The sequence below is a fragment of the Vipera ursinii genome, assembly GCF_947247035.1.
Source record: "Vipera ursinii genome assembly, chromosome: 6".
Taxonomy (NCBI): Eukaryota; Metazoa; Chordata; class Lepidosauria; order Squamata; family Viperidae; genus Vipera; species Vipera ursinii.
The window spans coordinates 34,168,604-34,312,782 of NC_139515.1; the positions used below are offsets into that span (position 1 = coordinate 34,168,604).

A 144,179-nucleotide genomic window follows, 5' to 3' on the forward strand; every position below is an offset into this window, starting at 1 on the left:
TGCAGATAGAGCTCAAATTCGGAAAGCAAACACATATTCATGTTCCCCGGGTGCAGCGAAGAACAAAAAACCATGAGTTTTGCAGATCTGATGTCTCCTTGCGGAGATAGCCCAGGTCATATGTTGCATTTGTAAGGAGAAATTCCTTATAGCATGAAAAGTGCCCATTGCAGATCAAGCTGAAATTCAAAAAACAAACACATATTCATCTTCCCTCGGCTCAGCGAAGAAGAGAAAGACATGAGTTTTGCAGATCTGATGTCTCCTTGCGCAGATAGGCAAGGTTATATGTTGCATTTGTTAGGAAAAATTGCTTACAGCATGAAAAGTGCCCATTGCAGATCATGCTCAAATTCGAAAAGCAAACCCATATTCATCTTCCCCCAGCTCAGCGAAGAACAAAATCCATGGGTTTTACCTACCTGATGTCTCCTTGCGGAGATAGCCCAGGTTTATATGTTGCATTTGTAAGAACTTCCTTATAAGCATGAAAAGTGCCCATTGCAGATAGAGCTCAATTTCAAAAAACAAACACATATTCATCTTCCCCTGGCTCAGCGAAGAACAGAAAACCATGAGTTTTGCAGATCTGATGTCTACTTGCGGAGATAGGCCATGTTCTATGTTGCATTTTTTAGGAAAAATTGCTTATAGCATGAAAAGTGCCCATTGCAGATCAAGCTCAAATTCGAAAAGCAAATATATATTCATGTTCCCCGCACTCAGCGAAAAAGAAAAAACTATGAGTTTTGCAGATCTGATGTCTCCTTGCGGAGATAGGAAAGGTTATATGTTGCATTTGTTAGGAAAAATGGCTTACAGCATGAAAAGTGCCCATTGCAGATAGAGCTCATATTCGAAAAACAAACACATATTCATGTTCCCCGGGTGCAGCAAACAACAAAAAACCATGAGTTTTGCAGATCTGATTTCTCCTTGCGGAGATAGCCCAAATCAGATGTTGGATTTGTAAGGAGAAATTCCTTATAGCATGAAAAGTGCCCATTGCAGATCAAGCTCAAATTCGAAAAGCAAACACATATTCATCTTCCCCCGGCTCAGCGAAGAACAGAAAGACATGAGTTTTGCAGATCTGATGTCTCCTTGCGGAGATCGGCCAGTTTCTATGTTGCATTTGTTAGGAAAAATTGCTTATAGCATGAAAAGTGCCCATTGCAGATCAAGCTCATTCGAAAAGCAAACATATATTCATCTTCGCCCGCCTCAGCGAAGAACAGAAAGACATGAGTTTTGCAGATCTGATGTCTCCTTGCGGAGATAGGCCAAGTTATATGTTGGATTTGTTAGGAGAAATTCCTTACAGCATGAAAAGTGCCCATTGCAGATCAAGCTCAAATTCGAAAAACAAACACATATTCATGTTCCCCCGGCTCAGCAAAGAATAGAAAACCATGAGCTTTGCAGATCTGACATCTGCTTGCGGAGATAGGCCAGATCAGATTTTGGATTTGTAAGGAGAAATTCCTTATAGCATTAAAAGTGCCCATTGCAGATAGAGCTCAAATTCGAAAAAGCAAACACATATTCATCTTCCCCCGCCTCAGCGAACAGAAAACCATGAGTTTTGCAGATCTGATGTCTCCTTGTGGAGATAGGCAAGGTTCTATGTTGCATTTGTTAGGAAAAACTGCTTATTGCATGAAAAGTGCCCATTGCAGATAGAGCTCAAATTCGGAAAACAAACACATATTCATGTTCCCCCGGCTCAGCAAAGTCCAAAAAACCATGGGTTTTGCAGATCTGATGTCTCTTTGCGGAGATAGCCCATGTTATATCTTGCATTTCTTAGGAAAAACTACTTATAGCATGAAAAGTGAACATTGCAGATAGAGCTCAAATTCGGAAAACAAACACATATTCATGTTCCCCCGGCTCAGCAAAGTCCAAAAAACCATGGGTTTTGCAGATCTGATGTCTCCTTGCGGAGATAGTCCATGTTATATCTTGCATTTGTTAGGAAAAACTGCTTATAGCATGAAAAGTGCCCATTGCAGATAGAGCTCAAATTTGAAAAATAAACACTTATTCATGTTCCCCCGGCTCAACGAAGACCAAAAAAAAACATAAGTTTTGCAGATCTGTTGTCTCCTTGCGGAGATAGTCCATGTTATATGCTGCATATGTTAGGAAACATTGCTTATAGCATGAAAAGTGCCCATTGCAGATAGAGCTCAAATTCGAAAAACCAACACATATTCATGTTCACCTGCCTCTCCGAAGACCAAAACACCATGAGTTTTGCAGATCTGATGTTTCCTTGCGGAGATAGCCCATGTTATATCTTGCATTTGTTAGGAAAAACTGCTTATAGCATGAAAAGTGCCCATTGCAGATAGAGCTCAAATTCGAAAAATCAACACATATTCATGTTCACCCGCCTCTCCGAAGACTAAGAAAAACATAAGTTTTGCAGATCTGTTGTCTCCTTGCGGAGATAGTCCATGTTATATGTTGCATATGTTAGGAAACATTGCTTATAGCATGAAAAGTGCCCATTGCAGATAGAGCTCAAATTCGAAAAACCAACACATATTCATGTTCACCCGCCTCTCTGAAGACCAAAAAACCATGAGTTTTGCAGATCTGACGTCTTTTTCCGGAAATAGCCCATGTTATATCTTGTATTTGTTAGGAAAAACTGCTTATAGCATGAAAAGTGCCCATTGCAGATAGAGCTCAAATTCGAAAAACAAACACATATTCATGTTCCCCCGGCTCACCGAAGACCAAAACACCATGAGTTTTGCAGATCTGATGTTTCCTTGTGGAGATAGCCCATGTTATATCTTGCATTTGTTAGGAAAAACTGCTTATAGCATGAAAAGTGCCCTTTGCAGATAGAGCTTAAATTTGAAAAACAAACACATATTCATGTTCCCCCGCCTCTCCGAAGACCAAAAAACCATGAGTTTTGCAGATCTGATGTCTCCCTGCGGTGATAGCCCATGTTATATCTTTCATTTCTTAGGAAAAACTGTTTATAGCATGAAAAGTGCCCATTGCAGATAGAGTTCAAATTCGGAAAACAAGCACATATTCATGTTCCCCCGGCTGAGCAAAGAACAAAAAACCATGAGTTTTGCAGATCTGATGTCTCCTTGCGGAGACAGCCCATGTTATATGTTGCATTTGTTAGGAAAAACTGCTTATAGTATGAAAAGTGCCCATTGCAGATAGAACTCAAATTCGAAAACAAACACATATTCATGTTCCCCCGGCTCACCGAAGGCCAAAAAACCATGAGTTTTGCCGATCTGATGTCTCCTTGCGGAGATAGCCCATGTTATATCTGTCAAAACTCGTCCTGCAGCAAGCAGGGCAGGGTGCCGAACACAGGAACGAGAGACTTCCGCTGCGGTCTAGAAGCACTTTATTCTTCAGGGCAACAGCTGCAACAAGAAACAAAGCCAGCGTTGGCCGCTACTTGCAGCCAACGCTACTATATACACACCCAAAAACCCCACCCATACTCCACCCAAACACGCCCACGCCCTCCCATTCCCTATAACTTCCCCACCCCTCCCCTACAAGGCCCTTTGCCTGACGGCCAGTCAGGTAAGCCCCCTCTCGTGCTTTGCTGCCACCGTGCTCCTCCCCCTCACCCCCTCCCTGCTGCGCCGAACTCCGAACCCCCCTGTCATCGTCCACGCTCGAGGCCCCCAGCCACCCGGGCACCGCGGCGGGGAGGGACCCGTCCCCTAACGGCTTCGCCAGCTCCCGAACTACACAGTCCTGCGCAGGCATGGCATCGGCCGGAGGAGACAGCCGCAGCGGCGGGGTCTCCGAAGCTTTCCGCTGCGCGGCCAAAGCTCCCGAAGCCTCCCAGGCCGCTGAGACGCTGGGTTGATCCGGGCCTCTACCAGTAACGCCGTAGGCCAGGGAACCTTGCGCAGACGCGTCGCCGGGCGAGGACTGGAGGCGTCTGGAGGCGGCTGAAGCGGCGGCGCGGCCCCCGGAGCTTTTCGAGCCGAGGAGCCCTGCGTGGACGCGCCGCCGGGCAAAGACGCCAGCCACGGCGCGTCTGGAGACAGCAGAAGCAGCGGCGTGGCCCCCGGAGCCTTTTGAGCCGGGGAGCCTTGCGCAGACGCACCGCCGGGCAAGGACGGCAGCCGCGGCGCGTCTGGAGGCGGTAGAAGCGGCGGCGCGGCCCCCGGAGCTCTTCGGGCCGCCATGGAGCCAGGTGAGTTCGGCGGCTGGAGGGCAGGGGGTGCCGGGGGGGTGGAGGGGCCCCCCCTCGAGTGTCGGGCTCCCGAGGCCCAACATGCTGCCCCCTCTACCAGGGGCCCACCTGGAATGCAAGGAGAGAGAGGTGAGTATTCGGTAACGTGACCAGCAGTCCCCCCCTGGTTCCCCCCCGGCTTCCCTGGATGTTTCCGGTGGAATGCGCGGAGAAGGCGTGGTGCGCACACATCCCCGTCCCGCACCCAGGTGGCCTCCTCCATGGGGTATCCCTTCCAGAGCACCAAGTATTGCACCCGCCCCCTCCGTTTCCGGGAGTCCAGGATCTCCTGTAGCTCATAGTGGTCGCCATGTACAGGCCCTGGGCCGCCCTCCCCCACTGCCACAGAAGCGGTTGTAGCAGGCTTCAGCAGGCTACTGTGGAAGACGGGGTGTATCTTCCCAAGGAGGGGGGGTAGCCGAAGCCTGACGGTGACAGGGTTTACTACCTGTATAACCCGGAACGGCCCGAGATATTTGGGCCCTAGCTTCTTACATGGCACCTGTAGCCGCAGATACTTCGTGGAGAGGTATACAAGATCACCTACTTTAGGAAGTGCAAACGGCCGTCTCTTCCTGTCTGCCTGCTCTTTGTATGACCCTGCAGCCCGCTCTAACGCCTTCTTTGCTATCCCCCACACTTCCTCCAACTGGTGCATCCACTCCCCAGGTGTGCAGGATGCCGGGACCCCCTGGTCACCACCTGCGATGGGAACGAACTCGTAACCAGAGACTACTTTAAAGGGGGAGAACCCGGTGCTGCTATGCACTGCGTTGTTGTAGGCTACTTCCGCGAAGGATAGCAGGTCCACCCATTCAGACTGCTCGTATGAAACATAACAACGCAGGTATCGCTCCACCGCCGCGTTTGCACGTTCTGCAGCTCCGTTTGTGCTTGGGTGGTACGCCGAGCTCAGGCCCTGTGTTGCTCCGATATAACGTACGAAATCCTTCCAGAACCGGGCCGTGAATTGTACTCCACGGTCGGAGATGATACGTCATGGCACCCCGTGGAGACGGTAAATGTGTTGGACAAACAGCCAGGCCAGCCGACAGGCCGTAGGCAACCCCTTGCAGGGGATAAAGTGGGCCTGTTTCGAGAATAAGTCCACTACTGTCCACAAAACGTTGTATCCCCTGCTTTCTGGTAGCTCGACCGCAAAGTCCATGGCAATGTCCTGCCAAGGTCGTACGGGGTCTGCCACCTGTTGCAGAAGGCCTGCCAGTTTGTTGGTGGAGGGCTTGGTGGTTGCGCAAATGCGGCATTTCTGCACATAGCTCTCAATGTCTCGCCTCATGGTTGGCCACCAGAACTGGCGGCGGGCCAAATGCAGGGTTTTTACGAACCCGTAATGGCCTGCCTGCCTGGCATCATGGCATTGATAGAGCGCTTGTTCCCGTGCCGCCGCAGGCACATACAGCCTGACCCCGTGCCAAGCTAAGCCGTCCCGCAATGAGAGGGTATCGGGGTGCGCCTGCATCCATTCATCAGTCACCAACGCTCCCTTACAGGTCCGCAGGAAGTCGTCCGTCAAGGCATTGGACCTGTGCTCCGCCCCCTCCACCGGGCGGGGTGGCGGTACCAGTGCCTGTACTACCTCCTCTTTCCGACAATCGTATTGTGGTAGCCGAGACAAGGCGTCCGCCAGGAAGTTTCTACCCCCGGGCACATACTTGAGACGGAACCGGAAGCGCTGAAAGTACTGGGCCCATCGCACGTGTTTCGGGGACAGACGGTGGGGTGTTTGCAGGGTTTCCAGGTTTTTATGGTCCGTCCATACCTCGAACTCTTGGCTAGCCCCCTCCAGAAGGTGTCTCCAAGTCCCCAAGGCCCAGCGGACCGCGAAAGCCTCTTTCTCCCAGATAGCCCAAGCCCTCTCCGCGGTGGTCAGTTTCTTGGAGGCGTAAGCGCAGGGCCGCAGCTCCCCCATCGCATGCCGTTGCAGAAGGACAGCTCCAACAGCCACGTCACTCGCATCAGCCTGCACTACGTAGGGCAGGTCAGGGTTCGGGTGTCGCAGGACGGGCTCCTTAGCAAATTTATTTATTTATTTGTTGTTATAAACCGCCCTTCTCCCGAGGGACTCGGGGCGGTGTACAGAGTAAGGTAGGCAAACATAATGAACAGTACTGAAAAACAATAAACAAAACAAAACAAACTGGGACCCCAATTAGAGCTATCAGGCCAGGCCGGACTGCTGGAATAGGTAAGTCTTCAAGTCGCGCCGGAAGGTGCGGAGGTCGGGGGCCATCCGGATTTCAGTTGGTAAGCAGTTCCAGAGGGCTGGCGCACCCACTGACAATGCCCTCCCCCTGGGGGCCACCAGCCGACATTCCTTGAGCGGTGGCACCCTGAGGAGGCCCTCTCTGTGGGAGCGCACAGGGCGGTGGGGTGTTGACATTGGCAGAAGGTGCTCCCGTAGGTAGTCCGGACCCATGCCATGTAGGGCTTTGTATGTCATTGTTAGCACCTTGAACTTCACTCGGAAGGCAACTGGAAGCCAGTGCAGCGCACAGAGGAGAGGTGTGATATGGGAGTATCGGGAGGCTCCCAAAAGTGTCCGTGCCGCTGCACTTTGCACCAGTTGAAGCTGAGTGACTGTGCGTAGGGCATCTCGGTCCAGGTAGGGTCGCAACTGGTGCACCAGGTGAACCTGGGCAAAAGCCCCCCCTGGTCACAGCTCCTATATGATCTTCAAAATTGAGCCGTGAGTCCAGGAGGACGCCCAAGTTGCAAGCCCTATCAACGAGGGGGGGTAACACCTCACCCCCCATCGTTAAAGGCGGAATAGTTTGGTTAGCCTGAGATGCCGATACGCACAGCCACTCAGTCTTGGCAGGATTGAGACAAAGCCTGTTTTTCCCCATCCAGACCTGGACCGCCTCCAGGCAACGGGACATCACGGCGAGGGCATCGCTGGGTTGGTTCGGGGTGGAGAAAAAAAGTTGGGTATCATCAGCGTACTGATACCCCACCCCGAAACCACGAATGACCTCGCCCAGCGGCTTCATATAGATGTTGAACAGGAGGGGCGAGAGAACCGACCCCTGAGGAACTCCACAAACGAGAGGCCTCGGGGTGGATCTCTGCCCTCCCATCAACACCGACTGTGAGCGGCCGAGGAGATAGGAGAACCACCGTAAAACGGTGCCTCCCACTCCCAGCCCCCTGAGACGCCGCAGTAGGATACCATGGTCGATGGTATCGAAAGGCGCTGAGAGATCTAATAGGACTAGGGCAGAGGAGCAACCCCTGTCCCGAGCCCGCCAGAGATCATTCACCAGCGCAACCAATGCCATCTCCGTGCTGTGCCCGGGCCTGAAACCCGATTGGTACGGGTCCAGATAATCAGTTTCCTCCAGGAACAGAGGAAGCTCATGCGCCACCACGCTCTCAACAACCTTCGCCAGAAAACGAAGGTTGGAGACTGGACGATAGTTATTTAAAACAGCCCGGTCCAGGGCAGGCTTTTTGAAGAGGGGTCTCACCACCACCTCCTTCAAGCCAGCGGGGAAGACACCCTCCTTCAAGGAAGCAGTTATTACTGCCTGGAACTAGCCTCGTGTCCCCTCCTGAGCCGTATAAACCAGCCAGGAGGGGCACGGATCCAACAAAACAAGTGGTGGAGCTCTGTTCTGAACCAGCCCTCTTCTAACAAACCCCTATTCAAAAGAAGAGACTGGAGAGCGTCCAAGGCTAAAAGGCTTCTGCCAAGATTTAATTACGCAGTTAACAAAAACACTAGAGCTTGTCTTCTCAAGCGGAAAAGTTGCTTTCAGCAACCAGCCCCTCCCCAAACACTCCTTTTATAGAGAGCTCAGGGCGTGGTCTCCCTGTGCCTCCTCCCGAGGAGTCCCATAGCCTTTCTTTGTTCCTGCTCGACTGCCTCCTGCGTCGGGCGTCCTTGAACAGGGCCAGCTGTGGGTCATCATCCTCCGCACTCTCGGGCTCACGCAGCTGAGAAGAGGTCCCCGGCTGAGGACTCTGCAAAGCCCCCAAACCATCATCAGCCGGTTCGTCTCCCTCCTCCCCCTCATCTGAGTCCTCCGATACATCGGACCCGGCTGTCGGACCCACAGGCTGGCCCTGAGTCACAACAAGCTCAGCCTCCCCATGATCCTGTCCACATCATCAGGGGAAACAGGATCAAACTCAGTCCAGATAACATGCTTCGCCCAGGTTCGCCTGGTGGGCCAGTTGCGGCCCTATCTAGACCGGGATGCCTTGCGTACCGTCACTCATGCCCTCGTGACCTCTCGTTTAGACTACTGCAACGCTCTCCACATGGGGCTGCCCTTGAGGACCACTTGGAGGCTCCAGCTGGTGCAGAATGAAGCCGCGAGAGTTGTGTTGGGAGTCTCCCGATACTCCCATGCTCCGTGAGCTGCATTGGCTCCCAGCTGTCTTCCGGGTGCGATTCAAGGTCCTGGTAATGGTCTTTAAAGCTCTACATGGCTTGGGTCCGGAGTACCTTAGGGATCACCTGCTGCCAGCGTCAACCTCCCTCCACCCTGTGCGCTCCCACAGAGAGGGCCTCCTCAGGGTGCCACTGGTCAGAGAATGTCATCTGGTGGCCCCCAGGGGGAGGTCCTTCTCTGTGGGCGTGCCGGATTTGTGGAACCGTTTACCAGTTGAGTTCTGGATGGCGCCTGAACTGCGCTCCTTCCGACGCGATCTAAAGACCTACTTGTTCGAACAAGCCGGCCTGGCCTGATGGGTGATGGGTTTGGGTTTTATTATTGTTTTAATGTATTTTAACTTACTGCTGTAAGCTTTTGGGCACCTTGTTTAATCTCTTTTTAATTTTTGTATTTTTGTATTTTATTATGTATTGCCCTGTTCACCGCCCTGAGTCCTTCGGGAGAAGGGCAATATACAAATAAAATTATTATTATTATTATTATTATTATTATTATTATTATTATTATTATTATTATTATTATTATTATTATTATTATTATTATTATTATTAAGCAATGTATGGGTGCATATTCCAAAGGCAATCAGGAGAAAAGGCAACAAAACACTAGAAAGCTCAAATTTGTGGGCTATGAGCCTGGCTCAAAGTGCTATTGCTTTAGTGATGGGAGCAGAAGGATAGTAATTTCCAGATCTGCTAGCTTTGCAGAGCAGAATTGGGGCAGAACTGATGCCAATTCTGGGGATGATCCACTTTGTGATGGTTACTCAATTAGTGATTGTGTCATTGTTCAGGGAGAAGCTGAAAAAGGACAAGAAAAGGAATCAGAAGAAGACGGTGGCTCTGATGTGAAGCAGGAAAGGGTTGACAGTTAAGAGCAGTCAAAGCCACACAGGTCAGAGTGATGGAACAAAGTGATTCCACCTAATAGGTATTCAGCTGGGAAAGGTGTAATGTGTGTGGTATGAGCCAAGAATAGTTTCAGGAAGTATTGGCACTACCCAAAGTGGAGCAAATGAAGTGGAAAGAGACCATGGACAAAGAAATGAAATCCATGGATGAACATAAAGTGTTCACCTCTATGACTCTGCCTCAAGGTTACAAAGCTGTAGGATTTAAATGGGTACACAAAAAGAAAGTGTTACCCAACAATGAAGTCCAATATAAAGCAAGATTAGTGGCACAGGGTTTTTTTGCAGAAGAAAAATGTGAACTATTTAGTATTTGCACCAATGGTAAAAAGTGAAACTATAAGGTTGGTACTAGCATTGGCAACAGCATGTGGTCATAAAATTTGGCACTTTGATATAACCACAGTATTCCTCAATGCAGAGTTGGTGGAAGAAATTTACATGGTTCAAGCACCAGGGTATGAAAGTAAAAAGGCTGGCACTGTGTATAAATTGAACAAGGCCATTTATGGGCTGAAGCAATCAGCCAGAAACTGGAACATCTGTTTTGATATGGCATTGAAGGGTCTTGGGTTCAAGAGTTGTAAGGCTGATGGTTGCATATATACTGCAAGGTTCCATGGTGGGGATTGCCAATTATTAGCATTTGTGGATGATCTTTGCTTCATTGCAAAGGATCTGGCATAGCTGAAGGAATTTGCTAATCAATTGGAGAAAAAGTTTGAGTTGAAAAGACTGGGTGAAATACAAAACTATCTTGGTGTAGATACAAAAAACTGAGAAAGGTGGCTACATTCTCAGTCAAAGAAGGAAAATTAAACAGCTGTTCGAGACCCTATACCATTTCAGACAAGTGGCTATCCAATCTCTTCTTAAAACCCTCCACTGATGAAGCACCCACAACATCTCAAGGCAAGCTGTTCCAATGGTTAATTGTCCTCACTGTTAGGACGTTTCTCCTTAATTCCAGGTTGCTTCTGTCCTTGAATAGTTTCCATAGTTTCTTGTCCTGCCCTCTGGTGCTTTGGAAAATAAATTGACCCCCTCCTCTTTGTGGCAGCCTCTCAAATACTGGAATACTGCTATTGTGTCCCCCAAAGTCCTTCTTTTCTCTAGACTAGTCAAACCCAAATCCTGCAACCCTTCTTCATGATTCAGTCTTCAGGTCTTTAATCATCTCGTTTGCACTTCCTCCAAAACCTCAACATCTTTTTTGTAATGTGGTGACCAGTGGCGTAGCGTGGGGGGTGCAGGGGGGGCCGGCTGCACCGGGCGCAACATCTGGGGGGGGCGCGCTCAGCGACGAATTCCTAATTTGCATTTAGAGGTGCAGATTGGCACACGCAACTTTCCTTTTCAATCTGGATCCTAGTTTTTGGTCTTGGGGCTTTGCATGAAGGGTGACGGTCCTTTGCTGTTCCCGCTTGGAGCACTTTAGCATTGCTCGGCGGCGCCCCAGTCGCCCCCTCCCCGCAGCGCTTCAGCGGAGGAGTTAAGCGCAGAGTTTTTGCACCTAGAGAGGAGAAAGGGGGGCTGGGAATCCAGCTTCCTGCCCCTCCATCTCCCCTTCCTGGTCTCTCAACACCTCTTACGCCAGGGCTGCGGAGGTTCCCCTGGGGGGGAGGGGCGCCAGGTGGGCAAGGAGGCTCCAAGAGGGGGAGGGCAATCAGGAGGGGGGAATCCCCGGGGGGGAAGGGGAGGAGGGATTCCTGTGGTGGGGGAGGGGCGCCAGGTGGGCAAGGACGCCGCAAGAGGGGGAGGGAATAGGAGGGGCGGGAAGGGGAGGAGGGATTCCTGGGAGAGCCAGGTGGGTTTCCCCCAGTTGCGCCCCCTCCCCTTCCGAGTCTCCACCTTTCCTCGCGAGTTTTTCTGCTCCGTGGGAAGCGCTGCGCCTTCGCTTCTCCTCCTCCTGGGTTGCGGCTTCCATGAACGGCTCTCTGATCCCCTTCAGATCCTTCCCCCAAGACCCCCTCCTGCCCCGCAGCCCCACCTCTTGGCGCAGCCCGGCTCCCCGCCTGGGAGATCCTGGTGTTTCCCGGAAGGTTGGGCATCCCCGTTCCCATGTTCGGAGGAAATAAAATAATTTTAGGTCAAGTGACAGGTCTGGGAGCTCTAATTGCCTCCACTTCTCTGAGATCGTTCTCAAAACAACTCAAATGCAACTGATTGATGTTGAAAGGACAGTGGGAGATCCAGGGAAGAAAGGAGGAATTTGTTTTATGACTTTTACAAGCAAAATGTTAGAACTGGATTTCCCACTTCTGTACCCACATGGCTTTTCAGTACCGTATTCTCTTGGAGGAAAAAATAAACCCAGGAGTTTCTCTTGTTGACTATCAGAGTGGGGCAGTTGAGAGATACAGAAATGAGCAGGCACTGTGTAACTTACTGTAAATAAGAACCTGTTTGAGGCTTTATAGAAGTAAAATAGAATATAGATTATTAACAAAGTGCTTTGACATTTTAACTTTGCTGTTGGTTCACTTGTTAACTACTTTGCCTCTCTATCTACCAAGTAGATTAAGGTCAAATTGGTTGTAAATAGAAGTAGAACTTCATAAATTTTGGGCCTACTTCGTAAGGGAAGGAAAGTAATATTGCTCCAATATATTTATGAATATTCAAGTGGAGGGGAATAATATATGTAAATCTGGTTTTGTCTTATTGATGCACATATTTTCCTTCTATTTGAATATTCTGTATATCCTCCGCTGCGCCGCCCGCCTCCTGGCACGGCCTCGGGTCCCGGCGCTTCTGCCGCACGTGAGGGAGGGGATGCCAGACCTTCCCCCTTTTCCCGGGGGAGGCGTGGGTGGGGGGGTGCGGCGGACGCCCAGGATGCGGGGCTCCCTGCGGCAGACTCGAGTGCTAAAATCCACAGGTTAGGGGGCGCAAATTACTTGCCTTGCCCCGGGTACTGACAACCCACGCTACGCCACTGGTGGTGGCCAAAGCTGGATGCAGTATTCCAAGTGTGGTCTTACTAAGGCTTTATAAAGCGGTACTAATATTTCATGTGATTTTGATTCTATGCCTCTGTTTATACAACCAAGGATTGTATTAACTTTTTTGGCTGCTGCCACACACTGCTGACTCACGTTTAATTAATTGTCCACTAGGACTCCAAAGTCCCTTTAACAGTTACTGTTTTTGAGCCAGGTTTCGCCTAATCTGTACTTGTACCTTTGGTTTTTCCTGCTCCTTCTCCTGTAAATTGTTTTGCGTAGAAAACGAACGTACAGCCACTCCAGCATCTTACGAAAACCTGTAATTGCAACCTGTGCTCTATCACGGGAGAACTCCCACACTTACACATAATACCCTTCTCTCCTCCTCCTCCGAGATTTTCAGCCTCCCCCCTCCCGCTCAGTCCAGCTACCATAGAGATTACTCAGCGGAAGTCTGAGCTGGACGCTCTGGCTGCGACTCGGAAAAGCTCTACGGTGTTTGGGCTTTGCAGGAAGAATCCTGAAGGCAATTGGGAGCGCCGACTCTAATCGGTATGGAAAGGAGAAGCGGGAGTAATGAGGTACTGGAGGGACTGTTGCTATGTCGAGGGGAAGTCTTAATCTCCCTTCTTTTTCCATCTGAGTTTTTCAAAGCCAGAAAGCAGCTCCAGAAAAGAGTACGTTGGGAAACCGCGTTCCCTACCCTGTACTTGATTCAAAGCTCGGTATCTCCGCTTCTAAAGGGAGAATTAACCTCCTGGAATAAGAGAGTGGAAAGCTTCCTCTTCCCCCTTTAAGATCACTTTATCATCTCTGCCGTTAGCAGCGAAACAAAATGTAAAGAATTCCACGCCCACCTTCCCTGATTCGTTCAGGAGTCCTGAGAGCAAACTAAGTCTTCTCTTTCTTAGACTAGACTAGAGGATCCTTTCTTGAATGCAACTGTATGGTGTATATCTGCCTGATGTACATCCTGGGGGTGCAAAATGTAACGCAACCACTATAGTCATAGAGGATGTGTATTTCTAAGTAACTCTAAAGCTTCCAAAGGATATTTTTTTGAGGTTGTAAAAGAAACTTCATGAAGTGGTGCAAACTCTTGTTGCTAGTTTTGTTTTACACATCTTGGTTTGCCAGATGCAGTTTTTCTTTCCTGAAAATATTTGGGTGACCCACAGCATGACATGCTGCAAATGGTATAGGGATGTAGTTTGAGTTACAGTTTTTTAACAGGCTTTATTATGCTAAGCAACTGTTTCACTAGACATTTCCCAGAAGTACCCTTCTAGAGAGTTTAACTGCTGTGTTGAAGGTGGATTAGTAAAGAAGAATGATTTGTGCCAGAATAGAACGGAAAATGGCAGTATTGGAAGAAGAATTAATTGCCTGAAGAATGATTGGGTAGTTTTAGGGTGTTGTCAATATTTCTGACATGACTCAGCTAACTACAAAGTAATTTATGTTTATTTACTGTGAATTACTCTCATGTTCTTGCAGGCATGTGCCATACATTTTGGACTGATTGTATTGTTTGTGTGCTAAATTTCTAAATTTATTGATATAAGCCGCTGAATCTGATCATCTTAGCAGTTTCCTAGATAACTGATCCTGTGTTTTTGATAATCTTTTTTTCTTTAACACTATATTTTTCAGAAGAGCTTTATATTATGACACAATTATTAATTTGATGAGCTTCCTTACCAGCCTTTTTTAATAGCAATAGCACTTAGACTTATATACTGTTTCACAGTGCTTTACAGCCCTCTCTAAGTGGTTTACAGAGTCAACATGTTGCCCCCAACAATCTGGGTCTTCATTTCTCAACCTTGGAAGGATGGAAAACTGAGTCAACCCTGAGCTGTTGAGACTTGAACTGCCGAATTGCCAGCAGTCAGCAGAATTACCCTGCAATACTGCATTCTAACCATTGCACCACCATGGCTCTTTAGGCTGGTATTTTCCATGCATTAGTACTACAACTTGGCATTTGGTCAGCATGATTTGGAATTTTGAGAGTTGTGTCCCTAACATATGCTATATGGTTGGAGAAGTATATTTCACTTTAAAAAATTGTTTACATGTGGAACCTAATGTACATAATAAAGTGATGCTCTTTCCTTCTTCTGTTCCAGGTAATACTATGAACTGTAATGTTTATTTCTAAAATAAGATTTTTCGAGGGAAAGAATTTATGGACAATTTCAGTTTTTATAAGTAATGTCAATTCAGTTTCTTTTAGATAAATATGTGTACCTAGCATTTAGTTCAAAAAGTCTTTGGAGTAGACAGAGAACTGGGAAACTACACTATTTTTACAGACCTGAACTTTTTTGGAGGATAAGCTATGCTTCTCCTTTTAGAGTATTACATACAAGCAGCCAATACTATAAATGGACAAGAGGCAAAACAGAGTGGCAGAAATACTTCTACTGCCATTACTGTTTGGGTTACAGAATTTCTAAATTTAGCACTTCTAAGGAATTGACCAAAACCAATCGCATGTCGCGATTGAAGAATACTTTAGAATCTGTCTCTAAGGCTGTGTGTGGCACTCACAGTGAACTAGTTTCACGGTTAGCTCGTCTAAAACCTCATTCTGCTATACTGAAGAAATCGGTTGAAGCTGATGGGACGGAGAACAGCTTTTTTATCAGCTCAGAAAAATACAGAGAAGTCTCAAGTGAAATCTATCAGAAGGATTATGATGATAACTTACATGAAAAAAAGACTGTGTCTGCAGATGAAGTCTTAGCATCAGTCAATACCAATCAAGGTTCTCTGAAAGATCCCTCAGATATTAAAAATAGTCTTTTTCACGTTAGCAAATTTGCTACAAACTTTGGGGAAACATACAACTTTGTAGCCCATCATATCAACTGGTATTTTAGAACTGCTGCAATGGATCAAGAGAAGAAAGGGAGTGTTCTCCCCCCTAACCCACCCAAACAGAGTGAAAAATCATTTAATTCCTCAGAAGACGACATTTTAAGTGATGAAAACAGGATGAGTGCAGTATCTGCCTTAGTATCTGCCTCGCAGTCATCAAATTCTGGAAAAGTACCTTCTCCTTCAGCTTCCAGTAAAAAGGGTATTTCAAATTTTCTTTCTTATCCTAGTAACAGTGTACAGGCCTTTGTGGATAGTTATATTGGAGGCCTGGTACCTAAATTACGATCTGATACAAAATCTGCTGTGCAGGAAAACACTAAAGAACAGGAACAAGAAGACATGTTGAAAGATAACAAAGATGACAAACGTGCAGAAGAGAAGGAAAAGAGGCTAAGTCTTCAAAGAGAAAAGGTACATGTCTTGTAGATAAGAGTTTATAACACATTAATCGGCAACAATACAAGAAAAAGTTTTATCAACAGCAGTAAATTGAAATCCCTCTCATCATTATTACTTCAGGGGAAACTCTCAGGCCTCTGCTGTTGTAGATTTCAAGTTCTATCAACCAATAGCATGGTAACATTTAGAGGACATCAGGCTGCTTGTTCTTGGTATATTTAGAGCCATATACTCTCACTCACAGTTATATGACAGTATGCATGGTAAAATATATTTTGGCATGAATGTTTACCGTATCTTAAATGAGGACAAACAAGTTAGTTTTGTATTAAATGGAATAGATGGGCACCATGTTAGTCTACGGAAGGTGCTATTCATGCATATATAAAATGTTGCATATCACTGTCTTGGGAACAGAAAATGATGTATAAAATGGATGTATAAAACCAGTCTTACCTGCTTATTTCAAGGCAACTTTTAGAAATCACAAATATTTAGCTCTTTTGAGACTTAGGGAAGTCTGTGTTACAGAGTTGTAGACTTACTAGAATTATTATGCAGTATGAATACAAATTCACATCCATGAGTGGACATGCACACACAAAAATACATGTGTTGAACACTTCCAGTTTTATTGAACAATGTGCTACTGAAGACCTAATTTGTTAAAAAAACAACACTAAACTTAATTTCCTTTATGATGCCTATATGCTGGTCAATACTCCCAAATAAGTCACAGCAAAACTGTAAAAAATATTAGTGGACAGAAATGTGTTTATTAGATTATCTTTACTAAATTGATTTTTGTGGATCTGAGAAGAAAAAAAATCTTTGATAAAATTGGGTCTGACAAAACTGATGATTGTTTTACTAATCATTTGCCAGTTAGCAGGAAAAAAAAATCAAGAGTAGAAAATCCATGGCTATCTCCCTGTTGTGAACTACATCTCATATCACTTAGTATGATTAGTGATAGGAATGCCAAATGATGTATTCAGTGTTATCTGAATAATTGGCATAAACACTGTTGTAAATGATTGACTGTTTAAAGATATATTTATTTCAATTCATATAGCTGCCAATCTCATGAAAATGACTCTGGTAGCTAACAGTTAAAACTAGCAAGAAAATAAATATGTAACTAACAGCTGAGATAAACCAACAGACAAGAATAAACACATTCATTTCACAGACAAACATCTTTTCTTGAAAGATAAAGTTACAAAAATAATTCAGTTTAAAATATGTTTTGATGTATTTCAGTAACAACCTTAATATATTTATTTTTAAGTAGTGAAACCAGGATAAAAGGTGAAAGCAGTAAGGCTTTGTTCACATATTTAATAGGGAGCAAACCATATTAAGCTCAATAGAACCTACATTTCTGAATCCATAATCCATTTATTATGAAATATTTACGAATTAGGATTTCTATCAAAATGCACAAAATTACTGTTTCACTGATAAAATATTTAAATATATGCTACATATTTTTCATATTTGGAGAAGAATAAATTATGTGCACATACTTTTTTCAAATGGCTCAATGTACTTAATTATTTTGCAAATATTTCCCTGATATTTATAGGGTTTTGTTTTTTTCAGATTATTGCAAAGGTTAGTGTAGATAATAGAACTCGGGCTTTAACTCAAGCATTGAGAAGATCATCTACTAGAAGAGTCTGTATCAACAGAGTTGAAGAACTGACATACCATCTGTTGGAATTTCCAGATAGTAGAGGAGTCGCCATTAAGGTAATATTTGACTTTAAGGAGGCATGATGTCCCAGCAGTTAAAGATGCTGGGCTTGTCAGCTGGAAAGTCAACACCCTGCGTTCACGACCCGAGCACCATGCAGTGGCGAGAGTTCCTGTTACTTGCCCCAGCTCTAACTAGCAGTTCAAAAGCATGGAAGTGCAAGTAGATAAATAGGTGCCACTGGTGGGAGGGTGACAGCGTTCAATGTGCGTTGGCATGATCATAGAATTGTCTTTAGATAACACTGGCTTCCACAGCTAAGAAACGGAGATATGTACTACCCTCTAGAGTCAGACACAACAGGACAGGGGAACCCTTTACTTTTTTCTTACTTTAAATAGGGAGTGGCTCCTAGTTTTGTGACAGAGGGAAACGCGTATTTGTTCTGGAAGTAAAAGTGAATGGGACATTTTATCCTGTAGTTTTTACATATAATTCTAAATTTGCATACCTCTTTATATCTGAACCAATAAGAATCAAGGGTTTTAATACTTTGTATAATGGTGGGCAACCTGTGAACCTTCAGTTGATTCATTTGGCCTGCTAGTAGTGAATCTCTTCATTACTTGGCAATTTAAAAGGTGAGGAGAAAGAGAAAAGAATCAGAAATAACAATGTGGATCCAACCACTTTTCACTTTAATAGCCCACCCTTTGGCAATTGTCACCACTCCAGATAAATTGACTCTAAGAAATAAAGTCCTGGACAGATTTCTGACCTCATATCAAAATTGTACAATAACTATTTCTGGCGTTTATAATTTTTTAAGAATATAGGACTATAGTATAAACTGTTCTGAAGATAATTGAATTAATTTCTTTGTGATAGTAGAAACTGACTTAAGTATATATGTAGTTATAGCTGCTGTATTCTTTGTAATTTAGTTGTTTTCTTATACTGACCTGTAATTTAAAATGTTAGCCATAATTACAGTTTTGGCAGCTAAAAGATTCCAGCAATTTGTTAATAGTTTGTTCAGAAATAATCTTGGTTGATTTCACTATTTTCTCACAAATTGCTCAAGAGTTGAGGGCAAGTTTTAAATGTAAAGGTTATCCTTACTTTCATTTTAATATTAGGGAACTTGTACATAAAATAGTTTCAGGTGTGTGGTATAACAGGATTATCAGCAAAAAACTTTATTTTTATTATAGGAAAATGTCATTCCATACTTGCTGAAACTTAGGCAGACAAAAAATGAAGCACTACAGGCTGCTGTGAGAGAAGCCTTGGCTGTGATTGGCTATACAGACCCAGTAAAAGGGTGGGGCATTCGAATTCTTTCCATTGATGGTGGAGGAACAAGGTATTTAATTTAGATGCTGTCATATAAGCATTTTTCTCTTAACTCACCAGCAAAACAAATGCTCATAGAAATCTTATGGCTTGAAAAGGCTTATGAGTGAAATTGAGGTTTTGGTGATTTATTTTTACATTTTTATATTGTTATCTTGTCCCTGAAACAATATTTTTTATCATGCCTGATAGATGTGGGATAACATTTGGTCAATTTGATTAAAAAAAGGCCTTGGTTTGCATATTCAGTCTGGAGGTTACACGGAAACAGGGCAGAAGAAAATTCAGATGTCATTCATGTGCTAAATGATAGATTGCTGGTGTTAGTATCTGAGAATAGCATTCAGACTTGATTTGCGCAAATCTTGGTGGTACATTAAATTGAAAAGTTAGTAATTAATGTGAGGTCTCTTCAAAGATTTGAATTTATATCTCCCAGTCCTAATGTAATAAGTAAACAACACTGGTAGTTATCTGAATTAAATTAAACTAGATTTTTTTATTTGTATTTATGCAATTTATTTTCTGTTGAGTTCAAATTTGCTAAAACGATTAAATGAAAGTTTACAAATATTAAAATTGATATTAAATGAAACCAAATGTTTTTATTTATGCATTCATTTCTTAATAAAGTGACTCTGGGACCTTAAAATCATAAATATAGAAACATTAAAATAACAGGACTCAGATAAAAAATATTAAGTTTGATAAAATAGTTTAAAAACTAATAAGTTTGCATTAATAAGAACTCTTTCACAATTATGATAGCCAGCTAATTGTTTTCATAAAACCCCAAATCATTGAGATTTGGGCAATAGACAAATATATTCATATTATTAATTTTATTAATAATTACAATGATGAAATTTTGGAATATTAAATAGAGAGAATATTACGCTCTTGATCAACATTTCCCCTTCTGAGTGACTTACATTTTCAAGTGAAATTCCAAATTGAAAATATAAGCTCTACTGTATTCTGTGCAACACTTGATGTCCACATTGTAAATTTAAAGAGCTGTTCCAAATTTTCTGTCAGAACAATAAGTCAAGATTATACATTACAAGAGTCACTTGGTTCCTCAATTCAGTATCTAGTGTTTTAAACAACAAATATGTAAAATACTTGGGTTTGTTTTTGGAGCTCTCCAGCTAGAATTTTGAGAGTTGTAGTACATATAGATAGTGGTTATTTAGTGGTTGACTCATTTAGCAATTGTTCACAGTTATGATGGTAATGGTAAAAGTAACATTATACCCAATCCTTGTATTTATTTGTAGGTCTATAAAGCATAGGAAAACTAAAATACAAGTAGTCCTCAACCTAGGACCATATTTGGGATTGGAATTTCTGTTTTTGTGGTCATAAGTCATGTTGCCACATGACTAGACCTGATCTATCAACCATTTCTGTAACTGTCTTAAAACAAATCACTTTGCTCCTTAAACAAATCATGTGATTGTTAAATGCATCATGATCATTAAGTGAATTCACTCTCCCTAATGTTTTTTTTGTCAGAAACTGGCAAAGAATTCAAAATTGCAATCACATGACTGCAGGATGTGGGAACTGGTCATAAATGTGAGCCAGTTACCAAGAGCACGCATTGCAATCATGTGATTACAGTAGGTGGGACAACATTTTGGGACAGTCAGAATGGTTTTACCGGCCATAAAACATCTTTTCTGAATTTTCTGAATTTTCATAACTTCAGATAGTAGTTAAACTATCTGTAAGTCAAGGAGTATCTGTAGGGTCATAAGCACACTTGCAATTTCATTTAGCAACTTTTTACTTAATTCCTATATTGCTGGTCTCAGTTGTGATTGCTAAATGAGGACTACCTGTATTAATGTGTAAAATACGTAATGTGTGTCCCTAATTAAAATATATTTATGTATTTAGGTTATAATAATTGTTATTCTTAAGCAATGAATTAAACTTTCATTGATGGACTCATATTATTTTAATACTATATAATTTTAAAGTTAAAGTTCAAAATACTATATAATTTTAAAATTAAAGTTCAAAAACTGAGACTGCGTGCAGTTCTTCAAACTGATATTTAACATCTATCAGACAGAACTACTTTACAGGTAGTCTACACTTATCAGCTGCAAAATTCAGTGACTGTTTGAAGTTATAATGGTACTAAAAAGTTTACAATCAATCCTAGTGGCTGTCACATTTTCCCCCTTAGTCATGTAATCACAATTCAGGTGCTTTGCAACCAGTGTGCATTTATGATGGTTGCAGTGTCCTGTAGTCATATGGTCACCATTTGTGATCTTCACAGCTGACTTCTGACAAGCAAAGTCAGTGGAGAAGCTGGCAGGAATTTGTAAGTTGTGGTCACATGATGTTATGCTTAATGGCCTCTGGTGATTTATTAAATCAGGAGTCCTCAAACCCTGGCCTGCGGCCCACTACCAGGCCTTCAGCCTTTCCGAACTGGGTGCAGAAGTGGCAGACACCCACTCGCATTCTTGCAAGCTCAAGCAATGGACGAGCGCATGCACACTCAGACCATTTGTATGAGCAGTAGGTGTGCGTACCTGCCACTTGCAGAAATGGAGCTGCATGCATAGCTCCCCTGAACCATGTGCAGAATCATCCCCTCTTCCTCCTCCTCACTGGGCTGCAAAGCTGAAAAGATTGGGGAACTGTGCTAAATAACTGCAGCAGAAATGACGTAGGTCCTGCATTGTCACCATGATGTTTCACTTAACGGCCAAATATCTTAGAGATAGGGTTGCTAGTCCCAATTGTGGTCAGTAAGTGACTACTTGTATTAATATCTTTATTGCAACTTAAATACAAATTTCTTCATAAACATAAACGTTTCAAAAGTTTAGAAATACTTCATTGACATATTTGAGTTTTAAGTTCTTTACAAAAAATGCAACCTTACAATAAATGTACTAGTAATGATATAGGTTTCCTGATCTGGAGTACTTTGAAGGATTGACACCGTTTTCCTTCTGTTGGCTGAATAGTCTTAATAATAATAATTAAGCATAATAATTATGCAATAATAAGGGTTATATATAGTTATAATACTAATTTTGCAAACAGAAGCTTTACTTGGAATAGCTTACATCTTGCAACAATACCTTTAATACCACACAGCCTAAACAATTGGTTGGCTGTGTGATCAACCATAACTATAGCAACAAAAGGGGCAGCAATAATACATAATATTATTAATTATTAAGCATAATGATTATGCAATAATAATAACTATATGTAATGTGTAATTATATAGTATTAAAATAATATAATACTAAAATATATAATAACATTAGCAGGTGCTGAGAGCATAGGGAACCTGTCTTCTTTTTAGAAAGTCACCATCTCAAACTCATCCCAATTCACTTCCCCAGACCAACCCACAACAGTTCAACCTGCCCTGATCAGTCACAGTTGAGTTGAAGTGAATCTGAGCCACCTTATCCTTCAGATATTTATTTGTTAGATTTTTATCCTTTATTATTTTTTAAGTAAAATCTGATATAATAATATAATTATGTTATTGCATTATATTATGTTATATTCGAATGAAAGGTTTAACCTGAATAATCATCATATCAGCCTAATCAATAATCTTAGTGGTACATTATACTTGGAATTATTGTGGTTCCTAAGTCACCAAAGCATTTACAGCATGGAACTGAGTCAATAAAAGAAATTGGAAAGCAGCTACTGCTGTACAATCTCAGTCTGGTGATTATCCCAACGTTTCTGAGCATACACATATACGTACATGCTTAAAGGATGGTATAGCAGAAACTGTTGTGATTTGCCCGCTATTCCAGTTGAAGTATCTTCTGGGAATGTGCATGAAAATACCCAGAAGAATCTAGAATCTCAGAGAAATTGGATCAAATCTTCACATGGTTATCCCTTCTCTGAACAGATAGAATGGGATGCTTTGCTCATCAATGAAATTTCAAATGATTTGTATAGTCATAAAAGGCAATCACAACATGATGATCTTACACCATTTTGTTAGCAAAATTCTCTTTAATGACTAGAAATGCTTTTTTTATTTTTTATTTTAATGCTCTAAATTTCTTTGGCACTTTTAATGGACTACCCTAACTTGATTTGTGTTTAAAAGCTACAATTGATTTAAAGATAGGATGACAAAAAGCACTGAGCAGATTATTTTTCTTGATAAAGAAAATTTTCCTCTGTAAAATGCAGCTCTTCATATTTTGTTCAGTCACTGATTTTTTGCACTAGTTTCTCTAGTACTATATGTTATACATTTGATATCAAATCAGAAAATAATAAAAGAAAGCATAAACTTTGTCAGTCATAGGAAAAGAATCTTTGGATCTAATGGATTGCTATTGAAACAGAGCCTTCTGTTGTTTAGTCACCATAGCACACTGCCAAGCTTTTTATTGTAAATTATTTAAATGATATTGATTTTAATTTTTGATTTAGACTTTAATTGCATTGGTTTTACTATTACACATTATATTTTTAATTGTAAACAGCCTTGAAAGTGTACATGAAAGCTAGACTATATTGATTTATCAATGAATAAACAAATGTTATTCAAAATACTTTATCACTATTATGTTAATTTATTGACATTGGTTACAGAACACAGCAAAAAGGTAAGCACAATCTTCTAGAGAGAAATTCCCTGAAGATGGGCTCCACACGGGTCCAAAAGCTCAGAAGACTAAACCTGTAGTCTCAATTGGATCCTGCAAAAAGATAAATGTTTGTAGGCAAATTGCACAGAATAAGAGGAAGTACATAAGACCCAAACTAGTATAGGTTTGTCTTCAATATTGCCCAAAATATGTTTAATATTCTTTTATCTATTCCCTGTTTGTGAAATATATATAGCTTGGTGAAGAGTTCTGGAAATTTTTGCTAAATGAAAATTTAATCTTGTGCAATTTTGGCTTTATACTAAAGGTTTTAATTAATAAATTGTAAGTCTGTGAAGCCTACCTTCATTAAGCTAAGCTCTAGTGGGACTTAGTTTTAACTAAAAATGTATAGTTTTGTAATGTTAGTTTCTTAGTTACTGGTCTGGGACGTACATCTCACTATCCTATTTGAATCTGCTTAGTTTGTGTAAAGCCACAGTTGTGGATTATAAGTCATTTTATCACAGCCTTCCCAAGTGTGCACTCTCTGTAAGAGTCAACTTCAATACCCAGAATTACCTAATTTGGAAAGCCGCTACTGAATTCAGCTGGTAGCTGAAATTTCTTACCCTTGGAAAATCCCTGTATTAGAGAAAGGCTGGGTTAACATATTATACAATCCGATTAGTTACGGTTCATGCAATCAGCCCTTTTTAACCACGGCAAAGTGCTCTGTGCTCTGTGCAGATTGACACCATGTTATGCCAGTAGAAAGATGTTCAAGATTGTGGATACATCAGTTGTCCATGGGGTCGCGATGGGTTGGACACGACTTCGCAGCTAACAACAACAAATAGATTGTAAAGCTCCTCCTAATGTTAAATGCTTGTTTTTTGCTTAGCAAATGATAACTTGTATAACAGCACATTTCTCATATTCTTTAGGGGCTTAGTGGCACTTCAGACTCTTCGTAAATTAGAAGAGCTCACTGGAAAGCCCATTCATCAACTTTTTGACTACATTTGTGGAGTGAGTACAGGTAAATTTTCCTGAAATACTATTAATGATGGAAAAAGCCAGTTATTTCTTTTGGAAATGATATTGATGTATTGAAAATTAAAGATGGTTTAATTTTCTTTTTAGATTTACATATCATATCAGATTTATTGAAACCAAACAGAACAACAGAAAAGTGATAGATTAACAAGGGAAGAAACTGAAAGGGTATCAAAGCAATCTCTTAGGAAAATGTATACCAAATGGGTTGAAGACCTGGAAACAGCAGGACATATAACTTATTTTCAATTTCTGTATTTGTACATTTTTGATATTTATGTCACTGTTCACCGCCCTGAGTCCTTGGGGACAAGGGCGGTATACAAATCAAATAAATAAATAAATATTCATCTGGAACTCTACTGTGACTCAGTATTGTAGGTTATCCTTGTATAAAACATGAGCTAACTTCTCACACATAACCAAGTTCTGCTTCAAAGTATATGCAAGAAGACGGGATTAAGTGTTTATTCCTGCCCTGTTCTGTTTTGTTGTTCAAAATAGGGTAACTGGTTGATTTAACACATTTTGTAGTAATAATGTATCGCATATATTGCAGTGTGTTTTGAATAGAGCTGGTAAGTAATGTTTCAGGTGTCACACTATAGTCTTGAACACCAGGTGGAGCTGTACATGAATCTTTAATTATCATTCCTTGGTTTTTCACAGGGATGCCTTCAGTGAGATGTGCAAATCTTCAGAACAGATAATATTTATTCAATTTCTATAGCCGCCCATCTCAATCAATGACTGGGTGGCTTGCAATTTAAAAAATATATTACAATTAAAACACTAGAAACATTTTAAGGATTAAAAAATGCATATCAGCAAAACTAAAATTTTTTAAATGTTATATATGCAAACCACTATGTAATGTCATCAACCATCGTTTCATAAACTGTGATCTTCCAAATGTTTTGGACTACAACTCTCAAGTACAAGAACACTGCTATAAAGAATAATTAGGATAACTTTGGTGGCTGAGAGTTATATGTAATATTTTTGCACAGAATGGCTATTGCAGTGGAAGCAATGATTATGCATACTGTATTGGTTGGAGCCGTGTCAGGCATGTAGGCAGAACCAGGATTTTTCTGAAGTCTTCCGTTTGAAACTACATCATAGAGTAATCTTCACTAATTTCCTGGCTTAGAATCATGGGAATCCATGGTACTGTTTTTTTTAAGCAGGGGTAGATGGAGGAATCTGTAAAAGAAAAGAGATTCAGGTATGCTTTATGTGGTTTGGAACCTTAGGTTGCCAATCCTTGTATAAGATGATCGTCATTTAAATTGTCATTCAAATTTATAAATATTTATTTGCAGGTGCTATATTGGCATTTATGTTGGGATTATTCCATATATCTCTGGATGAATGTGAAGACCTTTACCGGAAATTAGGAACAGATGTCTTTAAGCAAAATGTCATTGTTGGAACAGTTAAAATGGGATGGAGCCATGCATTTTATGACAGTGAAATATGGGAGAAAATGCTTAAGTAAGTTAATATTAAACTATTTGCCAATCATGTTTCCTTCAGTATAATCCAAAGTATAAAACAGAAGTCTTTCTCTGTTATATTAAGTAGATCTACAATATCTAAAAAAGAATAGTGTTTTTTATCAGATGTGGCCCTTTTTGTTTTATTTATTGGTGGCTCCTTAAAGAACCCACACCAGTAAATTATGTGGTCTCTTGGTAAATTTGTATTTCAGTTAAAGAGGCAACAACAGGGCAGCAACCCACCTAACACTATTATTTACCCTTGGTGTGGAAGTCTTTTTCTTATGTTTTTGTTGTTCTGTCATCTCCAAACCCATTTTATGGTTTAGAAGTTTTTAGCATAAGTAGGCAGAATGTGGAAATAATTATGATAGATGCTCAGTTAACATAGGAACAAAGGAACGCATTAATCTTGTTTTTAAACATATTTACTGATTTTACAAAGGTATTGAATTACATCAGTACTCTAGCATAATGCTGTTCCTAAACCTGTGTTTCTCACCAAGGCTAAGGAGAAAGTGGTCACTCCCAGGTTAGACCTCATGAGCCTCAGAGCCTTCTACTTACAATTCCCAGTTATCTTCTATTTCTAGAATGTAATCTGGAAGGTGATGCTTTATATACTCATCCTTTATTAGTTCCATCATTTAGTCATCATATGATGTCTCCTTAATTCAAACACGGATTTTGGTTAATGTAGAGATTTAAATCAAACAGTTGTGTTGATTCAGCTCTAGCAAACTCTATGGTTATTTATTTATTTATTTATTACATTTATTTACTGTCCATGTATTGGTTGGAGCCATGTCAGGCATGTAGGCAGAACCAGGATTTTTCTGAAGTCTTCCGTTTGAAACTACATCATAGAGTAATCTTCACTAATTTCCTGGCTTAGAATCATGGGAATCCATGGTACTGTTTTTTTTAAGCAGGGGTAGATGGAGGAATCTGTAAAAGAAAAGAGCAATTCATGGAAATGAATTTGACAGCACAGTTTTCTGAATATATGTCTAACTGCTATTTTTGAAAAGTTAAGATTTTCACTACTTTAAAATGTACTATTTTAAAATAAACTTATCTGTCAAGAAAAGCTGGTAATATTGAAATACTCTAATGAGTTATTACTTCTTTCTGTAAAAAAAACCAAGGATAGTAATAGATAGTACTAAGAATAATTTTACTGAACTGATTCTAAATCCCAAAGGCATTCAGTGTTTAAGTTCTTTTTTAAAAATCAAAACCATGGTATTAAAATTATGTATCACAAACAATATAAATTATTCATTTGATTGATTGAGAGCTGTAGTTCATAAGAGGAAAGTTAGAAAACTCTAAAACTGTAACTGTAGCAATTTATCTGGTTTGTATAGGGAACGAATGGGATCTGATATTATGTTTGAAACAGCAAGAAATCCTAAATGTCCTAAGGTAAGTTTATTTTCCTAAGGTAGTTTCCTTGAACTTGTTGCTATTTATTTTTAATCATGTCTTACGAAGTATTGATATCCATTCTTCCTCTTCCCTTCCTTTAAAAAAAGGATGAGCAGTTTCAAACAGCCTAGCAGTTTTTTTATTAGTTTATAATATAAAATACAAAAATACAAAAGCAAATAATAGAAAAAATAGGGGAGGGAAAAGGGAAAGGAAAACTGTAGAACTGAAGGGAAAAAGAAAGAAAAAGCACGACTCCTTTTGGTGCAGTAGAATAAGATAATAACATCAAACCTCAACTTTTTACTTTTACAGAATAGTATAGTATTATGTAAATAGCATAAACTAGCCATTCCTATAACAATAAATCTATCTAATTGGTAAAACCCAAAATCAAAGTATCATTTTTTTCCACCTCAAGCACAAATTCCAGAAGCGGTTTCCAAGTAGAAACAAACGTTGTGTTTTTTTGTTTAAACAAAGAAGCACGTGGTTGCAAAACTTTCACTGTTGACATCAAAGCAGTCAATTTAGCCATCTCTGCTAACACCGTCAACTTTTGCAGCCATTCATCCATTGTGGGAATGAAAATGTCCTTCCATTTTTTTTGCATAAAGTAATCTTGTTGCCGTCAACATATACAGTATAATATCAAAGTTCCATTTTTCCCCCAAGTCTTTTTCCATTAAACCCAAAAGAAAAGTTTCTGGTTTGATCTTTATATTCACTTTAAGAATCTTCTGTATTAGCATATGAATCCTACTCCAATATTTCTTTGCTTTATCACATGTCCACCATAAATGATAAAAAGTCCCTTCTTTACATTTGAATTTCCAATATTCATTTAAAATATGTTTAAACATTCTTGACAACTTGTGTTAAATACCACTTTATAATTTAGTGTAACTTTTAACTCTTTCGTCAACATAATATAATGTAATCAAGTATTACATTATATCCAAAGTTCCTTGGCCACTGAATTATGCAGTACTTTACATATGCATTTTCCAAATTTGAATTCAATAACAATTTGTACACCTTAGCAATAATATGTTTATCACTACCACACGGTAGGATTTCCAATTCATTTTTAACAAAGTCAAACCCGTAACTCTTTTTATCTAATTTAAATCTTTCTTTCAATTGTAAACATGCAAACCAATAGCAGATATGTCCTTATTCTAAGTCCTCCTCAGACTTGAGAATAGGATCACCAAAATTAAATGATATTATTTAACCATAAGTCTGCCAGTCCAGCTTTCCCACCATTTCTTTTCTGAAAAAAAGCTTCTTGGGTGGGACAACCCAAAAAGACATCTTCATAAAAAAAAACCTTGTTTTATTCCCCCCCAAATTCTTAGAATGATATGTCTAACAAAGTTATTATTAAAATCAACATTTACTTTAACCTTGTCATATCATAAATAACCGTGACATCCAAATCTCAATTCATGACCTTCTAGTAGCCTCTTATTCTGGAGGTTCACCCACTCTTTTAGCCAGATCAAACAAGCATCAATATTCAATTTCAAATCTGGTAAAACCAAAGCCCATCTTTCCTTAGCGTCTTGCAGTAATTTATATCTAATTCTTGGTCTTTTCCCCCTTACCTTATAAACTTAGAAATATTTGCCATTGTTTAAATGAAGTATTAGTTGCAAGTATTGGTAATTTCTGAAACAAAAAAAGCACTTTTGGGGTCGACTTCTGGGTGGCGCTTCAGTGGCGCAGACGGTCGGATTCAACCGCCGGCCCTTCGATCCCGTTTAAGCGGCGGAATAGCCGATGATCAGCTGTTCCGCTGCTCGAAAACCCTTCTCCTCGGGCAAAGAGGGGAGGGGGAGCTTCCAGGTAGGGGTAGAACTCCCCTAGAGCCCCAGAACATTTGTTGTGGGGCATGAAGGGTGAGAGCCCCCCCGAAGCCTGGAAATACTCCGGAACGAAGGACTCTTCTGCTTTAGCAGAACAAGACGCTTGTTCTGTACCAGCCTGCTACCGGCCTTGCAGAAAGGCAACCCCTGTACAAACGGCAGAGGCTGGAAAGCGTCTGAGGCTGGAAAACGTCTGCCAAGTTTATTGCACAAACAAACAACAGAACATGAAACAAGATACCGGAACTTTGATCCTCAAACGGAGCGGTTGCTTTCTGCAACCAGCCCATCCCCAAACACTCCCTTTATTAGAGTTCAGGGCGTGGCCTCCCTGTGCCTCCTTCCGAGGAGTCCCACAGCCTTTCTCTGCTTGCTCCTGCTTGACTGCCTCCTGCGTCGGGCGTCCTTGAACAGGGCCAGCTGTGGGTCATCATCATCTGCACTGTCGGGCTCGCGCAGCTGAGTCTCCACCAAGTAAGAGGGGCCTGGCTGGGGGCTCTGCGAAGCCTCCAAGCCATCATCAGCAAGTTCGTCTTCAACACCCTCCTCCTCCCCCTCGTCTGAGTCATCCGAGTCATCCGACCCGGCTGCCGGACCCACAGGCTGACCCTGAATCACAACAACGCTGAATCCACTCCTGCCGGATCTGATTGTCATCTTGAGTGACGGTAGCAGCAGAGCTGATGCAGGAGCAGTATAAATAGCAAGTACAAAGCTTTAACTCTGAAACTCAATACTCTCTTCCTGCTCCAACGATCGTTTTGAAAGAAGGGGAAGATGGTGCCTGATTGATTTTTTTTAACAAGAAGCGAAAGTGTTTTTCTTCAAAGTAAAGTGACTGTTTGAACTGAGTTGGAATATGTAAAATGGACTTTCAAACCTTAAAGAGCTAGCTATAATTTGGAGGTGCTAAAAAGTTATTTTTAAGATCTGGTTATTTCACAGTTTAACTACAAAGTAATAAATGGACTAGAAAGTGAATGTGTGTAATGAAAGTCATTAGTTGCAAAAATGGCTCCCAAACCACATAGACCCGTTTTTAAAAGTGCAGAGGCATTGCTTGTTCAGCAATCTGGAACGCAGTCTTTGAAGTTACCCCCCTGAAGCTGCTGCATCTGTATTGACTTTAAAAGATTTACAATATGCTTTAAACGATGCCTTAAAAATTCAGTCTGAAAAAATATTTGAGAAGCTGGCAGAATTTATTGAAAAGGAAAGCAAGAAAATAAGGGAGGATACCTTGATGGCACTTCAAGTGTTTTCAGGCTGTATTGAGAATCTGGATGAATGTGTGGAAGAAGTGAAACAAAATAATCTGATGCTGGAGGCTAAAATGGGTGAAGTGGAGAATAAAATGGAAAAACCTGAAGATGAAATGATGATCATGCAATATAGAGATATGGAATTCGCCTTGAGGATCAGAGGTTTGAAAGAGAACCCGCAGGAGAATCTGGAAGAGAAGTTGGTGGATGCTCTGGCGCCTATTTTGGGGTTTCAACCTGAAGATTTTTTTGGGAAGATAGTATTTCGTGTTAATTCTTGGATTGCTAAACAAAGGAAACTGCCAAGGGATGTGGTTGTGTATTTTACAAAGAGAAAGATTAGAAATGAGATCATTCAAATATCGTATAACAAAAGACTTAAAGTGGCTAATCAGGAGGTTTTGATTCTGAAAGAGATTCCTCCAAGAATTTTGAAAAAAAGGAAAGAATTTTTCTTTCTGGCAGAAACAACAGCTTCGGTTCAGGTGGGAGATACCAATGGGGATTGTGGTGAATTATTCTGGATAAAGATATTGTCTTAATACAGTAGGGAAGGCACATGATTTTTATTCTAATGTATTGAAAGCAGGCTTACTGTCATCCTCAGAAGTTAAAAAAGGAAAGGAAGAAGGAGAGCGACAGTTACAAGAAATAGTTTCAGAAGCTGTGCAATCCTTGGTTTTATTTAAAGATCTTAAGATTCAAAGAATGACACGGGCTGCATCTAGATTCAAGGAATAACAATAATAATAACAGTACAGATTAAAGTCAAGCGTATGTAAGGAGGACATTGATAGAAATAAGATTTAGAAATGGAACTTGTTAAAGATCATAGGATAATGAAGAACTAATAGTGGACATTTGGGGATGGTATTTACAGTAGATCTAAAAAATTAGTATGTATGTATTTAAATTGTTAGTCTAAATGTTGGAGATGTGGTTGTGATGATGCAATGTATTATTATGTATGGTTGAATTGTAAAAGATTACAATTTTAAAAGTTAAAGTAATTTAGTGGAATATGTAAGATTTTTAAGAAAGATAAGGTTTTTTCTTTTTCTTTTTTTTCTTTCTTCTTTTTATAACTATTTTTATAGGGTACTATTATAGATTGTATTGTTATAGAAATTAAATTTAATAACTATAGTAGAATTTTTGGTACTGTTATATTGGAAGAAGGCTGATTTGTTTATTATAGAAGAATGGATTTTGAAAGGTTTGAATTAGGTAGAAATGGTAGAATTTGGAATATGTGAAGAATATTTGTAACGGAGATATATTGTGATGTTTAAGGAGAGTTAAAGCGCGATTGGATTTAAAGTGTAATTATAGTTAGTATATTTTAGATTAAGATTGTGAAAATAATACCCTGTATTCAGCTTTGGGAAGTCGGGGTGTGTATGTGAGGGGGAGGTAGGGGTATTGGGAGGGTTAGGGTATGGGTTAGGGGTAGGGGGGATGGGTTTTATGTTTAAAAATGTACTTTAAAACTTTTCAATAAAAAAAAGATTCAATATCTGTCCAATATACTTGCGATGAAGTAAAAAAAAACGCCATTGGGGGGAAAAAAGCACTTTTGGCAAGACATTCATCTTAATTACAGAAATTCTACCCAATAGTGATAAATGCAGTTTATCCCATCTTAATAAGTCCTTTTTAATATCATTCCAGAGACTTACATAGTTTTGTGTTTGTCAATTTTGTTGTCGTTGTTAGTTGCGAAGTTGTGTCTGACCCATCGCGACCCCTTTGGACAACATTCCTCCAGGCCTTCCTCTCCTCTACCATCTTCTGGAGTCCATTTAAGCTCACGCATATTGCTTCAGTGACTCCATCCAGCCACCTCATTCTCTGTCGTCCCCTTCTTCTATTGCCCTCAATCTTTCCCAGCATTAGGCTCTTCTCCAGTTAGTCCTTCCTTCTCATTAGGTGGCCAAATGAATACTGTGTATTCATCAGGGATATGATTAGTGCTTTTCCCTACTTTCTTCAATTGAAGCCTAAATTTTGCAATGAGAAGCTCATGATATAAGCCACAGTCAGCTCCTGGTCTTGTTTTTACTGACTGTATAGAGCATGGGTGTCAAACTGCTGGCCCTCGGGCTGGATGCGTCATGCGGAAGCCGTGCCCACCCCATTGCCGGCAATGGCAAAACTGTCCTGATACGTTGCACGTATCATTTGACGTCGCGAGTTTGACATGTCTGGTATAGAGCTTCTCCATCTTTGACTGCAGAGCACATAGTCAATCTGATTTCTGTGTTGGCCATCTGGTGATGTCCATGTATAGAGCCATCTCTTGGATTGTTGGAAAAGAGTGTTTGCTATGATCATCGTATTCTCTGGACAAAATACTATCAGCCTGTGCCCTGCTTCATTTTGTACTTCAAGGCCAAACTTGCCTGTTATTCCGGTTATCTTTTGGCTTCCTACTTTAGCATTCCAATCCGCCATGATGATAAGGACATCATTTTTTGGTGTTGATTCTATAAGGTGCTGTAGAGCTTCATAGAATCGGTCAGTTTCATCCTCTTCAGCACCAATGGTTGGGGCATAGACTTGGACTACTGTGATATTGAATGGTTTGCCTTGGATTCGCACTGAGATCATTCCGTCATTTTGAGGGTTGTATCCCAGTTTTGCTTTTCCCACTGTTTTATTGAGGATGAAGGCTATTCCATTTCTTCTGAGGGATTCTTGCCCACAGTAGTATACCTGATGGTCATCCGAATTAAATTCACCCATTCCTGTCCATTTTAGTTCGCTGATTCCTAAGATGTCGATGTTCAATGTTGTCATCTCTTTATTTACCAGCTTGCTTTGATTCATGGATCTTACATTCCAGGTTCCTGTGGAAAATAAATCTTTACAGCATCAGACTTTCCTTTCACCACAGGTGCATCCACAGCTGAGCATCCTTTCGGCTTTGGCTCAATCGCTTCATTCTTTCTGGCGCTACTAGTACTAGCCTTCTACTCTTCCCCAGTAGCATATTGGACACCTTCCGACTTGAGGGGCTCATCTTCTAGCATCATATCTTTTTGCCTTTTGGTACTGTCCATAGGATTTTCATGGCAAAGATACTGGAGTGGGTTGCCATTTCCTTCTTCAGACAGAACTCTGCTATGACCTGTCCGTCTTGAGTTACGCAAGCCCCTTCGCCACAACAAGGCAGTAATCCATAAACGGGGTGTTTGTCAATATGACCCCCAAATATTTCACATTTTTCTCAACTCTAAAACCAGACTATCTATCTATCTATCTATCTATCTATCATCTATCTATCTATCTATCTATCTATCCATCCATCCATCCATCCATTCAATTTGTATACCGCCCTATTCCCGAAGGACTCAGGGCGGTTTACAGGGCAAAACCTAAAAACAATACACTATAAAATTAAGTTAAATTTAAGTTAGTTACAGTTAAAATTAAGTTATTCAATATATTATAGCCCTGTGAGGTCATATTATTAATAAGCATTGTTGTTTTATTTTAAAGCCTGCTAAAACCCCAAACTCATTTAATTTCCTCATCAAATATTCTATATTGTTTTCAGGATGTTGTAAGAATATAGCCAAATCATCAGCAAATGTCCTTAATTTATAAACTTCCTTCTCGATTCTTATACCGTATTTTCCGGCGTATAAGATGACTTTTTAACCCATGAAAATCTCAAAAGTTGGGGGGTCGTCTTATACACCCAGTCGTCTTATACGCCGGAAAATAGTACATAAATCAATCGAGCGCCCCCGTTCTTGCAAAGCAACTTCAAGCCTCCTTAGTCCATTCCCCCCTCTAACGTGACTCTCCCTTCCCACCCCAAAGAGCCTCTAAGCCCCTTCTTTTCCCCCTTGCAAACGCCAGAGCCTGGGAGCTCTTGCGTTTATTCTAAAGGGTGGGTGGAAGGAAAAGCCCCTTTCGGCTCTGGCGTGGCTGCAAGTCGACGAGCCCGGGAAGGCATGCCCTCCCCTCTCACTGTGGAGGAAGGAGGGCAGGCTGGCGTTAGGCGGGAGCCGGCAGGACAGTCCTATGCACGTGCACGCTCCCCGGCTGCTAAGGAGTCCTCGGGGAGCCGTGGCATGTGCCTCACGCCCTTCCCTCTTGAGGCGGTGCCGTCCGGCGTCGGGCGGGAGCCGGCAGGGCAGTCCTGCGCACGCACGTGCTCCCCAGCTGCTAAGGAGTGCTCGGGGAGCCGTGGCAGGCACCTCACGCCCTTCCTTCTTGAGGCGGCACCGGCGGAGCTGGACGGCGTTGGGTGGGAACCAGCAGGGCTTTGCACCATCTGCATAAGACGGGTCTGAATCGGGCTTGTGTCGGACACTTGGCAACTGGCATGTAAGTATTTTCCGGCCTATAAGACGAAAAATCTTGAAAATCTTCTCAAAAGTCGGGGGTCGTCTTATACACCGAGTCGTCTTATATGCCGGAAAATACGGTACCTGTTATTTTCTCATCTTGCCTAATATCTCTTCAAAACCTACAACACCAAAAATAAACAGCTAGGGAGACAAGGGACATCTTTGTCTCATACCCTTTTAAATTTCACATGAATTGGTTAGATCACTGGTAATAACAATTTTTGCTTGCTGTGACATATAAACTGCTTTAATCTCTTGATTTAAATTCTTCCTATAGTACATATCTTCCAAAACTTTAAATATAAAAGCCCAATTTAGATTGTCAAAGGCCTTCAATGTATCTAAAAATATTAAAGCTGCCTGTTTTTCATTATGATATTGTAAATATTCAGTATTGTTCAAAACAGTCCTCTCATTGTCCCTTAACTGTCTTTTTGGCAGAAAGCCAGATTGATCTTCATGAATTTTTTGTTGTAAAACTTTTAATCTTTCTGCCAGAACTGCAGCCAAAAGTTTATGTCATTGTTTAATAGTGAGATTGGTCTGTAATTCTTTATCTTAGTAACATCTTGCCTTCCTTCAATAGTAACACAATATTAGCTTCTTTCCAGGTTTGAGGTATCTTTCCCTGCTGTAATATTCATTATATCCTTTAGTGGCTGAAGAGGTTTATCTTTGAAGCATTTATAATATTGGCTTGTAAGGCTATCTGGAGCTTTACCTGATTTCATTTTTTAATAGCTTCTGATATTTCAAAGGTAGTTACTGAGTCATTCATGAATTTGTGAGAGCTTAGGTAACATTGTCTTAACAAATATTTGTTCTGTACCAGCCTACTACCGGCCCTGCAGAAAAGGCAGGGACAACCCCTTTACAAAGGCAAGAGGCTGCAACTACGCCTGCCAAATTTATTGACACAAAACAGAGCAAACAGAGCAAAACCAAAACACGAACCATGAAACAGGAGCTATTCAAACGGTTGCCTTCAGCAAACCAGCCCTCCCACACATTCCCCTTTTAAACAGTTCAAGGCGTGGCTTCTCTCTGCCTCCTTCCGAGGTGCCCCATTGCCTTCCTCTGTTTACTCCTGATTGACTGCCTCCTGCGTCGGGCGTCCTTGAACAGGGCCAGCTGTGGGTCATCTTCATCCATGCTGTCAGGCTCACACAGCTGGGTCTGCGTAGTGACCAGATGAGAGGGGCCTGGCTGAGGGCTCTGCGAAGCCTCACGGCTGTCCTCTGCAGGCTCTCCAACACCCCCTCCTCCTCCTCTGAATCGTCCGACCCAACTGCCGAACCCACAGGCTGACCCTGAATCACAACACTGTCCCGCACTGCAGGGCCCTTCCCCCGGGTCTGCCAATCCGGATGCAGTTGGGATGGAAATTGTTCATGAAAAGCGGACACCAAAGCAGGGGCATGAACGGTGGTCGCGTCCTCCCAGGTGAACTCCTCTGGTCCGTAGCCTTTCCATTCAATCAGGTACTGGAAACGACTTTTCAGCCAACGGAAGTCCCTGATGCTGGCGACTTCGTACCCGGGGGTGCTGTCTCCATCACGAGGTCCTGATGGGGGAGGTTCCACTCGCCGGAGTGGACAGGCCGGTTGCTCGGGGACCAACAGAGACCGGTGAAGGACTGGATGCAGGCGCAGGGAACGTGGCAGAGTTAAGCGATAGGCGACCGGTTTGATGACAGCCTCGACTGGGAACGGTCCTAAATATTGGTGATCTAACTTTCTCACCAGCCGTGTTGACAGTAGGTTCCTGGCGGACAACCAGACCCAATCTCCCACCGATAGTGGAGGCGTATCCCACCTTGACCGATCAGCAAACCTTTTGTAATCGGCCTTGCCTTCTCTAACTGACGTCGCACCAATCGATGGATCGCCTGTAACTCTGCCATGTAGTCGTTTGCTGCCGGCTCCGGTGAGTCCACGGGAAAAAGGGGGAAAAACCGGGGGTGATATCCCACATTGGCCAAGAATAGTGTCATCTGTGTGGAGGTGTGCTGTGAATTGTTGAATGCAAACTCAGCTATGGCCAGATAGTCTACCCAATTGTTTTGCTGCAGATTGACGTAGCAGCACAGATATTGTTCCAGAATACCGATGACCTTCTCGGTTCCCCCATCAGTTTGAGGATGATGCGCGGACGAGAGGCAAATCTTAATATCCAACGCATGCATCAACTCCTGCCAGAAATGGGCTGTAAACTGGGGCCCCCTATCAGAGATGACTCCATCAGGGAGGCCGTGCAGCCAAAACACCTGCTGAATGAACATACGACTAGTGGCGCGGGCTGACGGTAAACCACGACGGGATGAAACGCGCCATCTTGGTCAGCATGTCCACCACCACATACACTGTCGTAAAACCAGAGGACGGGGGTAAATCCGTCAGAAAGTCCATAGCAAGGGCTACAGTAATCCAGGTGGGGCCCCTGTCGCTGACTTGGCCTGCCTGCATGGGATGCAGGAAGTGACATAGGACTGGATGTCGTGTCGGACTCGGGGCCACCAGAAGGTACGGGGGACCAGGTTCAGAGTCTTGAACAGGCCAAAATGCCCCATCGCTGGGTTATCGTGACACTGGCTGAGGATGAGTCCCCTGAGTGGCCTCCTGGAATGTAGAGCCGGTCACGATAATACAAGAGTCCATCCGTGACCGTCCAAGGAGAATCTGGCCCCACCTCCTCCTTCCGCTGAGCCACCCACACCTGCTGCTGTGCCTCTCGGATCCGAGCCCGTATATCAACCGCCTCCTGCACCGCAGCAAAAGACTCAACGGGGATCACTGTCCTGGGCAGAAGCTTGTCTTCCACTCGGGAATATTTGGGCTTCCTGGACAGAGCATCCACTCTTTGATTGTGCCCGCTAGGTATGTACTTAACTCGGAAGTCGAACCTCACAAAGAAAAAAGACGACCAGATCTGGCGTTGGTTTAAATTCCAAGCGGTCTGCAGGCTTTTCAAATTCTTATCGTCCGTCCGGACCTCGATTTGATGCTGCACTCCTTCCAGATGATGCCTCCAGGCCTCGAATGCCACTTTGATGGCCAGCAGCTCCTTCTCCCAGATTGTATAATTGTGCTCCGAAGGGTTCAGTTTTCGTGAACGGTACGCGCAAGGGAAGAGGGTCCCACTGGGCGTTGTTGCCTGGAGTAACACTGCCCCAATGGCAATGTCGGAGGTGTCCGCCTCCATGACAAACGGTCGTTGCGGGTCAGGATGCTTCAAGATGGGCTCCTTCATGAAGGCTTCCTTCAAAGTCTGGAAAGCCCGTTCTGGAGCGTTCCACTGAAACCGAGTCGTCTTCTGCAGGAGCCGAGTGAGGGGGGCTGTCAAGGCAGCAAACCCAGGGATGAAAGCTCGGTAATAGTTGGTGAACCCAAGAAGTCGCTAAACATCCTTCACACAACGTGGGGGTTGCCAACTCTGCAAAGACTCAACCTTACTCGGCTCCATGGCAATGCCCTCAGGAGAAATGCGGTGACCCAGGAAATCGATGGTCACTCGGTAGAACTGGCACTTCTCCAACCTGGCAAACAGCCGATGTTCTCGGAGTCGCTGCAGGACCTGATGGAGATGTTGATGGTGCACCTCACACGACGGGGAGTAGATCAGGATGTCGTCAAGTAGATCACGACAAACTGTTCCAACAAATCCCGGAAAATATCGTTCATGAAATGCTGAAACACGGCAGGGGCGTTGGTCAGGCCAAACAGCATCACCGTGTACTCAAAATGTCCATAACAAGTACCAAACGCTGTCTTCCACTCATCACCCGGCCGAACTTTGACGAGGTTGTAAGCTCCACGCAGGTCCAGTTTCGTTGAAGATCTTAGCCTCCTGTGGAGTCGGTCCAAGAGTTCGGGGATGAGGGGCAGCGGGTAACGATTGCGCACCATGATGGCGTTGAGTTTCCTATAATCGCAGCAAAGCCGCAATTCGCCCGACTTCTTTTTGAGGAAGAGCACGGGTGCAGACACTGGCGAGGACGAGGGCCGGATGAAACCGCGAGCCAAATTCTTCTCCAGAAAGTCCTGCAATGCAGGCAACTCGGGGTCTGACATGGAGTACAAACGCCCCACTGGGAGAGGCGCATCAGGGACTAAATCAATGGGGTAGTCATAGGGCCTGTGCGGGGGTAATTGATCCGCCTCTGTCTCGCTGAACACATCAGCAAAGTCGGACAGTTCGGGAGGCAAGGAAACCCCTGGGGAACCCTCCACCTGGCCGGCACAGATATGGTGGGTGTGGTCCACGCACTGCAAGCTTGGGAAGGTGACCAAGTTCTGTGACCAGTAGATCTGTGGGTTATGCGCCCGGAGCCACGCCAGTCCCAAGACCACGGGAAAATGCAGATCTGAGGTGATATAAAACTGGGTAGCCTCCACATGGTTGCGTGGCGGCCGTAATTGGCCCAGACAGGAGCACTTGACCATCGATAGTCTCCACTAACATGGGCGGTTCCACCGGGCACTGGGGAACAGCCCATTTGGCCACAAATGCTGAGTCCATAAAATTTGTGGTGGCCCCAGAGTCAATTAAGGCATGGACTGGAATCCCCTAGGTAGGATCAGACGTGCCTCCAACATCAGATGCCATGGAGGTCCACAGGCAGCATCGGAAAGATGTCGCTCAGTGTTGTTGCGGGACGCCCGATCTATCACACCGTCTAGATCGGGCTCAGGGCATTTCCCGACAGAAGAGTAGGGGACTTTCTCTGGGCAGACTCGGTCACTGATGCCCGCTGTCACTTCTTTGGGCAAAAAGCAGTCAAATGCCCAGGGTCCCCGCAGTAAAAACACAACTCCCCCGATCGTCGTCTGTTCATTTCAGTCACCGATAGACGAGACCTGGCGGCACCCAGCTCCACTGGCTCCTCCCTTTGAACTGGGGTCTCACGCACAACAGGGGCTGCAGGGGTCTGTGGGCTGGCACGGCGAGTCCTTCGCTGCTGCAACCGAGCATCGATCCGCAGGCAGAGATGGATCAGCCCATTGAGATCTGAGGGAATATCCACACGGGCCAGCTCATCCAACATCTCTGACAATCCATCCTGGAAGGCATCCACAAGTGCAGCCTTATTCCAGGCGGAATCCTGCCTAAGCAGCCAAAAATCGCTGATATAGCCCTGTAGGGGGCGTTGACCCTGCCTCAGAGCTTTCAAGCGTCGAGTAGCGGTTTGCGTCTTTATAGGGTCCTCATACATCAGACACATATGATCACAAAACCCCACAAAGTTGTCCAACAATGGACTAGGTTGAGCCAGCAGAGGCGTGCCCCAACGAGCTGCATCACCCGAAAGAAGGCTTACCACAAACCCCACCTTATCCCGGTCTGGGGAAATCAGCTGCTCTCAGGGAAGCAGGAAACGGTTCTGGATTGCCAGTAAATTTATCCGGCATCGCAACTGGGCATTTTCTCCTGGGTGCGGGTGATGGTGGGGGTGCAGAATGGACCTGAGCTTGCAATTGAGCCACCTGAGCTGCCAACAAAGTGAGTTGCTGGGCGAGCTGGGCATTCTCAGCACTTAGCTGCTCCATAATAATAGTAAGGGGTGGGAGGCTGAAGGCAAACTGTTCTGTACCAGCCTACTACCGGCCCTGCAGAAAAGGCAGGGACAACCCCTTTACAAAGGCAAGAGGCTTTAACTAAGCCTGCCAAATTTATTGACACAAAACAGAGCAAACAGAGCAAAACCAAAACACGAACCATGAAACAGGAGCTATTCAAACGGTTGCCTTCAGCAAACCAGCCCTCCCACACATTCCCCTTTTAAACAGTTCAAGGCGTGGCTTCTCTCTGCCTCCTTCCGAGGTGCCCCATTGCCTTCCTCTGTTTACTCCTGATTGACTGCCTCCTGCGTCGGGCGTCCTTGAACAGGGCCAGCTGTGGGTCATCTTCATCCATGCTGTCAGGCTCACACAGCTGGGTCTGCGTAGTGACCAGATGAGAGGGGCCTGGCTGAGGGCTCTGCGAAGCCTCACGGCTGTCCTCTGCAGGCTCTCCAACACCCCACTCCTCCTCCTCTGAATCGTCCGACCCAACTGCCGAACCCACAGGCTGACCCTGAATCACAACAATATTCATCTATTTTAGACATATCTAACTCCTATTTTTTATATAAATTGGAATAAAAATTATGAAAAGACTTTTTAATAAGCTCATTATCTGTTATTACATTGTTGCCTTCACCAATTTTCTCAATCATTCTCTTGTCCTTTTCCTTTCTTAGTTTATATGCCAGCCATCTTCCTGGTTTATTTGCAAACTCACAGTGTCTTTGCTTCACATAATTCAATTTTATTTCTATTTCTTGAGCTGTTAACATAGTTGCCATAACAGTTTGATTTGATGTAAAATTTTAGAATCCATAGGTGTCTAATTTGAAATTAGAGATTAAAAGAAATTCAGTTTCTTTCTGTCTAATTTCATCCAATATCTTTTGCATCTTTTCCTGGGATTTTTTTCTTCTCTAGGCAATTATATTGTATAAAATAAATCATCATAACTGCTTTACTAGCATCTCAAACAGTCATTACACTTGTCTCTTTGCCCATATTATCAAAATATTCATTTAATTTCTTTTTACAGTCCTTTATAATCATCCCCTTTTGCAAAAGATTCATTTAATCCTCATCTATAACTCAAACTCTTTTTTTCTAAGTACCAAAAGAATTGGACTGTGATCAGAAAAAGATTTAGGTAAAATGTCAACTTTTAGGATTTTATTTGCAAGATTTTTAGAAATCCATATCATGCCAATCCTTGAAAACAATTTATATAGTTCTGAGAAGGAAGTATGTTCTCTAGTAGAATTGTTTCTTTGCCTCCACAAATCTGTTAGTGTTAGATTGACAATCATCTCAAAAAAAAAAGTCTTTGGTAATTTACCCTGGGAGCGTTTAATCCCTTTGGCAGATGTATCCAACTGTGGAGAAATCACTCTATTCCAGTCTCTCAAAATAAGCCAGTTCTCATATGAAAAGGGTAATAATTAATCCATAAGCTATTCAAAAAAATTACTTTTATCATAAATTGGCACATAAAGTCCAACTACTATTGATTTTATTTACTGAAGTATTTACTGAACAATTAGGGGAGGAATTTATATCTGCTGGTTTAAAAAAGATTAATGGATTTTTCTATATATAAAATCCCAATTTAAACCTGTTACTTTTTGTATCTCCTGATATTCTTTCCGTATTCTCCATCCTCTTGCTTGTAGCCAGCTTGTCAGAATATAATTAATGTTTAAATTTTAAAATTTAAAATGACTGGCTCTTCCACAGTGAACTTGCTTCTTGGTTGCCCCCGATCGCAGCCAGAGACTTACCCAATTCTTATTCAAGGTCTCTGGAACCATCCAGCCATCTGGGTGAGCAAAAGTGTTGATTTTCAGAGCTTTCCCTTTCCCAGGGAAGTTTCTTCTGACTTACAAAACATTCTAAGTATAAAGTTGTGGAGAATCTGTAGCAGACCAAAAAAGAATGCTACAAATAAGATGCCATCTTTCTGCTGGAAGCGCATTAGTTGGGACTTTCTTGAATTCCTGTCAGCTGCCACCACCACATTTTTAAAATAAAGGATTGTGATCATTGTTGCACAACATAGCCACCTAATGAACTATTCCTATTTTAATAATTTAGGGGGTACAAACACAGATATACAGATAGATATACACACATATGCACAAATAGGTACACATGTTCACATACACATACAGTACATATACCTCTTTATAGTTTATAAATGTGACACTGGCAGAAAAATTTGCATATATGATGCTTCTCTTTTTCCCTCTCATTTTTTCTGCATGTTTTGTGATATACAGTCATGGCCGAAATTGTTGGCACCCCAGAAATTTTTCCAGAAAATCAAGTATTTCTCACAGAAAAGTATTGCAGGAACACATGTTTTGCTATACACAGGTTTATTCCCTTTGTGTGTATTGGAACACAACAAAAAAGGGAGGAAAAAAAGCAAATTGGACATAATGTCAAACAAAACTCCAAAAATGGGCTGGACAAAATTATTGGCACCCTTAACTTAATATTTGGTTGCACACCTTTTGGAAAAAATAACTGAAATCAGTCTCTTCCTATAACCATCAATAAGCCTCTTACACCTCTCACCCGGAATTTTGGACCACTCTTCCTTTGCAAACTGCTCCAGGTCTCTCTTATTGGAAGGGCGCCTTTTCCCAACAGCAATTTTAAGATCTCTCCACAGGTGTTCAATGGGATTCAGATCTGGACTCATTGCTGGCCACTTCAGAACTCTCCAGTGCTTTCTTGCCATCCATTTCTGGGTGCTTTTTGACATATGTTTGGGGTCATTGTCCTGCTGGAAGACCCAAGATCTCGGACGCAAACCCACTTTTCTGACACTGGGCTCTACAGTGCGACCCAAAATCCTTTGGTAATCCTCAGATTTCATGATGCCTTGCACACATTCAAGGCACCCAGTGCCAGAGGCAGCAAAACAACCCCAAAACATCATTGAACCTCCACCATATTTCACTGTAGGTACTGTGTTCTTTTCTTTGTAGGCCTCATTTCGTTTTCGGTAAACAGTAGAATGATGTGCTTTACCAAAAAGCTCTATCTTGGTCTCATCTGTCCACAAGACGTTTTCCCAGAAGGATTTTGGCTTACTCAAGTACATTTTGGCAAACTGTAATCTTGGTTTTTTATGTCTCTGTGTCAGCAGTGGGGTCCTCCTGGGTCTCCTGCCATAGCGTTTCATTTCATTTAAATGTCGACGGATAGTTTGCACTGACACTGATGCTCCCTGAGCCTGCAGGACAGCTTGCATTCCTTTGGAATTGTTTGGGGCTGCTTATCCACCATCCAGACTATCCTGTGTTGCAACCTTTCATCAATTTTTCTCTTCCGTCCATGACCAGGGAGATTAGCTACAGTGCCATGGGTTGCAAACTTCTTGATAATGTTGCACACTGTGGATAAAGGCAAATCTAGATCTCTGGAGATGGACTTGTAACCTTGAGATTGTTGATATTTGTCCACAATTTTGGTTCTCAAGTCTTCAGACAGTTCTCTTCTCCTCTTTCTGTTGTCCATGCTTCGTGTGGCACACACAGACACACAATGCAAAGACTAAGTGAACTTCTCTCCTTTTTATCTGCTTTCAGGTGTGATTTTTATGTTGCCCACACCTGTTACTTGCCCCAGGTGAGTTTAAAGGAGCATCACATGGTTGAAACAATCTTGTTTATCCACAATTTTGAAAGGGTGCCAATAATTTTGTCCAGCCCATTTTTGGAGTTTTGTTTGACATTATGTCCAATTTGCTTTTTTTCCTCCCTTTTTTGTTGTGTTCCAATACACACAAAGGGAATAAACCTGTGTATAGCAAAACATGTGCTCCTGCAATATTTTTCTGTGAGAAATACTTGATTTTCTGGAAAAATTTCTGGGGTGCCAACAATTTCGGCCATGACTGTATGTATGTGTGTGTGTGTATGTATGTATGTATGTATGTATGTATTCAAAACACACTCCCACCCAATCAGAACACAGCTAAGCCCCCACCCAATCAGAGCACACCTCCACCCCATCAGAACACAGCCAAGCCTCCACCCACAGAACACACCCCCTCTGGCAGTTTAAAAAAGAAGAAAGAATAGCCACTATCACACACTTCTCCCAGAAGAACGAAGCTGAAGTCACCAGCCTGAGGATGACGGATGAGATTTCGTCGAAACGTTGCCCTGATACCTCCAATTCTACGTGGGAAAAAACCCGAATGACCAAAGATCTACGTGTGTGTGTGTGTGTGTGTGTGTGTGTGTGTGTGTGTGTATGTAATGTTTGGGTTTATAAATACTCATATATACATATAAATATGAAAGATGTAATCCTAGATCTAATGTGTTAATAGCTAATTTTTGTAAGATAGTGATAGCAATAATTGGGTAAGCAGCTATAATTGGATAACATTTAGTATTTTGTTTTTATTAGGTGGCTGCCATAAGCACTATTGTAAGCAGAGGAACACCACTGAAAGCCTTTGTGTTTAGAAATTACAATCACTTCCCTGGAGTAAAGTCTCATTATCTTGGAGGTTGCCATTATAAATTATGGCAAGCTATCAGAGCATCGTCTGCAGCACCAGGTTATTTCCAGGAATATGCACTGGGTAATGATCTTCATCAGGTTAGTTGTAATATTTTATTTTAAATTCTCAGAGTTTTTTGTATAAGGATGAATAAAACTAACCATTTATGCATACATACTTAATGTACTTAAATCATATATTTACTTAATGTATAGATAAACAACAAATTTATCCTCAGGTGCATTTTGGAGAAAGGAGTAAGGGGTCTTTTGTATTTTCATTGTTATAGGTAGGTCTTGCAGTATTTTATTTGTATATGCCAGTCCATATTTCCTTTCTCCTATCTCCTCCATCTCTAGGTCCATTTCTTCTGCTTCATCCTCTGGTTTCTGGTTTATTTGTTCATACTTTGTAGTTGTTATCTGGGAACTTTGGAGATTTGGTCATTTATATCATCTACATTATTTTTAGTCTCATTATGCTTTCTTTTTACATCCTCTTTGTGTGCAACAATTGTTTGATGAATTTACTGCAACATAGAAAATATTTCCTTCTGAAAGGTATTTGTTTTTTCTTGAGGCATCATTCCTAGAAATCCTCTAATATCATCAGTCTCAGTAAGAGTGGAATAAAATTTCTTCTAGTTTTCTGGTCTTTGTATATAGCCTTTATAATCCAGTCCTAATAGCAATATTTTATAGTAATCCTTTGTGTCAAGTATCTTGAAAATTATCAGTCAGGCCAGGTTGTAATCCACAATGTTCCAAGTATTCAAAATGTTTAACCTTCCTGCAGCCAGACATATTCAAAAGTCAAATTTTTCTTTCTCTCCCACTAGCTCTTGAGATTAAAAGTCCAAGCTCAGTAGGTAATAATAATAATAATAATAATAATAATAATAATAATAATAATAATAATAATAATAATGATGATGATGAAGTTGGAAGGGACCTTGGAGGTCATCTAGTCCAACCCCCTGCTCAGGCAGGAAATCCTATACCATTTTGGACAAATGGCTGTCCACTCTTCTTAAAAACTTCCAGTGTTGGAGCATTCACACCTTCTGGAGGCAGGTTGTTCCACTGGTTAATTGTTCTAACTGTCAGGAAGTTTCCCCTTAGTTCTAGGTTGCTTCTCTCCTTGATTAGTTTCCATCCATTTATTTATTTATTCGGTTTATATACCACCCTATTCCCAAAGGACTCAGGGCGGTTTACAAGGCAAAATTTAAAAACAATCCAATATAAAATTGCTTCTTGTCCTGCCTTTGGGCGCTTTGGAGAATAGCTTGAGTCCCTCCTCTTTGTGGCAGCCCCTGAGGTACTGGAATACTGCTATCATGTCCCACCTCGTCCTTCTCTTCATTAAACTAGACATACCCAATTCGAGCAGCCGTTCCTTATATATGTTTTAGTCTCCAGTCCCCTAATCATCTTTGTTGCTCTTCTCTGTACTCTTCGTAGAGTCTCAACATCTTTTTTACATCGTGGTGACCAAAACTGGATGCAGTATTCCAAGTGTGGTCTTACCAAGGCATTGTAAAGTGGTATTAATACATCACGTGATCTTGATTCTATTCTTCTGTTAATGCAGCCTAGCACTGTGTTGGCTTTTTTGGCAGCTGCAGCACACTGCTGGCTCATATTTGATTGTCTGGTTTCTTTTTTCTCTCCCCCTTTTTATTAGTTTTCCAATATTACAATAATATCTTTAAAAAGCAACGTGGTATCTGGGTTACAATAGTTCCATTTCAGACAAATACATATTATTACAAATCTCCAAATTGTTGTAACCAATACTTCCTCTCTCTTTTTTCCTTTAATACATATTATCTCTTATCTAAATTAACATACTTCTCATTGCTATCCATCAGTCATTTAATAGTTTTCTTATATTTGTCAATACTTTGGTATATTTTATATTTTAACATTCCATCTTTAAAACATCAAACACCTTATATATTTTTCCAGCTTTAATTTTACATTGATATTAAAATTAAACATTTAAAGTTTCTCATTTTCATATTGCTAAATAACCTCCTTTCCCTTTACACAATTTTCTCCGATACCTAGTAATGGAAATACACTTCTTATTTATCTCATTTCCATATCAATGTTAGTAGTACAATATTAGAATGTTAGTCATTAGGATACCAATTGCAAAGAGGAGAAAGAGGAGGAGGACAATATAATATTCTTATTTCTCATTTATATTTTCCACATATTAAAAATTAACCAAAATTTCTTCCGTTTCAACATTTAATACATCCTTTCATGTCACTACATCCAAGTATATTAGTTACCTTCTATCATTCTTAACATATATACATCTTAATCCATGTCATTTAAAGAGCTCAATATTTCAATGTTAGTATTCATACATCTGTGTTTTATTTTTTTAATTAGTATTTTTATCTACTCATCAAAACAATCTCTCGTAATGCAAGTACAATCCTGTCTATTTTGGTATTATCTATTTCAGGCCTCTTAAGGATGGCCATATTTCTTCAATCTTATTCTTGCTTTCTTCCTTTGCCATGTCATTTTTCGCTTCTTTGCCTCAGGGTCATCAAAGCATTCTTGTGTTGTTATATCATATTGAAGTAGCCCTCCAGTCTCCATTTTTGAAGGATTGAGGAGTCTGTTAACAGCGCCAAATCTTCTCATTATTTTCCCCTCTTAATATAATTGTCCTGGACTGAATACATTTTTCCCACCTGTTTCCCATTATGGTCTTCAAGAGTCTGTGTTTGTTGAATAGTTAATTGTTCTGCCAATTTATTTGATTGTTCAATTTCTTCTGTTAAGTTCTGTCCCGATAAAATATTAGTTGTAGTCACAGTTTGAGTTTGTTTCTTCGAGATGCTTTCTAATTCTTTCCCAAAAGCTCTTACTTCATCACCAGCTGTAGAAAGGAACTGATAAGTTTGGTAAGATATTTCCCACATAGCATAGATTTGTTTTTGAAACTCTTCCATGGTGGAGTTTCACATCTGGTGTTCAAGGTTAATCTTATCTTGTTTTTCTTAAATATTTTCTTGATTTTTTTAAAAGAGAAAGTCAGATTGCAATTTCAGATTTAGCCATTGGGTGTCCCCCAAGTGGTTTGAAAGTTCTTTTTTTTAGCCCGTTTCTTTTTTCAATGTTTTTTTTAAAAACACCCCTGAGCTTACTCACTGCTAATTTGAAGGGAGGGTTGAATTCCCCCCTCCCTCTCCACAGGGGGGCAGGTACTTAGCAGCTTATTTAGGTGAAAAGAAGAAGATTAAGGTATAAGAGAGGAATCTTACCCCCGTCTCTTCCACGCTGCTTTAATGTTGCCTGGTACTAAGTTTGACTTCTGCTGTCTGCAGCCTAATAACTGGCCATATTACTATGGCCAGTCTTTTGTCCTCCGGTTTGAAGGGAATGCAGGCACTAATGGGGGGGGGTTGTGGCTCCCCCGCATTTCTGCAAAAGCCCCTTCTTGCTGGTTGCCCCTCCAGGCCGACTTCGGCCCTTTTAGGACCCCCAGTGATGCGAAACTGGACGTGGAAGACGAGAGCCGTCCTCCAGACGTCCATGTTGGCTGTCTTTGAAAACCAGAAGCCCGCCCCGCTGGTTTCTTTTGAGAGCTGTTATTTTTCCTCTTCGTTGGTATTGTGCTAGACTGGGCTTTTATTATCTCACTTTTCAAAATTTTCCAAGCTTCTTGAGTTGTTTTCCCCTTGAGGATTCTCATCCATGGAATCCTTCCCAAGCCCTCTCTAAGTTTATTGAAGTTAGCTCTCTTAAAGTCCAAGACTCTAGTTTGACTGTGTTCTATTGCTTGTGCTTCCAGAATGTTGAATTCCAATATTGCATTATCACTTCCTCCCAAGGTTCCTGTGGCTTCAACACCTTCTATCATTTCATCTCTGTTAGTGAGAATTAGATCCAAAATGGCTAATCCCCTAGTTCCCTTCTCTACTTTTTGGGTGACAAAGTTGTTTGCTAGGTTTGACAGGAATCTGTTTGATCTTCCACTTGGTGCAGAGTTTGACTCCCAGTTGATATCAGGGTAAAGTCCCCCATTACTATTGTGATGTGCTTCCTACATACGTTAGTTAGCTGACTAGCAAAAAGTTCATCTTTTTACTCTGTTTGGTTGGGTGGCCTATAGTATATACCTATGGCAATTTATTATTTATTAGTTGAATTTATATACCGCCCTATTCCCAAAGGACTCAGGGTGGTTCACAGGGCAGTTAAAACAGTACAAAAAGAGAATAAAATGGAATTAAATTAGTACAGGCCCACAATTCATAATAACAATAAAATTAAAATTTTAAAATTAATTTAATATAATTTAATATGATTTAATTAAATACTTTAAAATTTAAAATCCCTCAGTCCAGGCCAGACAATTCAAACAACCAGGTTTTTAAGTCCCAGCGAAACGAGCGAAGGTCGGGGGCAGTCCGAAGCTCCATCGGCAGTTCGTTCCAAAGGGCAGGCACACTCACAGAGAATGCCCTCCCCCTGGGAATCACCTGCCGGCAATTTCTAACCGGCGGAACCCTAAGGAGGCCCTCTCTGTGGGCGCGCACAGGACAATGGGAAACTGATGCTGGTAGCAGGTGCTCCCTAAGGTAATCCGGACCTATGCCATTTAGGGCTTTATAGGTCATCGCCAGCACCTTGAATCTCACCCGGAGGGCAACTGGAAGCCAATGCAGCTTGCGGAGAAGAGGTGTAACATGAGAGTATCGGGACACTCCCATTACTACTCGCGCGGCTGCATTCTGCACCAGCTGAAGCCTCTGAGTGGTCCTCAAGGGCAGCCCCATGTAGAGAGCGTTGCAGTAGTCTAACCGGGAGGTCACGAGCGCGTGAGTGACTGTACGTAGGGCATCCCGGTCCAGATAGGGCCGCAACTGGCGCACCAGGCAAACCTGGGCAAAAGCCCCCCTGGTCACGGCTCCTATATGATCTTCCAAACTGAGCCGTGAATCCAGGAGGACGCCCAAGTTACGAGCCCTATCGACGGGGGTAACACCTCACCCCCATCATTAAAGATGGAAAAGAGTGATTCACTCGAGATGCCGATACGCACAACCACTCAGTCTTGGCAGGATTGAGTTGGAGCCTGTTTTTCCCCATCCAGACCCGAACCGCCTCCAGGCAATGGGACATCACGTTGAGGGCATCACTGAGTTGGTTCGGGGTGGAGAGAAAAAGTTGGATATCATCAGCGTACTGATGATACCCCACCCTGAAACCACAAATGATCTCCCCCCAGCGGCTTCATATAGATGTTGAACAGGAAGGGAGAGAGGACCGACCCCTGAGGAACTCCACAAACGAGAGGCCTCGGGGTGGACTTCTGCCCTCCCGACAACACCGACTGCGAACGGCCCAGGAGGTAGGAGGAGAACCACCGTAAAACAGTGCCCCCCACTCCCAACCCCCTGAGACGTCGCAGCAGGATACCATGGTTGATGGTATCAAAAGCCGCTGAGAGATCTAAAAGGACTAGGACAGAGGAACAACCCCTGTCCCGAGCCCGCCAGAGATCATTCATCAGCGCGACCAATGCCGTCTCTGTGCTGTACCCGGGCCTGAAACCCGATTGGTACGGGTCCAGATAATCAGTTTCCTCCAGGAACAGAGGAAGCTGATGCACTACCACACTCTCAACAACCTTGGTCAAAAAGCGGAGGTTGGAGACCGGACGATAGTTATTCAAAATGGCTGGGTCCAGGGCAGGCTTCTTGAGAAGGGGTCTCACCACCGCCTCCTTCAAGGCGGCAGGAAAGACACCCTCACTCAAAGAGGCAGATATCACTTCCTGGAACCAGCCTCGTGTCTCCTCCCGAGCTGAATAAACCAGCCAGGAGGGGCACGGGTCCAATAAACAGGTGGTAGAGCTCAGCCTCCCCATAATCCTGTCCACCTCCTCGGGAGTCACAGGATCAAACTCAGTCCAGATAATACTACTCTCAAGACCGCTCAATTCCTCCCTGTCAGACTCTGCCCAGTCAGAGTCCAAACCGGTCCGAATCTGAGCAATTTTGTCCGCCAGATGCTGGCTGAACTCCTCGGCCTGCCCCTGTAAGGGCTTCTCCCTCACCTCCTGATTAAGGAGGGAATGAGTTACCCTAAACAGGGCAGCCGAGCAATTATCTGCGGACGCGATGAGGGCCGCAAAGTGATTAGACTTCACCGTCCTCATCGCCGCGAGATAAGACCTAATAAAAGATCTTAGTCGCAATCGGTTAGATTCAGATCGGCTGGATCTCCAACAGCTCTCCAGACTCCATCTCCGACGCTTCATCTCCCGTAGCTCCACAGTTAACTATGGAGCCCATCGAGATCTGTGCCGGGTCAGGGGTCACAAGTGTACAACACGGTCAAGTGCCTTGGTGGCGGCCCTCTCCCAAGCCTCCACCAAGGCATCGGCCGGGCTGTGAGTCAGGGAGATAGGTATAGACCCAAGTGCTGTCTGGAACCGTTGTGGATCCATCAGGCGCCTGGGGTGGAACCACCTGGTCGGCTCTGCAACCCAGCAGCGAGGGGTAGCATATTGGAAGACCAGCCGTAGGAGGTGATGATTGGACCATGACAGGGGGACAATATTTGGCGAGCCCCCTCCCAGATCATCAAACCACTGCCCAGATAGGAAAACCAGGTCGAGAGTGTGGCCCCCTCCATGGGTCGGACCCTGAATTATCTGGGTCAGGTCCATGGCCATCATGGAGGCCATGAACTCCCGAGCTAACTCTGATGAACCGCCCAGGGATGGAAGGTTGAAATCACCCAGAACCATAAGTCTGGGGAATTCAACCACCAACCCTGAAAGGGTGTCGAGAAGCCCGGGCAGGGCCGTTGCAAAACAGCTGGGCGCCAGGTATGTCAGCAACAAGCCCAACTGAGCCCCAGAGCCACACCTCAGGAGGAGCGACTCCCACCAATCTGTACGATTGGTCTCCCACGGGTATAAGGTCTCCCATATAACCACCGCCACACCTCTGCCCCTACTCTGAGCCCACGGCCAGTGTAGCACACAGAAACCTGGAGGGCAAAGCTCAGTCAGAGGGACACCTCCCTCTGGGCCCAACCAGGTTTCTGTAATGCATGCCAGATCCGGGCGTTCCTCCTCGATCAAATCTCGGACGAGGGGAGCTTTGTTCACCACGGATCTGGCATTGAAATAAACCAGTCTAAGCTCAGGGACCCGATCTCCCTCACCCCCGGATAAATGGGTATCAACCGGAGGGTCGGAGCACGCTATCTCTTGGAGACAGCGGGGGCGTGATCCCAGATGTTGATATGGCCCTCCGTGCAGCCGCCTGCTACCATTCTTAATCGTCGTGGGGATAGGAAACCCCATCCCACAGCCAGAAGAACCAGAGGTCCCCAACCCCAAGCCCGTCTTGCCGGGAACCGTCTCTGGCCTGGACTGACAGCCGGTTGATAAAATACCCTTATCCCTCCCACCTCTATCATTCGCCCCCCTCCCTAACACCCTAAAACAACCGGCTAAAAAATGTCATTCCCCCCCTTTTATATTGACCCAAATGCATTCACGTTTACAGTTTTCATTATTGTTGTGCTCTATTTCTGTAGATATGTAGTTATTCCTTATATAGAGGGCAACTCCACCTCCTTTTTTATTTGGTCTGTTTCTTTTAAATAATTTAAATCCCTCTAGCTGTGTGTTCCATCTGTGGGTTTCATCCCACTATGTTTCCGTAATGGCAACAATATCATATCTGCCCTCATTAACCTGAATTTCTAGTTCACCCTGTTTGCTGTTCATACTCTGTGCATTGGTGTATAGACATTTGAGTTCTTTATGTCTGACCCTGTGTTTACTTTCTACATAACCTGTGTGGTGCCTGAGTTCCCCTATTGTCTTTGTGTGGCACTCGCTAATAGAAGCTTGATTTTGCTTGACAGCAAGGTTGATATTCCTGTCCACACACACATCTATGTTACATGCATTGAAAGCCCTATAATTTTTAGATTGGCGGGGACAGGGATGTTCTATATCAATTAATTCACTGTCCCCGCTGTTTAGTTTAAATATTCCTCCAGAAAATCTGTGAATTTATAGCCTAATAACTCAGTCGCTTTCTTTCTTTTTTTTATTGAAGTTTTTCAATACATTTTATCTTTAACAATCCCTCCCCCCCCTCCCCCCCACCCAACCCTTCCTAACCCTCCCTAACCCTCCCCCCTCCCCTTCCCCCTTCCCCCCTCCCCGACTTCCCAGAGCTAAATACAAGGTATAAAGGTAAAAACAATCATAAACAACCATATGTTAACAACAATAAACTATTAAGTCTATCGCACTCTAGCTCATGTAAAATGACTACAAGCAATACTAATATCACATCAAAACTTATAAATGAAACTTTTTAGTCCCATATTTGTTCTGGATGTAATCAATCCACTTCTTCCACTCCATAATATAATGTTGTTGCGAATGGTCTTTCAAATAAGCCGAAATCTTTCCCATTTCTGCCAGGTCAGAAACTTTTAAAGTCCATTCTTCTATAGTCGGCAGTTCCTCCTTCTTCCAATATTTTTTTTTTTTTTTTTTTATTGAAAAGTTTTATAAAATACAATTTTCCTTTAAAAAAACCCACCTTCCCCCTCCCTCCTCCCCTCCCTACCTCCCCCCTATCTCCCCCCCTCCCCCTCCCCCTCCTCCCTCCCCTACCTCCCCCCCTCCACTTCCCCTCCTCCCCCCTCCCCCCCCCCCGACTTCCCAGAGCAAAATACAAGGTATATATCTAAAAGGCAATCATAAACAATCATATACTAACAATTATAAACTCTAAAATCCATCACTCTCTAGCTTGTATATAGTAAACCAATCCTTAATAATACTAAATATATATAAAAAACTAAAATAAAAGAAAACTAGCATCATTCCCATCTATATTCTTCCACAATTCACTATTACCTTAACATATTCTCATTTGCACATTAATAAATAGTTCTTACACAAATTAACCCACATTAACCCACAAAACTTTCTTCCTCTTCCTCTGTAGTAAGTTGTCCATTAATTCCAAATTAAAAAAAAAAATCTATTACCATACATAGCATCCCAAAACTTTTTTTTTTTAAAAAAAAAACACAACTACCACTTAACTATAAATATTTTGTGGAAGTTCCATAGATTTCTACTGATCTTATTTTTTTTCCTTTTTTGAGCGTTTTAAGGCAGCACGCGTCACCCTCTGTTCTCTAAGATCATTCAAAAGAGTTGCAGCTTGAACTCCTCCTGTACCCTTCTCGTCTATCTGTGCATCTTCATCCTCTTGATGTTCTCCTTCTCCAGATCCCTCTGCAGCTTCCAGAAGTGTTGATGGGGTTACTTTCAAGACATTATTATAAAAATCATGCGCTTGCTTCACATTACTCAAACAGTACCTTTTGCCATCATACATGAAGCTCAACCCAGCTGGGATCTCCCATCTGAACCTTCTTCCAATATTGACCTACTAAAAGTCTTGCTTCCGTAATTAAGTTCAACATCAACTTAGTGTCCACAACAGTAGTATCCGTGATTATGCCCAATAAAAACAATTGCGGACAGAACTTTATCCTTTGCTTAAATATCTTCTGCATATTCCACCAGATTTTAATCCAAAAAGCTTTAACCTTTTTACAGGTCCACCATATATGAAAATACGTTGCGTCTTCGCCACCACATCTCCAACATTTAGGTTGATAGTTCGGATACATACTTGCAAGCTTTTTAGGATCTAAATGCTACCTATAAAACATTTTGTAAAAGTTCTCTCTTAAATTTTGAGCTTGCGTAAATTTTACGTTCCTCACCCAGATCTTTTCCCAAGTGTCCATTGTAATAACTTCTTTTTTTTTATTGAAAAGTTTTAACATACATTTTATCTTTAACAATCCCCCCTACCCCCCTACCCCTCCCTCCCTGCCCCTCCCCCCCTCCCCCCGACTTCCCAGAGCTAAGTACAAGGTATAAAAACAAAAAAAAACAATCATAAACATCCATATGCTAACAACCATAAACTCTAAAATCTATCACTCTCTAGCTTATATAGGATAACTACAAACACTATTAATATTAAATATAAAAAAGAAAAAAGAAAAAAGAAAGGAAGACTTATTCAAATGCTACATGAAACTTTTTAGCCCCATATTTGTTCTGGATATACTCAATCCATTTTCTCCACTCCATAATATAACGTTCTTGCGAGTGATCTTTCAAATAAGCCGAGATCTTTGCCATCTCTGCCAGGTCAGAAACCTTTAAAGTCCATTCTTCTATAGTCGGCAGTTCCTCCTTCTTCCAATATTGACCTATTAAGAGTCTTGCTGCCGTAATTAAATTCAACATCAGCTTAGTGTCCACAACCGTAGCATCTGTAATTATACCCAACAAAAAAAGTTGCGGACAAAACTTTATCCTTTGCTTGAAAATCTTCTGCATGTTCCACCAAATTTTTATCCAAAAGGCCTTAACCTTTTTACAAGTCCACCATATGTGAAAATATGTTGCATCTTCATCGCCACACCTCCAGCATTTGGGCTGATAATTCGGATACATACTTGCAAGCTTTTTAGGATCTAAATGCCATCTATAAAACATTTTATAAAAGTTCTCTCTTAAATTTTGAGCTTGTGTAAATTTTACGTTCCTCACCCAGATCTTTTCCCACGTGTCCATTGTAATAACTTCTTGGATGTTTTGGGCCCATTTTATCATACAATCTTTAACAAGTTCTGTTTCTGAGTCAATTTCTATCAATGCAAGATATATCCGTTTGATATGTGCTGGACCCTGACTTCTAATTTGCTTTATCAGATTTTCATCAGTCATTGTAAAACCAGTTTTCTGATCTTCTTTCCACCTGGCCCGTAGCTGAATATATTGAAACCAAGTTTGAACAATCTTCTCATCTCGCAAGAGGCTGTACGGTTTCAGACACCAGACATTTCTTTCCAGACTTAAAATCTCCTTATATGTAGTCACATCATGTTTAAAACCAACATTTATATTTTCTATTGCGTGTTTTGGGATTGCCCACAATGGTATCTTACAATCTAACTTATGTCTATACTTCTTCCAAACTCTCAACAATGCCTGTCTTAAAATATGCGCTTTAAACACATTATCTACCTTCTTATCATACAACAAATATGCATGCCAGCCAAATAACAAGTCGTGGCCCTCAAGATTTAATAATCTCTCTTGTGTCAAATTAATCCAATCACTTATTCCTGCTAACGCAGCAGCTTCATAATATAATTTAAGATTGGGCATTTTAAGACCACCTCTTTCACGAGTATCCTGCATAATCTTAAGTTTAACTCGTGGCCTTTTCCCTGCCCAAACAAATTTATTTATACCTCGCTGCCATTCCTCCAGATTAGAATCTTTCTTAAGAACCGGTATCATTTGAAATAAGAATAAAAATTTAGGCAGGACATTCATTTTCACTGCTGCGATTCGCCCCAACAAAGACAATTGCAATTTTTCCCAGGTCTCCATTTCTTTTTGAATTTTTCCCCATAGTCTTTCATAGTTATTTTTATATAACTTTGTATTAGAGGGTGACAAAAACACCCCCAAGTATTTGACCCTCCTGACAATCTCAAATCCAGTTAATCCTTCTAAAAGAGCCTGATTGTAATAACTTCTTGAATATTCTGAGCCCACTTATACGGCTTCAAACACCATACATTCCTCTCCAAACTTAAGATCTCCTTGTACGTAGTCACATCATGTTTGAAGCCAACATTTATGTTTTGTATTGCATGTTTCGGAATTGCCCAAACTCAGTCGCTTTCTTTGAAGGATGCAAACCATCTCTTTTGTACTTTTTTTTCATTGGACCAGCTACAGACATCGTGACTAATATATCTAAAGCCTTCCCCTTTACACCACTCCTTTAGACAAATAATTGTGGTATACACTGGCCTTTTCCATTTTGCTCCTTATACATTGGTAAAACCTCTGAAAAAGTAAGCCTACAGCCTGTTCTGCTAAATTCCTGCCCCAAGCTCTGGAAATCATTCTGCACAGAGAGTACATCTTTTTGGGACAGATCGTTAGTGCCAAGATGTACAACAGCCTCCACATCACAGTCCTTGCTGGCATTCTTGATTATTTTAGAAATACGCTTCTTGTCCCTACTGGCAGTAGCACCTGGAAGACACCTGACCTCTTTCGAAACCTCTGTGTCCTTTCCTAAATTTACATCCCTTATAATTGAATCACCAACCAGAAGGTGGCTTCTCTTTTTCGATGCCTTTCTGTTCTTGCAGGACTGGTGTGTATTACCAGATTCGCACTTCTCCCTGTCGAAAACAGGTTTTTCATCTTGGACCACGATCCCCTGCTTATTTGAGTTATTTTTCACAGATACCTTTACCTGTCTCTTTAATGTCCCTATTAAGGTCAGAAAGGGCATTGTATCTGTTGTGCAAGGACACAGCGAAAGCTTTGTGTTTATGGTTCTCAGATCACACCCTGCCAGATCCCAAGGTTGTCCACACTGCCCTTTTCCTGCAGGATCTTTGTGGTAGAGGGACTAATAGCATGGAGGCTCAGTAGAGTAGAAGGGCTGAACTGGACACCTAATTTCTGCCTGAAGAGCACAGATTACAGACCCTAGATAAATAATCTGTCATTGTAGACTAGTGATTTGTTTACAGATAGGACAGTTTCCAAGTTTGAAAAGGGTACTGCGAAAGACAGCTGCAAAACAAGTGTTGCACTGAACTAAGCCAGACATTCTTAGATACAAGGAATCTCAGACGCACTTGCCCTGAATGCAATCCAATCAGGGCCCTAGCTACTTTTCTGGTGCAGCCTCCCCAAAACTTACAGAATGTAGCACTTCCTAGCAGCTCTGAGCAGTTGAAATACTACTCAAAAACGATGCAGATCCAATCAGGGCCCCAAATGCAGTTGAAATACAATGCAATCCAATCAGGGCCCTAGCTACTTTTCTGGTGCAGCCTCCTCAAAACCTACAGAATGTAAGAATATAGTCCAAGAAAGTCAGAATAATAAATATGCCAAAATATTTTCCTTTATTGCCAGCTGTTCTCCTTTCAGCTGAAAGTCACCAAGCAGCCAAGGGGCTAGTTATAGTGCTCTATTCAAATCCACCACTAGATGTCATTCAAAGTCCATTTTCAACTTTTCAAACAAAGGGTTGATTTCTTATATTGCTTATATTTCACCTCAGTGATTTTTTTTCCAAAGAGAAAATCTTAACAATTATCTCAGTTCTCAAGTTTATCAAAACTGCAGCTTTGTTGTTACTTTCACTTCTGTATTGTGTATTTCTGTTCCCCATAAAAAATTTAAAATGCCACTTACGTTCATATCCGGAGATTTTTAGCTTCTTGGGAGCCTTTCCCAAGAAATTCAGTTGTAAAATAGTAAAGAAAGGATCAATATTCTTACCCAGTTCCAAACATGCTGTTTACGATGTGCTAATTGAAGCTTTTGTTCTTCAGTTGTCAGCAGCTAATGGTCAGCCACAGAGGTGTGGCTGGTCTTTTGCCTGCCGGTTTAGAGAGCTTTCCTTGGATCAAATGGAAAGACCACTGTCTCTCCATGATCAACAAGGCACCCCTCCTTCTTCATCGCCTCTTTGGGGCAACTTTAGGCCCTTTTCAGGACCCAAGCAGGCAAAATCAGGCACGGATGGCAGAGCCCTGCCTTCCTGTGCCCGTTTTACCGCAACGCAAATCCGGAAGTCTCGTTAAGCAACAAGTTTAAACAGTATCTGATATTACCTCATATGTCTGTTATGTTTCACTCTCCCTTTACATACATGCATATGGGCTGGATAGCTTGCGAAAAGTTCACAAAACATGAAGTATCTTTAATTCAAGCACCCTCATGAGTCTGAATGGCTTTATCCTGACAATAAAGGTATTAGTTATACAGTGAACTGTGACAATATTCTGCATGCTGGCAATCATTAATAGCAAGGAGTCTGCTGGGACAGTTGTACACTGCTATTCATAATTGTTTCCACTGAGTACAGGAGCTCTTTTATATGTGACATTAAAAATGTATTGTCTTTGGTTCTGACTCCTGCCTAATGAACCCATTTATTAAGTACACTAATTTTTTGATGTGTGACATTGCTTGGAGTTCTAAGTCTGTTTCACATGCTTTTAATTTGAATCAAGTGAGGAAAGAAAGTGAAAAACAGTTTCTCAATCTGTGCCTTTTCTGCTAGATGCAGCTGGAAGGGGGGAAAAACCTCTTAAACAGATTTATACCAATTACAATTGCAGAAAGTGAGACAATATTCAGCTGAAATAAAATGCTCTTATTTCATTATAACATGTCAAAAATGAAGTAAAATAGTAATCTTGTATTCAAATCAGTGTATGTAATCCAGATGACTGATTATGCATCCTAAACTACATATCTAAACATACAGTAGTGGCCAAAATTGTGGAAACCTTTTGGGAAAAGTATACATTTGAGGTTTAATGGCTAATAACACCACTTTATTGTGGAGTAGTACCATAAAATTATATCAATGGAAAGATAATGTAATCAAGAATGTAATGCAACAAAGTTTGTTCAATTATCTGTATTCTGTGAAAGGTTATAGCCAAATAACCAGAAAAAGGAAGCACAACTTGCTTAGGTTGATATCAGGTAGCTTTCCTTCATCTGATTGTAGCCAATGAGCATGAATGTTTAGAGAACCAATCAGATGTCATCTTGTTTTGGCAATGAGCCAATCAGATCACAGTAGGATTCAGTCATTGATGTCATGTATTGAAGCTGAGAGGAGGACATTTGACAGTGTGTTATGTGATCGCTATCAAGTTGGTTGGGTTTTTTTGTGATCTTTCATTTAGTTGAGTTTGTAAAATGTAATAAAATTAAAGTAATGGTGCAAAGAGTTGACTGGTCGCCCAGAAAGTGATGTAAAAATAGTATTATTAAGTGAGCAAGGCTACAGTGATAAAGAAATTAGAAGAAAAATTGGCGAAAACTTAACCAAAGCTGGCATTTCTAAGTTTTTTAAGAGGTATAAGGACACTCAGTCACTACAAAACCACACTGGTAAAGGCAGGAAAAGGTGCACAACAGCAAGTGATGATAGAAGAATTAAGAGAATGCACCAACGTGACAGAAGAAAACCATCTGGGTGTATACAAGATGGAATGGCGCAATGTGAAGTTGAGTGCAAGGATTGTTTGGCGCAAACTGTAGGAATTTGGCCTAAAATCTAGAATTCCATGAAAAAAGCCACTTTTATCTCTCAAAGGTTGAAAAGACTAAACTGGGCTAAAACCCATGTTGCCTGGACAGAGGATCAGTGGGACAGTGTTATTTGGAGTGATAAAACCAAGATCTCCCTGTTTGGTAGTGATGGCATAAAATATGTAAGGAGAAGAATCGGAGAAGATTTGCATCCTAATTGCATTATATGTACCGTGAAACACCCAGTCAGTGTTATAATCTGGAGTTGTATGACATCAAAAGGTGTGGGCAGAATTTGTGTGATTAATGGGAATATAAATGGCCAAAAATACATTAATGAAATACTTGAGCCCAAACTGAAGCCTTCTGCACATGATCTTTTCCAAGACAATGAAGCATTTATATTTCAACAGGATGCAGCTCCATGTCATGTTGCTGCTGTGTGTAAAAAGTGCTTTCAAGATAATCATATTCCACTGCTGGAATGGCCTGGGAATAGCCCAGACCTTAACCCAATTGAAAATCTATGGAGCCGACTAAAGAAACTTGTTAGTCAGAAGTGACCAAGCAATAAAACCCAGTTAATAGAAGCAATCATTCAAACGTGGTTTCACATTATAACAGCTGCAGAACTAAAGGACTTGGTTCACTCCATGGGAAGACATTGTAAGGCCGTAATTCATGCTAAAGGTTATTCAACTAAGTATTAACTGACATGGTGATAATTTTTGTATATCTCATTTTTTCTATGGTAATAATTTTTGTAAATCTCATTTTTTCTACGTGTTTCACTTTTTTTCTTTATAACTGCTATTCTAATAGCAAGTCCTTCATAAAAGTTATTGCATTACATTCTTGATTGAATTATCTTTCCATTGATATATAGTTTTATGGTACTGCTCCAAAAAAAGTGGTGTTATTAGCCATCAAATCTCAAATGCATACTTTTCCCAAAAGATTTCCACAATTTTGGCCACTACTGTATAAAGAATCATGATGTATTCTATATGATGAATTCTTGGCAAGGGAGATATAGCCTTCCAGTGAAAAAATATATATTTTTATAAACACGAAAACTTTTATATGCATTTTACTTTTGCTAATTGACCAGCATCCTTGGAAGTTATCAGATTGAGAAAAAAATGTTATATCCATAGAAATTGATGCGAAGAATATTTCTTCTTAAACTGTCAGAATAATTATTGCAACCCATGAATTATCTCAGCAATCCAGACAGTATGGATTAAAATACCACTGTCAAGGTTCCAACTGATGACCCAACGAAGTAAGCACAGCTGAGACATTCCAATCTCTAATGCAAAACTTTATTGAGTACAGTATATCGGCATTCATGAATAGAGAACCAGCTATGGTTAAATTGGCACCAGAACAGTAAATTAAAAGTATAGAAACTCTCCTTCCCCCTGACAGTGCAAGTCACATTCCCCAATTAAACATCAGACAATTGTTATGAGAGAAATCTTTCATTATTTTGTAAATACTCTGAATGACCTTGATTCTGAGACTTCACAGCTCACACCTACAAATGCAGATTCCATTCATTCCCCCCCACCCCCCACTGGATCTGTAGGCAAGCCAAGAAACAGAATTGGCCAAAGCATCATGAGGTTTCTTTGAAGCTTGACAACCAGCCACTATGAGGCATGCATAATGATTAAGGTATTTTAACTTATAGCCTGACTGCTATGAGGAAAAGTAGATAAAAGGAGCAAAGTTAGGTCTGTTTAAATTGATGTTAAATCAATGTTGTTGGAAGGAGCTGAATTACACTGAAAAATCCTATGTTGGACAGATTTAATTTCAAGAGGAAAACTTGAGGAATGATGTTTTACAGCTATATTAAAACTTGTCTGGTACTTTATCTCGAATACATTTTCAGAGGCACTAATTTTATCTCCCATTTTTGAAATTTAAAAATATTTTACTAAAGCAATGGGGATAAGGCAACTTTGTTGTTGTTAGTTGCGAAGTCGTGTCCGACCTATTGTGACCCCATGGACAATGTTCCTCCAGGCCTTCCTGTCCTCTACCACCTTCTGGAGTCCATTTAAGCTCATGCCTACTGCTTCAGTGACTCCATCCAGCCACCTCATTCTCTGTCGTCCCCTTCTTCTATTGTCCTCAATCTTTCTCAGCATTAGGCGATGAATAGTCTATTGCTAGCATGAAACAAATATATGAGTAGATTCTGTTTCCTTTTGCATGTTTGCTTTATATTAATAGGTATCAGAATATTTCACGAATTTCATTAAGTAACAAATATTCACTTTGTAGACAGTAAGCCCTCTTCTGTGTCAAATGGCAATTAGCTATTGTTTTGCAGAAAGGTAAATTTCTTCATACATCCAGCCTATTTTAATTATTACCACCAATTATACTAGAACTACACAGTAGGACAAGAAGGATGTGAAAAAGTCAATAATATAACATTTTTGTTTTCCTTCTCTTGAGTTTATAGGAATTAAATATTTCTAGAATATTTTTAACAGAAGATTTCTTCTTTATCCTTGTGTTTTATGTTCATGTTTCAGTTCAAAGGTTGCATATATAAAATTATGCCTAAAATATCAGTAGAGGCTAAAAGAGCATAATAATTTCTGTCATAATATAGGCTTGCTTTTTGTACAAATAATGTAAAGAAAAGGGTGGAATTCCTTTAAAGTCATCATTTATTAATTGTGACATGGAGCTCAGTGAGCTGGATTTCATTTTCTTATTAGTAGGTTCTCAGTCTAAAATGGATTTAAGCAATCTCTGTACTGTATAAACAATCCATAACTGCAACCTCTCCACTTATCAGAGAAACCTGCTTGTCTGATGCATTGTAAGGTTGTGAGAAAAAAATACATAAAGTTCTCATCCTAGTGTATACATAAATATAAAGATTTAAATTGAAAACAGAGTCACTCTTTGTAAATTTTTAACAAAACTACATTTATTCTATTAACCATTGCTAAAATGAATTAGCTGGGTTTTATTACAGGAAAAACCATTTTTTGTTTCTACCGAAGGGCTAATCCTTCTCAGCCTAAGTTACAGAAATTAGGATATGAATTCAGGAACATGACAAGGCACATTCCCCAGTGGATGTCCTATTCCTTGCTGTTGAATTCCAAAACCGAAATCAGCATAGAGTAGAAAGATTTTGCTGATTCATTATTGCAAAAGAATTATGAACCATGTTGCTGCTCTAGTTTTTGCTGTTATTGTTTTATGTATTCAAATTGTTCTTCAGCTCCTAATAGGATTGGTGGCCTATAACTATTATTGATATATGAATGAATGAATTGTAAACCTCATATCATTATTATTATTTAAGTACAGTTCTTACTATTTTGGTTTAGGATTCAATCCATATTTATAGAAATGTGCAAATTATATTTAAAATATTTCTTACATGCAAATACATTTTCCTTTGAATTTTATGAAATTTGCTAATAATCATATGAAAACATTATGCATTCAAGCTTTCATAATTGCATCTTACCTCAATTGTTCTTTTACCTTATATTTATAAGTCAAAAATCCAATTTCTGGGAAACTAGCTATATTTAGAACCACTTGATATGTAAGATAAGAACATTACCCTTTTGAATTTAAGAATAGACAAATTCTTTAAGAAAAAATACCCATTACAAATGTTTCTCCTTTGTAATATTCTTGTAATAGTTTGGGGTTTGCACAAATATAATAAACAACAGAGCAAGTCTGTGAAAATGAACTAGAAATGCAAAGCATGTCTGCATGGGCATTGAGGTGAAATGGTTGCTATGGAGCCAGCAAGCTCCAAGTATTGGAATTCATTTTGCTAAATCACATCTTTCAGTGCCGTGGTACTTGGTTCACATAACTTCACTGTCAAAAAAAAAAAAAGCTATGCTTGGGAAGAAAATAGGAGAAATGCCACAAAAAGTATGGCAGCTGATATTTTAGGTTATTGCTGGTAACATATTTTATTTTTCAGCATTGCCTTTTGAAGATTTTAATTAATAGCTAAGTTTTTAAGGAGAATAGGTTTCTTGATACTAGTGGCCACATGTCACTTGTAGAGAAATGTCATTTGTGCGATGATTTTAAAGTATGGAATGTAGAGATTATTTTAAAAGATGAAATGCAGAAGCCAAATCTTGGGAGAGATATGTGTCTGGGAATGAATCCCTATAGACTAAGTCAGCGATGGCAAACCTTTTAGAGACCGAGTGCCCAAACTGCAACCCAAAACCCACTTATGCACTGTCAGGTGCTGGGTGGGCATGGCTGCGGGGGTAATGGCAGACTGGTTGGGACTAAAAAGTTCAATCAATTCCAACTTTGTGAGATTTTTTTTCCTGTGAAAAGTTGAAATTGATTGATTGAATGATATTTTTTTTTTGCACACGGCGGCGGAGGCCTAAAGCAAAAAGGTTTTATAAAACCCAGTTGAAGGCCTAGGACTGGGGTGACGGTTTGCGTGCCCACAGAAAGGGCTCTGCGTGCCACCTCTGGCACGCATGCCATAGGTTCGCCACCACGGGACTAGGTCATTCCAAAGGTACTTTTGTATTGTGTGTGTGTGTGTGTGTGTATGTTTGTGTGTTTGTAGACATTTGAAATCAGTAAAAATAAAATGAACTCCGGGATATAAGAAAAAAGCCTTCTTTATTGGTGAGCTTTTGTCAACTAGCTGTTGACATCATCAGAGCAAGGGCTGAATGATAAGGGAGCCAGTACATACACTTATAAGACAATTATAACGGTCAAGGTATGGCATGCTCATGACACGCTCACTCGCAAATAACCACGGTGGTTCCAGCTTCGCTGCAAAAGCTGGTCTCTGGTTGAGATTCAAAAGTTGCACCTATCAGCTGTTTGGTGCGTAAGCCTTCTCGCGCCGCGCGCAGTTGTGTACTGACTGGTAGGTTCTTGTGCATAACTTTTCATTGAAGACTTTGACCAACTTACAAACTTTACTGTTACGTGATGCCGGTACCAATTTAAAAGATGCTAAACACATTGACTTTGCGGCATTCTTTGAACCAATCACCCACCACATTGAAGTCAATGAGGACATTAAAAACTCCATCAGATAACGAGTATCAGGTCTACTTATCAACCATTGACCCCACCATATCTTATCAAAATCAGAAAGCACAGCTTTAGAAGACCTAAGAGAGGATGATTCCATCATCCTCTCGGCTGATAAAGGCAGATCCACTGTAATTTTGGATAAACTTGATTATAATCACAAAATCCATGATTTACTCAATGACACAACTTCTTACTGCATCGTCAAAAAAGATCCTATGACATCACTCACCAACCGACAATAGGACGTTAAACAGACTCAAGAAACAAAACAAAATAAATGATGAAGACCATAGAGCCATTCGACTCAGAGACACAGCCATGGCACGTTTTTATGGACGCCCCAAAATACATAAGGTAGGAGTCCCTTTAAGACCCATTGTGTCCTTTAGGGGTACACCCACATTTGGCCTTGCAAAATGGCTATGTCTAAAATTCCAACACTTAGTTGATGAGTCTACGACCACGGTAAAATCCTCTGAAGATTTTCTAACAAAATTACATTAAGGGTGAATGATGATGAGATCATGATCTCATTTGATGTAGTATCGTTATTCATCTCTATCCCTCAGAACCTAGCCATCTCTGTTTTTAGAAATTTATTACAAAGAGAAGAACCACAACAACCTAGTTCCCCTAACACAGAGGACTACATCCAGGTTTTTGCCTTCAAACCTGCTTTACTTTTAATAATACCATATATGAACAGGTAAAAAGTACACCCATGGGATCACCCATATCAAGTATCATTGCTGAAGCGGTTTTACAGGACCTTGAACATGTGGTAATGTCTGATTACCAACCCAGATTTTGGGTCAGATATGTTGATGACACCTTTGCAGTCATCAAACAATGTGACACCACCAGATATTTACAAAAGCTTAACTCAGTCCATCCAAACATCCAGTTCACAGCAGAGGAGGAGACCAATAACACCCTACCTTTCCTAGATGTAATGGTTCACCACCATCCAGATGGCAACCTTTCAACTACAGTTTACTGTAAAACCACACACACCGATCATGTGTGTGTGTGTGTATGTATGTATGTATATATGTGTGTATGTATATGTATATGTATACATATACATATACATACATACATACATACATACATTCTTAATAATTTTAAAAATACGAATCCCAGGCATATTTACTTAAAGTATAAAATCTTCGAACACCAGGATGGATAAAAAACAGTTGTTTATTGCTAAAAGATCATAATAAGCAATAAAAAGTAACCGTTTAAAGCATATCTACCTAATCTAAGCTTTCGCTGGTCCTCTGCCAGCATCATCAGAGAAAGCATTGAAGGTTTGAAAAACCGTTGGTAAGCCTGTTTGGTTCCGCGCTCTGCTCATTGGACCTTGCTCTAGCCAATCGTGATTGTTCTGACTGTCTCGCATCGCTTCTCTTGCAATCCAGTCTTACTGTCCCTTTTTTTATCTTTCTCCTCCCTATCTGTTTTGGTTTGACTACCTTAACTGATCTTGTTTTCTTTTGTTGTTCCTCATCCAATGTCATAGCTGTTGGTATTTGTATTTCCTTGTTCTCTGTGTCCTCCTTCTCTACCCTCCTTGCTTGTGATTGGCCATTCTGTGCTATGCCTGGGTTTCCCTCTTGACTCCCGTGATTTCTGCAAACAACTTCCCGCCCCGATTCACTTGCACATATGACTTTTTTTAAGTGCTTATCTACTGATCTTTATCTGATCCCTGGACTAGCCACCCCAATGTTTTTTGTTTATTTATATGCCGCCCTTGATTTCTGCTATCTGATTTAGTTGATCTTGCTGTATTTGGACGTTCTTTGTGTGTTGGTGTGTATGTGTGTTGCGGCGCTCTCATTCCTTGGTTTGCCCATATCTGTTCAATTGGGGTTGTCTTCAGATCATCTTTTGTCTTCTCGGCTAGTTGTTGCATGATCAGTATCTTTTTTGTATGATTCGCGTTATCCTCTGTTTGCTGTATTTCTTTCGATGGGTCAAACGTTCACTGGTTATTTTCCTGGCCTTGGGATGGTCACTTTCGTCTGTTTATTGTGCCTGTCTGTCCATCTATTCCTGTTAAGCTCCTGTCTTCCGGGTGCTCTCCATCTGTTTGTGAGTGCGCGTGACGTTGTCTTCTCTTCTCTCGCTCTACCCACCTCTGATCTTCGGGAGTTATTGCATGATTGATTGTCGTCTGTTCCTGTTTTTCAGGCTCGGTGGGTTGTTGTGTTTTAGATATCTCTTCCAGTGTCCTAATTGTCCAACTTTGATTTCTTTTGGTTTCTCTCCTTTTTATCATGGGTAGATCTTTCTGTTGCTGTTGATGTGCTTTTAATGACTGGTAGGCAGATGGCAATTCTATGTGGCGATTAATTGTAAATTTATCTGAGAACCAGGCTTCCTTAAGTAATCTGCCTCCTTTGGAGGTGTCTTGGGCAATGGTCTGTGCCCCTGCAAAGTCAAAGGATTGGTTATTATCGACCATATGTGTCCATATTTGTGAATATTGTTCATGTCTTTTTATGGGAAACTTATATCATGGATTCTTGTCTTTAGTTGTTTTGATGTTTGTCCGATATAGCTATATTGGCAGTCATTGCATCTCACCCTATAGATTACTGATGATTTTTCTTTTTCAGATAGTTGTTCTTATGGGCGCATCAACTTGGTATGGAGTGTCTGGTTTGGTCGGTGTGCCACATTAATGTTGTGTGGTGCCAATATTTTTGCCTTTGCCTCTGAAACTCCATTTATGTATGGAATTGTCATCCAAGTTGTATTTGCCAAGCCTTTTTGTGTTAAACGTGGTTCTTGGTGCCTACTGTAACCCCAAATAAAATTTGTTGGATAGCCGTTACGTCTGCATACCCGATATAGATGATCACATTCCTTGTCCTTGGCTCTTTTCGTGTTACAGTGTGTGTCTAAACGTTTGTAATAATGTTCGGATGCAGGAGAACCTGTGGGATGTGGGGTGATTACTTTTATAATTTAGCATCCTATCTGTGTGTGTCCCTTTTCTGTAAACGGATGTGTGGAGGGTGCCGTTTGTTTGGCAACTGATTGACACATCAAGGAAAGCTAAGGTGCCATTGGCTGCCTCCTCTGCTGTAAACTGGATATCCGGAAATATTGAATTTAGTTGTCTCGTGAAATCAATCTTATCCTTACATTTGATGATGGTGAATGTGTCATCAACATATCTTGCCCAAAATTTGGGTTGATAGTTAGCCATTACTTTGGATTCAAGTTGTTGTAAGACTGCTTCTGCGATAATTCCTGAAATGGGAGACCCCATTAGTGTGCCCTTGATTTGTTCATATATCACTCCCTGGAATTTAAAGTGTGTTTTAAGACACAAATGTAATAAGAGGATGATGTCTTCTATCTTAAGTGAGTCGTGATGTAGTGACTCCTCCTGTTGTAATCGTTCTTTTATTGTCAAAATGGCTAGGTCTTGCGGTATGGATGTGAATAAGGATGTTACATCAAATGATATCATTATTTCATCATCCTCTATCTTAGTTTATTTCAGTTTTTGTAGGAATTCATGTGCTGACTTTACTGTGGTTGTATTTTCTTCCACCAGGTATTTTAATCGTCTGCTCAACCACTTTGCTAGGCCAAATATTGGAGTATTTCTAAATGCTACAATGTGTGTGTGTGTGTGTGTGTGTGTGTGTGTGTGTGAGAGAGAGAGAGAGAGAGAGAGAGAGAGAGAGAGAGAGCCAGGAGGGGAGAAGGAGGAAGCTGAGATGTTACAAAAAAAGCCTCCCCCTTTCTTCCCCCCTTCTCTTTTTTTAAACCTCCTCCCACTCCGTTCAGGTGCAGCTGGAGGAAAAGGGCATGGTGGTGTGCAGGCAGGCTAGAGAGCGAACTCGCAGATTGGCTTTGTGGTCTATTCTTTCCACCTGCCATCCCTAAAATCATAGAACTCTGGATTGAATGGGAAGTTAAGAGTCAACTCCCCCCCCCCAAATTATTTTGTCAGAAGTTGCTAGGGGTTCTTTCAGGGGTTGCGCTACATCCTGCGCTGCCTCCAGTTGGGATACTGCCTGTTATTGAGTGATGGCTGGTGCTGTGCACTGTCTAGATGGGATGATGGAAGTCACTACTGCCTCTCAGGTGCTATTGTATTGTGGCAAGCGAGACAGGGCATCCGCAAAGAAGTTCTTCCCTCCAGGCAGCTATTGGAATGTGAAATTGAACTAATTAAAATATTGAGCCAATTGGACTTGCTTAGGAGACAGTTTCTGGGGGGTCTTCAGCACTTCTAGGTTCTTGTGGTCAATCCAGACCTCGAATGGGACCTTGCTACCATCCAAGAACTCTCTCTATGTCATGAGAGCCCACTGGACTGTGTAAGCCTCCTTTTCCCAGATAGCCCAGCACCTTTCAGTGTCAGACAGCTTGCAGGACATGTAGGCACAAGGTTGCAATTCCCCTTTGGCATTCTTTTGGAGTAGGACTGCCCCTATTGCTACATCGCTATTATTAGCCTGTATTACAAATGCCTTCTCCAGGTCAGGGTGCTTCAGGACCAGGTCTGCAAGCAAACAGGAGTTTCAGCTTTTCAAAAACAGCTTGGCAGTCAAGGGACCAATCCAGGGCTTGGCTAAGTTTTGGGTTTGCTCCCCCCCCCCGTTTGCTCCCCCCCGGGAATGAATTGGCAGTCAAAGTTCACAGGGGCTCCCATTCCAGTATGGCTTTCTCTTTGCTGGGGTCCATTTCCACTCCCTCATTAGAGGTATGGTACCCCAGATAGTCCAGGTAAGTTTTGTGAAACTCACACTTGGACAGTTTCATTGAGTTGGGTTCTTTGCAGTTTCTTAAGTACTGCCCTGACTAGTTTCATGTGCTCTTCAGGGGTCTCAGCATATATTAATATATCGTCCAAGTACACCAACACCTCTTTGTATAAATGCTCATGCAAGACTTCATTTATTAGTTACATGAATACAGCAGGAGCTCCCTGTAGCCCGAAGGACATTACTTAGAACTAGTAGTAGCCTGGAGGCAATTGAATGTGGTTTTCCACTCATACCCTTCTTTAATCCTCACTCGATAGTACGCCTCCCTCAAGTCCAGTTTAGTGAAGATTCTCCCCTTTGCCAAATACCCCAGAATGTCTTTCATCAGGGGAGAGGGTACATGCTCTCCACAGATATGTAGTTTAAAAGGTAAAGGTTCCCCCGCACATGCGTGCTAGTCGTTTCCAACTCTAGGGGCCGGTGCTCATCTCTGTTTCAAAGCCGAAGAGCCAGCACTTGTCCGAGGACGTCTCCGTGGTCATGTGGCCGGCATGACTAGACGCCAAAGGCGCACGGAACGCTGTTACCTTCCCACCGTAGTGGTCCCTATTTTTCTACTTGCATTTTTACGTGCTTTCGAACTGCTACGTTGGCAGAAGCTGGGACGAGTAACAGGTGCTCACTCTGCTACACGGCACTCGGGATTTGACCCGCTAAACTGCCGATCTTCTGATCGACAAGCTCAGTGTCCTAACCCAATGAGCCACCGCGTCCGTTTTTATGTAGTTTAGCCCTCTGTAATCCACACACAGCCTAAGGGACACGTACTCATTTTCCTTGAATAGCAGTGGGGCCACCATCCTTGATTTTGCCATCTGGATGAATCCCCTCACCAAGTGCTTGTCAATGAACACTTGGAGCTCGTCCATCTCTCGGGTTATGGAGTACATTTTCGGCATGGGTAATTTGGCTTCCAGCACTATTTCTATCACGCAGTGGGTCAGTGACAGGGGAGCACATCTGATTCCTTCTCGCTGAAAACCTTGGCTAGGTCATGATACTCTGCTGGAACCAGCAGCTCTAACCCATCACCTCCTTTTATTGTATTCACAGTCTCTGCTTTCATTTTCCTAACCGCAGGGGCACGGCCAGCTCTCTGCACTCTCTCTAGCTCTTGCTGATTAGCAGCTTTTCTCTGCTTCCATCACCTTTCTTTGTCCCAGCTCACACAGGGGTTCTACTTTTTCTACCACCACAATGAATCTAATAGTCTCTACGTGGGTCCACACTTTCAGCTTTACTGGTTTGGTCAGGCAGTAGCTGGCACAACCCGTTACTGACCCATCCAGTTATGAAAATGCTATGGGTGGTCTTCATTTCCTCAGCCTCAGACCCTCCAACACTTGGGGGCGGACCATGTTATGTGGCACCCCTCAGGGTATGCAGTTTTGATATAGTCCTTCTCAGAAATAGGAAACTAAGCGTATTCTCAGGTCAGTCCCTCAAATTGCTAGCTAGGCTGTGGAAGTATTGCATGTACTCTATCACTGGCCACTTTCCCTGCTTAAGGGTGCAGATATGGGATTCCGCACATCGGGCTGCCACAGGTCCTCGAACTGCCCACATTGGATCTACATGAATGCATCCAGATCCGGCAGCTCCACCTTCCAGGTTGGATGCCACTGTGCGAACCACCAGAGGGGCTGGTGGCTGTTCATCTCTTACCACGATATACCCAGGCGGTAGGGTCGCTGCTGCCACTGGTGGAGAAGGAGGAGGGACCCCAGTTGCTGTCACACTGGGGGAAGGGTGGCAGAGCCCTCTGCCGCTGCTCCTTACACTAGAGACCCAATTGTCCCGGCAGATGCCAGCACTACCAGCTGCAGGAGAAGAGACGGGGTGGTTAGTGATTTCACTTGCCCCATCCCAGCTACCGCCACCACAGCACCCAGTGACACTGCTACTTTGATCTCTACCCCGCTGAATTTTTTCCCCCATTGCTCCACCAATGGGCTGCAGGTCACCACTGGAAGTTTTCACTCAAGTGGCTCATCCCACTTGAGCAGCCGCTTCACCTTCCACCTGCTTCCTCAGATCACATTGACTCCTAAGGGGATTAGGTGGTCCTCATCTTCCGCCGCCTTCCCCGCATTCACTGCTCAGTGAGTCTTTAGCCCTTGGTAGGGGGCATCTCTCAGCTGCTCCCTTAAGCTTGTTGGATGTGGTTCTGGCTTCTTGGCTTTCTATTTGGGACATGTGTTTGCTGGCTGTGCCCCTACCCCTGCAACATCACTGGGGCTTCTTGAGCCAGAGTTTCTCCTGACCTCTTCTCTGGCTCCTGGTCTGTCTCCGACATCTCAGGGTTTCTGACCTCCTGGTGGCATCCAGGTAAGCACTATTGTGAGAGTTGACTTAATGTCAACCATCCCATTTGGCACATCCAAAGAAAGAAACCTCCTGGCTTGTAGGAATTAACAAGAATAAAAATTTATTGAAAGATCCATTTAGGCACAGCAGTTTGCAGAACTATGAGCTGGGAATTGATGCAGGTAATGAAGAAAGCGAGTCAAGTTTGACAACATTCTTTTTTTCCTTTCCCTTTGGGAAAGAAAAAAAGTGAATCTGGAAATGGCTGAAGCATTTAATTTAAATTTAATTTGCCTCTGGTAATAATATATGGAAAGATCAAATCTTTTATGTGTTCACAGTGGGCCGATAGCAACAGCAGAACATAGGATCTGTGAGAGAATGCAAGACTATAAAGGGAGGCAGGGATAGCTGAAGTCTATTTGGAAGAATAACAAAGAGTAAAACTTCAGATTGAAATAAGAATAAACAGAGTAGATAAAGAGCAGATAAAGATAAAATAAAGAGCAAGGGAAAAAAACACAAGAAAAAAGGGAGTGAAGTACTTGTCACCTTTGGCCATGGATCACAGGATTCAGTATGTTCATCACTCCTTTTGAAGGCTTACTCACTTTGTATAATGCATTTTCGGTATGTTTGGCTACTCTAAGAAGCCATTTGGTGATTGCTTGACCTATTCTGTGAAATTTTAAATTGAGTTTTAATCTTTGAGCAGCCTGTTTTGAAGAAATGCTCACTTTATATTACCATTAAATAGTTGCTCAAGGTTATGCTCTGCATCCAGGAAAGCAAACAGACCATGCAGCTGGGATAAACAAAATAACAATGTATTAAATGCCCAAAGGGCATTTTATTTTTGTTCATTAGGGCACAAGGCTATTTAGCATCAGGAAGGGCATCCGGCCAGTAAACACTTAGCGCCATCAGGTTGCTGCGACTTTATCCAAAATAGGCACTACATGGTTATAAAAAGGGAGGGTTTTTTATAGAAAATATTCACTGAACATACTAATGTGAAAGTAAAATAATTTGAAGACAGCAACCTAAGACAGCTTATGCTGCTGAGTTAAATGTCAGCTTTGACAAAATGACACTTTAAAAAACCTATAGTTAAACTGAACAAGTTAACGATTGAGTAGATAAAAGAGCAGAGCCTGTAAATTTGAATTATATGTTAAATTCTTAGCACTGTTCAGAAACACACACACACACACACACACACACACACACACACACACAAACCAGATAGGCACATTGTAAAATAACTTAATGACTAAGCATGATACAAAAAGCAATTAGAATAGAACAAAGAAACCTGGCTCTCTGGATGTTTCTAATTACAGCTTCCAGTAGCCACAATGGCTGGTAAGCAATGTGATGGACCAAAGTTCAGCATCTGGAAGGTCACAGGTTTTCCTTTGCCATATTAAAGGAAGGGGGGGAATGACTTACCAGTGTTTTACAAAATAAACAGGTAGTGACAACTAAGAAATCTTAACAAATGCATAGTAGATACATTGCAGTTGTTGTAGTGTTACATACGCTTGTGCAAAATGGAGTGGTCTGTTCCAGAATATTCAGATTTTTTATTCATTTCTGGACGTGTTGCTTCAGATACAGTGAATGCTGCTTTCTGCCTTTGTCTTACAATTTCATGAATTGTACTTGTCAAAAGTTATAGACACTGTTGGTATTTATTACCTTCAGCTTTAAAAATTAGGGTTGTGGACAAAATTAAAGGACATATTCATAAAGTAACACAGTGTTTAGTACTGTGTTAGGGATAATTCTTATTTTTGCCAAATTTAAAAGAAAGTGCACCAAAAAGCTACTGTTCTTAACTACAGATGAAGGCAGAATATACCAATTGGTCCAGAAAAGTTCAAAAAGCTTTTGTAAATTTATTGGTTTAATCAGAGGACTTTCTGAGTAAGCTAGTATTTGCATCTCTACTTTATCTACTGCAGCTGTAGTAAAAAGAAATATTGTTTTTAATAAAGCATTCACTTCAGTGTATTGGAAAAATAGATTAAATATAGATGTGATTTGGGTATTATTTGAAAGGGATAAATTTAAAAGTAAAAGCAGTCTTACTTAGGCTTTCTCCCTCCTCCAACATGGGACTAAAAGAAATTGTTCATTGAAAGCTTAATCAGGTTTTCATATCAAAACAATAAAAAAGAAGGAAGCTAAAGCTGTTTAAGTATCTACAGTTTACTCTGTGTTGTACCTTGTTTTTCCTTCATTTGTTAATGGATCTCTAGTACATATTGACATCTTAATATATCTAAACTCCTGATAAAGCAATCAGTGCTTTGAAATATAATTTAGAAACATTTTTACGTTGTAATATTTTGAAGTCAAGTACAGACAAAATGCTGGTGTCAAAACCCACTTCAGCCCACATCTTAAGAAAGTAGGACTCTTGGAGACAAGATTTTCCAAGTAGGAACTTTTACTAAGAAATAGGAGATAGCAGGCATAATAGACAGGATCTGAGGAATCCCCTCACAGCTCAATATTTTTAAAGTGTTCCCAAGCAAACCCCACCCCACAGTTCATTCGGTCAGTTCCGGATCATCCAACCTTCAGGTGGTAAGCCCATCGTGGGAAAGGAGAGATAACAGTCCGTATGCAGCAGGATCATGTTCACACTTTCACACCCTCACACTTCATTCGGAGAAACAAACCAGATTCTGGAGGGTTGCATTTCTTCCCCCCCCCCCCCGCTTTCCTAGTTGCCCGTAGTTGAGAGGGAATGCCTAGTGAGAAAGCAATTGATTATATTGTGATGGATAGCAGGCAGGTGGAATAAACAAAGGTTACATTTAAGGGAGGAAGTGAAAGCCATAAAGTCCCATGCCTGTTCCCTCTCTCCCTTGGGAATGGCAGAATCCAGGGGAAGATGAGATTTGGGTTTAGCTCAGAGGAGATAATTAGAAATGAAATATAAATGGATTCTGACATCTGGTCTTTTTAGCACAATTATCCAATTTCAAAATGCATACTGCTTTTTTTACGTCTGTTAGATAATGTCTAAGTGATAGAGCTCAACATATGGAAAAATGTGTGACATTTACTTTCTTCTGTTAAATTTGCTTTACTGGTGACAAAAAAGGTACTGGTATCTTGTCATACTATTGTGATACTACAGTATTATATCTATTATTTACAATTCCTCTAACATTTTGCATTATTATTGTTACTGTTATTATTTTATTCACAGGATGGAGGACTTCTTATAAATAATCCTACAGCATTAGCAGTGCATGAATGCAGATGTCTTTGGCCAAATGTTCCTCTTCAGTGTGTGGTGTCCCTAGGAACAGGCCAGTATGAAAACAATGGGAAAACCAATGTCACCTATACAAGTTTAAAAGCTAAATTGACTAATGTCATTAGCAGTGCTACAGATACTGAAGGTTAGTATCAGGTGATCATAGCTGTCTTGTTTTTGTAATACAATTTTTAACTGTGCTTTCTTGGACTAAAAATAACATGAAAAGACATTTTGGTTCTGTTTTGTAACCTGCATTCAATTGTTTTGTTAAGCCCATCTCTCAACATCCATACAAGGATTAAGTGTTTAAGTCGTATAGAAAGCTAAACCTCTTTAAAAATAATATTTTTTAAAAAAATCATTTAAAGAATTAGCCTTTTTGCTTTTCTCCAATTAATACTTTGTATTACTTACTTGGCAAATTGACATTGAATTGGCAGCTGATGACAATGCTTGCCAGATTTTCAGTTAAAAGTTTCAGCTACTTGAGATTGCTTGCACCTCAATTTTGCCATTGTTAAACCTCTATTGATAAAAGCTGTTAATATTAGGCATAATGTTGGGATAAAAAGCTCCATCTACCATGAACAGTGGTAGAACAAACATTTTTGTAATTAAGGAAAAACTGTTAATAGAGAAATCAGTACTTATAATAACCATGCAAAATGTAGAATGATCATACGAATGTTTCAATAATGTAGAAATGAGCAGTCAATCCAAACTTGAATTACTGTATAAATTCTATGTAGTTATTTTTTTATCTTCTTTGATTGATTCTAACTAGGGGTTCACATGCCAAATTAATCCTAAAATTCTTGAACCAATTTACATAAGAATTTGCTTTTGCATAGATCAAAACATCTTGCTTCAAAGAAAACCACTTTTTTTTAATTGACCATATGTTAATATCAAAAGATGTTATACTTAAGGAAAATTAAGCTCTCATATTGAAAGTTGCATCCATAACAGACTTCTGGTTTTGCGTCTCGGAAAGACAGGATGCAAGAACGCAGAGCTCTGCCTTCTGTGCCCAATTTCACTCTGCTCGGGGCCCTGAAAAGGGCCTAAAATCGCCCCAAAGAGGCAATGAAGAAGGAGGGGTGCCTTGTCGATCACAGAGAGACAGAGGTCTCTCCGTTCAATCCAAGAAAAGCCCTCTAAACCGGCAGGGGAAAGACTGGCCACACTTCTGCGGCTGGCCATTAGCTGCTGACAGACGAAGAACAAAGGTTTAATTAGCATTGTAAGCAGCATGTTTGCACTGGGTGAGAATATCGATCCTTTCTTTACCATTTTACAAATGAATTTCCTTGGAAAAGCTCCCAAGAAGCTTAAAACCTCTGGATGTGAACGGAAGCAGTGTTTTAAATTTTTTATGTGGGACAGAAATACACAATAGTGAAGTGAAAGTAGTAACAAAGCTACAATTTTGATAAATTTGAGAACTGAGATAAAGATTTTCTCTTTGGAAAAAAATCATTGAGGTGAAATATAAGCAATATAAGAAATCAACCCTTTGTTTGAAGAGTGGAAAATGGACTTTGAATGACATCTATTAGGACTGAATTATAAAAGCTATATAGAAAGACCAGAAAACTAGAAGAAATTTTGTTCCACACTTACTGAGACTGATGACACTAGAGGATTTTTAGGAATGATGCCTCAAGAAGAAACTAATACCTTTCAGAAGGAAATATTTTCTATGTTGCAGCAAATTTATCAAACAATTGTTGCACACAAAGAGGATGTAAAAAGAAAGCATAATGAGACTAAAAATAACGTAGATGATATAAATGACCAAATCTCCAAATTGAAGTTACAACTGGAAAGTTCCCAGATAACAACTACAAAGTATGAACAAATAAACCAGAAATCAGAGGGTGAAGCAGAAGAAATGGATCTAAAGATAGAGGAGATAGGAGAAGGGAAATATGGACTGCCATACACAAAATACTGCAAGACCTAGCTATAACAATGAAAATACAAAAGACCGTTTACTCCATTCTCTAAAATACACCTGATGACAAGGAAGAAGATTCTATAAAATGGAACATAGAGTGGGCAGAGGAAATGTCTAGGGAATGTGGATTGGCGGAATTCCCCCCCCCCAAAATACTCTGCCTAAATTCTTTCTTATGCCAAGCAGCTTTCACAAAAATAGAAAGAAAATTATTGGGCGATTTAATTTCCTTGGCCTGGAAAGCTGCTTGGCAAAGAAAGAAAGCGAGAGTTAGACTTTAAAAAACAGAGGATTTGATCTATCAGCAGGGGCACAATCTGTTAATATACCTGTTTGAATATGATTTTTTTAAAATTCCATTTATATTCCGCCCTTCTCCGAAGACTCAGGGCGGCTTACAAGCTTAGCAGTAGCCTTCATTCTATGTATATGCCTGCTTATTAGGGCTTTCACACACACCCCAAGCGGCATTATTACAAAGTCAGCTTAATTGCCCCCAACAATCTGGGTGCTCATTTTACTTACCTCGGGAGGATGGAAGGCTGAGTCAACCTTGAGCCTGGTGGGACGCGAACCTGCACTAATTGCAGGCAGCTGGTGTTACTTAAGGAGGCATTAGCCCACTGCTCCACCAAGGCTCTTAAAAGAACGGATGACCCTTAGATATAACTAGATTTTTATAATAGAAGATATGATTTAGAATTAAAATAGCATTTTTCTTCTTTTTTGATATGGGAAATTTGAAAATAATAGGATTGGTATGAATAAATTTTTTAGCTATATAAATGTAATTAATATTGAGAAAATCATAACTGACAAAGATACTTTAAATATTGTTGGGAAATCAAACTTTAATAAGAGTACGAAAAACAGGATATTGACTTATGAATTGATATTATTGTTATTTCCATAATATTAGTAAAATAAGATAAAGATGTATATATCTAATTTTGTATACATCAACAGTACTAAGAATTGTAATTGTTTAATGAGGGGAAAAGGGGAAAATATGGGGGGAAAAGGAAGATCAAGAAAAAAATATTAGATTGTGCAGTACTGAATAGATTTATATGGAAGAAGTTAATGTTAAATATTTGAACCCAGACAACATGTTGTTTCCTAAACTCTAAAGATTGTAATTTAAAAAAATTTGTGTGTGTGTGTGTGTAAATTTTAAATTGCTAACAAAGAATTAAGGGAGACTAATATGTATTTCTAACTTATTAGTTTTCATCAGTCAGCCATACCCTTCTGAGATTCAAACCTGGGCTGATTGCACATTAGGCAGTTGTTTTTACCTTGAGCCACAGGATCTCTCTCGCCTTGCTAGCAGAGAAGCAAGGGGAGATATATGACAAATGCTTGTTAACTCTTAGATTACCTTGCTAGGCCCCAAACATGGGTCAAATCTTTATCTCCTGTGTCAGCCTATCCTGAAGGCCATTGACAGGCATTAGTCACACCGGTGATAGCTCATATTTGTGTAAATTTTAAATTGCTAACAAAGAATTAAGGAAAAAAAGCAAATTGGACATAATGTCAAACAAAACTCCAAAAATGGGCTGGACAAAATTATTATATATATAAAATTATTATATATATATTAGTTTGAACTGCCTAATGTGCAATCAGCCCAGGTTCGAATCTCAGAAGGGTATGGCTGACTGATGAAAACTAATAAGTTTGAAATGCATATTAGTCTCCCTTATATATACTAATATATATATACATATACATATATATATACATATATACATATACATATACATATACATACATACATACATACATACATATATATATATATATATATATACACACACACACACACACACACACACACACACACACCATTCACACAATGACATCAACACATGCTGTATATGCTGTGATTACATATTTGTGTCAGCTTGTTCAGCATAACTAAATAAGATACGGATAACTCCACATATTGCCATTTTGCTAATTCTTGATTGTTCCTGCAGACATTTGTATATACTTACTAAATTCTAGAATCTTAATAAAATGTCTGAGTTCATACAAATTAATTTGAAACCTTACTCTTTAAAACTTTATTTTAAACCAAATTCTTTCCCATTTCTCTTTTAAAACTAGAAGTTCATATTATGTTGGATGCCCTTTTACCTCCAGACACCTACTTTAGATTTAATCCTCTGATGAAAGAAGATATTCCTCTGGATGAAAATCGTAAAGAAAAACTGAATCAATTGCAGACAGATGGCATCCGATATTTAGAAAGAAATGGCGAGAAGTTGAAAAAAGCTGGAAAAATATTATCACAGGAAAAAAACATTTTACAGAAACTGAGTAACTGGATGAGATTAAAAGCTGACATGTATGATGGCCTTCCAATTCTGTCAAAATTGTGAATATCTAAAATGCTATGCATCATTGGTGTAAACAGTTGTATATGAAAAGGGTTCAACATTGGTTAGTCATTATGTAATCATTTTTTTAATTCAGTGAGCAAACAAGCTATATAAAATGCATTTCAATCTCACCAGCTCCTTGGTAACTTCTTCGAGTTGATCTGAAGGTCCTGTGTGCAAACAGAAAGAAAACCTACCAGTCTACTTTTTCTTTGTCTCCCAGTCTGTCATCTTTACACTCAGTGTTTCTCTGAGTACTTCAAGCCAATATCCAGCAGGACATAAATATGCAGATCAGTAATTATGACCACTGCCAATGCTTTTTTTTCTACAAACAACTCTTGTGAAATTTGGGATGTTATGATTTCTTGAACCTCACATCACTACCACCTAAATTCAAGTACTTGTGTGTGTGTGTGTGTGTGTGTGTGTGTGTGTATGTATATGTGTGTGTGTGTGTATGTGTATGTGTGTGTGTGTATGTGTGTGTGTGTGTATACAGTCATGGCCGAAATTGTTGGCACCCCAGAAATTTTTCCAGAAAATCAAGTTTTTCTCACAGAAAAGTATTGCAGGAATACATGTTTTGCTATACACAGGTTTATTCCCTTTGTGTGTATTGGAACACAACAAAAAAGGGAGGAAAAAAAGCAAATTGGACATAATGTCAAACAAAACTCCAAAAATGGGCTGGACAAAATTATTGGCACCCTTAACTTAATATTTGGTTGCATACCCTTTGGAAAAAATAACTGAAATCAGTCGCTTCCTATAACCATCAATAAGCTTCTTACACCTCTCACCCAGAATTTTGGACCTGTTGTGATTCAGGGTCAGCCTGTGGGTTCGGCAGTTGGGTCGGATGACTCAGAGGAGGAGGAGGAGGGGGGTGTTGAAGAGCTTGCTGAGGGGATTGGACAGCTTGATGAGAGCCCCCAGCCAGGCCCCTCTCATCTGGTCACGACACAGACCCAGCTGTGTGAGCCTGATAGCGTGGATGAAGATGACCCACAGCTGGCCCTGTTCAAGGACGCCCGACGCAGGAGGCAGTCAATCAGGAGTAAACAGAGGAAGGCAATGGGGCTTCTCGGAAGGAGGCAGAGAGAAGCCATGCCCTGAACTGTATTTAAGGGGGAGTGTGTGGGAGGGCTGGTTTGCTGAAGGCAACCGCTTGAAAAGCTCCTGTTTCTTGGTTTGTGTCTTGTTCTATTTGTTTTTGTAGCAGTAAATTTGGCAGGCATAATTCCAGCCTCTTCCCTTCTTGTAAAAGGGGTTGTCCCTGTCTTTTCTGCAGGGCCGGTAGCAGGCTGGTACAGAACAGTTTGCCTTCAGCCTCCCACCCCTTACTAATATTATGGAGCAGCTACGTGCTGAGAATGCCCAGCTCACCCAGCAACTCACTGCTGGCAGCTCAGGTGGTTCAACTGCAAGCTCAGGTCCACGCTGCACCCCCACCATCACCCCCACCCAGGAGAAAATGCCAAGTTGCAATGCCGGATAAATTTACTGGCAATCCAGAACTGTTTCCTGCTTTCCTGGGACAATGCCAGCTCTATCAGCATGAGAGCAGCTGATTTCCCCACTGAGCGGGATAAGGTGGGGTTTGTCTTAAGCCTTGTTTCGGCCGATGCAGCTTGTTGGGGCACGCCTCTGCTGGCTCAACCTAGTCCATTGTTGGACAACTTTGTGGGGTTTTGTGATCATATGCGTCTGATGTATGAGGACCCTATAAAGACGCAGACTGCTACTCATCGCCTGAAAGCTCTGAGGCAGGGTCAACACCCCCTACAGGGCTATATCAGCGATTTTCGGCTGCTTAGCCAGGATTCCGCCTAGAATGAGGCTGCGCTCGTGGATGCCTTCCAGGATGGATTGTTGGAGGAAATGTTGGATGAGCTGGCCCGTGTGGATATTCCCTCAGACCTGAATGGGCTGATCCATCTCTGCCTGCGGATCGATGCTCGGTTGCAGCAGGAAAGAAGTCACCGTGCCACCCCACAGACCCCTGCAGCCCCTGTTGTGCGTGAGCCCCCAGTTCAAAGGGAGGAGCCAATGGAGCTGGGTGCCACCAGGTCTCGTCTATCGGTGACTGAAATGAACAGACGACGATCAGGGGGGTTGTGTTTTTACTGTGGGGGCCCTGGGCATTTGGCTGCTTTTTGCCCAAAGAAGTGACAGTGGGCATCAGTGACCGAGTCTGCCCCGAGAAAGTCCCCTACTTTTCTGTCGGGAAACGCCCCAAGCCCGATCTAGACGGTGTGATAGATTGGGCATCCCACAACAACACTGAGCGATGTCTTTCCAATGCTGCCTGTGGACCTCCATGGCATCTGATATTGGAGGCACGTCTGATCCTTCCTGGCAAGCCAGAGGAGATTCCAGTCCATGCCTTAATTGACTCTGGGGCCACCACAAATTTTATGGACTCAGCATTTGTGGCCAAATGGGCCGTTCCCCAGTGCCCGGTGGATCCGCCCATGTTAGTGGAGACTATCGATGGTCGAGTACTCCTGTCTGGGCCAATTACGGCCGCCATGCAACCATTATGTATGGCCATCAGTTCCCATGTGGAGGCCATCCAGTTCTATATCATCTCAGATCTGCATTTCCCCGTGGTCTTGGGAGTGGCATGGCTCCGGGCGCATGACCCACAGATCTATTGGTCACAGAACTTGGTCACCTTCCCAAGCTTGCAGTGCGTGGACCACTCCCGCCATATCTGCCGGCCAGGTGGAGGGTTCCCCAGGGGTTTCCTTGCCTCCCGAACTGTCCGACTTTGCTGATGTGTTCAGCGAGACAGAGGCGGATCAATTACCCCCGCACAGGCCCTATGACTGCCCCATTGATTTAGTCCCTGATGCGCCTCTCCCAGTGGGGCGTTTGTACTCCATGTCAGACCCCGAGTTGCCTGCATTGCAGGACTTTCTGGAGAAGAATTTGGCTCACGGTTTCATCCGGCCCTCATCCTCGCCAGTGTCTGCACCCGTGCTCTTCGTCAAAAAGAAGTTGGGCGAATTGCGGCTTTGCTGCGATTATAGGAAACTCAACGCCATCACGGTGCGTAATCGTTACCCGCTGCCCCTCATCCCCGAACTCTTGGACTGACTCCGGGAGGCTAAGATCTTCACGAAACTGGAGCTTACAACCTCGTCAGGGTTCAGCCGGGTGATGAGTGGAAGACGGCGTTTGGTACTCGCTATGGACATTTTGAGTACACGGTGATGCCGTTTGGCCTGACCAACGCCCCCGCTGTGTTTCAGCATTTCATGAACAACATTTTCTGGGATTTTTTGGATCAGTTTGTCGTGATCTACTTGGACAACATCCTGATCTACTCCCCGTCGCGTGAGGTGTACCATCAGCATCTCCATCAGGTCCTGCAGTGACTCCGAGAACATCGGCTGTTTGCCAAGTTGGAGAAGTGCCAGTTCTACCGGGTGACCATCGATTTCCTGGGTCACCGCATTTCTCCTAAGGGCATCGCCATGGAGCCGAGTAAGGTTGAGTCTTTGCAGAGTTGGCAACCCCCGCGTCGCGTGAAGGATGTTCAGCAACTTCTTGGGTTCGCCAACTATTACCGAACTTTCATCCCTGGGTTTGCTGCCTTGACAGCCCCCCTCACCCGGCTCCTGCAGAAGAAGACTCGGTTCCAGTGGAACGCTCCAGAACAACTGGCTTTCCAGACTTTGAAGGAAGTCTTCATGAAGGAGCCCATCTTGAAGCATGCTGACCCGCAACAGCCGTTTGTCGTGGAGGCGGACGCCTCCGACATTGCCATTGGGGCGGTGTTACTCCAGGCAACGACGCCCAGCAGTACCCTCTTCCCTTGCGCGTACCATTCACGAAAACTGAACCCTTCGGAGCGCAATTATACAATCTGGGAGAAGGAGCAGCTGGCCATCAAAGTGGTGTTCGAGGCCTGGAGGCATCATCTGGAGGGAGCGTGGCATCAAATTGAGGTCCGGACGGACCATAAGAATTTGGAAAGCCTGCAGACCGCTCGGAATTTAAACCAATGCCAGATCCGGTGGTCTCTTTTATTTGCGAGGTTCGACTTCCAAGATCGGTACATACCTAGCGGGCACAATCAGAGCGGATGCTCTGTCCAGGAAGCCCGAATATTCCCGAGTGGAAGACAAGCTTCTGCCCAGGACAGTGATCCCCGTCAAGTCTTTTGCTGCGGTGCGGGAGCCGGTTGATATATGGGCTTGGATCCGGGAGGCACAGCAGCAGGAGGTGTGGGTGGCTCAGCGGAAGGAGGAGGTGGGGCCAGATTCTTCTTGGACGGTCACGGATGGACTCTTGTATTATAGTGACCGGCTCTACGTTCCGGGAGGGCCAATCAGGGGACTCATCCTCAGCCAGTGTCACGATAACCCGGCGGCGGGGCATTTTGTCCTGTTCAAGACCCTGAACCTGGTCTCCCGTACCTTCTGGTGGCCCCGAGTCCGACATGACGTCCAGTCCTATGTCACTTTCTGCATCCCATGCAGGCAGGCCAAGTCAGCGACAGGGGCCCCGCCTGGATTACTGCAGCCCTTGCCGACACCCGAAAGACCCTGGGGGGCTGTGTTCATGGACTTTCTGATAGATTTACCCCATCCTCTGGTTTTACGACAGTGTATGTGGTGGTGGACATGCTGACCAAGATGGCGCACTTCATCCTCTGTCGCGGCTTACCGTCAGCCCGCGTCACTAGTTGTATGTTCATTCAGCAGGTGTTTTGGCTGCACAGCCTCCCTGATAGAGTCGTCTCTGATAGGGGGGCCCAGTTTACAGCCCGCTTCTGGCAGGAGTTGATGCATGAGTTGGATATCAAGATTTGCCTCTCGTCCGCGCATCATCCTCAAACTGATGGGGGAACCGAGAAGGTCATCGGTATCCTGGAACAATATCTGCGCTGCTACGTTAATCAGCAGCAAAACAATTGGGTGGACTATCTGGCCATAGCTGAGTTTGCATTTAACAATTCACAGCACACCTCCACACAGATGACACCATTCTTGGCCAATGTGCGATATCACCCCCGGTTTTTCCCCCTTTTTCCCGTGGACTCACCAGAGCCGGCAGCGAACGACTTCATGGCAGAGTTACAGCCGATCCATCGATTGGTGTGAGGTCAGTTAGAGAAGGCCAAGGCCGATTACAAAAGGTTTGCTCATCGGTCAAGACAGGATACGCCTCCACTATCGGTGGGAGATTGGGTCTGGTTGTCCACCTGGAACCTACCGTCAACACGGCCGGTGAGAAAGTTAGATCACCAATATTTAGGACCGTTCCCAGTCGAGGCTGTCATCAATCTGGTCGCCTATCGCTTAACTCTGCCACGTTCCGTACGCGTGCACCCAGTCTTTCATCAGTCTCTGTTGGTCCCCGAGCAACCGGCCTGTCCACTCCGCTGAACGGAACCTCCCCAATCAGGACCTCGTGATGGAGGCAGCACCCCCGAGTACGAGGTCGCCAGCATCAGGGATTCCCGTTGGCTGAAAGGTCGTTTCCAGTACCTGATTGAATGGAAAGGTTACGGACCAGAGGACTTCACCTGGGAAGACGTGACTGCCGTTCATGCCCCTGCGTTGGTGACCGCTTTGCATGAACAATTTCCATCCCGACTGCATCCGGATCGGCAGACCCAGGGGAAGGGCCCTGCGGTGCGGGATAGTGTGATTCAGGGTCAGCCTGTGGGTTCAGCAGTTGGGTCGGATGACTCAGAGGAGGAGGAGGGGGGTGTTGAAGAGCTTGCTGAGGGGATTGGACAGCTTGATGAGAGCCCCCAGCCAGGCCCCTCTCATCTGGTCACGACGCACACCCAGCTGTGTGAGCCTGACAGTGTGGATGAAGATGACCCACAGCTGGCCCTGTTCAAGGACGCCCGACGCAGGAGGCAGTCAATCAGGAGTAAACAGAGGAAGGCAATGGGGCTCCTCGGAAGGAGGCAGAGAGAAGCCACGCCCTGAACTGTATTTAAGGGGGAGTGCGTGGGAGGGCTCCTTTGCTGAAGGCAACCGCTTGAAATGCTCCTGTTTCTTGGTTTGTGTCTTGTTCTATTTGTTTTTGTAGCAATAAATTTGGCAGGCATAATTCCAGTCTCTTGCCTTCTTGTAAAAGGGGTTGTCCCTGCCTTTTCTGCAGGGCCGGTAGCAGGCTGGTACAGAACAGGACCACTCTTCCTTTGCAAACTGCTCCAGGTCTCTCTTATTGGAAGGGCGCCTTTTCCCAACAGCAATTTTAAGATCTCTCCACAGGTGTTCAATGGGATTCAGATCTGGACTCATTGCTGGCCACTTCAGAACTCTCCAGCGCTTTCTTGCCATCCATTTCTCGGTGCTTTTTGATGTACAGTTGCAAGAAAAAGTATGTGAACCCTTTGGGATTATGTGGTTTTTTGCATGAATTGGCCATAAAATGCGCTCTAAACGTCATGTAAGTCACAACAATAGAAAAACACAGTCTGCTTAAAATAATACTACACAAACATTAGCTGTTGTCATGTTTTAATTGAAGATAAAATGGAAACATTCACAGTGCAGGATGGAAAAAGTATGTGAACCTTTGGACTTAATAACTGGTTGACCCTCCTTTGGCAGCAATAACCTCAAACAAACATTTCCTGTAGTTGCAGATCAGACCTGCACAATGATCTGGAGTAATTTTGGACCACTCCTCTGCACAAAACTGTTTCAGTGTAGCAATATTCTTGGGATGTCTGGTGTGAATCGCTCTCTTAAGGTCATGCCACAGCATTTCAATCAGGTTGAGGTCAGGACTCTGACTGGGCCACTCCAGAACGTGTATTCTGTTCTGTTGAAGCCATTGTTTTGTTGAATTACTTGTATGCTTTGGGTCATTGTCCTGTTGCATCACCCCTCCTCTGCGGAGCTCCAGTGGCGGACAGATGGTCTTCCTTTTTCCTGCAAAATGTCCTGATAAACTCTGGAATACATTTTCCCATCAATGACAACAATCCGCCCAGGCCCTGAGGCAGCAAAGCAGCCCCAAACCATGATGCTCCCTCCGCCATGTTTTACTTTGGGGATGAGGTTTTGATGTTGCTGTGCTGTGCCATTTTTTCTCCACACATAGTGTTGTGTGTTTTTCCCAGACAACTCAATTTTGGTTTCATCTGTCCATGTTTGAAGTTTGCAAAAGAGCACCTGGATGTTCCACAGCATTACTGGCAAAATATACTGTGGACAGATGAAACCAAAATTGAGTTGTCTGGGAAAAACACACAACACTATGTGTGGAGAAAAAATGGCACAGCACAGCAACATCAAAACCTCATCCCCAAAGTAAAACATGGCGGAGGGAGCATCATGGTTTGGGGCTGCTTTGCTGCCTCAGGGCCTGGGCGGATTGTTGTCATTGATGGGAAAATGTATTCCAGAGTTTATCAGGACATTTTGCAGGAAAAAGGAAGACCATCTGTCCGCCACTGGAGCTCCGCAGAGGATGGGTGATGCAACAGGACAATGACCCAAAGCATACAAGTAATTCAACAAAACAATGGCTTCAACAGAACAGAATACACGTTCTGGAGTGGCCCAGTCAGAGTCCTGACCTCAACCTGATTGAAATGCTGTGGCATGACCTTAAGAGAGCGATTTACACCAGACATCCCAAGAATATTGCTACACTGAAACAGTTTTGTGCAGAGGAGTGGTCCAAAATTACTCCAGATCATTGTGCAGGTCTGATCTGCAACTACAGGAAACGTTTGTTTGAGGTTATTGCTGCCAAAGGAGGGTCAACCAGTTATTAAGTCCAAAGGTTCACATACTTTTTCCATCATGCACTGTGAATGTTTCCATTTTATCTTCAATTAAAACATGACAACAGCTAATGTTTGTGTAGTATTATTTTAAGCAGACTGTGTTTTTCTATTGTTGTGACTTACATGACGTTTAGAGCGCATTTTATGGCCAATTCATGCAAAAAACCACATAATCCCAAAGGGTTCACATACTTTTTCTTGCAACTGTATGTTTGGGGTCATTGTCCTGCTGGAAGACCCAAGATCTCTGACGCAAACCCACCTTTCTGACACTGGGCTCTACAGTGCGACCCAAAATCCTTTGGTAATCCTCAGATTTCATGATGCCTTGCACACATTCAAGGCACCCAGTGCCAGAGGCAGCAAAACAACCCCAAAACATCATTGAACCTCCACCAAATTTCACTGTAGGTACTGTGTTCTTTTCTTTGTAGGCCTCATTTCGTTTTCAGTAAACAATAGAATGATGTGCTTTACCAAAAAGCTCTATCTTGGTCTCATCTGTCCACAAGACGTTTTCCCAGAAGGATTTTGGCTTACTCAAGTACATTTTGGCAAACTGTAATCTTGGTTTTTTATGTCTCTGTGTCAGCAGTGGGGTCCTGGGTCTCCTGCCATAGCGTTTCATTTCATTTAAATGTCGACGGATAGTTTGCACTGACACTGATGCTCCCTGAGCCTGCAGGACAGCTTGCATTCCTTTGGAATTGTTTGGGGCTGCTTATCCACCATCCAGACTATCCTGTGTTGCAACCTTTCATCAATTTTTCTCTTCCGTCCACGACCAGGGAGATTAGCTACAGTGCCATGGGTTGCAAACTTCTTGATAATGTTGCGCACTGTGGACAAAAGCAAATCTAGATCTCTGGAGATGGACTTGTAACCTTGAGATTGTTGATATTTGTCCACAATTTTGGTTCTCAAGTCTTCAGACAGTTCTCTTCTCCTCTTTCTGTTTTCCATGCTTAGCGTGGCACACACAGACACACAATGCAAAGACTAAGTGAACCTCTCTCCTTTTTATCTGCTTTCAGGTGTGATTTTTATATTGCCCACACCTGTTACTTGCCCCAGGTGAGTTTAAAGGAGCATCACATGCTTGAAACAATCTTGTTTACCCACAATTTTGAAAGGGTGCCAATAATTTTGTCCGGCCCATTTTTGGAGTTTTGTTTGACATTATGTCCAATTTGCTTTTTTTCCTCCCTTTTTTGTTGTGTTCCAATACACACAAAGGGAATAAACCTTCAATATATTGTGAATGCATATAAAAAATCATGCAGTTTACAAAATGATACTGTGCTTATATATTATTGGAAAATTACAGCATGAGAAGAATCATAGCAAATATGTTGCTCTACAAATAATTGAGCCAGAATAAATCAAACAATTTCATTCCCATTGAGATTAATGACAATAAACAGTTTTAAATCCATTGGGAGTAGTTCAGCTAGTTTGCTGATTGAATTATATTATAGACTTTCAGTATATGCTGCCATTAAATGTTATGAAAATTGCCTGATAAGATTTGTGCATGTAAACTGTTTTGTTTTAAAATGTTAACAATGTTTTGTAGTGTGCAATGTTTTAACTATTTTACTTTATCCAATTCAGTATTTGACATATTACAATAAAATCCGTCATACTTAAGATCTATTTTTCAAAAAAAAATTGAAAACTTTTCAAAGATTCTAGTTCAGAACAATTACTTTGCTATTTGAAAAGCAAATCTCTAGAACTGAGTCTTGTATGAAATAAATATTGAAAGGTATATATTCATGTCCTCATTGTGAGATTTTATTTAGTGATGTGAAATCATCGTGCCAAATTATGTTTTCATATTTAAACTATGTACCTTCATATACAGGTTATTTAAATCAATAGCAAGGTAAACAATGCCTCAGAGTCACTTGAAAAGCCCATATGTCGGAAACTTGACAGTAGGATTTTCAGGAAAGAAAGTTTTTCGGCAACCTAATAACATTTTCAGTTAATAGGGAAACGATACACTAAATGACAGTATAAAACCATGTTGGCAGCTGACAGTGTCAGAAAGACAAGTCAGAAGCTTTGGGAACCCATTTTATTTTGTAAGCCATAGTTTGTGGTTGACATGTTAGTCATTTGTGGGGGTTTTTGGTAAACCATATTTCAACTGTGATTTAGTGAAATATAAGAACCAAATAAATAGCTTATTTGAGATAAATGTTCCTCTGTGGTCAGTAGTGAACAAAGTAACAATTCATTAGATCCATGCAAAATAAACAGAGTTCACAAAACATACTAGACCAAAGCAACATAAGCCATTTTAGGTCTTAGCAAAATGTGTCAATCTAACCAATATATCTTCCATAACCACCGATAAAAAAGAGCAGTAGATGAGAACTATTGTTTTCCTGTCTTTTGCTTCTCTAGAAAACTTTGAAGTAGATGAAAAATATTCTAGGCAAGAGCCCAAATTATTATCCCTCCTGTCAAAGATTTGTGCATTGCTACTAAATTATTTTTAAAATAATTGCAAAACTAATCAGATTCATATGTGAACATAAATTTTTACTCCTCAAACCCACCCTGCTTATTTTCCTGAATGTTGCCCTTTGTATATTATTAGAAATTGGAACTTGACAGTAGTTTGTACTTATAAATCAAAAAGTACTAGGATGAAAATACTGCGGGTTCAGAAAATACTGCAGGTTCAGTTCCTGCCTGGTCATGTGTTACTTATTATGTAGATTAGTAAAAATGGAATCAAGTATACAGTTTGTAAAATATAACATGCAGTAATATTTATTACATAATTCGGATGCCAAGGTTTTATATACTAATTCCATGAACCCACAAAAAGTGTTGCTTCTAAAATACTTTACTTCTAAAAACATTACCTCTAAAAGTAGAGGATCTGAAAAACAACTTCATTTGTGATAAGGGTTCTGCATCTTGTTTCAAGATGTCCTGATTCTTCATGCCTGATAGCTGCGTATATTTTCAAGGGGCAGCCCCCCTCTTCCCAGGTCCAGACAGGTCATACCAGGTTAGCCTGCTCTTCATTTATAAGGTCACTAATAAGACGAGTCTTGTTAACTGATCTAGCATTAATCAGATGTCATGGTTCCGATTAAGGAGACAGATCAAAGAACCTTCCAGCATTGTTTATTCTAAAAAGTCTATGATAATGAGAACAAAGCATCAGCACTCATGGATGGATGCCAGAATTTGAATTCTCCTCCCCTGAACACATCGTATCATACACAATTCCCTCCCTTAATTACATGTCATAAATCACATTCTCCAATTAGTTTAACATGTAAAGTTTCACTTATTTCTGTAGTGCGCCGTTTGTTATCTTATTAAAACAACCGGGTTAACCTCCTCCCCAGCTTCATTGATTCAAAGCAAAACAGTTTAAAGGAAGAAGCTGGCTCTTATCCTGTCAGAGCAAAAACATCCAATGTTTGCAGCGTTGACATCCACCGCCCCCCTTACAAAAAGGATAGATCCTGTAATGTAAACAAAAGCATAGGTCAGGGATTATCTCTTGGTTTTGGGGTTTTTTTTTCATGAAACATTTTGATGAGTCGGTCAGCCTTCACATTGCTAGATTTCACCCAAGTAGCTTCAGACAGCGAGTACCCCTTCCATTGTTTTAGGTACTGCAATTTCCCTTTAAAGAATCTAGAGTCAAGAATGCCTTTCACTTCATAGTGTCTTTGACCTGCTACTATGAGGGGCCCAGGTGCCTTCTTAGGGGGAGGTCTTAAGGTGGAGCCCCAAAAAAGTTTCAGCAGGCTGCAATGGAAGACAGGGTGTACTTTCCCTAAAAGCCTAGGGAGTTTTAATTCTACTTTGACGGGGTTGATGATACTTACGATGGGGAAAGGCCCCACGAATTTTGATCCTAATTTCTTGCTGGGTGATTTGAGGCGTAAATTTTTAGTTGACAGATAAAACTTTCCCCCAACTTGGAATGTTCTTTGGGGAGCCCTCTTTATCAGCCTGTTTTTTATAAGTCTCGGAAGTCTTTCTTAATGCCATTTTTGTGTTTCTCCAAACTCTTTCCCACCCCCTCACTCATTGGTCAAGTGTCTGGGAAGTGGAGGGCACCTGAGGGTATTCAGGCATTGGGCTGAACTCTTTTACTGTGGTTACTCTGAAAGGCGTGTAGCCGGTGCTGCTGTGAATAGAATTATTGTAGGCCACCTCGGCGAAAGGGAGGAGGTCAGTCCAGTTTGTCTGTTGGTAGGAAACATAGCATCTGAGGTATTGCTCCACCATTTTGTTAGCAGATTCTGCAGCCCCATTGGTAGCTGGATGAAAAGCAGATGACAAGCGTTGAGATGATCCAATTAATTTAAGGAAACTCCTCCAAAATTTTGCTGTGAACTGCACTCCTCTATCTGAAATTATTCGCTTAGGGGCACCATGCAGTCAGTAGATATGTTTCTGGAACAAGTTACTCAGTCATTGGGCATATGGGAATCCTTTGCAGGCAATAAAATGAGACTGCTTCAAAAATAGGTCTATCACAGTCCAAATGACAGTATTTCCTCTACTTTCGGGTAGGTCTACAATAAAGTCCATAGCTATTTCTTCCCATGGTTGAGAAGGGTCTGCCACCTGTTGCAGTATCCTAGGGGGTTTCCCTAGAATTCTTTTCATGGTGGCACATATGGTACAACTCTTGACATAGTTTTCTACATCACGTTTTAGCCCTGGCCACCAAAATTGCCAGCGGATGAGGTGTAGAGTTTTTAAATATCCAAAGTGTTCAGCCTGTTTTACATCATGGCTGTGTTTGAGAGCATTGAGACGGAGGGCTTCAAGTAGATACAATTTCCCCCCCTTGTATGCCAAACCATCCCTGCATGTTAAGGAGGTTTGATTATCTTTGAACCATTGATCGGTGAGGAGCTCTCATTTTATCTTCTTCACTCCTGGGTCATCAGGATGAGGGGTTCTGCGAGGTGTGAGTTGTGTCGCAGGTTGTGAACTGGGGATAATTGCCTTGTTGACCTCTTCACATTCACTTTTGTACTGGGGCAATCGGGATAGCGCATCAGCTAAGAAGTTTTTTCCTCCCAGTAGGTACTCTAGAGTGAAGTTGAAATGATTAAACTACTGTGCCCACCGCACTTGTTTTGGAGACAGTTTGTGGGGGGTGGTGTTCAGTGCCTCTAGGTTTTTGTGATCTGTCCATACTTCAAATGGCACATTAAAGGTAAAGGTAAAGGTTCCCCCGCGCATGAGTGCTAGTCATTTCCAACTCTAGGGGCCGGTGCTCATCTCTGTTTCAAAGTTGAAGAGCCAGCGCTTGTCCGAGTACGTCTCCATGGTCATGTGGCCGGCATGTCTAGACACCAAAAGCGCATGGAACACTGTTACCTTCCCACCATAGTGGTCCCTATTTTTCTACTTGCATTTTTACGTGCTTTCGAACTGCTAGGTTGGCAGAAGCTGGGATGAGTAACAGGTGCTCACTCTGCTATGCAGCACTTGGGATTCGACCCACCAAACTGCCGACCTTCTGATCGACAAGCTCAGCGTCCTAACCCACTGAGCCACCGCGTCCCTGGTTAAATGGCACATTGCTCCCCTCTAAATAGTGTCACCAGTTTAACAGGCTCCACCTAATGGCGAAGGCCTCCTTTTCCCAAATTGCCCATCTCCTCTTGCTTTCAGTGAATATTTGGGAGGTGTAGGCACAGGGTTGTAGGACTCCACTTTTGTTCTTTTGTAGTAATACAGCCCCGACTGCAACGTCGCTGGTGTCAGCTTCGATTATGAAAGGCTCCCCTGGGCATGGATGCTTTAGGACTTCAGCAGCAAATAGTCTTTTTAAATTCTCAAAAGCTGTTTGACAGCTTATCATCCAAGCAACTGGTTGGCCCAGTGACAGCTTCCCTCCTCCTTTGCCTGTCTTGAGTAGTTCTGTAAGGGGATGAATTGGTGATAAAAGTTAGCAAAACCTAAAAAGCTCTGAAGCTGTTTGCGAGTCTTTGAGGGCTGCCATTCAATTACAGTTCTCATTTTGGCTAGGTCTATTTCTGTAGCCAAGATAATCTAATCGGGTCTGGTGAAATTCACATTTTGACAATTTGGCATACAGCTTGGCCTTCAAGAGTTTCTTTAACACTTTTAGTTTTATATGATCAGTCATATTTGTGCTGTAGATCAAGGGGATGAGCGGGTCACCTGGTTGAAGCAGAGCAGCTTTCTTCTTTAGCTTGTTAGATGGGCTAAACTCTCTGGTAACGTCAGTCGAGTTAAGGTGGGGCTTGGGTCCTATAGGTAATCTCACAGTTCTCATTCCCTTCTCCCACTAGATAAACGGCTTCCATTTGTTTAGCCAGGCTAGCCCCAGTATCACGGCCTCAATCATTTTTGGAGCCACCATGAAACGAATGAACTCCCAGTGTTCACCTATTTCTAAGAATATGGGTTCAGTTAATTGCATGATTAAAGTTCTTTCCATTAGGGAGCCATCAGCTTGCTCAAACCTCATGGGTTTGAGGAGCAGCCTTGCTCATATGCCCATTTTCAGAGCAAGTGGCAAGCTAATAATGCACCGGGAGCATCCTGAGTTTACTAGTACTTTCAGATCTACCTGTGTCCCTATCTTAGGGATTATGAGCTTGGCAGGCAGAGAAAAAGGTGGAACGGGTCGACTCACCATCGTGTTGTTCTCTCCATCATCGCTGTTGTAGGAGGGTAAAGCGGTGGCAGGACCGGTTTGGGCCTTGGCATTCTCTTGCATGGGCAACGTGACTGTTCTGTTCCAGCCTACGATTGGCCCTGTTTGAATGTCAGGGACAACCCCTTTTTATAATCAAGAGGCTGGAAAAACCCAACCAAATTTATTTACAAAGAGTTCAAACAAAAGTTAAACGAAAAGTTCAAACAAGACTTAAACCAAAAGGTTAAACAAGAGTTAAACAAGAATAACAGACCTGGACTCTAGCAGAAGATCTTCAAATGGTTGCCTTCAGCAACCAGCACCTCCCACACATTCCCCTTTTATCAGCAGTCCCAAGGCGTGGCTTCTCATTGCCTTCTCCTGAGTTGCCTCATTGCTTTCCTCTGTTCTATTCTGCTAGATTGCCTCCTGCTCCTAGCATCCCTGAATATAGCCAGCTGTGGATCGTCTTCTTCCAATCCCTCGTGCTCACACAGCTGAGTCTGAGGAGGAACAAGATGGGAGGGGCCAGGCTGAGAGCTCTGCAGTGCATCAGACACCAAAGGCTCTGACACCAAAGGCTCTCCAAACCCCTCCTCCTCTTCAGAATCATTCGACTCAGCTGCCGGAACCACAGGCTGACGCTGAATCACAACAGTGACTTGGACAATGGGTTCCTGTGCAATCCAGTTGGATTTCTCTTTCGCTGCTGCTAGTTTCTTTCTTGTCAGTGGTCCTGATCTATCCTGCTGTTGAGGGTAAGGGACTGGGCAACTCGCTGCTCAATGTCAGTGTTGTTCACATCTGAAGCATTTGATTGATGGGCCTGCAGGTGGCTTGGGGTTTTCCGTGGCTGCGACAATTGCAGGTTTTCAGGGGGGTGGCAGCCATCTGAGTTAATCTGGCCTTGGTCTGGCTTCTTGCAGTGGTGGCTTGTTATAGAGGGCAAGCTGGATATCCAGCTTTACTGCTGCCTGGTACAATTCTTGCAATTGATTAGGGACTATTCGATAAACACAAGTGTGATCATCCAGTCCCTCCTTGAAATGATGGACTATGGATTGCTCTGGCCACCTCTCTATTTGGCCGGCTATCTTGCGAAACTCTTGCACATATGACAGCTTGTCTTATTTTATAAATTTGGTCCTCCGCTATGAGGACTATGGATGGGTCCTCAAACCTTACTCTCAGCCCTAGGTGGAGGTCCCCCAACTCAGGTGCTTGCTCATTGTATAAATTGTTCAGTCACTCAGATGCTTCCCCTTCCAAGTTGGCCACAACCACATCAATCATAGCAGCTGGATTCAGGTAGAAATAGTTCATGTGAGAACGCACTTGGTTGAGGAAAAAGATCAGCTTCTCTGGGTCTCCATCAAAAGATGCTTGAAGGGGTGGTGCCATCAGCAGTTGCTGCACTCCCCAGTAAGCCTGCATTCCCGGTGGTTGCTGGCCTCCCAACTGTGGATGTTGCACCCCCAATGGTTGCTGACCTCCCCATGGTGGCTGCGGCTTCCCCAGTTGCTGCAGACCCCTCAGTGGTTGAAATATGTTTGGGGGCTGCGGCCACCCCCACTACTGTTGCTACACTGCTGGTGGTTGCTGGCCCCCTGGCAGCTGTGGCATCCCCAATTGCTGTGGGACCCCCAATGGTCTCATCAGCTACTGAAGTGGCACCCCCAGTTGCTGCAGGCCTCCCAGTGGTTGCTGCACATTTGGAGGCTGTTGCATCCCCAATTGCTGCTGACCTATGGGCGGTTGTGGCATCCCCGGTTGTAGGCCCCCCCTGTGGCACGTTAAGAAGTGATGGCCAGCCCCACTGCTGCTGCTACATTCCCAACGGTTGCTGACCCCCTGCTGGCTGTATCATCCTCAGTTGCAGCAAGGCCCCCAGCTGCTGTTGCACATTCGGAAGCAGCGGCCACCCCCACTGGTGTTGCTACATTGCCAGTGGCTGTTGGCCTCCCTGCTGTGGAATCCCCCATTGCTGTAGAGGCTTAGGGCTGGGTGGCTAGTAGGCTTTGCCTGTCCCACTGGTGGCTCGGGGTCTTGCCTCACCGGTGGCACTCTGAGTTTCTGGAGGGGTGACGGCACTCCGGGCTGCCATGTCTGGAGCAGCGGCTGGGGCTGTCCTCTGTGGGGCTCGAGGCTAATGTAGGTGGCTTTGTGGATGGGGAATCTGCTTACCCTGCGCAGGTGGGACTGGGGCTTCCCCTCGGCAGAAGTTGGTGACTGTCCCATTGATCATCATGATCACTTGCATATGGAAAACAGGAGGCTTGTTCCTCACTTCTCATCTCCACCCCCTCGAATCTCTTCACCAACGTCTCCACTGATTGACTACAGACTATGGACAGGTACTTCCACTCACCAGAGTCCTCAGCAGTAGTCAATTTCGTGGCTCTCCATTGGTCTGGAGAAAGCAACTTGCAAGAAGCCCCTCTTGGCAGCTCAATCTTGTCTGCCTTTGAAGCACTTGATTGTGGCAAAGTCATCTTGAGGTGTCTGGAGTCTCCACTGGGTAGGGTCCAGTTCAAAGACCAGATCAGTTGTCCTCGCATCTTGGGTCTTGCCCCCATCTGGAAGACTTGAAAAGACTCCTTCCCTGCTGGTGCACTAGCCTGCACTCCATCCTCTGAGGCAGCAGCCACAGCCAGGGTGCTGGTCTCTGGCGCCCCTTCCATGTTCAGATCTTCCCTGAATCTTTGTCAGTCTAACCCTCAACTTTAGGGACAGTGACTGGAACTCAGAACCCCAGGATGGATAGGTAAAAACTAGTTTTGGAGTTAATGTCATGGTTCTGACAGATGAAACCCTTCAAAACAACTTGGAGGCATTGTTTTCCTTAAAATATCTTTTATTCAGGAAACAAAGTATCGGCACTACATAGTTGAACCCAAAAACTAAATTCCCATCCCCTGGATACAAAGTAACAAAGTACAATTCCCACCCCCAATAAACAGTCATAAATCACATTCCCCAATTAGCTTGAAGCACGGGCTTTCTCCCCAGCTCTCCAGCCCGCTAAAATGTTATCAGCTCTGGACCCAGCTTGTCCTTGGATTCCCACGGCAGAGTTATAATTATCATCACTAATTGAACTCTCATTCCAATCCCCGCACCCAGCACCAACTAATTCTAAAAGCATAGAGAAAATGGGTGCATTTTTATCTGTTGTCAAAGCAAGAACACCTGACACTTGCTGTCAGATATATTCCCAAGTATTTGACTTTTTTGACTACCGGTATTTGCAATTCTATTGTTTCTGATGGTTGCTTGTTTTGTTTTTCTGTAAAATTTTTAACTATCACTTTGTTTTTTTCTCTATTTATATTTAGTCCTGCTATCTCTCCAAATTGTTCTATCTTTTCCAACAGTTTAGGAATGATCTCTAAAGGTTCCTCTAGAATGAATACCAAATCATCTGCAAATGCTTACCGTTTATACAAATGCTTGCAGTTTTATTTTCAATCCTTTAATTTCTGGATCTTGCCTAATATTTCTATTTAAAACTTCCAAAGTTAAGATAAATAATAGTGGGGATAGTGGACATCCTTGTCTTGTCGTTTTTCGTATATCAAAATTCTCTGTCTAATCCCCATTTACAATCATTTTTTTGTAATATATTTTACTGATTTGTTTAAAAACATAAATCACTTGATAATTGGTGAACAGTGTGTTGTCTGGGTTACATCTGTAAAACAATCATTAACAATTAATTTCTATAATCCATATTCCACATAATTTTAGTTGATTTCCTCTTTTCCCAAAATATCCTTTTTTGCAAACATTGAGTTAATAGAATTCTTATTGTTTTGATAAATAACAATTGAACATATATTTTTTCCCAATATTCCAAAAATATTAATCATATCAGTATATTTCTTTTCTATTCATTCATTCTGTTACAATCCTTATTTTAGTTTATTTTCCCCACCAAATTCTAGATATTCTTACTGGTGAAGATTTTCTCAAAAATTAATTACATTTACATTTATAAATTTAAGTATTTTTTCCGTATAAGCCATCTCACACTTTTACATTTCTTAAGAAATAGATAAAACAGTGAAAAAAGAAAAGAAAAGAAAGGAGAGCAAGAGTAAAGAAACATAAGAAATAACATACTACTTAAAATATACATCCCTCCTAAGCTAATATATATTTATTTCCTCAATTTCTTATTCTTTTTAACCATAATTAGAATATATTTAATCTTTAATCTTTAAACATTCCATTCAATATATCTAGTCATCTAGTCCAGGGCTTTTCAACCAGTGCTACGTGTACCACTAGTGATATGCGAACACCTGGTTGGTGGTACACATAGGATGGGTTGAACAGCACTGTAAAAAAATGGGGGGGAAAAGCGTATGTCTGTTTCTCCATTCGCTTCTCAAGCCTCACCAAGTGTTTGTAGGACCAAAAGAAAAGGTTCCATGAGACTTTCTAACTTCTCCTGAGATCTCATGAGAAGTTAGAAAGTCTCATGGAACTTATTTTTCTTTTTTATCAATAGTCTCACAAACACATGGCAAAAGTTGAGAAGCAAACAGAAAAATGGAATCCAGCTAAAAGCAGGTTAGTAAAAAAATGCTTGGGGGAGGCGAGGGCATCTGGGCGGGGGCGGAGGCACCAACCTTACCCTGCATGGTGGCGGGAGGGTTAACCGCTGCTGTGGGGGGCACAGGAGGAGATGCGCAAAGCAGGCGGAGGGGAGGCCAGGCAGATTGTGGGTACCGGCAGCGGCAGCAGCACAGAGACCGATCGCATGTGCGAGCGGGAAAGATTCTGAGTGCCTTCTGAACCCCCTGCAAGGGCTTCTGCGTGCCTTCCAAGCACCCCACGCGGGGCTTCCAAGCACCTTCCGAACCCCCTGTGTGGGATTTCTGAGTGTCTTCCAAGTGCCCAGTTCAAGGTTTCCAAGTACCTTCAAAGCCCCCCATGTGGGGCTTCCGAGCACCTTCCAAGTCCCCTGCTTGGGGCTTTCAAGCGCCTTCCGAGCACCCCATGCAAGGCTTCTGAGAGGCATCCGAGCCCCCTGCTCAGGGCTTCCAAGTGCCTTCTGAGCACCCCATGCATAGCTTCCAAGTACCTTCCAAGCCCCCTGCTTGGGGCTTCCAAGTGCCTTCTGAGCACCCCATGCATAGCTTCCAAGTACCTTCCAAGCCCCCTGCTTGGGGCTTCCAACTGCCTTCCGAGCACCCCACGTGCAGCTTCCGAGAGCCATCCAAGCACCCTGCTTGGGGCTTCCAAGCACCTTCCGAGCACCCCGCGTGGAGCTTCCGAGCGCCTTCTGAGCCCCCTGCTTGGGGCTTCCAAGTGCCTTCCGAGCACCCCGTGCAGAGATTCTGAGCGCCTTCTGAGCACCCTACTCAGGGCTTCCAAGCACCCCTGCGGGCAGCTTCTGAGCCCCCCGCACCCTGTCCTTCAGCCAAGGTTGTTAACAAAGCGCAGGTGGCCCAAACAGCCCTGCGCTCTCGCATCCGAGCCCAATACAGGCCCCTTTGTTCCCAGTTGTGCTTACAGTCAGAGAGATTAGGCCTCACACAGAGCCAGACACAAGCGTCTTCTCCCTCCAACCATGGCAAGAGGGTTGCCCAGAACAAGGAGGTTGGCGCCGACCAGCAGAGGCACCGCCTGGGATACCCGCAGCCTCCCGCAGGCCATGTTGACAGTGGCCAGAGTCCTGCCCATCGCAAGAAGGCAGAGAGGCAGCTGGCTGCTTTTACCTGCTGGGAATGGAAGTGGGAAGTGTTCGACTTCAGGCATGGTTACCAAAGCTAAGGAACTACCTTCGTTCTTCGCCTCTCTGTTTTGTTACGCCAGAGAAATCCCTGTCTTTGCAAGAGAGGCAGAAGTGATCGCCCTTTTGCAAGCAGGGCTGTGATGTCGCTGGTTCACTTCCCCCCCCCCCCCCGGCCACTCCATGTGGTGAGAATGCTCCACTGCCTGCCAAAACCAGGCTGGGGTCTGGGCAGCGTAGCGCAGGACAATGGGTGGGTGGGAGGGAAGAAAGGAAGGGACAAAGAGGGAAGGAAGGGAGAGAGGGAGGGAAGGAAGGGACAAAGAGAAGGAAGGGAGGGAGGAACAATGAGAGGGAGGGAGGGACAATGGAAAGGAAGAAGGGACAAAGGGAGGTAAGTAAGGAAGAAAGAAAGGAAAGAAGAAAGGACAATGGGAGAGAGGGAGGGAAGGAAGGCACCCACCCCTGTCCCATCCCCCTCCACTAGAGACCCATGGATTTTCCCCCACACACACAGGCACCCCACAACCTGAGTGATGAGCTGGCCACACACCCCAGCCATTGACTTCACTTGTCAAAAAGTTGCAAAAGTTGATCATATGACCCTGGGACACTGAACGTCATAAGTATGATTCAGTTGCCAAGCATCCAAATGTAAATCACATGACCCTGGGGATGCTGCAACAGTCATAAGTGTGAAAAATGGTCATAAGTCACTTTTTTCAGTGTCATTGTAACTTCAAACAGTCACTAAGCGAATTGTTGTAAGTCGAGGACTACCTAAATTGTATCATTTCCCCCCCCCTTTTTTTGGTCAAGTTTTTGACACCTTGCTGGGCAACTGGTGGTACTGAGATCTTGCCTTATCCTAAAAGTGGTACAATGGGTGAAAAGGTTGAAAAGCCCTGATCTAGTCCTTTAACTCTTATTCAAAATATTTTTATCCATTATAATTTTCTTAAATTCAGACACATTTTAGTATCTTAAACATTTCCTTTATTTAAGTCATTTCAACTTTTTTATATTACTCATATCAAGAAAAAGAACACAAAAGAGAAAAAAGCATGCTATATTATTCATAGAATTGATCCCTCTTAGAATAGCATATATATTCCAAAGTTTTTCTATTTTTTTAACCATATTCATACAAATGTTTCTTTTTTAAAGTATTCTCTGTCAAAACTCGTCCTGCAGCAAGCAGGGCAGAGTGCCGAACACAGGAACGAGAGACTTCCACTGCGGTCTAGAAGCACTTTATTTTCCAAGGCAACAGCCGCAACAAGAAACAAAGCCAGCGTTGGCCGCTACCTGCAGCCAACGCTACTATATACACACCCGAAACACCCACCCATACTCCACCCGAACACGCCCACGCCCTCCCATTCCCTATAACTTCCCCACCCCTCCCCTACAAGCCCCTTCGCCCGACGCCCAGTCAGGTAAGCCCCCTCCTGTGCTTTGCCGCCACCATGCTCCTCCCCCTCACCCCCTCCCTGCCGCGCCCAACTCCGAACCCCCTGTCGTCGTCCACGCTTAGGGCCCCCAGCCACCCGGGCACCGCGGCGGGGAGGGACCCGTCACCTAACGGGCCCGCCAGCTCCCAAACAACACAGTCCTGCACACGGCTGTCCAATGCCTCGGCCTGCTCCGCTGAACGTAGCTCCGGCAACCGAAGCCGGGGAAAGGCCGGTGTCATGCTGCGGGCTCCCGAAGCGGCGGTCCCGCTTTTAGCTGGCCTGGAGCATCCGTTGGGCTTGCCACCGGCTGGGGAGCCCCGTGCAGGCATGGTGTCGGCCAGAGGAGACAGCCGCAGCGGCGGAGTCTCCGAAGCCTTCTGTAGCACGGCCGAAGCTCCCGAAGCCTCCCAGGCCACCGAGACGCAGGGTTGGTCCGGGCCTCTACCAGTCACGCCGTGGGCCGGGGAGCCCTGCGCAGACGTGCCGCCGGGCGAAGACGTCAGCCGCGGCGCGTCCGGAGGCAGCTGAAGCGGTGGCGCGGCCCCCGGAGCCTTTCGGGCCAGGGAGCCCTGCGCAGACGCGCCGCCGGGCGAAGACGGCAGCCGCGGCGCGTCTGGAGGCAGCTGAAGCGGCGGCGCGGCCCCCGGAGCTTTTCGGGCCGCCATGGAGCCGGTCAAAACCGGCGCGGCCTCCGGAGCCTCTCGGACCGCTGAGTAGCCAGGTGAGTTCGGCGGGTGGCGGGCAGGGGGTGCCGGGGAGGTGGAGGGGCCCCCCCTCGAGTGTCAGGCTCCCGAGGCCCGACATGCTGCCCCCTCTACCAGAGGCCCACCTGGAATGCAAGGAGAGAGAGGTGAGTACTCCGTTATGTGACCAGCAGTCCCCCCCGGCTTCCCTGGATGTTTCCGGTGGAACGCACGGAGAAGGCGTGGTGCGCACACATCCCCGTCCCGCACCCAGGTGGCCTCCTCCATGGGGTATCCCTTCCAGAGCACCAAGTATTGCACCCGCCCCCTCCCTTTCTGGGAGTCCAGGATCTCCTGTACCTCATAGTGGTCACCGTGTACAGGCCCTGGGCCGCCCTCCCCCACCGCCGCAGAAGCGGTTGTAGCAGGCTTCAGCAGGCTACTGTGGAAGACGGGGTGTATCTTCCCAAGGAGGGGGGGTAGCCGAAGCCTGACGGTGACAGGGTTTACTACCTGTATAACCCGGAACGGCCCGAGATACTTGGGCCCTAGCTTCTTACAGGGCACCTGTAGCCGCAGGTATTTCGTGGAGAGGTATACAAGATCACCAACTTTAGGAAGTGCAAATGGCCGTCTCTTCCTGTCTGCCTGCTCTTTGTATGACCCTGCAGCCCGCTCTAATGCCTTCTTTGCTATCCCCCACACTTCCTCCAACCGGTGCATCCACTCCCCAGGTGTGCAGGATGCAGGGGCCCCCTGGTCACAACCTGCGATGGGAACGAACTCGTAACCAGAGACTACTTTAAAGGGGGAGAACCCGGTGCTGCTATGCACTGCGTTGTTGTAGGCTACTTCCGCGAAGGATAGCAGGTCCACCCATTCAGACTGCTGGTATGAAACGTAACAACGCAGGTATCGCTCCACCGCCGCGTTTGCACGTTCCGCAGCTCCATTTGTGCTTGGGTGGTACGCCGAGCTCAGGCCCTGTGTTGCTCCGATGTAACGTACGAAATCCTTCCAGAACCGGGCCGTGAATTGTACCCCACGGTCCAAGATGATACGTCGTGGCACCCCGTGGAGACGGTAAATGTGCTGGACAAACAGCCAGGCCAGCCGACGGGCCGAAGGCAACCCCTTGCAGGGGATAAAGTGGGCCTGTTTCGAGAATAAGTCCACTACTGTCCACAAAATGTTGTACCCCCTGCTTTCCGGTAGCTCGACCACAAAGTCCATGGCAATGTCCTGCCAAGGTCGTACGGGGTCTGCCACCTGTTGCAGAAGGCCTGCCGGTTTGTTGGTGGAGGGCTTGGTAGTTGAACAAACGCGGCATTTCTGCACGTAGCTCTCAATGTCTCGCCTCATGGTTGGCCACCAGAACTGGTGGCGGGCCAAATGTAGGGTTTTTACGAACCCGTAATGGCCTGCCTGCCTGGCGTCATGGCATTGATAGAGCACTTGATCCCATGCCGCCGCAGGCACATACAGCCTGACCCCGTGCCAAGCTAAGCCATCCCGCAACGAGAGCGTATCGGGGTGCGCCTGCATCCATTCATCAGTTGCCAACGCTCCCTCCAACCCAGTGGAGCCCCACTGGGCCGGCCCGTACGTCCTTGCTTGAGTCCCATGCGCCCCAGGACCGAGCTCAGCCACCACTCCCCCCCCAGGGTCTGGCTACTGGCACCCTGGGACTCCACCACAGGGTCTGCTGGTGGTGCTTCCCGCAACTTAGGCCGCACAGCTGGCTGGGCATCCTCCACTTCCCTCTCCACAGGTGGTGTCGCCTCCACCCTGGCCATGCCAGCCTCCTCCAATCCAGTCTCCAAGGCGGCTCCTTGCAAGCCCTCTGCCATGGCACACAAAACTGAACACAGCAGGAAGGCAGAAAGGCCGCAGTGCTATGAAAACACTGGCTTTCTGTCAAAACTTGTCCTGCAGCAAGCAGGGCAGAGTGCCGAACACAGGAACGAGAGACTTCCGCTGCGGTCTAGAAGCACTTTATTTTCCAAGGCAACAGCCGCAACAAGAAACAAAGCCAGCGTTGGCCGCTACCTGCTACTATATACACACCCGAAACACCCACCCATACTCCACCCGAACACGCCCACGCCCTCCCATTCCCTATAACTTCCCCACCCCTCCCCTACAAGCCCCTTCGCCCGACGCCCAGTCAGGTAAGCCCCCTCCCGTGCTTTGCCGCCACCATGCTCCTCCCCCTCACCCCCTCCCTGCCGCGCCCAACTCCGAACCCCCCTGTCATCGTCCACGCTCAGGGCCCCCAGCCACCCGGGCACCGCGGCGGGGAGGGACCCGTCCCCTAACGGGCCCGCCAGCTCCCGAACAACACAGTCCTGCGCACGGCTGTCCCATTGATCAACTGTATGGGAAGCAGAGGGCACCTGAGGATAGTCAGGCATTGGGCTGAACTCTTTTCCTGTGGCTACTCTGAAAGGCATGTAGCCAGTGCTGCTGAGAATAGAATTATTGTAGACCTCAGTGAAAGGGAGGAGGTCAGTCCAGTTTCTGTTGGTAGGAAACATAGCATCTGAGGTATTGCTCCACCATTTTGTTAGTGGATTCTGCAGCCCCATTGGTAGCTGGATGAAAAGCAGATGATAAGCCTTAAGAAGATCCAATTAATTTAAGGAAACTCCTCCAAAATTTTGCTGTGAACTGCACTCCTCTATCTGAAATTATTCGCTTAGGGGCACCATGCAGTCAGTATATATGTTTCAGGAACAATTTAGTCGTGCAGATGGGAATCCTTTATAGGTGATAAAGTGAGCCTGCTTCAAAAACAGATCTATCACAGTCCAGATGACAGTATTTCCTTTACTGTTGGGTAGGTCTACAATAAAGTCCATAGCTATTTCTTCCCATGGTTGAGAAGGGTCGGCTACCGACTGCAGTAGCCCAGGGGTTTTCTCTGGAATTCTTTTCATGGTGGCACATATGGTACAACTCCTGACATAGTTTTCCCCATCTCGTTTTAGCCCCGGCCACTAAAATTGCTGGCAGATGAGGTGTAGAATTATTAAATATCCGAAGTGTCCAGCCAGTTTTACATCATGGCTGTGTCTGAGAGCATTGAGATGGAGGGTTTCAGGTATGCCAAACCATGTATGCCAAACCATCCCTGCATGTTAGGGAGGTTTGATTATCTTTGAACCATTGATCGGTAAGGAGCTCTAGTTTTGTCTTCTTCACTCCCGAGTCATCAGGATTAGGGGTTCTGTGAGGTGTGAGTAGTGCTGCAGGTTGTGAACTGGGGATAATTGCCTTGTAGACCTTTTCGCGCTCACTTTTGTACTGTGGCAGTCAAGATTGCACATCATCTAGAAAGTTTTTTCTTCCCGGTATGCACTTTAAAGTAAAGTTAAAACTAAATTCTATAGCCAAGATAATCTAATTGGGTTTGATGAAATTCACATTTCAACAATTTGACATAAAGTTTGGCATTCAATAGTTTCTTTAACACTTCTCTGACCAGTCATGTGATCAGTCATATTTGTACTGTATATCAGAATGTCATCAAGATACACCAGAACCCCTTTGTATAAATGTTCATGTAGGACCTCATTAATCAACTGCATAAATATGGCTGGGGCCCCCTGCAGTCCAAATGGCATGACTTTGAATTGGTAGCTTTCCAAGGGGCAGTTGAAGGCCCTTTTCCACTCATCCCCCTCCTTTATTCTCACCCGGTAATATGTTTCTCTCAGGTCTAACTTGGTGCAGACACTCCCCTTTGCCAGGTGGGTTAGTAAGTCTTTCAGGAGGGGGAGAGGGTATTTATTTTCCATACTCACAGCGTTTAGGCCCTTATAGTCCATGCAGAGATGAAGAGACCCATCTTTTTTTTCTTTGAATAACTCAGGTGCTCCCACAGTAGACTTGGCCCATTCCATGAATCCCCTCGCTAGGTTTGTATCCACATATCGCTGCATCTCCTCCATTTCAAGGGGCGACATAGTGTACATTCTTGTTCGTGGAAGTTTGGCCCCGGCAACAGTTCTATGGAACAATCATTGGGCTGGTGGGGAGGCAAGGTATCGCATTCTTTCTCACTAAATTCCTCTGCTAGGTCCCAGTACTCATTGGGGATGAGTGGCTCACCTGGTGGCCGTGAGGTAGCCATGTGCGCTCGCTCATTGGGTGGGCTAAAATCCCCTGTAACATCTGTTGAATCAATGGGGGGATTGGGCCCTATGGATAGTCTCACAGTTCTCAATCCTTTCTCCCACCGGATGAACGGTTTCCATTTGTCCAACCAAGCTAATCCTAGAATCACAGACTCAGTCATTTTTGGAGCCACCAGGAAGTGAATAAATTCCCAGTGCTCACCTATTTCTAGGCGTAGGGGCTCCATTAATTGTGTGACTAAAGTCCCTCCCATCATATCCTGCAGAATCTCCCTCCCTTAATTACATGACATGAATCATGTTCACCAATTAGTTTTACATATGAAGTTTCACTTCCCTTTCTGTGCGCAGCTATCTTCTCAAAATAGCCATTTGAAATTTCCCTCCCTTCAAGATTCAAAGCAAAGCAGTTTAAACAAAAGGCTGTCTCTTATATGTTGAACTTGATAACAGCAGCATGGTTACTGGTGGGACAATATTGGAAGAAGGATAGTTTGCCTACTATAGAAGAATGGGTACTTAAGGTATTGAATCTTGCAGAAATGTCTAAGATTTCTGCTTATTTGAAGAATCACTCACAAGAAAGATATATTTCAGTTTGGAGGAGATGGATAGATTATATTCAGAATAAATATGGGACTAAAAAGTTCCATTTAGCTTATGAGTAGATTTTAGATTGTTATTAATTTTAGTATTAGTATTGATTATATTTTTGTTTAAGTTATTATTATTATGTTTTAATAATTTGAATGTTTATTTATTTATTTATTTATTTTATTTAATTTGTATACCGCCCTTCTCCCGAAGGACTCAGGGCGGTGAACAGGGCAATAAATACCAAAATACCAAAATACAAAAATTAAAAACAGATTAAACCATAGTGCCCAAATACAATAAATAAATTATTTAAAAACAATAATTAAAACCCAAACCCATCAGACCAGGCCGGGTTGTTCAAACAAATAGGTTTTTAGATCACGTTGGAAGGAGCAAAGGTCGGGAGCCATCCTGTTGTGATTCAGGGTCAGCCTGTGGGTTCGGCAGTTGGGTCAGATGATTCAGAGGAGGAGGAGGGGGTGTTGGAGAGGTTGCTGAGTGTGTTGGAGAGCTTGCTGATGAGAGCCCTCAGCCAGGCCCCTCCCACCTGGTCACAACGCAGACCTAGCTGTGTGAGCCTGACAGCGTGGATGAAGATGACCCACAGCTGGCCCTGTTCAAGGATGCCCGACGCAGGAGGCAGTCAATCAGGAGTAAACAGAGGAAGGCAATGGGGCTCCTTGGAAGGAGGCAGAGAGAAGCCACGCCCTGAACTGTATTTAAGGGGGAATGCATGGGAGGGCTGGTTTTCTGAAGGGAACCGCTTGAAAAGCTCCTGTTTCTTGGTTCGTTTCTGGTTCTATTTGTTTTTATAGCAATAAATTTGGCAGGCGTAATTCCAGCCTCTTGCTTCTTGTAAAAGGGGTTGTCCCTGCCTTTTCTGCAGGGCCGGTAGCAGGCTGGTACAGAACAGCCAGCTCTTTATCAGCGTGAGAGCAGCTGATTTCCCCACTGATCAGGATAAAGTGGGGTTTGTGTTAAGCCTTCTTTTGGGTGATGCAGCTTGTTGGGGCACGCCTCTGCTGGCTCAACCTAGTCCACAGGTCTGCAACCCGTGGCTCCAGAGCCGCATGCGGCTCTTTCAGCCGTCTCCTGCGGCTCCCAGTCCTCTGCCATGTGCAGTCCCACCCCCAAAAAAGTGGGACTAAAAAAGTTCAACCAATCAATTCAAATATGCAGGGTAGGTGCATATCTCGCCTTGGCTCCACTTTTCAAACCTTGTTCTGCGCATGCGCGCATGTACGTGCATGTGCACACATTTTTTGCGGCTCCCAGTTTTTCCTTTTGTGAGGGAACCAGTTCCGAGTGACTCTTTCACTGTTTCAGGTTGCTGACCCCTGACCTAGTCCATTGTTGGACACCTTTGTGGGGTTTTGTGATCATATGCGTCTGATGTATGAGGACCCTATAAAGACGCAGACTGCTACTCGATGCCTGAAAGCTCTGAGGCAGGGTCAACGCCCCCTACAGGGCTATATCAGCGATTTACGGCTGCTTAGCCAGGATTCCGCCTAGAATGAGGCTGCGCTTGTGGATGCCTTCCAGGATGGATTGTCGGAGGAGATGTTGGATGAGCTGTCCCGTGTGGATATTCCCTCAGACCTGAATGGGCTGATCCATCTCTGCCTGCGGATCGATGCTCGGTTGCAGCAGCGAAGGAGTTGCCATGCCACCCCACAGATCCCTGCAGCCCCTGTTGGGCATGAGCCCCCAGTTCAAAGGGAGGAGCCAATGGAGCTGGGTGCCGCCAGGTCTCGTCTATCGGTGACTGAAATGTACAGACGACGTTCGGGGGGGTTGTGTTTTTACTGCGGGGACCCTGGGCATTTGGCTGCTTTTTGCCCAAAGAAGCGACAGTGGGCATCAGTGACCGAATTTGCCCTGAGAAAGTCCCCTACTTTTCTGTTGGGAAACGCCCTGAGCCCAATCTAGACGGTGTGATAGATCGGGTGTCCCACAACAACACTGAGTGACGTCTTTCCGATGCTGCCTGTGGACCACCACGGCATCTGATATTGGAGGCACGGCAAGCCAGAGGGGATTCCAGTCCATGCCTTAATTGACTCTGGGGCCACCACAAATTTTATGGACTCAGCATTTGTGGCCAAATGGGCTGTTCCCCAGTGCCTGGTGGATCCGCCCATGTTAGTGGAGACTATCGTTGGTCGAGTGCTCCTGTCTGGGCCAATTACGGCCGCCACGCAACCATTATGTATGGCCATCAGTTCCCATGTGGAGGCCACCCAGTTCTATATCACCTCAGATCTGCATTTCCCCGTGGTCTTGGAACTGGCGTAGCTCCGGGCGCATGATCCACAGATCTATTGGTCACAGAACTTGGTCACCTTCCCAAGCTTGCAGTGCGTGGACCACACCCGCCATATCTGTGCCGGCCAGGTGGAGCGTTCCCCAGGGGTTTCCTTGCCTCCCGAACTGTCCGACTTTGCTGATGTGTTCAGTGAGACAGAGGGGTATCAATTACCCCCGCACAGGCCCTATGACTGCCCCATTGATTTAGTCCCTCATGCGCCTCTCCCAGTGGGGCATTTGTACTCCATGTCGGACCCCGAGTTGGCTTCATTGCGGGACTTTCTGGAGAAGAATTTGGCTCGCGGTTTCATCCGGCCCTCGTCCTCACCACTGTGTGCACCCGTGCTCTTCGTTAAAAAGAAGTCCGGCAAATTGCGGCTTTGCTGCGATTATAGGAAACTCAACGCCATCACGGTGCACAATTGTTACCTGCTGCCCCTCATCCCCGAACTCTTGGACCGACTCCGGGAGGCTAAGATCTTCACGAAACTGGACCTGTGTGGAGCTTACAATCTCGTCAGGGTTCAGCCGGGTGATGAGTGGAAGATGGCGTTTGGTACTCATTATGGTCATTTTAAGTACATGGTGATGCCATTTGGCCTGACCAACGCCCCTGCCGTGTTTCAGTATTTCATGAACAACATTTTCTGGGATTTTTTGGATCAGTTTGTCGTGATCTGCTAGGACGACATCCTGATCTACTCCCCATCATGTGAAGTGCACCATGAACATCTCCATCAGGCCCTGCAGCGACTCCGAGAACATCGGCTGTTTGCCAAGTTGGAGAAGTGCCAGTTCTACCGGGTGACCATCGATTTCCTGGGTCACTGCATTTCTCCTGAGGGCATCGCCATGGAGCCAAGTAAGGTTGAGTCTTTGCAGAGTTGGCAACCCCCGCATTACGTGAAGGATGTTAAGCGACTTCTTGGGTTCACCAACTATTTCCGAACTTTCATCCCTGGGTTTGCTGCCTTGACAGCCCCCCTCATCCGGCTCCTGCAGAAGAAGACTCAGTTTCAGTGGAATGCTCCAGAACAACAGGCTTTCCAGACTTTGAAGGAAGCCTTCATGAAGGAGCCCATCTTGAAGCATCCTGACCCGCAACGGCCGTTTGTCATGGAGGCGGACGCCTCCAACATTGCCATTGGGGCAGTGTTACTCCAGGCAACGATGCCCAGCGGTACCCTCTTCCCTTGCACGTACCATTCATGAAAACTGAACCCTTCGGAGAGCAATTATACAATCTGGGAGAAGGAGCTGCTGGCCATCAAAGTGGCGTTCGAGGCCTGGAGGCATCATCTAGAGGGAGCGCGGCATCAAATCGAGGTCCGGATAGACCATAAGAATTTGGAAAGCCTGCAGACCGCTCGGAATTTGAACCAATGCCAGATCCGGTGGTCTCTTTTCTTTGCGAAGTTCGACTTCCAAGTTAAGTACATACCTAGCAGGCACAATCAAAGAGCGGATGCTCTGTCCAGGAAGCCCGAATATTCCCAAGTGGAAGACAAGCTTCTGCCCAGGACAGTGATCCCCATCGAGTCTTTGGCTGCGGTGCGGGAGACGGTTGATATACGGCCTCGGATCCGGGAGGCACAGCAGCAGGAGGTGTGGGTGGCTCAGCGGAAGGAGGAGGTGGGGCCAGATTCTCCTTGGACTTTCACGGATGGACTCTTGTATTATCATGACCAGCTCTACATTCTGGGAGGGCCACTCAGGGGACTCATCCTCAGCCAGTGTCACGATAACCCGGCGGTGGGGCATTTTGGCCTGTTCAAGAACCTGAACCTGGTCTCCCGTACCTTCTGGTGGCCCCGAGTCCGACATGACGTCCAGTCCTATGTCACTTCCTGCATCCCAATCCAGGGGCCCCGCCTGGATTACTGCAGCCCTTGCCAACACCCAAAAGACCCTGGGGGGGCTGTGTCCATGGACTTTCTGATGGATTTACCCCATCCTCTGGTTTTACGACAGTGTATGTGGTGGTGAACATGCTGACCAAGATGGCACACTTCATCCCCTGTCGCGGCTTACCGTCAGCCTGCGCCACTAGTCGTATGTTCATTCACCAGGTGTTTCGGCTGCACGGCCTCCCTGATAGAGTCGTCTCTGATAGGGGGGCCCAGTTTACAGCTCGCTTCTGGCAGGAGTTGATGCATGCATTGGATATCAAGATTTGCCTCTCATCCGCAAATCATCCTCAAACTGATGGGGGAACCGAGAAGGTCATCGGTATCCTGGAACAATATCTGCGCTGCTACATCAATCTGCAGCAAAACAATTGGGTGGACTATCTGGCCATAGCTGAGTTTGCATTTAACAACTCGCAGCACACCTCCACACAGATGACACTATTCTTGGCCAATGTGGGATATCACCCCCAGTTTTTCCCTCTTTCTCCCACAGACTCACCGGAGCCGGCAGCGAATGACTTCATGGCAGAGTTACAGGCAATCCATCGATTGGTGTGACGTCAGTTAGAGAAGGCCAAGGCCAATTACAAAAGGTTTGCTGATCGGTCAAGACGGGATACGCCTCCACTATTGGTGGGAGATCGGGTCTGGTTGTCCACCAGAAACCTACCGTCAACACGGCCGGTGAGAAAGTTAGATCACCGATATTTAGGACCGTTCCCAGTTGAGGCTATCAATCCAGTTGCCTATCGCTTAACTCTGCCACGTTCCCTGCGCGTGCACCCAGTTTTTCATCGGTCTCTGTTGGTCCCCAAGCAACCGGCCTGTCCAATCCGCCGAGCAGAACCTCCCCCATCAGCACCCCTGAGTACGAGGTCACCAGCATCGGGGACTCCCATTGGCTGAAAGGTCGTTTCCAGTACCTGATTGAATGGAAAGGTTACGGACCAGAGGACTTCACCTGGGAGGACGCGACCGCCGTTCATGCCCCTGCTTTGGTGACCGCTTTTCATGAACAATTTCCATCCTGACCGCATCTGGATTGGCAGACCCGGGGGAAGGGCCCTGCGGTGCGGGATAGTGTTGTGATTCAGGGTCAGCCTGTGGGTTCGGCAGTTGGGTTGGACAATTCAGAGGAGGAGGAGGGGGGTGTTGGAGAAGTTGCTGAGGGTGTTGGAGAGCTTGCTGATGAGAGCCCTCAGCCAGGCCCCTCCCACCTGGTTACAACACAGACTCAGCTGTGTGAGCCTGACAGCGTGGATGAAGATGACCCACAACTGGCCCTGTTCAAGGACGCCCGACGTAGGAGGCAGTCAATCAGGATTAAACAGAGGAAGGAAATGGGGCACCTCGGAAGGAGGCAGAGAGAAGCCACGCCCTGAACTGTTTAAAAGGGGAGTGCGTGGGAGGGCTGGTTTGCTGAAGGCAACCATTTGAATAGCTCCTGTTTCATGGTTTGTGTCTTGGTCTGTTTGTTTTTGTGTCCATAAATTTGGCAGGCTTAGTTCCAGCCTCTTGCCTTCTTGTAAAAGGGGTTGTCCCTGCCTTTTCTGCAGGGCTGGTAGCAGGCTGGTACAGAACACATCCGGAGCTCAACCGGTAAACGGTTCCACAGGTCAGGCACACCCACAGAGAATGCCCTCCCCCTGGGGGCCACCAGTCGGCATTGTCTGACCGGTGGCACCCGGAGGAGGCCCTTTCTGTGGGAGAGCACTGGGCGGAGAGAAGTTGATGCCGGCTGCAGGTGCTCCCTAAGGTACTCCGGACCCATGCCATGTAGGGCATTACCAGCACCTTGAATCTCACCTGGAAGGCAACTGGAAACCAATGCAGCTCACGGAGCAGAGGTGTAACATGGGAGTATCAGGAGACCCCCAACACAACTCACGCGGCTGCATTCTGCACCAGTTGCAGCCTCCGAGTGGTCCTCAAGGGCAGCCCCATGTAGAGAACGTTGCAGTAGTCTAACCGAGAGGTGACGAGCGCATGAGTGACTGTATGCAAGGCATCCCGGTCTAGATAGGGCCGCAACTGGCGCACCAGGCGAACCTGGGCGAAGGCCCCCCTAGTCACAGTTACTATCTTCTAAAGAAAGCTGTGAATCTAGGAGGACTAGGAGGACTCCCAAGTTGCGAGCCCTATCTACAGGGGGTAATAACTCACCCCCCATAGTAAGAGATGGAATGATCTGAGTTTCCCAAGATGCCGGCACGCACAGCCACTCAGTTTTGTCAGAGTTGAGTCGAAGCCTGTTCCTCCCCATCCAGACCCAGACCGTCTCCAGGCAACGGGACATCACATCGAGGGCATCACTGGGGTGGTTTGGGGTCAAAATGAAAAGCTGGGTATCATCAGCATACTGAAGATACCCAACTCCAAAACCACGAATGATCTCACCCAGCGGCTTCATATAGATGTTGAACATGAGAGGTGAGAGGACCGACCCCTGAGGAACTCCGCAAGCGAGAGGCCTCGAGGTTGACCTCTGTTCCCCTGCCAACACCAACTGCGAACATCCCAGGAGGTAGGAGGAGAACCACTGAAGGACCGTGCCTCCCACTCCCAATCCCCTGAGACGCCGCAGCAGGATACCATGGTCGATGGTATCAAAAGCCGCTGAGAGGTCTAATAGGACTAGGACAGAGGAACAACCCCTGTCCCGGGCCCTCCAGAGATCATTCACCAGAGCGACCAATGCCGTCTCTGTGCTGTGCCCGGGCCTGAAACCTGATTGGTACAGGTCCAGATAGTCAGCTTCCTCCAGGACCAAAGGGAGCTGATGCGCCACTACGCTCTCAACAACCTTCACAAGAAAGTGAAGGTTGGAGACCGGATGAAAGTTGTTCAATACAGCCAGGTCCAAAGCAAGCTTCTTGAGGAGAGGTCTCACCACCGCCTCCTTGAAGGTGGCGGGGAAACTACCCTCACTCAAAGAAGCAGATATCACCGCCTGGAGCCAGCCTCGTGTCCCCTCCCAAGCCGCATAAACCAGCCAGGAAGGGCACAGGTCCAATAAACACGTGGTGGAGCTCAGCTTCCCCATAATCCTATCCACTTCCTCCGGAGTCACAGGATTGAACTCCTCCCAGATAACATCGACAAGACCACCCATGTCCTGATCGTCAGACTCTGCCCAGTCGGAGTCCAAACCGGTCCGAATCCGAGCGATTTTGTCCAACAGATGTTGGCTAAACTCCTCGGCACGACCCTGCAAGGGCTCCTCCCTAACCTCCTGATTAAGGAGGGAGTGGGTCACCCTAAACAGGGCGGCCGGGCGGTTATCTGCGGACACGATGAGGGTAGCAAAGTAATTAGACCTTGCCATCCTCATCGCCGTGAGACAAGACCTTGTAAAGGATCTTAGTCGCAATCGGTCGGATTCAGACCGGCTGGATCTCCAACAGCTCTCTAGGTCCCATCTCCGACACTTCATCTCCCGGAGCTCCACGGAAAACCATGGAGCCCACTGGGATCTGCACTGGGTCAGGGGCCGCAAGGGTACAACTCGGTCAAGTGCCTCCGTGGCTGCCTTTTCCCAGGCTTCCACTAAGGCATCTGCCGAGCTGTGAGCAAAGGAAGCAGGTGGGGACCCCAGCGCTGCCTGGAACCTCTCAGGGTCCATTAAGCACCTGGGGTGGAACCATCTCGTTGGTTCAACAGCCCCACGATGGGGAGTAGCAAAACGGAAGACCAGCTGCAGGAGATAATGATCGGTCCATGACAGGGGCATAACAATTGGAGAACCCCCACCAAGATCATCTAACCACCGTCCAGATAGAAAAACCAAATTGAGCGTGTGGCCCCCCACATGAGTCAGGCCCTGAATTACTTGCATCAGGTCCATGGCCGTCATGGAAGCCATGAACTCCCGAGCTAACTCAGATGATCCTCCCAGGGATGGTAGATTGAAGTCACCCAAAACCATAAATTTGGGGAACTCAATCACCAGCCCCGAGAGGATATCGAGAAGCTCAGGCAGGGCTGCTGCTGCATGACTAGGTGAAAGGTACACCAGCAGCAAGCCCAACTGTGCCCTAGGGCCACATCTCAGGAGGAGGGACTCACACCCGGCTATTTGGACAACAGTGGCCTCCTGCGGACAAAGGGTCTCCCTCATAACTACCACCACTCCCCCGCCCCTACCCTGAGCCCAAGGCCGGTGAAGCACCCGGAAACCTGGTGGGCAAAGATCAACCAGAGGGACACCACCCTCTGGGACCAACCAGGTCTCCGTAATGCAAGCCAGGTCCGCATGCTCACCGGATGAGAGGAGAGGAGTCTTATTGACTACAGACCTGGCATTCAAGTACACCAGCCGGAGCTCAGGTGGCTGCTCATCCTTGCTCCCGGAGCCTCGGGATGAAACCAGAGGGTCGGAGTGCCTCACTGCTTGGAGATAGCAGAGACGCACTCCCAGATGTCGATACGGCCCTCTGTTCATACACCTGCTGCCATACCCTAACATCGTGGGAATAGGTAATCCCACGACCCGCTCCGGAGCCCCGGAGGCAACCAACCCCAGCTCCCCCCGTGTGATCAATCCCAAACCTGGCCTGAACAACAGTTGGTGGACTCCCCCCCATTTCCTTTTTTTTTTAATTGAAAAGTTTTATCATACATTTTATCTTTAACAAACCCCCCTACCCCTCCCCTATCCCTCCCTCCTTACCCCTCCCCCCCTCCCCCCCGACTTCCCAGAGCTAAGTACAAGGTATAAAAAACAAAAAAAGAGTATCATAAACAACCATATGCTAACAACCGTAAACTCTAAAATCTATCACTCTCTAGCTCATATAGGATAACTACAAACACTATTAATATAAAATATATAATATATATATATATATAAAAAAAGGGAAAAAGAAAGGAAGACTTATTCAAATGCTACATGAAACTTCTTAGTCCCGTATTTGTTCTGGATATACTCAATCCATTTTCTCCACTCCATAATATAGCGTTCTTGCGAATGATCTTTCAAATAGGCCGATATCTTTGCCATCTCTGCCAGGTCAGAAACCTTTAAAGTCCATTCTTCTATAGTCGGCAGTTCCTCCTTCTTCCAATACTGACCTATTAAGAGTCTTGCTGCCGTAATTAAATTCAACATCAACTTAGTGTCCACAACTGTAGCATCTGTAATTATTCCCAACAAAAAAAGTTGTGGACAAAACTTTATCCTCTGTTTAAAAATCTTCTGCATGTTCCACCAGACTTTTATCCAAAAAGCCTTAACCTTTTTACAAGTCCACCATATGTGAAAATATGTTGCGTCTTCATCACCACACCTCCAACATTTAGGCTGATAATTCGGATACATACTTGCAAGTCTTTTAGGATCTAAATGCCATCTATAAAACATTTTGTAAAAATTCTCTCTTAAATTTTGAGCTTGTGTGAATTTTACGTTCCTCACCCAAATCCTTTCCCACGTATCCATTGTAATAACTTCTTGGATATTTTGGGCCCATTTAATCATACAATCTTTAACAAGCTCTGTTTCTGAGTCAATTTCTATCAATGCAAGATATATCCGTTTGATATGTGCTGGACCCTGATTTCTAATTTGCTTTATCAAATTTTCATCAGTCATTGTAAAACCAATTTTCTGGTCTTCTTTCCACCTGGCCCGTAACTGAATATATTGAAACCAAGTTTGAACAACCTTCTCTTCTCGCAAGAGGCTATATGATTTCAAACACCAGACATTTCTTTCCAAACTCAGAATCTCCTTGTACGTAGTCACATCATGTTTGAAACCAGCATGCATATTTTCTATTGCGTGTTTTGGAATTGCCCACAGTGGTATCTTGCAATCTAGCTTATGTCTATACTTCTTCCAAACTCTCAACAATGCCTGTCTTAGAATATGCACTCTAAACACATTGTCTACCTTCTTGTCATACAACAAATATGCATGCCAGCCAAACAACAAATCGTGGCCCTCAAGATTTAATAATCTCTCTTGTGTCAAATTAATCCAATCACTTATTCCTACTAATGCAGCAGCTTCATAATATAGTTTAAGATTGGGCATTTTAAGACCACCTCTCTCACGAGTATCCTGCATAATCTTAAGTTTAACTCGTGGCCTTTTCCCTGCCCAAACAAATTTATTGATACCTCGCTGCCATTCCTCCAAATTAGAATCTTTCTTAAGAATCGGTATCATTTGAAATAAAAATAAAAATTTGGGCAGGACATTCATTTTCACTGCTGCGATCCGTCCCAACAAAGACAATTGCAATTTTTCCCAACTCTCCAATTCTTTTTGAATTTTCCCCCATAGTTTTTCATAATTATTTTTATATAACTTTGTATTAGAGGGTGACAAAAGCACCCCCAAATATTTAACCCTTTTAACAATCTCAAATCCAGTTAATCCTTCTAAGAGAGCCTTTTGCGAAACTGTCATATTTTTGGCCAGAATTTTAGTTTTCTGTATATTAACTTTAAATCCAGAAACCTTCCCGTATTGTGTTATTATCTCCATCAGGTCCACAACAGAGTTCTCTGGCTGGGTCACTGTAACAACCAGATCATCTGCGAATGCTCTCAATCTATAATCCTGATCTCTAATTTGTATACCCTTAATTTTTTCCGAATTCCGTATTTTAACCAATAATATCTCTAATGTTAACACAAATAACAAGGGCGATAACGGACACCCTTGCCTTGTGCCCTTCTCAATATTACATGCTTCTGTCAGACTATTATTAACTATAATTCGGGCAGTTTGTTTTTGATATAATGCCCTAATCGGCTGTAAAAATTTTTCCCCAAAATCCATTTTGTCTAAAACTTTCATCAAAAATTGCCAATTCAATTGATCAAAAGCTTTTTCAGCATCTAGAAAAATTAGCGCCGCAGGGATCTGGTTGTTCCTTTCCAAAAACTCTAACACATCAACTATATGCCTCACATTATTTTTCATTTGCCTACCACTAATAAACCCCGTTTGATCCCCATGAATCACCTGTTGCAGAACCCTCATCAGTCTATTAGCCAACACCTTAGCAAATATCTTGTAATCTGTATTTAAAAGCGATATCGGTCTATAATTTTTAACTTGAGTAGTATCTTGGTCTTCCTTCAAAATCAAGGAAATAAAAGCTGTTCTCCAAGAAGGTGGCACCTTTCCCCTCCTCTGGATTGTCTGGAACAGTTCCTTTAACGGTTTCATCATCTTTAATTGTAAATTTTTGTAATAAGCCGCAGACAAACCATCCGTACCTGGTGCTTTATCCACCTTCAATTCCTTAATTGCTGTAAAAATTTCTTCTTCTGTAATTAATTGATTAATCCCCTCTTTTTGTACTTGTGTAAGAACCGGGATGCTAGCATTCTCCAAATATATATCAATGTCTTTTTCATTAATCTTCTCCTTAGCATATAATTTAGAATAAAAATCCACAAAAGCATCCTTGATAAGGTCCTGTTAAAACACAACCCTTCCTTTATGCTCAATTTTGTCTATATTAGAAGCCCTTTGCTTTTTCCTCAATCTATAAGCTAACCATCTACCTGGTTTGTTAGCGTTGCAAAAGGTATTATGCCTGGCAAACCGCAAATTGGTTGCCACTTGGTCAGCCATTAATTTATCAAATTGTCCTCTTAACAGTTTAATAGCCTCCTTAGTCTTCACATCCTCTGAATTCAAAATCAAAGCCTTTTCTTTTTCCTTTATTTCATTCTCCAGTTCTTTCCTCCTAGCTTCCACAGCACGTCTATGTTTATTATTCATATATATCAACACCCCTCTCATATAGGCCTTACTAGCATCCCAAACCATGTCCATAGAGGTGCCCTTATTCATATTAATTTCAAAAAAATCCTTCATCCGCTGTTTGCATTCTTCCACATTTCTCTGATTTCTAAACAAATTCTCATTTACGCGCCACGAGCGCCTATCTCTATTCTCCTTATCAATCTCTAGCCAAACTGGGCTATGATCAGAAATAGTTCTTGCACAAATCTTCACCTTCTTAGTCCTTAAAAAAAATCATTAGTCAACAAAATAAAATCGATCCTGGAAAAAGATTGATGTCTGTCAGAAAAAAAAGTATAATCCTTTTCCTGCAAGTGTCTCTCGCGCCAAATATCTCGCAGTTCCAAGTCATCCATTTCAAAAAAGGATTTAGGCAGTCTAGCATGACTTGGGACGTGCTTAAAAGCTCCAGCCTTGTCCATCTGTACATCCAAAACACCATTCCAATCCCCCATAAAAATAAAAGATTTATAATCCAACTGGGTACGCTTTGTATGAAGTAAACTAAAAAAGTCAGCTTGTTGATTAGGAGCATATAATCCAACTAAAAGCGTCTTTTTACCTTCAAGCAGCAACTCTATCATAACGTATCTTCCATGCTTATCTGCTTTAATTAAGTCTGCTGTTAAAGCACTTTTAACATAAACAACCACTCCATTTTTCTTATTCATTGCAGAAGCAACAAATTGCGTACCCAACCTTGAGTTCGATAAGTACTTTTGGTCCACAACCCTAATATGCGTTTCTTGCAAACATATAACATCTATCTTGAATTGTTTTAAATATTGAAAAATTTAGTTGCCATGCATATCATCCCAAAGCTCTTGGAGCACTGCTTTGATAGGACTATCTTTTTTAGGCCGTGCCCCTCCCACTGCTTGGCTGTAAGTACGTTGTGGAAGTTCCATAGACTTCTGCTGATCTTGTTCTTTTATTTTTTTTGATCGTTTTAAAGAAGCACGCGTCACCCTCTGCTCTCTAGGATCATCCAAAAAAGTTGTAGCTTGATCTCCTCCAGCACCGTTCTCCTCTGTCTGTCCATCTTCAGCCTCTTGATGTTCTCCTTCTCCAGATCCCTTTGCAGCTTCCAGAAGTGATAATGGGGTTGCTTTTAAAACATTATTGTAAAAATCACGCGCCTGCATCACAGTAACCAGACGGTACCTTTTACCTTCATGCATCACCATCAAGCCAGCTGGAATCTCCCATCTGAACCTTATATCTCGTTGCTTGAGCTCTTGCACAAGAAATGTAAAATCCTTCCTTCTCCTTAAAATCTTTGGAGGAATTTCTTTTAGAACCAAAACTTCTTGATCAGCAATCACAACTTTAGTATCATAGGCAGCTTGAATAACTTCATCTCTAATTTCCCTCTTTGCAAAATAAACCACCACATCTCTAGGCAGCTTTCTCTGTCTAGCAATCCATGAATTCACACGAAACACTTTATCCATGCCTCCCTTTATTTCAGATGCTGGCTGATTCAATACCACTTCCAGAGCCTCAGAAATCAGCTGCTTTAGATCTTCCTTAATATTCTCTTTTAAGCCTCGGATTCTAACAGCAAACTGCATCTGGTAATATTGAGCAAGACTCAGTTCTCTGTCCATTTTGTCTCTTAAATCTTCATTCTCCAATACTTTTGCTTCTAATATGGCATTCTTTTGAGTCAAATCTTCCACTTTTTCATCCAGATCTTCCACACATTCAGCCACTTTATGCACTGAAGACAAAATGTCTACCTTCATCACACTGAACTTCTGTTCCATCCTCTCTTCCATTCTCTCCTCCAATTTCTCCAATTTCTCCTCCATCTTTGCAAATTTATCACCCATTGATTCCAGAATTACCTGGGCATGTTTTTCAAGAGCATCTTGTAAATCCTTCGGTGTCAATACATCAGGAGGATGCAACGCCTGCAATGATGATTGTTGCACCGGAGAAGTTCCAGCACTCCGAAGAGTTTTTGGGGGAGGTTTAGCCGCCATCTTTACTTTCACTTACTACGCAGTTTCACTTTAGATTTATAAAGTCCATTAAGCTAGAAAGCAGCAATAAAAGTCCTCTTCACCTTTTCCTCCTGTACCGCTCTGCCTGCTCCTTTTATTCCATGGTCTTTCCTTCTGGCAGGGGTGGTCGCAAACGCCTGGCTCCGCTCCAGAAATCACGGAGCAGAGACGCTGAACAGCTGGGAGCAACCCAGGCTACGGGGGAGTTCAATCCTTCAGCCGCCCAAGCTATAAGCTCAGGAGGCCCCGGAGAACTCAACCCCTACCTGAGGCCTCACCCCCTCCTCTTCTCCCGAGGAGGGGGCTTCAAATCCACCCGAACAGCTGATCGGCGCTGTTTCGGATGAAAAACACTCAGCTGAGCCGCGGGCAGCCCGAAAAGGCTGTCTCCGGCGCCGCGCAGCCACCGGAAGAGACTCCCCCCCATTTCCATCCAACCATGAAATCCCTCCCCCCTCCCTAACCCCACAAAAAAATTAACTAAAAAATTAACCAGGGGCCTCTTATTAAATTTGTACCGGAGGCCCCTATCCTTGCCCAGCCATCTCTCAGGGTCCCAGCAATCGGGCGCTTCATCAAGAGGAGGAATGGAAAATGAGGGGGGTCGCACCCAAGAAGGGGGGGCACCCCTGAGGGCGAACAAAACCGTGCTGGAGTAGCTAAGGCGAGTCATGGTTATCGAAATAAGTCCAGCAAAAAGGCAATCCCTAGATCGATCAGGAGGATCTTAAATCAAAAGGTAAGTGTCCAGTCTGCCAACCCAGCTCCACTGCCACTTGAGCTGGGTGTACCCCCAGAACAGATCAACCCCCGTCCTCTCACGACGGTCAGATCTGGGAAGCAGCTTGGAACGCACAACCGGGATAAGGCATACTACCTAGAGCTCTCACCTCTAGGGGGGTAGGAGATGGTAAGTCTAGGCCACTCTCCCACAGTGGCTTTGTGCCCGGGTCCTTCTGAAACCTTTGGGGAGGGGGGGTGACAGGCAAAAGAGTCAGCAGATTAATCCAAGGCATAAAAGCCTGCAGAGTCGTAAAATGGCAAAAAATCCTGGCTGCAATGTTCTTCTCCGCGTCAGGAGAGGGTCAGGCGATAGGTAAGCCAATAGAGGAGGAAACCAGGAAACCCGTAGTACTTCTGCTGGGCCGCAAACTCGGTCTAGCTGGTTTTTAGCGGCGCAAAGCTGGTTTGTGCCTCCCAACCGTCCAAAGCACGAAGCGTCCACTCTCCACCACTGGGCCAAGGTCTCCACGCCAGAGCGGCCGCAGTGCTCCAACTCACCTCGCCGCCAGCCGCTCCAGATGCCACCACTCCACCACTACGACGCTGCTCCAAGCCGCAACTCCATTGGCACCGACCATCAGTCGGTCGGCACCCCACAGAGCGCGGCTCCTCCAAACCTTCCATGCAGCTGGCAAGCTCTCCCGAGCACCGCTGGGCTCCGCCAAGTTCTCCCGGGCTACACTGGGCTCTGCCGGGCTCCCATGGCACCGACAATCAGCTGGTCGGCACCGCACAGAGCGTGGCTCTTCTTGGCTCTTCCAGGCCTTCCAGGCCCTCCCAGGCTCCACCAGACTCCGCTGAGGGCCCTCCAAAGGTCCAGGGCTCGCGGAGCCAACTCCCATAACGGAGAACTGTACAGCCGCCCAGGAACAGCCACCAACAACCTCTCGTCCACCCGACCCGAGCCCCATCATAGAAGGTAAAAAGGTAAAAACACTTCTGTGGGACTCCCAGGGTCGCCAAGTTGCCGAAACTCCTCGCGAAGCTCAGCCAAGCACGTCCGCCATCTTGGGCATGCCAAAAAATAGCATGTATCTATTTAAAGGGGAGTTAAAGCACTTTATGAATTTGGTTAATTTTATAATGGATAATCTTAGTTAGAATATGATTATTATATCTATAACCCTGTATTCAGCTCTGGGAAGTGGGGGGGAATGGGGGTGGCTTGGGGCGGGTGGGTTTTGGAGAAATGTATTGTAAAAATTTTTTTTGTAAAACTCTTTAATAAAAAAAATAGCCATTTGAAATTTCCCTCCCTTCAAGATTCAAAGTGAAGCAGTTTAAACAAAAGGCTGTCTCTCATATTGTCAGTGCAAAAACATGTCAATGACCTATAAAGCTCTAAATGGCTTGGGTCCGGATTATCTAAGGGAACACCTGCTGCCGGCATCAACTTCCCATCGTCCTGTGCGCTCCCACAGGGAGGGCCTTCTTAGGGTACCGCCGGTTAAGGAATGCCGGCGGGTTATTCCCAGGGGAAGGGCGTTCTCTGTGGGTGCACCAGCCCTTTGGAACCAGCTTCCCACGGAGCTTAGGACCGCCCCCGACCTTCGCTCATTTTGTAGGGACTTGAAAACTTGGTTTTTTGAGCTGTCTGGCCCAGACTGAGGGGTTTTAATTATTTAATTAATGGGGTTTTAGTTAAGTTCAGGGATAAATTTAATCTTAGTTTTAATTGATTTTAATTGTATGTGATGTATTTTAACTTTTAATTTTCCCTGTAAACCGCCCTGAGTCCTATGGGAATAGGGCAGTATATAAATTTAAATAAATAAAATAAATAAATAAATTTATATTTTCAAAGTTATTCTGAATTTCTTTGTGATCTTAGATCATTGTTACTTGAATTAATTGCAAGATATCATATATCTCCTCATGAAAAATATTCATTTTTTCTTGATAGGTATTTCCTATAAATCTCTGATTTTCCATGATGACCGAAACTCCAGATTTCCCATTCACCTCTGGAAATAGCTTTGGAGTCAGAGTTGAATAAATACTTATGGTCCAGAGAATTCAAAAAAGTTCTTTTTTGTTGTTGCTCATGAAAGGCAGACACCAAAGCAGGAGCATGAATGGTGGTCGTGTCTTCCCAGGTGAACTCCTCTGGTCTGTAGCCTTTCCATTCGATCAGGTACTGGAAACAAGCTTTCAGCCAATGGGAGTCCCTGATGCTGGTGACCTCGTACTCAGGGGCGTTGTCTTCGTCATGATGTTCTGGTGGGGGAGGTTCTGCTTGGTGGAGTGGACACGCCGGTTGCTCGGGGACCAACAGAGACCGATGAAAGCCCAGATGCACACGCAGGGAACATGGCAGAGTTAAGCGATAGGTGACCGGATTGATGACAGCCTCGATTGGGAATGGTCCTAAATATCGGTGGTCTAACTTTTTAGCTGGCTGGGTTGATGGTAGGTTCCTGGTGGACAGTCAGACCTGATCTCCCACCGATAGTGGAGGTGTATCCCACCTTGACCAATCAGCAAACTTTTTGTAATCGGCCTTGACCTTCTCTAACTGTCGCCACACCAATTGATGGATCACCTGTAACTCTGCCATGTAGTTGTTCGCTGCTGGCTCCGGTGAGTCTAACGGGGAAAGAGGGAAAAACTGGGGGTGATATCCCACATTGGCCAAGAATGGTGTCATCTGTGTGGAGGTGTGCTGCGAGTTGTTGAATGCAAATTCAGCTATGGCCAGATAGTTCACCCAATTGTTTTGCTGCTGGTTAACATAGCAGCACAGATATTGCTCTAGTATACCAATGACTTTCTCGGTCCCCCCCCCGTCAGTTTGAGGATGATTTGGGGATGAGAGGCAAATCTTGACATCCAACGCATGCATCAACTCCTGCCAGAAACGGGCTGTAAACTGGGCCCCTCTATCATATATGACTCTATCAGGGAGGCTGTGCAGCCAAAACACCTGCTAAATGAACATACGACTAGTGGCATGGGCTGACGGTAAACCACGACATGGGATGAAATGCGCCATCTTGGTCAGCATGTCCACCACCACAAACACTGTCATAAAACCAGAAGATGGGGGTAAATCCATCAGAAAGTCCATGGACACAGCCCCCCAGGGTCTTAGATAATCTTCCTCTTCCATTTTTCCCTGTTTTGTTACTTTTATAATCATTTTTTCCATCTATTATTGCATTGAAATCTCCTACCAAACATTTTGGTACTCCATTTCTATTATTTTTCTATGTAAGTATTTGTAAAATTTTTCTTGATTATTATTCGGTGCATAAATTGCACTAATAATATTTGCTTTTGATGCAAATAAATTTCTACCATTAAAATTCTTCCTCCTTCATCTGAATATACCATTTTAGAATCTATTGTCTCTTTAATATATAAAGTGACTCCTCTTTTTTTCTGTTGTGCTGATGCATAATAAAGTTTCCCAATTTTTGAATATTCCAATAATTTTTGATGCTGCACTTTTATGTGTGTTTCTTGCAAACAAAGTATATCCAAATTCAATTTCCGTAATTTCCTAAAAATCTTATTTCTTTTAATTGGAGATTTCAGTCCATTTATGTTTTCTGAGAAGATTTCATTTTCTGTATCCATTTCTATTTATTTATATTTTGGTCTAGTAGATCTAGTAGTCCTTTGTTCTCTAACAAGTCCTTCATCCTCACCCTTTTGGTCATCTTCCTCTTTCTGTTCTTCTGTTTGTGCAGTTGCTCCTTGCGTCCTCTCTTCTGCTTGTTTCTGCTCCTTATTCTCCCCTTGACTTAATTTTATTCCTTCATCTAGAATTGACCTGTTCCTCACTTCAAAGTCTTCTGCTTTCCAAATTGAGTCCAGTCTATACCTTGTATTGTTCCAGTTTATTAAGATACTTTCCAGCATCAACCATCTAAAATTTATGCCATTGGCAATCAATTTTGTGGTCAAAAAATGGTACTGTCTTCGTCCATCTCTAACTCCATTAGGTATCTGCTTTAAAACCACAATCTCTTTATTTTTATATTGTATTGGTTCATCTCTAACTTTCCGTAGTACTTCATCTCTTGTTATCTTCTTTGTAAACCATACATGTACTTCTCTTGGCAGTTTATTTCTTCTTGCATAGCTTGAATTGAAGTGAAAAATATCATCTATCTCAAGTTGAATTTCTCCTCAATCCGCTTTCAAAATCTCCTCCAGGATATCAATAATCACCTCTGCTATGTTTTCTTCTCTATCCTCAGGAATGTTTTGAAATCTTAGATAATGTTCCGCTTTTTCCATCTCTAAGATCTTAATGGCATTCTCTAATTTTTCATTTTCTTGTAGTAGCATTTCTATCTTTTTATCATTCTCATCTGTTTTTTCTTCAATTTTGTGTATCTTCTGTTGATTTTTTATTATCATTTGATTCTGAGTTTCAAATTTTCCCTTTATGTCCAAAATTTCTTCATTTAATTTCTCCAGTTTACTTTGTGTAGTTTTGTGATTTTCTTGCATTTCTAAATGATTCCTTTCCAAAGTTTCTTGATTCTTAACATAAGATCTTGAAGAAATTTTAATGAAATCTGTGTTTCACTTTGAGCAGAACTTACTTTTTTCCTATGCAACATTGCTTCAATAGATCCCTGTGTTGTAGGACTAGATTATCCTACTGAGGGTTCAGAAGAAGTTTTCTTCATGAGTCTAGTAATATTCGATGAAGTCATTATATAGCTTACAATATAAAGCCAAAACAATGTCTGTTTAAATTTAACCAAAGTCAATAAAAGTAGCTTTGAATCTCAGTCTCACAACAAGGCAGTCTTATCATTGCAGGTGTCTTTTGTCAAGGCTAACTTCAATCAACAACAACAGTATATCAGTAATTTCATTCTTCTTTCACCACCAGATGTCCTCCTTGGCTTATTTATCAATGTCCAGTATTTTTAACAGAGTCTCTCCCCCTGTTATAATTGCTCGCTGCTCATAAATCTTCTGGGGGTCTTTACTTTCCAGCCCTTTCCAATCAGGGGCTCAACATTTATAATCCTCAAGGAGAAGAAAAGAGAAAATCTTGCTCACCCAGCTTCAGCACACAGTTGAAATTCTGCTGATTTATGGTCCTTTTTGCTTCCTGTCGGAGACGGCTATGACTGATAGATTTTAACAGCCTTTTCCTTCATTTTTCCAGAGGGTCCTACAGTTCGCTCTGATTGGGTGCTCCCTGATCTGAGCTCCTGAAGTATCTCTCCTCCTTCATTGCCCCTCCAGGGCAACTTTCCGACCCTTTAAGGGTCGCTAGATGAAGAAAAACCAGGCTGGAAAGCTGAGCACTGGCTTTTCCCAGTTATCCCGATGGCTGCCAACAGGAAGTCAGGCTTTCCAAATTCTTATGGTCTGTCCGGACCTCAATTTGATGCCTCCAGGCCTTGAACGCCACTTTGAGGGCCAGCAGCTCCTTCTCCCAGATGGTATAGTTGTGCTCCGATGGATTCAGTTTCCGCGAATGGTACACACCCTTCCTTGTCAGGCCCTACATATAATAGGTCGTCCACATAAACTAACACCCATTCTGTGGTACCCTTGGAGTTGCGTGTGAAGACACATTCATCTGCATGGGATGCAGTGAAACCAACTCGTTCTAAACTTTTTCTAAGACAGTCATACCAAAATTTCCCTGACTGCTTGAGGCCATATAACCCTTTGTGGAGCAACCATGTATTTCCCCCTTCTTGCTGGTAGCCAGGAGGAGCCCTCACGTAGATCTGCCGGTCCAAGTTGGCGTGGAGGTAAGCCGTCTGGATGTCGAATTGGAAGACTTCCACTCCCAGAGCGGCTGCAGTCATGAGGGCGGCCTTGACACTCTCTGCCCGGATGGTTGGAGAGTAGGTCTCCGAGTAGTCCTCCATGTAGCGCTGAGCGAAGCCCTGAGCTACCAAATGGGCCTTATACAGGTAGAGGCCATTGGCAAGTGGTTTGGCTTTGTAAACCCACCTTGTGCCAATGACTTTTCTCTCCTTTGGTGGTTGCTGGGGGGTGAAGACCTTGAGTTTCTTTAAGCTCTGCATCTCCTTCTCCATCGCAAGCTGCCATTTCTCCTACTCTTCGATGGGCAGCTCCTGGATGTCAGAGAAGGATTTTGGGGTGACCACAACGCTGTTGACAGATGCGATGTGGCCAATGTCAATTCTCTTTGGCGGGATTCCTTTGTTGGACCGCTTTGACCTCCTTACCTTCTGCCACTCACCGCCCTTTTCTTCCGTGGGTCTCTGAGGCGTCGCTGGGGGTGAAGACGGCGTGTCTTCCTCCATGGGACTGGATGCATCTTTGTCTTGTTCCTCATTTTCGTCGGTGGCAGGGTACGAGGTCGCCTCTGGTGATGTCGCGGTTGGGGTGTCCTTGCTGGGTCGGTTGGCATATGGGCTCAGATCATTCGAGTGGATCTGGGTCCAATTGGAGTCCTCTTCGAAAGAGGCAGATTGGGAAGTCACAGGCCTGCCCCCTTCTCCCAGAAAATGATAGGCCTTGGAGCCAGGAGCATAGCCCAAGAACCTTAGTCTCTGGGAGACAGATCTCCCCTTCTTCCGCAGCTGCTTGGGGATGTGCACCCATGCGTAGGAACCAAACACACGCAAATGTCCCAGATTTGGTTTCCTACCGTGAACCAGGAAATATGTGGTCTGGTTCACAACACTGCTCCAGGTGCGGTTTAAGGTGTAATTGGCGTAGTGGACTGCCTCTGCCCAGTATGATTCTGCGACTCCAGCGTCTGCAATCAGACTACGCATCATGGTTTGCAGGATTCCATTTCTTTTCTCAGCTACGCCATTCTGAGAGGGGGTGAATGGTGCAGTAAGAAAATGGCGGATGCCCTTACGCCTTACCCAGTCCTGGAACTTTCGGGACATGAACTCAGCCCCGCGATCGCTCTGTAATTGTGCGATCGTGGTCTTGTACTGGGTCTCTACAAAGTTGTATAGTGACTTTATGGCGTCAAAGGCTTCAGATTTTTTTGTGAGGGTATACACGTGGCCGTATCGTGAAAAATCATCAACGGCAGTGAGAAAATACTGTCTTTTCCCTAGGGATGGTGTGAAAGGCCCAACCAAATCAACATGTACTAGTTGGTACGGGTACTGGGCCTTGCGCAGTGACATCTTAGGGATTTGGTCAGCCTTCCTCTTTGTCTTCTTGCAAATGGCACAGTCCAAGAACACGTCACAATCCTTGAGCTGGACTCCCTCAGCAAATTCTCCCATCTTTTTAACTACAGGGAAGCTCGCATGACCTAATCTTCTGTGTAAGAGATGGGCACACTTATCGTGGAGCGGCTTCCCCACTGAGACCCTCTTGGCTCTGGTTGCTTTGAGTGGTGCTGTAGGTGCCTGCTGAGATTCAGCCTTCTTGCCCACACTGCCTTTGGAAAGCCTTGGGGCAGGCTCCTTAAACACCCTTGGGGCTGGCTGTGGGGCCCCTTCTGAGGTGGGTGGGCTCTCAGGGGAGAAGTATGGCAAACCATTTATGATGGCAATATTTCCAATGACCCTCTGGTTCCGGATGACATGACCTCCCCCTTTGGGAAATAAAACTTCCACCTTGTCATCGTCACATAATTTGATAATGCTTAATAGGTTGTTGGAAATGGAGGGGGGCATGTAACACCCCTTCAACTTTTCCAAGTCCGGGTACAGAAACACCCCTTCAACAACTAAAGCTTTATCACCGTTGGCCACTTTGACAGATGAGTTAATTTTCTTTAACCTTTTAAAACCTTGACTCATATTAGTAATGTGAGATGAAGCTCCAGAGTCCAGTAACCATAAATCAGTGGGGCTATCAGCCTTTGTTATGGGGGTGAGGGAACAAGTATGCAGAAAATTTCCCTTGGTATTTCCTTTGTTCCCACCACGCCCCCTTCCTTGCCCCTTGCCCCTTACTTGATTGAGACCACGTTTAGGGGCTTGTTGTTGATGGGGGCAGTCTTTCTTGAGGTGCTCCTCTGAGCCACAGATGAAACACTTAAGTAGTGCATTAATTTGCTCTGAGTTGTGGTGCCCCCTTCTGGCTAGCTGAGTGGTGACTCTGGCGTATTCTCCTGCATCTCTTCTCCTCCTATCTTCTTCGATGAGTCTCCCTGTGAGGTAGGACAGATTTATGTCTTCCCTCCTGGCCCTTTCCAGTGAAACAATGAAATTGCTCCAACTCCTGTCCAGGGAAGCCAGAATGACAGTGACCATGTTCGCATCAGTTACAGGGTAGTCTCTGGACATCAGTTCTGCCCTGAGTGCCTTTAATTTTGCAAGATGTTCAGGCATGCTGGCACCAAACCTCAGTCTGGTTGTGTAAAACTCAGTTGTGTGTCTGGTGATCGAACCAATGGTGTCGCTGTTGAATAAATTGTATAATAACTGCCAAACTTCACCAGCTCTGAGTCCTTCTGGAATGCTGGAGAACAAGTTGCTATCCAGCGAACTCAGCAGAGTTGTGTAAGCCTGTCTGTGACGCCACTCTTCTCGGGGTCCCCAGGGGAGAGGAGGAGGTTTCTGAACCATTTCTAGAGTCCCACCCTTTAATAGACATACCTGCACATCTCTATTCCAACTGTTGTAATTCTCCCCCCCAAGTTGCAGTTTTTTAAAGTCGTTTGGTAGATTAGATGTTGGGGAAAAGGAATTCTTGTCAGTGGCACTTTCAAACACCTGAGAGGTGTCCATTGAGATAAAAGGTAAAGGGATCCCTCTAGTGGTCGTGGGGAGAATTTTTCCTTGATTATTTGGTAAATCCGTCTGGGCATGCTCGGGATTCTTCTCTTCCCATGAGGCATAGGGGGGGCGGAGCCCAGGTTTGCCAGCCAGCAGGAGCTCCAAAGATTTTTCCTGAGGATTGTAAGATGCCTCCCGGCAGGATGGAGGCTGGATGGCACATGGATTGCCTGGATTGCCTGATTTTGAAGAGAAGGTGGGAGGCCGCAGGGGTTGATGGTTGGAAGGCTCCAGGCTGGATCCCTCCCGGCAGTTAGGCCCTGGGGAGAGGGTAGGAGGCCTTGGAGGGGGGCTGGCTATCCCCGACGCTAGAGCTGCTGTCCTTTTGGCCTCCAGGGTTGCAACCAGGACCTGGATGGCTGTCTCAAGTTCTGCTGTATCAGCCTCAGCTGGACAGGCTTTAGAGCTATCATAGGCTTTGTGGTGGGGAGGACCCAGGAGTTTGCATGCTGCTTCGGCTGGATGCCAGGGATTGCATGCTATTTCGGCTGGATGCCAGGGATTGTTGGGCCTCCAGGCTTAATTGAGGCCTGTCTTTATTAGACCATGTGGGGTTACTGGGGGCCGCCATCTTGTTTCCTGTGCCAGGCCATGTGGGCGCTCTGGGGGGAGCCATCTTGTTTCTGGTTGCCCCAGGAAGCTGTAGCTCACAGTTTGGCAGGGAATTTCGCGCCAAAAGCCCTGGGGTCCTGGGGTCACTCAGGGTGGCGGGCGCCATATTAGGGGGCCTCGTGGTCACTTGGGAAAGACTCACCAGGTGTTCAGAGGCTTCCTGCGCTGGGGTCCCCCGTGGAGAGGCTTGGGGTGTCTTTTGTGTTGTAAGGAACTTTAGAAGCAGCTCTTCACGTTCCTGTGCAGTCATCTTGCTCACGCGGCGTTTGGCTTGAGCCAGGTCTGTTTCTGCAGCATCTGAGCAGTCTTGGGCAGTCTGCAAGCCTTCCATCCTTCCCTCTGTGGCGTTCAGTGGTAGGGAGGCATGCAAAGGGGTCCCAGATGCTCTCCTGGATCCTCTGAGAGAATGGAGGTCATCTGTGCTCTCACTTGGAGTGAAGTTTGCTTCAGGGGCTGTAGGCAGGGATGCTGTCTTTGATTGAAGACTCCTGGTCACCACCGGAGACCTCCTGCCATTCGTTTTAAATGGATTTGTGCTGGATCTTCCAGACATCTTGTAGTAGCCTCTGACTTGGAAGCGTTCCCTTAAACCATCCTCTTGCTTCCAATTTGTGAGATGGTCTCATGAGGTCGATGGATTGTTAAGGTGCTTCCAAGTAAAAGGCATCACGCAGAGATGCAATCATATGAAGCTTTATTCAATGATAGATTAGAGAGAAAAAAATACTTGGCATGAAGGCATTCATGCCTGCATGTGAGAGAGAACAAAAGAAAATGTTGATACTTTGTAATCATATGAAAATTTGGATTGCTAACAAAGAATTAAGGGAGACTGATATGCATTTCAAACTTATTTGTTCTCATAAAGATTTGTCCCATGTTTGGGGCCTAGCAAGGTAATCTAAATACTTAACAAACATTTAACATATATATATATATATATATATATATATATATATATATATATATATATATATATATATATATGTATGTATGTATGTATGTATGTATGTATGTATGTATGTATATGTATATGTATATATGTATATATATGTATATATTTATATGTGTGTATATATATATATATATATATACACACACACATATATATATGAATGTATGTCTTGAGTGTTTTGAGCACCTCATCAACCAAATATGGGTGAAATCTTTTGCCTGTATCAGCCCAAACTAGGGCCATCCACAGGCGGCAGTCACAACTGCAACAATAGTTTGTATTAAATAAATTTGGGTTGCTGACAAAGAATTAAAGGGAGACTGATATAGCTATTTCAAGCTTCTTTGTTCTCATCAGTCAGCCACACCCTTATGAGATTCGACAAGGTGCTCAAAACACTCAAGATATTTTATTTTTTTATTTTTTTATTTTATTTTATATATATATAAAATAAATTGCATTTATATTTATATAAAATTTATATTTATATTTATATTTATATAAATATATTTATATAAATTTATATATTTATAAATATATTTATATATTTATATTTATATAAATATTTATAATATTTATATTTATATATTTATAATATGTATATAATATTTATAATAATATTTATAATATTTATATATATTATATATATTATATAAATATAAATATATTTATATAAATTTATATATTTATATAAAATATAAAAAAAATATATTTATATTTATATTTATATTTATATAAAATTTATATTTATATTTATATAAAATAAATTGCATTTATTTATATATGCCGCTTGGGGGGTGTATGAAAACCCTAATAAGCAGGCATATACATAGAATGAAGGCTACTGCTAAGCTTGTAAGCCGCCCTGAGTCTTTGGAGAAGGGCGGGATATAAATGGAATTAAAATAAAATAAAATAAATAAAATATATCTCCTCCCCTCTTCTCTTCCCTCCCTAATGCAGCTGACAAAGTGAGAAAGAGCCTGTGGCCTAGAGTTAAAACAACTGCCTAACATGCAAAGCAGCCCAGGTTTGAATCTCAGAAGGGTGTGGCTAACTGATGAGAGCAAAGAAGTTTGAAATAGCTATATCAGTCTCCCTTTAATTCTTTGTCAGCAATCCAAATTTATTATATATATTAGTTATATAAAAGCAAATGTTTCATGCTTTAGGTACAGGTGATTGCTTACATGAAAAGAGCAAGGTAAGGGGAGGGGGAAAAGGAGTTACGGATGGAGCCTGAATTGCTGTGTATGACTCATCATCTAGAAATTATTTTTCTGTACCTTTTGGTTCCTAGTACCAAGACCGGATTTCTTTGTTCTGGGAAGGTATAAAAGGTGGAAGACATCTTTCCTGGTTGTTGCCTTCATCTCTCTACCAGCCACGAAGAGAGATGTGGCCACCCAACTCTATTTTGATCAAAATAAAAGTTGTTTGCTTGTTGAAAGCTCGGCTCAGGAGTTTCTTTGGTTCTTTTAAATTCCTGAGTAACACTGGGGCAATTGTGAGGTCACGTGTAAAACCTTACAACAAATTACAAGTGTTTGCAGACAATTTAGTTTTTATACTGGAAGAGCCACTTCAAACAAGCACTAAATTGCTGGAGAAAATAGAAAAATTTGGAGAAGTGGCAGGCCTGATAATAAACAGAGAAAAGACTAAAGTGTTAACAAAGAATTTAACAGAAAAACAGAAAAGTCAACTTACAAAAAAACCCCTTCAATTAGTTAAAAAAAGTTAAATATTTGGGAATCTATTTAACAGCAAGATGTGTAACAGTAAAAGAAGATAACTATATAAGATTGCTCAAACAAATAAAATTGGACCTGGAAAAGTGGAAAAACCTTCAACTGTCAATGTTGGGGAGAATAGTTACAGTGAAAACGAATATTTTTCTGAAAATACTCTTTTTATTTCAAACGATTCTTGTAAGATTGGGAAAATCCTTTTTTGATGAACTGAATGCAATAATATTAAAATTTATCTGGAAAGGGAAAAGAGCACGAATTAAAGTGAAAATGTTACAAGAAGCTAAAGATAGTGGAGGATTTGGACTCCCGAACTGGAGGTTATACTACCAAGCAACCATTTTAACATGGCTTAAAGAATGGATAATGCTTAGAGATAGAAGACTATTGTACCTAGAGGGGCATGACCTACAGATTGGTTGGCATGCCTTTCTGTGGTACAGAAAGAATAAAATAAATAGATATTTTCAAAATCATTTTATAAGGAATGCACTTCTTTTAAAATGGGAAAAAATAAAAGAAAAAAAATTATATTAAGATACCTGCTTTTGCTTAATTAACTATGATAAAGTTGTGACTTATAAAGATATTTTGGATAATGAAGGAAAACTAAAAGACAGACAAGATTTACAACAACAAGGTATTGGTTTAGCATGGTGGCCATATTTGCAAATTCAAATGAGATATGAAAAAGATGTGAAAACAATGGGATTTTATAAAGAACAAACAGAATTTGATCAAATATTGTTAAAAACAGATGAAAAGTTGATCAAGAAACTTTATAGATTTCTGCTCAATTTAAAGATGGAAGAAGAACAAGTAAAAGAAACAATGATAATATGGGCGAAGAATTTTGGATATTCTGTAGAATTAGAAGAGTGGCAAAAACTATGGGACAGAAATATTAAATTAACTAAAGCAGTGCCATATAAACAAAACTTGGATAAAATGTTTTACAGATGGCATATGACACCAGTGAGATTAGCAAAAATGTTTAAAAATACTTCAAATAATTGTTGGAAATGTAAACAAAGGCCAGGTATTTATCATCATATCTGGTGGAGATGCCCTAAAGCAAAAAGGGTTTGGTTTAAGATACATTTATGGTTGGAGAAGATGACTAAAAAACAAGTAGATTTTAAACCAGAATTGCTTTTGTTAGGAATAACAAAATATTACATCTATTAACAGCCGCAAGAATTGTATTTGCCCAATATTGGAAAAATGAAAATTTACCAACTGAAGAAGTATTAATCAAGAAAATTTTAGAATGCGCACAAATAGATAGATTGACTTTAGAGATTAAAGAGAAAGAAAATTCAGTTTACTATGGGATAATTTTTATGAATGGCTAGAAAAATGAATTAGAGAGAAAGGAATGTGATATGTAATCTTGAATACATATTAGTAAGAAGAATGCCATAGATTGATTAATTAATACTGTTTATGATAATTAACCATATTTATTATTGCTACCTATTACTATATCTATTGCTGTTATTTAAACATATGTACCCAGACAATATCCTGTTTGCTAAATATTGAAAATGTTACCCAGGGAAACTCTAGTCCCAGCCCCAACCCTGACCTCAATCCCAACCTAAACCCTAATCCTAACCCTGACCCCATTCTATCCCTAACCTTATAAAAACTAATAAAACTTTCTAAAAAAAGAAAGAATTGGAGATGGTGATCACGGCACCACTTCTCCATTTCAACGTACCAAACAAAGAACACTGACCAATTGCCAGATCTTAAGGAAGTATCAGCAGCATCCAGTTGAAAACAAAGGAGTTTATCATGATCAAAAGTATCAGACAAAGGAAATTGATGTGTGGGATCCTGCGCAGTAAGGGCATGCATTCCAATAGAAAGATATTGACAAAACCTAGGCCCTTTATGGGCGTGAATATACCAGCTGGGAGTGCCTTTTTCAGGAACGTCCGCATGTTTGGAAAAGGAAGTTCCCATTATTTTGTAGAGTCAACAGGCTGACAGGCAATATTGTACAAAAAAGGCAATTCTAAATATAAAGGAAGAAATATGTAGCTAGCATGAAGCAAAAAGACAAAAGCAATAAGCCAGACATATAAAAAATTGGTAACATGCATAATAAAATGTATCCAGTCAGTCAGGCGTGCAGCACATCCATCGATTTTTTTTTCCCTCCAAGCGCTTCGCCTATTTCTGGCTGTTTTCCTTGGGGAATAATGGAAATTCAAAGCAACACTCGCTTTGGACCTTTAGGCCCATCTCATGCATTCACCAATCAAAACATCACTTCCGCCCCTATAATGGCAACTGCATCATCCATCTCAGGCCATTTTCTTTGTGGAAGAACAGAAACACAAATCCAAATTACAACACAAACTATGCATCCAGGATGCGTCTCCTGCAAACAAGGCTGGATCTCATGGTGCTCTGTGTTTCTTTTGTCATAGCTTGCCATTGTAATATGCAGTCACTTCACACTTGAATTTAGTTTCCTTTTATGGGATTTTTTTTCCCATCTCTGTTTGTTTTTCTCCACTAAGACAGCCCAGGGAACCAAGCATCTGGTGGCAATAGAAGGCAATTGAACACAGCCAATACAGTCAGTCCTTATATATGGAAAAAGGTGCATAACTTCTGAGAAAGAAAGGTAAAGAAAAAAAGATGTGCTACCTCAGCAAAGAAGCTGACCCTTACCTACAGGAAAGGTAGCAAGCACATTCAGCAAAGTAAGCCCTCCCCCCCAGCAAACAAGCTGACCCTTATCTATGGGAGAAGGGGGCACCATGGCAGCAATAGCTTTTATGTCAGGAAATAAATACTGGGACAAAAGGGCAAATTAAAGAGCACAAACAATAACTTGTAGGCAGGTAAAAATAGAAAGAAAAAACAAAGCTACACAATATAGATAGAGGAAAACCATAGTGACAAAGGGAAAAGCAAAAGCAGAAAATCAAACAATATCAGCAAAGGGAAACTCAACTCTAGCAGCAAGTATGTCATACAGTATCATAAAGAAAACTCAAATAACAATAAGGAAGGAAAAAATAACCAAATGTAAAAGATTGAGCATAGTATATAGAAGTAAATAGTTTGAAACAAAAGAATCAATAGTTTCAGTTACATAGAAAAGATCAAAGGGTGCATGTGGAGAATGCAGCATCCAAAACAAAAATAACAAAATTGTGAATTCCGTGGAAAGGTGACAATCAAAACAAGGAAAAATTACTCTGAAAGAGGCATGCTTTAGTTACATTAACCCTCATTAGAAGGAGTAGCTGAAGCAGGCGCAAAATAATCAAAAGGTACATTTTCAGAAATCTCATCATAGGGCCCATTAAATAAACACATTCAGTATGATCAATGCAACAATCTATTCAATGATAACAACAGCAGAAGCATCCACACCCACAATCGCAAAATTTACACAACAATTGGGGATGAAATAAAGGGTGAGAGGCAAGGCAAACAACAAGCAACTCCCGCCTGTACAATTAGGCAGCAGGAAGGGCCTGGTATTCAAAAAGCCTCCTCCAGTAGTCCAATGAAAGTTCTTCAAATGGGAAAGCCAAGAGAATAGATGCACCAAGTAGACTTCAGCCCAGTCTGCACATGGAAATGTAAAACTCTGTGCTGGCTGCACTTAAAGCCCTCTCAATAGGGACCTCATGAGAAGGGATTCAAGAAGGGATTCAAGGGATTCAAGAAACGCCTCACAAGACCCATGCAGACAAATACAATTACTATGAAAAACCCAACAAAGGAAACAATGGTAGCAGCAGCAACACTGAAACACACACGAACAATCACACAGAACACACACATTATCTCAAAGGAGCAAAAATCATAAATACTTTACCTTACCACATGTTGCTGATGAGGGGCAGAGACCACCATTAAGAACAAGATGCAATAAGGACACACACTGGGGGCACCACCCTGGCCAGGGGTGTGACCCCTAATTAATACAAGTGGGTGATAAGCTCCAGGAATGTCAGCTGCTCTCCAGGTCCGGCCACAGGACCAGCTCCGACCGTTTTGCCAGAGTCATGACAATTTCCACACAACCTGCTTGTCCTCAAGGCAAGTCCAGTTGGAGATCATCAGCAGCTCAGGTTTTTCCTCACTCATGTCCTCATTTACATGCAGGAGTATGGTCATGAGATCCCCACTTGAAGGGGCCAGATTCAGGGTCATCACCCTGGCACTGGAGGGATCTGCAGTTAGGATGGATGGTGACCCTCCACAATGCAAATGCTCCAAAGCTGCAACTTCAACCAGTTTATGACAACTCTGAGACGGTGTTTCAAGGACCACTTTGCCAATCACAAAGCCCAAGGCCTCATAAAGATGGTATGGCATGGGCTCCATTCAGTAGCTGAATACACCAAAGAATTTCAGGACCTGGCATACCACCTGGACTGGCCAGAGGACAACCTGGTGAGCTGTTTCAAAGATGGCTTGAATGATGACTTATACACAGTGCTTTTTTTGTAAAACAAAAAGGTGCCGGAACTCACACCTTGCCTACCCTACAAGGTTCCATCCAAAAAAGGTGCCGGACATCCGTTCCAAGAGTTCTATGAGAAAAAAAGCCCTGCTTATACAATACTTGCATTTCAAGGCCCCCTCCCGCAGGCCTCCATAACTGGTGTGTGTACAAGGAGAAAGCCTTGGAAATTAGCTTAGTTTTAGCAGAATTCGGTCACTAATAAAGGAAAATTAAGTCCTGAGTATAGATTGGCTCCAGTTTCCAAGATACAGCTTCAGGTCAAAATTGCATCAAAATAATTTAAAATTATGAGGGGGATATGCGATTATGCTCCATAACTTGTCTGCAAAAAGTGATATAGCAATGAGAATGATGCCACACCAATCATTATAAATTTATTTTTCTATTGATATCAATAACATAACTTTCCATTCATTTATTAGTTTTTGACATCATTTATTGGTTGACATCACTCTGCAAGATGTTCTACTGTTGTAATCAGGAGCCCAGTAGCTCTGCCTTACTCTTATCAATTCCAAATCCCTGACCAGGTGGAAATCCAAATCCCTGACCTGTGGAATTAAATGTGGTTCAGGAGGAGCATATGGTAGGCTAAAGTTTGGGTCCACTGACATCAACGGCTCCGGATCAGTTGCATCCTGCTCATTGTCTTTATCATCATCTGAGTCTAGAAAGTAGGATTCTGATCGATCTGGAATTGGCAAGTCCTCACCATGGCATACAGGACACAGTGCAGATGGAATGTTTGGATATTCCACAATCCACTTCTTTCCTGAGATCCCTTTTGCAACTGGGGGAACTATGCAAAAATAACAGTCACCATTATGATTGGTGGGTTCCCTCTACACCATTGGGACTGCGAAAGGCATGGACTTTTTCTTTTTATTTAGCCAATGACACAGATAGGTTGCACATGTAATGCAACAATAATGAGGGGCCCAACTCTTTTACTAATGCCCTATTTTGTATTACCACTGCCATCATACTACACTTTTGAGATGCAAATTTAACCTCACCACAAATGTAGCTGAAGTAAGACAAATGTATCTTGCAATGAAAGAACAATAAATTACAGTTAGATAATAATCTTTAGTCTCAAAGTGAAGATAATTTTATACACCTCCACGGGGTACCATTTTCATTGTTCTACTGTACTTCGTTGAGAAGTTAGATCATTAGATAATGATCATGATCATTAGATGCCTCCCTTCCTTGTAGGCAAATATGCTCACCTGTGTATAAATCTTTATTGTGAAATATCTTGAAAACTTTACCCTACCAGCACCTTAATCACCTGTTTTCTAATTCATCTAATCAAAATATGTAAGAATTAACACATTTTATCTTGGAGGTTGATAATTTCCCAAAATTTGTAGACCAGCTAGCTAAGGAAGCTGAAATCGACCAAGCCCAAAATAAGTACTGCTCCAATAAAGTGTGGAAGAGGTCACCCCCAGAAAGGAAGAGGGTGCCAACCAGACCCAAGGGCATGGCCCTGAAGAGCATGGATGTCATGGAGTTCAAGCCCTCACCCAGATAGAGGGAGGGAACTCTGACCCCACCAGAGGGAGACCAAGGTTCTTGGACACCAACTACAATGACGACCCCTTGGTAAATGGGCTGATTGTGCTAGTAACTATGCCCATAGAACTGCACCTTCTGGGCACTGGGCAAAACACATCTCTGAAAGCCCTGTTAGATTCTGGATGCACCAGATGCCTACTGAGCCCAGCTGTAGTAGAGAAGATGGGGATCCAAAAACCCTCCTTATTGGGAAGAATTGCAGCAGTGAAAATGAATGTTTTGCCAAAATTTTTATTTTTATTTCAAATGATACCTATACTTAAAAAGGATTTAAATTTGGAGGAATGGCAAAAAGGAATTAATAAATTTGTTTGGGCAGGGAAAAAGCCACGAGTTAAATTTAAGATAATGCAAGATACGCGTGAAAGAGGTGGTCTTAAAATGCCTAATTTTAAATTATATTATGAAGCTGCTGCTTTGTCAGCGATAAGTGACTGGTTTAATTTAACACAAGCGAGATTATTAAATCTTGAGGGTCATGATTTGTTATTTGGATGGCATGCATATTTATTGTATGATAAGAAGGTGGATAATGTGTTTAAGATACATATTTTAAGGTTTGCTCTGTTGCGAGTTTGGAAAAAGTACAGATACAAGTTAAATTATAAGATACCTATTTGGGCAATACCTAAACACGCAATAGAAAATATAAATGTGGGATTCAAACATGATGTGACTACATATAAGGAAATTTTAAGTTTGGAAAGGAATGTACGGCAATTAAAGTCATATAACATTTTAAAAGAAGAAAAGATTGTACAAACCTGGTTTCAGTATGGGCAATTACAGGCTAGGTGGAAAGAGGACCAGAAAACTGGTTTTTCGATGATTGGTGAAAATTTGGTAAAGCAAATTAGAGATCAAGGTCAAGCTCATATAAAAAGGATATATCTTGCATTGATAGAAATTGATTCAGAGACGGAACTTGTCAAAGACTGTATGATAAAATGGGCTCAGAATTTTCAAGAAGTTATCCCAATGGATACTTGGGAAAAGATCTGGGTGAGAAATGTAAAATTTAAGAGAGAACTTTTATAAAATGTTTTATAGGTGGCATTTAGATCCTAAAAAACTAGCAAGTATGTATCCGAACTGCCAGCCCAAATGTTGGAGGTGTGGCTGTGAGGATGCAACGTATTTTCATATATGGTGGACTTGTAAAAGGGTTAAAGCATTTTGGATTAAAATTTGGTGGAATATGCAAAAAATATTCAAGAAAAGGATAAGGTTTTGTCCGCAATTGTTTTTATTGGGCATTATCACAGATACTACCGTTGTGGACACTAAGCTGATGTTGAATTTAATTACGGCAGCGAGACTTTTAGTAGCGCAATATTGGAAGAAGGAAGAACTGCCGACTATAGAAGAATGGACTTTAAAAGTTTCCAATTTGGCGGAAATGGCAAAGATTTCAGCGTATTTGAAAGACCAATCGCAACAGAGATATATTGTGGAGTGGAGAAGATGGATTGATTATATCCAGAATAAATATGGGACTAAAAAGTTTCACTTAGCATTTGAATAAGTAGTGGATTTATATGATGTATAAGCTTGTAGTTATTTTATTAAGAGTTAAAGTGCGATAGAATTTAATATTTTATTGTTGTTTGCATATTTTAGATTATGTTTGTTTGTATTTTTATACCCTGTATTTAGCTCTGGGAAGTCGGGGAGTGGGGGAGGGGAGAGTTGGGGAGGTTTGGGGAGAGGGGAGGGGGAGGGGAGGGGTTTTGTATTTAAAAATGTACTGTAAAACTTTTCAATTTAAAAAAAAAGAAGGCTGAAAACCCTGCTTGCATTCTGCCAACTAGATGGGTTAATCAGGGGGGCATCCCAGCCACATTCACTACCGAACCCCTAGGGATGACAATGGGAGCCCACTCAGAGACTTTAACTTTCATAGTAGCCCCCAGGGTGGAAAGGCCACTTATCCTGGGTCTGGGCTGGCTGAAGAAATGGAACCCGTGGTGGATTGGAGGAAGGAACTGTTGAACTTCCCACCAAGAGGAAAACTCCCACACAAGGCAGAGCACCTCCCCTGATGGGCCCTCCACCAGGAAATCAGTGTGGTAGCAGAGGGGAATGACCTGTTAAGCTTACTGAGAGAATACCAGGACTTAAAGGATATATTCAGTGAGCAGCGGTTGGATGAGCTCCCTTCTCACCAACCCACAGACTGCACCATCAAAATCATCCCAGAGGCTAAGTTTATAGTGGGGAAATACTGTGATTTGGACCGAAATACACCTGTTCTCAAAGCAAGTCCATTTCATTGCCCAGAAGTTAGTGAAGATGTTTTTGCAGCACATCTATTGACTACATGGTATTCCTAAGGCCTTGAAGAATTTAAGGTGCAGCTAAAAGAAAGCCCTGAATTGGAGGAAGAGTCAGATGGCAAATCGGAAGAAGAGGAATCAGAGGTCTGAGAGATGGCAGCAGCTGGAGCCCAGGAGGCAGCACCGTCCATCTCAAGGAACCAGTGGCAGACCACCTCAACTAGCTGAGGCGAAACCGATTCCAATAGGTGTAAAGTTTGATGGAGACCTGAACTGATTGGGGTATTTCCTGGCACAAGTGTTCACCTACATGCAAATCTATGGGAGAATACTGCTTACCAATGTCGAGAAGGTTCATGTAGTTATGCTAGCTTTGGAAGGTGGAGCAGCTAACTGGATGTAGACCCTGTACAATTGCAACACACCTGAACTGAGGAACTTCAATCGCTTTATGGCCGTTCTCCACAGGCATTTTGAAAACTGGCTGGCAGATAAGAAAGCCCGGGAGTGTATAAAGACAGTGAAGCAGGGAAGGAGACCAGTCGCAGAGTATACTGAAGAGTTCTGAGAATTGGCCAGTTGCCTTTGCTGGCTGGAAGACATCCTGGTAAGCTGTTTCCAGGATGGGCTCAACGAAGAACTATATAATGCTTGCGTAGCTCGCGGAACCCTGGGACGGCTGTAGGACTGGTGCCTGCTAGCTGAGGAAGAAGAGATCGATCAATGAAAGCATCTACATTGCCTGGTGAGACCAAGCTTCAAGCTGCAATCAGAGAAGTGAGGGGAGACTGCACAAGGTACGCCTGCCCTATCTCACAGCTTCAAATGTGGTAAAGAGGGACATAGAGCCATGGATTGCCACAGCAAGACACCTGCCAAGAGAGGGGATTGACTACCAGCTGGAAGACCTCTGAGAGCCTCACTGCACCCCAAGGAGACTGAGAAATTGTAGAGCTCCCCTGGGATCGTGATTGAGAGGATTGAGCTCCAATTCCACGCTACGATGACCCAGAAGGGACGGAAAGTGACTACAAGAATGACCCATTGGTGAGTGAGCCAATTGACCCCATAACAGTGCCCCTAGAACTTTCCATACCTGACACTGGGAAGACAGTAAAATTAGCCACCTTGTTGGACTCTGGGTGCACCTGATGCATAATTAGCCCAGACCTATTGGGGAAAATGGGTATAACTCTCAGGAGGCTAAAAACTCCAATTACCTTCAGCCAATTGGATGGTTCAGGTACATGAGGGGTGCCCACCAGCTTTGCCACCAGACCTTTACATATTGACTTGAGGGACCACACAGAGTCTCTAGCATTTATTGTGGCCCCAGGGATGAAGTGGCCATTAGTTCTGGGGCTGGCTTGGTTAAAGAAATAGAACCCTATGATCAACTAAAGGACAGCTAAAATTCCCACAGGAGGGGAGCCCTGCCCACGTCTGAAGAAAACAGTGGGAGATGTGGATTATGCCACAATTTTGCCTCTGCCCACAATGAGTCAGACTTGCAGAACCTCCCAATGGAATACTGAGTTTTGGCTGAAGCATTCAGTGAACAGAGAGAGGATGAACTTCTCCCTCACCGGCCCACAGACTATGCTATTGAAATCATTCCAGAGGTGAAATTGCCAAAACCAAAAATGTACTTTATGACTCCCAGGGAGTTAGGGAGTTAGGGAACTGGGAAAGTTCATGCTGGGTAGCAGCCGCTGTTTTATTCAGAGAAAAGAAAGATGGCTCTCTTTGTCTGTGAGTGGATTATAGGAGTCTGAATGCTGTGTGCATGGAAAACATATATCCACTACCTTTAATAAAAGACATGTTAGCACACTTATCTAAAGGGAATTTTTCCCCCAAGCTAGACTTGAGAGAAGCTTATTACCGCA

General features: G+C 43.4%; 1 protein-coding gene across 4 annotated transcripts; it reads left to right on the forward strand.

Moving 5' to 3' along the window:
• The first annotated feature begins 13,021 nt into the window (after positions 1-13,021).
• PNPLA8 (patatin like domain 8, phospholipase A2) lies at positions 13,022-81,265 on the forward strand. Of its 4 annotated transcripts, none has more exons than XM_083365213.1 (10): positions 13,022-13,100; positions 14,652-15,819; positions 17,413-17,562; positions 18,721-18,872; positions 24,420-24,514; positions 25,857-26,028; positions 27,404-27,461; positions 44,945-45,139; positions 75,663-75,858; positions 79,792-81,265. In XM_083365213.1, exons 2-10 carry the CDS (start codon positions 14,737-14,739, stop codon positions 80,064-80,066), a joined length of 2,376 nt encoding a protein of 791 aa, XP_083221339.1. In that variant the 5' UTR covers positions 13,022-13,100; positions 14,652-14,736; the 3' UTR covers positions 80,067-81,265. The 4 variants fall into 4 exon arrangements, 3 of the variants coding, with proteins under 3 accessions (XP_083221339.1, XP_083221341.1, XP_083221340.1); XM_083365214.1 differs by having other exon boundaries at positions 13,032-13,100; positions 15,718-15,819; positions 79,792-81,253; XM_083365215.1 differs by lacking the exon at positions 14,652-15,819 and having other exon boundaries at positions 13,024-13,100; positions 79,792-81,251.
• Positions 81,266-144,179: the final 62,914 nt, after the last annotated feature.

Bases quoted from the DNA above. Each gene is read 5' to 3' on its own strand.
- PNPLA8 (XM_083365213.1), top strand. From the start codon at position 14,737: ATGTCAATTCAGTTTCTTTTAGATAAATATGTGTACCTAGCATTTAGT. The intron at 26,029-27,403 runs GTAAGTTAATAT...TGGTTTGTATAG, and splicing joins ATATGGGAGAAAATGCTTAA to GGAACGAATGGGATCTGATA. The intron at 45,140-75,662 runs GTTAGTTGTAAT...TTTTATTCACAG, and splicing joins TGGGTAATGATCTTCATCAG to GATGGAGGACTTCTTATAAA.